The 108,611-nt window shown below is 40.0% G+C and overlaps 2 protein-coding genes across 4 annotated transcripts; one reads left to right on the forward strand and one right to left on the reverse strand.

Annotated features, from left to right (window-relative positions):
* Positions 1-10,862: 10,862 nt before the first annotated feature.
* On the forward strand, positions 10,863-89,674 carry LOC130077698 (sodium- and chloride-dependent GABA transporter 2-like). 3 transcript variants are annotated; one of them, XM_056243023.1, is made up of 12 exons: positions 10,863-11,198; positions 11,325-11,459; positions 20,675-20,815; positions 20,932-21,019; positions 66,475-66,607; positions 66,847-66,981; positions 67,117-67,220; positions 67,308-67,432; positions 67,549-67,661; positions 76,757-76,894; positions 89,189-89,291; positions 89,412-89,674. In XM_056243023.1, the coding sequence occupies exons 1-12, from the start codon at positions 11,060-11,062 to the stop codon at positions 89,642-89,644; spliced, it is 1,587 nt and encodes a 528-aa protein (XP_056098998.1). In that variant the 5' UTR covers positions 10,863-11,059; the 3' UTR covers positions 89,645-89,674. The 3 variants fall into 3 exon arrangements, with proteins under 3 accessions (XP_056098998.1, XP_056098990.1, XP_056099007.1); XM_056243015.1 differs by lacking the exons at positions 66,475-66,607; positions 66,847-66,981; positions 67,117-67,220; ... (2 more) ...; positions 76,757-76,894; positions 89,189-89,291 and adding exons at positions 21,143-21,275; positions 21,509-21,643; positions 21,894-21,997; ... (2 more) ...; positions 22,751-22,888; positions 23,018-23,120 and having other exon boundaries at positions 10,891-11,198; XM_056243032.1 differs by lacking the exons at positions 10,863-11,198; positions 11,325-11,459; positions 20,675-20,815; positions 20,932-21,019 and adding exons at positions 42,569-42,822; positions 43,851-43,985; positions 44,350-44,490; positions 66,257-66,344.
* On the reverse strand, positions 28,080-28,893 carry LOC130077715 (sodium- and chloride-dependent GABA transporter 2-like). Its single transcript, XM_056243042.1, has 3 exons — positions 28,687-28,893; positions 28,367-28,537; positions 28,080-28,211 (listed from the first exon to the last, which is right to left on the reverse strand). The coding sequence occupies exons 1-3, from the start codon at positions 28,774-28,776 to the stop codon at positions 28,089-28,091; spliced, it is 384 nt and encodes a 127-aa protein (XP_056099017.1). The 5' UTR covers positions 28,777-28,893; the 3' UTR covers positions 28,080-28,088.
* Positions 89,675-108,611: the final 18,937 nt, after the last annotated feature.

Consider the following 108,611-nt stretch of genomic DNA (forward strand, 5'->3'; position numbering starts at 1 on the left):
CCTGAAGGAATTAAAATCCTTTCTTGGTTTCTCTGGTTACTATCGGAGATTTGTACAAGATTATGCCAAGATAGTGAAGCCCTTGACAATCCTGACTGCTGGTTATCCACCAACACAAAGAAGCAGCAAGCCAACCCAAACACCTGGCAAATACTTCCACCCCAAGGAGCCTTTTGCTGAAAGATGGACCTCTGCTTGCCAGCAGGCTTTCCAGAACATCATCGACAAGCTCACATCGTCCCCTGTGCTAGGATTTGCAAATCCTAAGTTACCATATACCCTCCACACAGATGCCAGTACGACTGGACTCGGAGCGGCATTGTATCAGGAACAGGATGGACAGAGCCGTGTTATTGCCTACGCAAGTAGAGGGTTATCACACAGTGAGGCAAGATATCCAGCGCACAAGTTGGAAGTTTTAGCCTTAAAGTGGGCTATCACAAAAAAAATCCACGATTACTTGTACGGTAACTACTTTAAAGTTGTCACTGACAATAATCCGCTGAGGTATATACTTACCACTGCTAAACTGGATGCTACTAGCTATCGCTGGTTAGCTTCACTGTCCACTTTTACGTTTGACATCACATATCGGGCAGGCAAGCAGAACCAGGATGCTGACGGGTTGTCAAGGAGGCCTCATGGTAACTTAATAAATGACAATCAGTCTCAAGGCGAAAGTCAGAGGATACATGAGTTCACTTCTCATCATCTGAATCCTGAGAGCGATGATTTCTGCTTTACAGAAACGGTCAGAGCGGCCTGCCAGAGCCATATTGTTGCTTGTGGTAAGGAAGACTCCACTACTCCTTGCTTAGTAGAGTCTCTCACCATCCACTCAGAGACCATTCCTACTGAGTTTGAGGAGGAGGGATTCCATGGTCTTTCTACAGTCTCAGAGTATAGCACAGATGAGCTTGCAACACTACAAAGAGCAGACCCAGTTATCAGTAACATCATAAAATTAATTCAGTCCCAAGAACCGGTACCTACCAGTCGCAAGTCTGAGTCCCCAGAGTTTCAGCTGATGCTCAGGGAGATGAGTCGTCTTGAATTGAAGGATGACCTGTTGTACAGGAGACGGCAGTGTGACAATAGATCAGTTTGCCAACTTGTTCTGCCACATGTGTCAAGGTCATCAGTACTTACCAGTCTTCATAACCAGATGGGACACATGGGTATTGAACGTACTCTTGAGCTGGTTAGGTCAAGGTTCTATTGGCCGAAAATGACCTCTGATGTCGAGACAAAGATCAAGACCTGTGAGAGATGTGTCAAGAGGAAAAGTCAGCCAGAGAAAGCTGCACCTGTGGTCAATATCCAAACCAGCAGGCCAATGGAACTGGTTTGCATGGACTTTTTGTCTTTGGAACCGGATAGCCATAACACCAAAGATTTCCTGGTCATCACCGACCACTTTACACGGTATGCTGTAGCTATTCCAACAAAAGATCAAAAAGCCAGCACAGTCGCCAAATGTCTATAGGAGCAATTCCTCATTCACTATGGGTTCCCAGAACGTCTCCATAGCGATCAGGGGCGCGATTTCGAGTCGCAAACCATCAAAGAGCTCTGTGCTTTGGCCGGCATCCGTAAAGTGAGGACAACTCCATATCATCCCAGAGGAAACCCAGTAGAGCGATTTAATCGCACATTACTGAGCATGCTGGGAACTTTGCGGGAAAAGGAGAAGATGAAGTGGCGTGAGCATGTCAAACCACTCGCTCATGCATACAATTGCACGAGAAACGATGCCACAGGGTTATCACCCTATGAACTGATGTTTGGGCGGCAGCCCAGATTGCCGATAGACATCGCATTTGGTTTACCAGTCAAAGACAGTTCATCTACTTCACATTCACAGTATGTGAAAAATCTCAAGTCCCAATTGAGGGAAAATTTTCAGCTTGCAACTAAAAGCGCAAAAAAAAGTGGCTGATAAGAACAAACAGAGGTTTGATGTGCGAGTAAGAGAATCCACACTTGAGGCAGGAGACAGACTTCTTGTGCGAAATCTTCACCTTCGCCAAAAGCACAAACTCGCTGACCGGTGGGAGTCAAACGTTTATATTGTGCAAAAGAGAGCAGGGGCCTGTTTCAGAAAGGAGGTTAAGTGAAAACTCTGAGTATGTTAACCCTGAAATGAGGGAAACTCAGGGTTTTCTGTTTCAGAATGGGAGGTAAGTCAAACCTGAGAAAGCAGGGTAAGTCAAGCCCGTTTCTGAAAGAGAGGTAACTTATACTCAGAGTCAGTTACCATGGTAACTTACTCTGTGAACCTAACCTGGTCGGGAGCAGGTTTACTTCCGTAAACCCAGAGTTTATTTCGGTCTCCTCCCCTTTTTAAAGAGGAAGCGGTGTTTAAACACCTCATTCATTCTTTCGGTACATTTATTCATTGCTGTTTTTTTTTCTCCAATTTTTTTAATAAGATGAAGTCAATATAACTTCTTAACTGGCAACTGAAAATACAGTAGATTAGAGTTACATCATGTAGTTCTAAACACATTCTACAGAATTAAACTGTGGCATTCACTGAAAATCTGGGGACAGGGGGAGAGATAAGAATATCCGTTTATACTTAGAATTAAACTTAGATTCTATAGGCTACTCTACATAAACAATGTGAAGAAATTTGAATGTGTAGATTGTTTGATGTGTAGACAATATTAACGTTTCCTAGTAGGCCTCTCTGTGGCAGCAGAAACTGTTTCTTCATCCCGATCGTCCTGTGAAGATGAGCATTTGATTGAGCACATTTTATAATACTATTTGTCATAATTTCTGGTGTATTGAGTAGGCTACTTACAACTGTCTTGGGTTCTGTTGGGACATGAGGCTCCAAAAGACAGATATTACCATCAGAATCGGTTGGGAGCAACAAAAAACCTAACCCAAAGTTAAATATATGGAAATATCAAAAACAGCCTATATAAAAAATAACACATATGTAGACCTCTTATACATTTTATGAAGGCACTTGAATCTTCGGGAGTGACTGGCTCTGATGAAGCCCCTCCAGGAATTCCCTCAGCCATTGGCCTTCCAGCAATCAGGCTCAGGGCCATCTCCATCTCCTCTGCATCTCCATCTCCATCTCCATCTCCTCTCCATCTCCTCTCCATCTCCTCTGCATCTCCATCTCCATCTCCTCTGCATCTCCATCTCCTCTGCATCTCCATCTTCTCTCCATCTCCTCTCCATCTCCTCTGCATCTCCATCTCTATCTCCTCTGCATCTTCATCTCCATCTCCTCTGCATCTCCATCTCCATCTCCTCTGCATCTTCATCTCCATCTCCTCTGCATCTCCATCTCCTCTGCATCTTCATCTCCATCTTCTCTGCATCTTCATCTCCATCTTCTCTGCATCTTCATCTCCATCTTCTCTGCATCTTCATCTTCATCTCCATCTTCTCTGCATCTCCATATCCTCTGCATCTTCATCTCCATCTTCTCTGCATGTCCATCTTCATATCCTCTGCATCTCCTCTGCATCTTCATCTCCATCTCCATCTCCTCTGCATCTTCATCTCCATCTTCTCTGCATCTCCATCTTCATATCCCCTGCATCTTCATCTCCATCTTTGTGAGCCTCTTCCTTCTTTCTGTTGGCTGAGTAGAAGTCAAATGAGAATGAAAATTGAATTGTGTTAATTAGACCTATGTCAAAAATGCTTTTGCACTGCTAAACACTGGATGCTATTTAGTTATTTAATATGTCAAATGTTTGTAAAGTCAGGTACCCTACATCCATGATATGCTCAAGCCTTACCTGATTGAATTGCGTTTTATATTTCATTTTCAGCTGCTGCCATGTTCTTTTAATGCCTGCAGGATTGCACCAACATTAAAATTAAAATTAGGTTGAATAACATACTGTTCTTCCAGTTTCACCTCAGATATTATAACAGTTGGGTAAAAGTTACTCTAAAATAGTTATTAATTACTAACTACAAATGACATCTTCAACAGTGTAATTAGATTAATGTAATAATTAATATCTCTAGAAAGTATTGGTCTACTTATTACTTTCTAAATCCCATATCAACCTCAACCACTTGAACAATACAAAGAGAGACAAAACTGCACTTTTAATGCTTTCAAATTAACAATATACAATTGCATGAATTATTCTTGAATTTAACAAAGTGTGTATAGTGAAGGTTACATTAAAAATATACCTTTTAAAAATTTTGTGTTAAATCCACTATTGTTTAAATAGGGGTGGGCGGTATGACCAAAATTCTATTTCACGGTATGAGTGATTTTATTTCACGGTAACGATATATATCACGATATAGTTATTTATTTGTTGTTTTTCTGGAAATTCAACAAATAGGGCTTTATATATTAAGTACACTTAAATACTTTACAAATGAAAAGTACTTCACCTTGTTTGATTACTTTTTCTTTTATTTTGGAACTTGATAAATATAGTAAATGAAAGAAACTCAACATTGAGATGAACCTTAATTTAACACATTTCAAAGTATTCCACATTACACAGTTTGATGTGGACAGACCTAATTATTATAACTTTCCTCGAGTAATCTTCTAACAGCTATAAAATAAATTACACTTGAGTAACAGGGGGAAAAAATACCACAGACAATATAAATATGACTTGAAGAAAAACTATATCCCCCAATATATTTTATTGTTTTAATAAAATATTAAAACAAAGTAATCAATTCTTGCTGAAAGTACAAAAATGTAAAATCTTTTTGCAGCAAAAAATATAAAATAAATAAACACTTCAATAAATAAGGAAAAAAGAAATAAAATATTTTTACTTGCTCACAATTTGTAATTTGTACCAAAACAATTGCAAGACATTAAAATCTCAATCAAAACAATTACAAATTGTGAGCAAGGAAAACAAGCTGGTCAACCATCTCAGGTTTTAGTGCTGATCTGCGGCATGTGATAATATTCCCACTTGTGCTGAAAGCCCGCTCAGATGGGGAACTTGTGGCAGGGATGCAGAGATATTTTTTTGCCAGTCTGGCCACTCGTGGAAAATTGGCCTCGTGCTGTTTCCACCATTCCAGCGGGTTTGTCTCACCATCAACTTCAACTGTCTGTAAATAGCTGTTAAGCTCCATTTCAATGGACTCTCTCTCTGACGGAGGGACAGCTTGGCATTTACGTGATTTTATTTGGAAGAAGCTGCCCAAACTCTTCTTCTTTTTCTTAGCAGGAATTTCTTCAGCAGCTTCGACTGGTGGCAATGACACTCCCTCTGCAGACTTTCTTTGTTCAGCTGCAAGACTCTCCATCTCTGCTGCAGCTCTGGCCTTCATGTAGTCCACTCTCTCTGTTTCTATGTATGTGGTTTTAAAACGAGGGTCGAGAAGGGAAGCCATGTCAAGCAGCTCCTGGGTGGATTGGTCTGCATATTTCTCATTCAAATAGTCAAGAATCCGCACCTTGATGTCCTTGGTGAGCTGGGTATCATCATCCTGTGGCTTAAGAACCTGCTCATTGAAAAGATGAAGCACAGGTTTGACGTATGAAACACTCACGTACTGTTCCCCAGACAAGGCATCTGTGAACTCCACAAGAGGGCTTAATGCTTTATTCACAGATTCAAGAACATCCATGTCCTGCCATGTTAGAACTAAATGTCTGGTCTTTTTGTCAGCTTGCAGGACTTGTGTTAGAGCTTTCTCCTGCTCTATGACCCTTTCGATCATTTGTTGCCTGGAGGCCCATCTGGTTGGAGTCTCAGTGATGAGTTTATGAGCAGGCAAGCCTAGTTGTGCCTGAGCAACGGCCAGTTCACGCTGTCTTTTCCAAGTATTTGAGAAGGCACACACGACTCTCTTGCAGACCCCAACTGCACGATCAACCTGGGGCACCTTCACACCTCTCTCTATTTAGATAGATACATTGGAAAAGGTGTATGTATAATCATGCTGTAGTATTATTAGATGACAATCACAGTTTAAATAAAATATTTTAAAAAATAATTCTCTCTATAATTGAGATTAATTAACAAGATAAACAACATGAATAACATTATAGTTATATAATTAGGAACAATATGTAGAGATAATGAATGTAAAGTTAAAGATATTTATAAATAATTATTTATTTATTATTATTATTAGAAATGTAATTTTTAATATACACTTACCAATGGCTAAATGAAGACGGTGGCCAAAACACTGCTCGTCCAGTCATTTAGTTGCAGCGCTTTGATGTTGTTTGTGGCATTATCAGTGGTGACACAGAGTTGACGCTCCTCTCGCAATCCCCATGACTGAAGCGCTTCCTTTAAGCTTTGCGCGATCATCTCTCCAGTGTGATCTTCTGGAAAGTATGAAGTCTGCAGACATCTACTCCACAATGTCCAGTCATTGATGAAGTGGATTGTTAAGCTCATATACGGCTGTGTAGTTCGGCTCGTCCACAAATCGGTTGTAATTGCGAAGTATAAAACATTGGCAAGCTCCTGTTCAAGTTTCCCTCGGCATTCTCTGTACAATCGTGGCAACTCAACTTCGCTAAAGTGCTTGCGGCTCGGTATCACATATCTCGGATCAAGGGTTTTGATCAAGTCTCGAAACCCCTTCTTTTCCACAGTGTAAACTGGTGCCATGTCTTTACAGATATACATCGTAATGGCCTGTGTTATTTCTTTCCATCTCTTTGAGCTTTTTTCATACGCGATGCCTTTAGTAAAAGATTCGGCTAAACTAGTTTGAATCTGAGGTGATTGCATTGTTTTGGTTTTAGCATCGGAGGTTGACGGACCGCTTGATGTTTGGCGCATTTTTTGGCTTTCATGAAATTCACGTGCGTGTTTCATTTTGAGGTGATAAAACAAATTACTTGTGCTAGCGCTGCTAGTGAGCACATTAGCTCTACTTAGTTTGCAAATCACGTTTTTCTGGTCTTTGTCAGATTTTGCAAACCCAAACCATGTCCACACCACAGATGTCGCACCTCTTTTAATAACAAGATCCTCCTCCTCCTGCTCGGGATTGCTGTGTGGGTCCTCCTTATCATGTGCTTGTTCATCTTTCTCCATGTTTCAAATGTGCAAACCCGCAGCTTCTTGATCAGTCTCATGTGCAGCGTCTCGCTCAGTCTCACGCGCGCTGCACGCAAGTAAACCACGCCTACTTATTTGCATTTCGCGGTATACACGGAATAAAAAAATCTGTTACGGTTGACATTTTCTACCGCGGTAACGATATATACCGTCATACCGCCCAGCCCTAGTTTTAAACAGAATTGTTCTATAGTCTATGCAGTATTTAATGCAATGACATCATATTTTACTTTATATTACAGAAGAATTAGGAGTAATCCCTTTAACTAAATGACAGTATTAAGATTACTTGGTAATTACACCCAACACTGTATAACAGTAATTCAAATGTAAACTTACGCATTGATTCGAGCAACTATTTTCTCCCAAACTAACTCTCTCGATCGCCGCTGCTGCCGTGTTACTTAAAACTTTTTTTTTTGCACACTGCTGGTGAGAAATATGCAGACCTCTTTTTGTCTGGCGCTGTTACCATGGTGACTCATAATATCTGCGCTCCATTGATAATGGCTTTTTATAGTTGTGGTGCACGCGCTTAACTCAGAGTCAGTCAACTTAGAGTTGATTGAACTTACTCATTTCAGCTGTTCTGTAACCGAAAACTTAGAGTTTCCCATCTCAGGGTAAGTCAACTCAGAGTTCAAGTTTTTACTCAGAGTTGGTTGAACCTCCTTATTGAAACGGGCCCCAGGAGACTTACCTGTCTATGTAGTGTGTCCTGAAGGTCAGGATGGGCCAACACGCACATTACATCGTGATCTGCTCTTACCTTGTGGTTTTCTTTCCAAAGAAGAGGAAGAGGTAGTCGAGCCAAAACCAGCACGTAGGCTCAGAACAAGGCAGACACTTCCCCAACCAAGTGAACAACTTATTAGTTCAGATGATGATGATATTGAATCTCAATTCTACCCCATCAAAGTCTCGGAGGTAGAGACAAAACTGTTTAAGGTTTTGGATATGCTTAAGGAAAATGGTGAGGTAGCTCGCAGAAGAAGCACACCTGCTGGAGCTGAATACTTACCTGTTGATTCTGAAACCCTACCTGACATGGAACAACAAACCTTACCTGGAACCTTACCTGACATGTCCTCTGCTGGAAACAGCCCTAATCCCATGGATTTGGAACTTGAGGAAAACTTACATGTTGCAGTTGAACTTGAGAAAAACTTACCAGTTGCAGTTGAACTTGAGAAAAACGTACTTGTTGGAGTTGAACCTGAGGGAAGAACTGGAAAAATGGATGGAGCTAGGGAAACAGAGACCGTAAATGAAATCAACACACCCCAAATGGAAAAGGAACCATCAGTACAACATCCAGATGAGTACCTACATGAGCAACTTGCAATGGGAAGAGAGGATTCACAATGTCAGTCTCAAAAGAATGGCCCCCAGACAGTTACAACCAGTGACCCGAGTTCTACTGTTGAAACAGACAATGACATCAATGAGACAGCCAGTGAACAACCTCGTAGGTCAGAACGTTCCAGAAGAGCACCTGGGAAATTTACATACCCTCATCTTGGCAGTCCCTTGATTTATTTTGCCCAGACCATTCTAGAAGGATTCAATCGAGCTTTAGTTGAAACGTTTGAAAGTAATCATTTGGTGGAAAAGAGGACATGAAGGGACTCATGTCAGTTAAGGGGGGGGGGGGGGGGGGGGGGGGGTAACCCAGTGACAATACAGGGTTAAGAGAATTAAAAAATGTATTAAAATAGCATAATACACCTTTAGGGAAATTAGCCAATCAGGAGTGATAGTTCCTCCCCCAGCTGAACATGATTGACAGGTCACGACGCAACTGCGTGATCCGGAGAGAACCTGCGCGTGTGTATGTGAGAAAGAGAGAGACGACGAACAAACTTGATGGTGACAAGAGAAAAGAGGAAATTAACAGATTTAAAGTTAACAGAGTGATAAAAGTGAGTGTATTAGCAAGCTAAAGAACCAACACTGAAGACAGGATAAGGAGAAGCAACCGGGAGTTTGGAAAAAAATCCCATTTTCCACCTCTATTTGTCTCGGTCAGGTCTTATGGACAGAGAGAGAACTACTTGGAAGATCCCTTTGTATCGATGGCGAGCCTCCCAATGTGATCTTGAAGAGACGCAGACCAACTCATCGAACACTTGGTAGGAACTGGTAGGAAAGTATCAGTCGCCTGAGCTGGTACACACACTTCATCCAAAAGTGCCAACTTTCTTCTTAAACAAGCAAACTGTCACAGAACTGGTGACACACACTTTAACAGAGAACTATTGACAGTGGATTGACTAATTTACTATTGACTAAAGACAGACTTTAACAACTACAAAAGAAAAAAAAACAAAGACTCATTTATTTTCAAAGGGCCCAATTTTTTATTTTTCATGTATGCTATGTAATTGTGTTTCAATTGTTACTTGCAACGTAATGTGAGTAAAAGTTACTGGTTACAACTTACCTGGTCTGATACTTCCTTTTATGGGTACAGTTTATATCACTTAGCTCCTTCCGAACCTAGCATAGTGTTAGCTCATATTTAGAGGGTAGCACGGTTACAAATAGAATTGCAATACTAAAAAGAGACTAAAATACAATTTTCATTGACTAAAACTAGACTATGTCTTTCGTCGACTAAAACTAGACTAAAATGTCATCAGTTTTCGTCGACTAAAACTAGACTAAAATGTCATCAGTTTTCGTCGACTAAAACTAGACTGAAATGTCATCAGTTTTCGTCGAATAAAACTAGACTAGACTAAAAAGAGTATAAACGTGACTAAAACTAATAAAAACTAAAATGACAGCTTGACACAAAGACTAGACTAAAACTAAAATTAAAACAGGCCGCCAAAAACAACACTAGTTACAAGAGGTAAAAACAATATAAATACTGTTCGTTTTCTCACACAAACCGCTCGTTTCGTGTCTTAGGCCATCAATGTGTACTTACATTTACGAGTCATTAAATCATGTTTAATTTTCGACTTATCTGTGCATGCTCTTTGAGGTGGTGACCATAGACCTGCATTATATGACTGACAGACAAGAACGGTTTGACCTAAAAATATCAAAATTGAAACTACTGCGGAAACAAAGACACCTACATCTTGGATGCCCTTGAGGTAAGCTAAAACATACCAAAAATGTATTTCAAAGTGAACTATCCCTTTAAGTTATATAATGGTAACTTTTGGACTCATCTTCTTCTGCACCACACCCTGACACAGTGCTCTTAGATTGTGACAGAATTAAGTCAATTAAAGGGACTCATGCACAACTATTTAAAAAAATGCAAACATTCACTAATGCTCAAGAAGGCAACACAATCTAATAAGAGGCAGGATAGTGATGTGTAAATAGTCTTCTTTTTTTAAAGCTTTTTTTCTCATTTAGGACTGCCCTTCAAAAGCCTCAGTCATGAGATATTAAGATTATTATTTTATTTTTTTACATGATGGTGGAAAAGTATCACAGTTTGAGGAATCTTAAACTAAATTGAGATAGTTGAATCGGATCTGAAACCTACTTCCAAAGGACAAAAGAGAGGAAATAACCATAATATCAAAAGGGGTGAATAAAACAAGTTTTGCTCAATACAGTATTTTCAAACTAAAAATATGAGTTGCCTTTTTATAATATATGATATATTAAGTTTGTTCTTGTGAACTGAGGGGGTGATGGGGACTTTGCATAGGATCAAGTGGTTTTGCAACATTTCACAGACTGAATGATAAAGGTTTTGCATATTATAACAATTTTCTTCAAAACTAAAGAATTTGAAATACAAATTTTGACCGAGGTATATCATATATCATGATGAACGCCATCTGCTTTAGACTCGCTCCATTATTTTGTACTTTGGTTGTCATTTCATCTGGTGAGGATCAGTCAATGAATAGCTTGATACATTTTAATAAATGAATAGCTAAGTAGAATTTAGAACAAACTCACTGTTAAATTACAGCAGTCTGGACAGCAGGATCAGAGTAACCTGGTCAAAACGGTGTGACAGTATGACCAGAATCAAAGGACAAATAGAGGAGCGAGGGCACTGGGGCAGCAAAGCAGAGTTTCTTCTGGCTGTGGCAGGGATTGTGATTGGTCTGGGTAACGTCTGGAGGTTTCCTTACCTCTGCTACAGGAATGGAGGAGGTATGAGGCAGCTTAAATACACAAATGAAAAATTTGAAATTTCATTATTTTAGTGGTTACAAATATGAATGATCTACTTTACCTTTCTGGCATTTTAATAATGTTTTATTGTACTGATGTGTTCAGGGGCGTTCCTAATACCCTACCTGGTGTTTGTGATTACCTGTGGGGTGCCACTGTTCCTGCTAGAGACGGCTATGGGACAGTACACACAGGAAGGGGGCATTACATGTTGGCATCGTCTCTGTCCACTGGCTGAAGGTGAGTCAAAATATTTAAACAATTTTAAATTCATTTTATCTGCATTCTTTGTGCAGGTGGGATTTGCACAGGCAAGCAACACTTAAATTTTCTGAAGGCAGTGTACCAATTGAGTCAACATTATTATTATTATTATTTTTCTATGGCTGCCCCTGGAATCGTTTTATAAAAGAAGGTGAAATTTTGCATACTGAAGTGCATTTTTATATTTGTCTATTTGAAAATCATGGTTTCTGGTTAGAACCTTAAGCAAATAAAAAGAATTTAAGTATTAAGTATTTTCTCTTCATACCTCTGTTTATGTGTAGAATACATGGCTAGGTTTACTGACTGCAGAAATTATTGTGAGTTTTATTTATTTATTTTAGGGTTTTTTTGTGCATAACAGAAAACATTAAATATATTATTTAAAATACAAATTAGTAAACATTAAGGTCTTTTGAAGTCTTTTGTCTTTAAGTATAGTTTTAGTTTTACCATCTACTTATGTTATAATTATAACTTATTCAGCTTTTGTTTATGTTGAAGTTGGTAAAAGACAAAAAATAAATAAATAATATTGACCTACATTAAGTAAGATTTTGCCTTGTGTCGAAAGAAAATATATTGAAAAAAAGGGAAAACACAGACTGTCCGATTTTGTCACTTTATACTTTGTTTGATGCGTTTGATTTCATTTTCGAGGACTTTTAGGCATAGTGCGAATTACAGGGGGTACTGGGGGGTACTATACCCCCCAATGAAGACCCAGTACCCCCCAAAGTGACAGAAATATCAGTTTTGGGGGGGTCAGATATTTTTCTGATATTGTGAAAAAATATAATTACAGTTACAATACAAGTCAACTCCTATTTTCACTGTAGGAACATTTTAATGTAAAGCGATTTCAGCGAACACCCCTATTGTGGACCGTATCATTTTTAACCACCGTGGAGATAGAGAAGGGCAGCTAGCCGAGTGAGTTGTTGTTGTTGTGCTCCTGCTAATGTACGGACAAAGTTGCGCTGTTGCGGCTCGCGCAGTTATTTATAACATTAATTTATAGTTAAGAAACAATATATAGGCTACACACGACCAGAGTGCTGTTTTCCTGAATGCCATCACGATTGAAACCGAGATATTGATTTCATAACAGTTCGATAAACAAGTAAAATAGTTCAAATTAAGTTACTTACATTTTTAGACGCAATGACTGTTTTTGTTCTGTTTCAGCTGCGAAAATAGTTCCAAACAACAGAACCACAGCGCATCTCAGAGCAACACTCATCCATGATTCATTACTGAATAATTCAGCGTTTTGAACTAATCGCTCGAGTCAAAGATTCAATTACCCATTATTAAACCGCCTCATTCTGAATAAATCAGCCGTTTGAACGTTTTGATTAAATGAATGACTCAATGGGCCCTATCTTGCACTCGGCGCAAATGACTTTGTACACTGACGCATGTATCATTCCTATTTTGCACCCACGCAAAGCGGGCTTTTCCCTCCACAGACACACGTCGGTTAACTAAGAAATACACTTGCGCTCCCCGGGGCGGTTCAGCGCAAAAAGGAGGCGTGTTCTGGCGCAAACTTTCCCTCATGCTATTTTGCTGTTCTATGTAACAAATGCGCCACTGACCAGAAAAAAATATTCTAAAGTCAGTGGCGCGTTGCGCGTTGTTCATTATGCTATTTTAAGGGCGCATGCTTGGCCATAATCAATGTAGCGTGTGCACAACGCGCATACACTTTGATTCTCTCATCTAAGCAGCAGTTTTCATTTTTGCAAATCATACATTATTACGATAGATAGATAGATAGATAGATAGATAGATAGATAGATAGATAGATAGATAGATAGATAGATAGATAGATAGATAGATAGATAGGCAATTTATTATAAAAGCATACACACTAAAAACTCCTGGGTCAAAAATAACCCATAATGGGTTATTTTTGACCCAACTCCTGGGTTAAAAAGGGACCAACTAATTTATGGGTTATTTCAACCCAGAAAATTGGGTTATTCTTTTTGACCCAACTTCTGGGTTAAATACCTGACCCAAAATTTTGGGTTAAAAAAACCCAACACTGTAGTTAATATAACCCAACTTCTGGGTCAAAAGAACAACCCCAATATCTGGGTTTAAATAACCCAGAAATTAGTTGGTCCCTTTTTAACCCAGGAGTTGGGTCAGAAATAACCTAACTTGGGTTACTATGCCAGTATGCCTTATTTCAGAAAATAAAACTTTGTTTTAAATTATATTACACACTTCAAGCACTTTTACATTTTTATTGCATTAAATTAAACTATATATATATATATATAAAAAAACACACACACACTTGGACATCTTTATTTTCCTATTTATTTTAGGTCAGACTGTAATAACAATATTAGAAAGAAAAAATAGAAAAATAAACAACTCTCAAAACATTTGACAACATTCAATAACTTGATTGAACCTAAGGCTTAAAGGACAAGTTCAGTATTTTACACTTAAAGCCCTGTTGTCAGAGTTTCTGATGAAATAAAACGGTTAAGATTGAAAGTTGGACACATGCTGCTGGCCCGAGAATTTCCGGTTTCTGTGGTAGCACCCCCCCCCCCCACCTCCACAATGGCTGCATAGGTGCACTGGAACAATCCTTCCTAAAACACATTAAACTTTCGTTTACAAAGACGTTAAACTCACCGAGTGGTCCGGGGTGTTCACTGATATGCGCACACAAAAATCGCTGCAAAAGATGCTTTCCAACAGGTTTTATCGTAGTTAATCGTAGGACTGTTCCAGTGCACCTATGCAGCCATTGTGGAGGTGGGGGGGTGCTACCACAGAAACCAAAAATTCTCGGGCCAGCAGCATGTGTCCAAATTTCAATCTTAACCGTTCTATTTCATCAGAAAAGATCTGAAAACAGGGCTTTAAGTGTAAAATACCGAACTTGTCCTTTAAAGGACAATTCCGGCGAAAAAATTAACCTAGGGGTTAATAACACATGGTTACCGAGTCGACCGTTCTCTGGGATTTGTTTTCATGATAATCGAATGTAAAGAGTTTTATCTCTAAAAACTGATTAGCTTATAACGCTAGTATATGGGGCATCGAATACAAGTAAAAAGAAATCGTTAGTTAATACCACTAACAAGGCTCAAAATAGCCTCACACTAACATGGTAGCATAATGAGGGTCCCTACATGCAAACCGAAGCATTGAGAACTGTGTAAGTGTACAGACAGTTTAAAAAGAAGATACTTTATAAAGACAGTACATTACGCGTACAGGCAGGAGCCATCTTTGGAAAACAGTCTCGACCAGTCGAGCCACGAACGCCGTGCTACGTGAGCTGGTCTATAGGTTTAAGTCACAGTTCAGCTGTCTTAGCACGGCGTTCGTGGCTCGACTGGTCGAGACTGTTTTCCAAAGATGGCTCCTGCCTGTATACGTGTAATGTACTGTCTTTATAAAGTATCTTCTTATTAAACTGTCTGTACACTTACAAAGTTCTCAATGCTTCAGTTTGCATGTAGGGACCCTCATTATGCTACCATGTTAGTGTGAGGCTATTTTGAGCCTTGTTAGTGGTATTAACTAACGATTTCTTTTTACTTGTATTCAATGCCCCATATACTAGCGTTATAAGCTAATCAGTTTTTAGAGATAATACTCTTTACATTCGATTATCATGAAAACAAATCCCAAAGAATGGTCGACTCGGTAACCATGTGTTAATTACCTCTAGGTTAATTTTTCTCCGTAATTCTCCTTTAAAGTCTTCAAACATTGGTTGTGTCTCTGGAGAGCTTCAGGGATTTAAGCCTGGGACAAACTTTGGGGACAAGATTTTTGATAGTGTCCTTGTCTAAGAGAAGAAATGCCTCCTCATCTATGGAGATGTCTTCATCTGAAAGACAGAAAACAAGACAACATGAGTATTATTATTAATAAGTCGAGACAATTGTGAACCACTCACCAGACACTCTTTGATTATAAAGCTAAAAAAATAATCACTTTTAAGGGAATGTTGTGTTGTTGTTTTTTAACGTGGCCCAATTTCCTAGTTAACTAATGTGGTAATTTTGCAGCATTACCCATTTAGTGTGAATGACAGTCTATACTACTGTCCATCTTTTCTTTCATTAACAAGAGTAATGACATTAATGGTGAATATCTGGCCTATTCTTATGCATAACAGCTTAAAGACAAGGCACAAGTATTTTTTTTTAACTATAAGGGTTATATAGATATGCATACTCCACTGTCAAAGAAGTTGTGACTTTCACAGAATCTTGCACCGACACATTTAAGCCCAATTAAAGACATTTTTTTAGGTATAGAGAGATGATATAAGGGCAGTAAGAGTAAAATGCTCACCTCTAAAATTCTCTATCAGCTCAGACAGCCGCCCCTCAGTTAGCATATCAGCGACAAAGCTGTCCATTTAAAATGACCTGGAGAAAACATAGTAATATAGAGGTTAGCAACAATTCGAAGACTTGACCCGCTTCTTTAATCTGTTAGGCTGCAAACCCCACTTTTGAAAAATCCCCAGAAATGGCATACCCAAACTGAAACAGATACAGTTCATGAACCCTTTGTACTAAAAGCATAAAATATGCTTTTCTTTTGTCTGCATTATAATTACTAACGACTGGCTGTTTTAAATAACCTTCTGTGATCTGATTTGGCTTCAGATAAAAAAATCAGACAAACAATATATTATTTTATAGTATTCTGCACGATGATAAAGTCTATATCCATTAGCATTACATTATAAATATAATCTATTATTATGAAAATACCTGGCATGGCTCGAAGAACACAGGTCAATCAAATATCATTGCAATCATGTTTATTGTCTTCGCAACATCTTTATATGCATGTTACAGCGATCTCTGTTAGCTTTGTTTATGTCAGGGACGTCCTGGAATGTCACATGATTATGACTTCTTAGTGTGTAACATATATGGACTACATGTGCATAGGGCGCCCTCAGGCTGCTCTTATGGATTGAAAACACAGCATCAGAGTATCCAGTGCTCATAATTATTACATCGACACATTTGGGTATAAATTCAATAAATATTATTCCTGTCTATAGAACTCTGATGTAAACCTATGAGAATCTATCAATATTTCTCCAAATCTGCAAATTGTTTAGCTAAAAGCCCTGAGGCACGTTGTTTTGTCAAGCTGTCATGACGACAGCACAGGATTTTTTTTTTTTTCAATGAGAGCGGCTGACGATCATAATTCATATTAAAGTTATCGACTATATTTTTAATAACTTCTGACACAAATTAAGACATAACTGTCAATATAAGTTTATCAGAATACAATAGTGGTCAAATACTGAAACTTGAGTCATATGATGTATAGTTTGTCACGGTAATAACATTAAATCTTATAGTAACTTTGAACTATTTAACCAAAAAACGCTTCAGTGCGCGGCACACTTGCAAAGTTTAACAGGTTTTAACTCTCACTACTTCAGCCAGTAGAGCACTGTATAATATGATAAGCACGGCGCAGCTGGTAAAAATAACTCAACGATTGTGTTGTCGCTCTAGTAGTGATGGGAAGTTCGGTTCTTTTCCGCGAACCGGTTCTTTCGGACAGTTCGTTTCAATGAACCGGTTCAAAAAACCGGTTCACCAGTTCTTTTACGTCCTCGCGTAATGACGTCAATTATATCATCCCGGCGGATAAAAATACTTTAAATTAAAGGCATTTGTAATCATAACTTCACTTAAATAATAGTACTCATCGTAATAATCCTCTTGGATAAGTTTCTTACATTTACATTTTGCAAACGAACCCTGTAGCCTACAGGCGATGTGCAAACGCGGATGTTTAACATGTCTTAAATATATAAAGTGCATAAGTGGTCTTCATCATTTTATTTGTAATAAACTTACATTTCGCCGAATTCGGCCCCTCATTTAAGTCCTCGGTTCACCCGTGCTGCGTGCTCATCAGCACATCATCAGTTGGCTGAAAGAAAGTTCTGTTTAGAGACGGTGCTATCACGCATGCTCAGTATCTCCAGCTCATCGGTTCTCCGTTTTGAACGTGTCCGAAAGAAACAGTTCTCGGTTCTGTACTGGTGATTCAAGAACTGCAACAACCAGTTCTTGACTCCAGAACCGTAGCATAGGCTGTGTGCTGAGCTGAGAACTGCTGAAACCTGAATATACAGTCGACAAAACTAAAAAAATCGATGCATGTCTTTCTTCTCCAATATGTTTAATACGTTATGTTTTAACACATTATAAACATTTACTAAGCAGTACTGTGCAGTGTGCACCATTAAAACTTTTGCAAGAGTTTACATCAAATATTTATATCAACTTACTTAGAAATTAAATGAGCAGTTCCTGAAAATATTATTTTAATAAATGTTTAGTTTGACAGTTTTACAATCCATTCATTGTGTTTCCAAACTTTAAAATAATGTGATAAACATGTTTCCAACATGTTTTTTTTTATTACACTTACTGATGTTCAACTAAATAAATACTTAAGAAACGTACATTTCGTCCCTCAGAAAAAAATTGCACGCGTGCTCAGCTCATCGATCAGTTGTTCTCATTATGTCGAACGTGTCCGAAAGAAACAGTTCTCGGTTCTGTACTGGTGATCCGATAACCGCTGTACATGTGCGTTCGGTAGTACGCGCATGCGCAGTATCAGCTCGTGCTCATCACTCTCAAAAACAGCACGTTTCAAACTGTTGGATTTACTGGAGTGAAATATACTCCGGGATATTGGTTTATTTCGAGTCAGAGGGACTGTCAGGCATGTCTGAAAGTGAGTAACTTTAGTAACTTGTGTATCAGCACTAACGCAAGACGTGAACTGTTTCGAACGATTCAGTCCGATTTAGTGTACTGGTTCGACCGGTTCACTTAAAAGAACCGGTTCAAAAGAACGATTCGTTCACGAACCGGCCATCACTACGCTCTAGCCGCGACGTTGCCACTAAGTTAGCTGCACTGTAGCTACGTTACCGTATTATTGCCGTTATTATAACAATGAGATAAGTACAGCACATGTTATGAAAAATAGAATTTAAAGACCTTTTAAAGTGAATTCAGTAATTTTCTTCTAAACACATTAAATAGGTCATAATGTATTTCTCAACAATGTGTAAAAAGCATTTCACCCATTTTGTTCATTTCACCCTAATTTCATGAACCTAGCGTTATTTTTAATCATTTCAAACTGTCTGGGTGGTTAATAACACTTTCTTCTTTAGTCTGACAAACTCAAAACACATATTTATTTTGACTTTACAAGTTAGATGTTTTCGCGATAGTGTAGCTAACGTACATGACAACCACAATTACCACAGCTAACACTAGTCTCAACGTAGCAACTATAAGCCATGGTAACTTTTTCAGCAAATGGTGCTAAACTAGCAACGGGGACATGGACACAGAAAATATTACATTATACCAACACTGAAAATACTCGCTTACCTTGAATACACGACGAAGTTGCATCGAGGAAGCACAGGCCAAAACGGATCGAGCGCGAAGTGTCGGTTATTTCAAATGACTGTTGTGAGAAAATTCCAGAACAACTGCAGGGGGGAGGGGCCGAGGGGGGACCCAGAACATGGGTTACTCTTTGAAAAATAACCCAGAAACTCAAACAACCCAGGAATTGGGTCAAAATATTAGCCCTATAACCCAGAAAATGGGTACTCTCTGAAAAAATAACCCATAATTTTAACCCAACACAAATAACCCAGAAAATGGGTTGAAGAAATAACCCAGGAGTTTTTAGAGTGTACATGTAGCTTACACATTTACCCAAATTATCATACGCCTGTTTAACAGAAGTTAATTTGGGTGGGTTTCTACATCCCCAATGTCACTTCTCTGTGTTTTACGGCCCTGACGAGAACGTTGCTCTCCTCGGCTGTGAACCGCTCCTGGCGCGCGCCTGGCAAATCCGCCGTTATAATAGGAATCCGCTTTAGAACAAGCGCGCCTGCTCTTAAAGGGAATGTGAGATGACGCTCTGATTGGTTTATTTCACGTTACGCCCAAACCACACCTATGAATAATGAAGCTACTTCAGACCAACCCCTTTTAGATTTGCGCCAGGCGCAAGAGGCATTTATCCCGCCGGGAAAATAGCAACAGCGCCGGGATCCGCCCACAAAGTTACTTGCGCTTTGCGCTTTGACACTTGCGTTTCAGATCGTTAAAATAGGGCCCAATGAATCGCTCACTAAGACGGCCGCCTGCCGCCTCCTACTGGCGGTTTAGTTTCAAAGTATCATTCTTTTCAACATTCCTTATATTATTAAAAAAATATTTAAAACAATCTCATAATCTCATTTAATACAGTTATAATTTTTCAATGTAAATTATTTAATTTGATTGGCCGCTAGGCTGTCTTATTATTTTAATTGAATGTAGCCTATTAATAAAATGTAAGAATTTGAAATGAAATTTAGAGCATACATTAAATAAAATTAAGGAAAACTGCCCTTTTATAAAGGTACATAAAATTATTCAGATAAGAGTGTTTTCAAAAATGAGGGAAGGAGCAGTACCCCCCAAATTATGGTGGGGTAATTCGCACTCTGCTTTTAGGATGCTTATCGTTTTGTCCTGATTCCTTTGTTTCATTTTACTATGATTTCCTTTGTTTGTTACTATGGTTATTGATTAAGTAGTTAAAAGATTTCTAGTTAAAAAACACCCTCTCAAGTCAAAATTTGAATCACAACTTCAGATATAGGAAGAAATGTATGATAGCTTGTAAAGGAAGCATTAGTCCTTCAGTTTGTTCTGTTCCTTGTATTGTTTTTGCCTTGCACGCTGTTTCATTGAGTTTGCTAGTGTCGGTTTACCTGAGTTTACTTTGTTTAATAAGTATGCTGCACTTTGATCAAGCCTTTGCATCTCATCTTCTTCATTGGACTTAAAACGTGACAGATTTATTGAATCATATATTTGTGTTCTACAAAAATATAGTTTTTCTCTTCTAAATTTAAATTTCTTTGCTTTCAATTAATGTCAATCTCTAAATGTGACATCTATTACATATATACATATAAATATTTATATATAAAATCACTTTGAGACTACTTCATTTGGTTACTTAAAAATAGCTTAATTCAATGAGTCAATAACTTCATTTAATGGTCCCTATGAAATGTGTTGACTGTGCCCCTGGTGATCTGTTTTTCTGTTTGCTTTTTTCAGGTATTGGCTATGCGGGACAGCTGATAGTGCTGTACAGCTGCATGTATTACATCATCATTCTGGCCTGGGCATTTTTCTACCTCATCTTTTCTTTCAGCTCCCAACTGCCTTGGGACAGCTGTGATAACACCTGGAACACAGGTGATAGTTTGAAACAACACTCAAGAAGGAACATCTTCTGAATATCATATCTAAATATGCTGGACCAGGGGTTTGCAAACCTTTTTCTTTTTTTTTTTTCTCTTTCTCCGTCTCAGATGATTGTGTAAATCTCGCTGAAAAGAATCTGACCCTCAACTGGACAACGCTGATTAATTCAACCTCTGCAGTTACTGAGTTCTGGAAGTAAATAAATAAACATAAATTACATTATAAGATTTGATAATAATAAAATCAAATCTTGCAAGAACATTCCACATTAGCAAATTATAAAGCATGATAGTTGCTCTCTTTTGTCAAATTTTTTAGACACAGAGTGTTGACTCTCTCTGGGGGTATTGAGGAGGTCGGTAAAATCAACTGGGAGATTCTTCTGTGTCTCATTGCAATGTGGATCATATGTTATTTCTGTGTCTGGAAAGGAGTCAAATCTACAGGCAAGGTGTGAAAAACTGTCATTGAAGAGAATTTTGTCTTAACACGTTAAACATTTCACAAAATGTCAAAATTTACTTAATTCTTAAGTTTGTCTATTTTCTTCTTCATTTACAGTTTTTATATAGAAATTATTTTTGCATTCATTATTATGGAATGTCAGTACAGTATTTTGCCTGTTTATTGAAATTAGTAAAACTATTATTATGCATTTTTAACCTTTCTTGTATTGTGCCTCAGGTGGTGTATTTCACAGCCACATTCCCTTACGTGATGCTACTGGTGTTGCTGATTCGTGGGTTGACTCTTCCTGGAGCTCTGCAGGGGGTTGTGTTTTACCTGTACCCTGAACCGGCCCGTCTCGCTGACCCACAGGTAACCCCACCATGTGCCCTTTCCTGGAATCAGGCTTAATAACCCTTACACATAGACTATATCAGTTGATATTACTGTATAACGAAATGTTTTTTACATAGTCTATTTAATTACATTCACAACCAGTAAGAAGTATATGTTATTTTCTTGTTATAAGTAGCAAAATCAAAGCAAAGTATCAAATTAGCATTAATATTACAATTCTTGGGCCCCTTTTCAAGTCCTTACTCCTATTATGTTGTGCATTTAGGTTTGGATGGAAGCAGGAGCTCAGATCTTTTTCTCATATGCTTTGGGTACTGCCTCTCTTACTGTATTAGGCAGCTACAATAAATATAACAATAACTGCTACAGGTTAGTTCGGTTCGATAATATGATATTTTTTCAGTATCTTTCTTTTTCTTCAAGATTCTCTTGAACTATACTGCATGTATACTGCTACCTTTGTTTAAGTACTTCAAAAGTATTCTTACTTCATTGTATCTTGAAAGGTATGGTGTGTCTAAGTTGCATTAACTTATCAGTGATGGACCTCAGGGTTCGTTTGGCCCCATCTTCTCTCTTCTACAAAACATAATTATTGATTTTCACACGTATAATCTATGTTTTCCCTAGGGACAGCTTATGGCTTTGCCTTCTGAACAGTGGCACCAGTGTTGTAGCTGGCTTTGCTGTCTTCTCAGTTCTGGGCTTCATGGCTCAAAAGCAGGGTGTCCCCATTGAGGAGGTGGCAGAATCAGGTACTGCAACATTCTTTGAAATTTTGTAAAGCTTTAGAACACTAAATACTCAGGAAAACATTCTATCTCTGTCTTTCTTTCAGGTCCAGGATTAGCTTTCATAGCTTATCCACAGGCAGTAGCTATGATGCCTTTCCCGCAGTTGTGGTCTGTTTGTTTCTTCATCATGATTATTTTGCTGGGACTAGATACACAGGTGAGGTGAAATTCAAAACTGCACACAGAGGTGTAAAACCTTAATCATGACCCATGTTTGATGAGTATACTGATAAGTTAAAGCCTTTCTAAGTTGGGAAGCTATGTTTATGTATACAGATGTAATATACAGAACATCTTCTGATGCACTTTCGTTCTGCATCCCCCAAAGTTTGTTGCGATGGAAGTTTTCATGACATCAGTGATGGACCTGTACCCCATGGTACTGCGCAAAGCTGGACGTCGAGAAATATTTCTTCTGCTTTTCTGTGTTTTTTGCTTCTTCTGCCAACTTGTCATGGTTACAGAGGTTTGTGTTTGTATAACTTGCTACATACATACTTTCAAACCTTTAACATTGTATGCTGTATACGGTTACAAGCTACTACTTTTGAAAATAGTAGGCAATTGAGTTGTAATTTTGCATTGTGACCTACAGGGGGGGATGTATGTATTCCAGTTGTTCGACTACTATGCCTGCAGTGGAGCATGTCTTCTTTTCCTCTGTGTTTTTGAATCTTTGGCCATGGGTTGGGTTTTTGGTGAGTTGCACAAAAGCTGTTTGTTCAGTTGTTCAACTGTTCTTGTTCAGTCATGAAACTCTAAATTGTGCAAGCTGATAGTCCTTTACATGCAATCTGCAAGCTGTCTCACCATTACCAGAGGGCACAAGCTGATTGGCCTCTGCTGATTCTGCTGCTAATCAAATTGCTTGCTCAACATTTAAATAGTCTGGTTCAGTATTTGCTGTAAGTTGGTCCTTCAGTGCATTATCGGAGTTCATCTGAAACCCTCTACCTCCCCCAGCTCCACCTGCCTAGAACTACTATGGGGTTTATGTATGACTATTCATGAGGCAGCTTACATGCTCACAACAACGTGTATGTAGCCTATATCTAATTACTGTAGCAAGTACTTGTACTTCTGCAGCATGTGTAGCAGATCTAGTCCGCCAATTCCAAATACATAAACATTGCCATATTATTAACTCTTTCCCCACCAGCGTTTTTTTTTAAGTTGACAGCCACCGCCAGCATTTTTGATCATTTTCAAAAAACTTCCATGGCCCCCAGAACAGTGGCGTAGGCAGAAATTGTATTTTGGGCGGGCCAGTGAAAATGTGAGTGGGCCTATAGTTTTTCCTAGAAAAAAACTGACTTAAATAATAATTAAACCTTAGATAGAAAAATTAATTGACAAACTGCAAAAACAGTTACACCTTTATTTCGCAATATTCGGCAAATCATCATGTTCAACCAACAGAGCTCAATAAAGGCTGGACAAACCAGTATAGACAATAACCTGTCTATTTTATTCAGGCTAGTCAACAGTGCAAAGACAGTTCACCCGAAAATAAAGTAAGCTAAAATAAAAATATCGCAGTTAGATCGGCGGGTAAACCCGCGTCAGGCTGACCGTGAGAGAGGGAGCAAGAAGCGGCCGCCACCAGCACCTGACAAGCCTTCTTGTGGGTTAATGAGTCTGAAGAACTGGGCTGGGTGGACTCGGTAGAGGAAGGCAGTAGCGTGTCTTCTTCCTCAACTCTTGCTTTTTTCAAATAGCACATTAAAGAAAGTTGTTTAGACCTTATTGTGGCGCCAGCGCCGCTGAGCAAAAAGCTGAGATAATCACATTTTTGTCAAAAACTTCATCCAGATCGGATTCAGAAGAAAGATTAAAACACAGATGGCAGTTGTAACGGACACTATTTTTTTAAGTTAGGTGGAAGGCTAGTGCACTATGGAACTCCGGCAAGAAGTGTGACAGGAGACACAATATTGTTTAACTGTTTATCTCTTCAGGATGTTTCAATATACATGTCCAGCATTATACAGCCATTAGCCCAAACAGAGGTGGTAAAATGTGGTTTAGTCTGAAATAAACAAATAAATATATCAGCATATGTCTGAATACAGTCAACATAAAGATTCACCTCAGTATCTTCTATACATAATAATATTCTCCACAGTGCGGTAAATGGCGCTAAACATATGCAAGCAGGGCCGGATTATCCATAGACGGGATTGGGCGAGTGCCAATAGGGGAGCACCCAGGGTCGGATTATCCAATGGGCATTATGGGGCCCAAATGAGTGGAAGAAACAATAATCCTTCTCTTTTTTACATTTTCAATAACGGAGCGTATATATTTGCACTAAGTAAAACGTTTTTTGGTAAAATTTGGTAAAAAGACACCCGCCTTTAAATATCTACAGTGGGGTAGGGCGTGAGGTGCTTGACTTGCCAAACTTGCTCTTCTCCCTTTTCCCAACACGTATGAGATAAAATGTATAGCCTAACATAAAGGTCTCTAGCGTTATATTTTACCAACAAACTAAAATTGAAACCGTGATATGGCTTTGTGCCTTTATAAAACAGCAAAAGACTTTAATTAAGTAGCCTAGCCTATATAGGCAGTCTGTTTGTGCTGCGTGATTTAAAGAAAAGTGCCCACTTTGCTCACGCGATCAGCATGGTGATCTGGTGTTTTCTCCAAAATAAAAGCTTAAGGTTTTATTTCTTGCAAGTGAAGAAATTAGGACAAAAGTATTGTAATTTTCTTATACTATAGTGCAATGTAAAATATACTGAAATATTCATTGTCATTTATACAGTACATTTATAGGCTATATGGATTATGGATTTATGTCATAGGAATAATTATATAAATCATTATTATTATATTATTATACTAATTGTTTGGCATCCTAAAACACCAGAGATAATGTAATGTAGACTGAGACTCTATATCATAACTAAAAGGATGTTTGAGCCCTCTTTAATGCCCAGGTACAAGTCAATGCTTTTTCTGTGTTCAATGTGCACAGTTCATGGGTTGAACCGGGTTGAAGCTCCTAATTTTGAGCTCTCAAAGTGCACCAGATTGATGCATTTAACCTTAAGGTGTACAATATATCTTGGTGGGAGAGGCACCAGGTGGCGTAGTCGGGAACCGTTAAGTTAGATCGGTTCAAAGTCAGCCACTATCACAATTACCCCTTTTCCACCAACGCATTTTGAGAGCCGGTTCGGAGCCGGTGCCTGCGTGCGAACCAGTTCTTTGTGTTTCGACAGCCAAAGAACCGGTTCTCGGCCAGGAAAACTGGTTCCAAAGCGGCACCAACTCTTTGCTGGACTAGAACCGTTCTTTTACCACGTCATACTTACCTCGGGGGCTGGGGGCGGGTTTAGATAACATATTTTCTGACATAATAGGATCGCAAAGCCAGGAGAAATATTTGCAGAAACACGATGTAGTCCGCCATTGTAATTGTTATGCTTGAAGTTGGCGCAAGCGTTTCTATTTTTTTTTTTTTTTTTTTATTGAAAACGTTATGCAAGCAAAGGAGAAAACAGTCACAATATAGAACAAATAAATGGAAAGAAAAAAAGACACAAGACAGGAGTACATAACTAATCAGAAAAGATGACATATCAAAGGAAAAGATTAAAAGACTTACATATTTCAATTGTTTTTAAAGCCTTCTTGGTTCACGAGTTAGAGATAATCCCAAAGTAATGTTGTACTTGCAAGCGTTTCTAGCTAAGATGTATGGCGACGTACACAGTGACGTAACGACGTCGTTCGCTGGGCGCTCTAGTCAGTGGAAAAACAAACAGGTTCTGAGAAGGTTCGCAAGTTGAACCAACTCCGAACCAACTTTGAACCAGCACCAGTTCCGAACCAGTTCGTTTTTGGTGGAAAAGGGGTAAATGTTATACCTAGTCAAGTCCACTTTAAATACGTGCACCTCAAAACTAACAAAATTCACCACCGAAACCGGCGTATAATTTTTCACAGAAACCTTAAAAAAAATGGACACCTCAACAAACTCATCTCCATACCGGCGTGATGGCTCCGACCTCCAACCAGATGGAACTGGATAAATATTGTGAATGTTCCGATCCAATCTGACTTCTGACCATACCTGTCAACACTCCCGTTTTTTAGCCCTATCTCCCGGACCCCTCCCGATTTGTTATTTCTCCCGGGAACTCCCGTAATTTGCATGGCCCAAACTCCTTTATGAATAATCGGACCAATATGTTTGTCTAATGTTGACCCGTTGCCAGATCTTGTATTAAATGCATTATATTCACACAATCCACACACCATATACAATTTCAACCGATTTGTCATCTCAACCTGGCAACCTATAACCCAGTTGCGCAGCCGCAGAAAGCTTAACCTGAAAGAGAGTTAAAGTGCTATATAAATAAAGGTGACTTGACTTGACAAATACTGTCTTGAGCACACAGAATTCAAGTTAAAGCAGAACTAAGTAAGAATTCCGTTTTTGTCAAACAGCGACCCCTAGAGTCGCTGTGGAGTACTTGTACTGTCGTGAATAGCACTCACGCAGAGATGGCTCTGCACTCACGGCCGGATCCCCTCCCCCTGTACACCGGTACCTGTTCAGTAGGATGGACGCTGTAACGAGTGGAAATAAGGTGTGGCCCCTTTAAGAGCTGCGCGCGCCCTGCGTCTTGAACACCACATGTATACGGCGCCGGGTTATTTCTGTTTGATGCTCATTTTATCAGAATTTTATCAGATCTGTTTTTTGCCGTAAAGCAATTCGTTACCTCGCGAGACCTGATATCACACGATACTTCCTAACACTGAGGCCGGCGGCTCGCCGGCCCAAAGTTGCAAGTGTGATTTTGCGGCTCACAGGCACCAGGGGGGTGCGAGACGACCACCATTCAACACGAAATCAGTAATATAAACATTACAATGACTCCAAAGCTGTTCGGTTAAGGTAAAAAAGTTACTTAGTTCACCTTTAAGTTGAAAAATATGCATTTCCATACATGCTCGCAACAATATTTTTATGTTTTATTATAAAAAGTTAAGCTATCAAAGAAAGATATTTTTGGAGTGATATTATTTTGAAAAATAAAAAGAAATGTGACACGTGAAAGCACAAACACTGTTCAATTACACATTTTGCAGTTCAGGCACCCTTGTGTGCTGTTATCAAGGACATGAATAGCTGATCAAATTACAAAGATTACAAAAAACAAATTAAAATAATAGCAAGAGTTTGTCATGGAATGGGTGGATTAGGGTGCGAGGACTCAAGTGCAGAAACAATGGGTAAATATTTATTAAGTAAATAAACAAACAAACAAACACAAACAAAACTCCCTCGTGGGGGAAAACGTGAAGAAAAACAGGCAGGATAAGGAAACACGAGGAACATGGAAAACTTGGACAATGAACCAGCACAGGACTGCAAACACAGGGAGACTAAATAGGGAAACAAACATAAGAGGGTAATGAACAAGGCAGGTGGGGCAAATCAATCAATAATCAGGTAACAAGATGAGAGGGGCCAGACAATTGACAAGAGAGCACATGGCACAAGGAATACAAGACAAGCCATGTGCTCACAACAAACCAGACTAAACAACAACACATGACAAACCGGGAATGTCAGAGCTCTGTCACCAAACCAGATATAAACCAAACAGAGGTGACAGAACCCTGACAGAGTTGAGCATCTTTTAGTTTGTGTCACTCTTGACTAAGTCTTGCATCTCTGTGATGAAGGTGTTTTCTTCCATTTCAGCTTTTTGCTTACAGATAAAAGGGAGGTTTGTGTCAGGACTACACAGGTGACGCCAACGCTGTCAAGAAACCGACACAGTGAAACAACATCTGTTAGTTGATTTACTCTTGTTTTTTTAATGCAGTTTAGCTTTGGTTAATAGTTAAAGATATACATCTCTGCTCTGATTTTATCTCAGTGGCTTGTTCATCTCTTGATCATGTTTAATCCCACCTGTTTTAGGCTTCCTTTCTCAGTAAACAGTCGGATCAGCGCCCATCCAGGCACCAGCAGAATGGAGGACAGGGCCAGTAACCAGCCTAGTGCGTACGCCCAGTCCGGGTACACATACCAGCGGTTAAAAGTGAGAGGTTTGTACTTAACCATTGAACAGACAAAAGACACCTGAAAATGGACAGAAGAGAGAGAAAATTTGTAAAGAATTAATAGAAAAGAAAAAGGACAAATAAATCAGATGAATGTAAGTGGCTTTAGCCAGGAATATAAAACTATATAATGCCCAGAGAGATTTGGAGACCAGCAGAGGCACTTACAAGGGACACGAGAGGAGTCAGGTATTTCCAGCACAGCATGAACATGTAATTCGGTCGTGAATTTGTCATGTCTTCAATTACATCAAACATTCTCTCAGCCCCTGTGGTGTTAGGGAAGAATTGAGCATCACTGGCTTTTAGATACTGTCATTGTTGTCTATTGTTGTTTCTGATACTGTCATTGTTGTCTGATATCATGAATTTTTGTATTTGATTTATAGTAAAATTTCATTACATTTCTTTCATTTCACACAGTTAGAGGTAAAGTTTTGACAGACATCACAACATTTTACACTTATTAGTTACCGGTGTTCAGAATAGTATTTAAATCATGACAACTCTCAGAGTAGCTTTGGCATTTGAATCGCCATTTACAGGATTTTCCGTATAGGATGCTCCTCAGCAACATTTTTTTTTTTTTTTTTTTTACATTTTAAAAGATGCGATCTCAAGTTTTATGCCCGTGGGTATGTTTGCCTGTTTGACTGAATTTTCGTGGAGTTACAGATCATTTCCGAACGCGTTTCAAATTGGAGTTTGCTGACAGAGAGAGAGAGCAGAACTCGCATCATGTTCATTTTTCTTTATTTGGCAAAAAGCAAAACACTTTATTTTTATTGTGAGTATACAGAAAAAAATAGAAACTGAACAGGATCGATTGATGTATAAAACGAAAATAAAAGATCAAAATTAACAGAGCAGTTTGAGTTTATTTTGCTAAAAAAAAAAGAAAAGAAAAAAAAGAGCAAAACGCACGGGTGCGTTTTTGGTCCCCGGAGGGTTAATCATTTTGATACTATATTCATCCCATACCAAACAAGTACTAGTAACAGAAAAAAATATCCCTTCTGTTTTTAGTGGTGTGGAGTGGGCCCATTCCTGGCAGCAAAAGGATTCTCTTCAAATGAATAAAAATAAATAAAATGTATGTTTTGAACTCCATTTGGGTTTCTGCCAATGTTCCCTCTAATTTTTTTTCTTGCTGAGCAAAACTTTTTTCTATTGGGCGGACATTTTTCTCCACCTGAGCAAAAATATTCTTTATACCTGACCTGTACAGCATACGTAGAAACACAATGGTTTCAACATTCAGTTGTAACTTTTAACTTGAATTTGCCATTTCTATTTTATTTGACCCTTGATGTAACTTATTGGTATTAAATCATATTTTCGAAAAACAAGCTTCTTAACAAATTAAGAAGTCACTAAATGAAGCACATTTTAGGTCACCTGATATTTTTTTTACTGTCTTTACCAAGAAATCCTATGAAAAATAATTTACAAAATCTTCTGCAGGACAGTTCAATTCTTTACAATAATAGAATATAGTATGAAAGAAAAGTAAGCTGTTACACTGAGATGGTTTGGGAAAACCATAAAGTGTTTTTGTACAGTCAATTAATTGTGTACAGGAAGCATTAAACCATCAAAGTTAAATGATTGTTTATTGCTTATGAATTTCCAATATTTTCTTTAGCAGGTTTCAAACTTTTTAATGGCAAGGAGCCCTAAACAATACCCTTGTGAGATTCTTTATTTAGGCTTATAATATAATACAATATAGGCCAAATATAATATAATATAATATAAAAAAACGAATTGAAGTATTTGAAGTGATATAATATATCAGTTTAAATGCTTCAATTTGTTTACATATTATATTATTATAATATGAAAACAAACTGAAGCATTTAAATAGATCTAATAGCTAAATATTTTCAAGAAAAGTGAATGTAAACTCTTTTATAATCTAACCATCCCTGAAACTCCCCCCCCACACACACAAAAACATCTATTTAAACTAATGATGTATTTTGAGTTTTACGCGGGTGGGTGTGTAATTTTTACCGTTCTGTGTCCATCAAGCGTTATTTCCACCACTTTAATCAAACCACTCTTCTTTAAAACATGATGATGTGATTTTATTTCACATGTCTTTGCGTTTCTCGTTACCTCTCGTGTTGAGCTATTTGGTCCTCACACACGACTCACTGCCAATCACACGCGCTCACATTGTTCTCTTTCTATGAAACCTGTAAACTGCATTCACCAGTTTTCACTCTATAGCGGCTGACCAGAGCACTGAAATTATTTCTCACTTAAACTACAATCAAATGGATTTCCCCACACATTTCGCGTCAGTCCTCTGCGTGGCATTTTATTCTTTTCTGCACGCGCGAAGCTTAGAGGGAACATTGGTTTCTGCTTATTTATTACATTGTGTCTATGCTCAATTTGAAGTCATATCTCATCTTTCTGTAGTGGTGAAAAGGTACTTGGAAAATCTCCAATAAATGCGACACATGGAGTTTATTCTCAAGTTGGCTTAAATAGAAATGTACTTAATCCAACCCAATCTCCTTTTCAGATGTTCTTCGGAAACATGTTTTAATATTTCATTATTATACATTGCACTATATGTTAGTTTATTAAAGTTGACATCACTTGATTTCATGTTCTTTTGTCCTCACAGCCCACTGTTCAGAAATACAGCCTTATGGCTTGTTTGACAATTGTGAAGCTCGAATATGAAGTTCAACAAGTAAGACTGACCATCTTCATACTCATTACATCACCTCTATTACATTCTCTCTGCCGCTCTCTCGCTCTCTTCCACTCCAAACTCATCAGCTGACTGTGGGCGTTTTACTACTTCAACCAATCGTATTTTCGTCTCAATCCTCTTGAGCCAATCGTGTCATAGTTGTTAAAGTTTAAAGCTGTTCCTTTCTCTGCTGCTGTCTGTTGTCATTTCAGGCAAATCAATGTGGCCCTCTTCCACCCCATTCACCTCCAGTCCTCATCCCATTCCGCTCCCAGGGGTCCCTCCACTGTGCTCATCAGGAGCTGAGCTCCACATTCATCCAGATCTCAGCATTGCTACTCACCCCTTCACCACCGCCAGATTGTTTGAAATTGCGCAGATCAACAGCCTTGAGCAAACTATCAGTTTAGTTCTAACACGCCCTTCTTTAAAAGGGGTAAGGATACTTAATGTATCATATAATGAGACTAAGTTTGATACTTGCATGTCTCGCCCATTTTAATTAAACTGTCCTGATGCAATTTGTTGAGGTCCCAGTTGATCTTCGCTGATGTTGTCTTGATGAGAGAGAACCAGTGGGAGTCAGAGGATCTTTGGTGAATGGAAAGACAAGGCCGCAGCCTGGCACAAGCTTGGGGGTCCTTAGAAGACTTCTAGTTCAGCATCATCTTCCCATCAGGATTTCAGAAAGGAACTAAGAGACATGATCTTGTGATCAGTGATTTTTAAAGCGTGAAGATGTCACACCCTCTGGAGGTGTGTGAGCCAATAATAAGTTTTCCCTTTGGAGGGAGATTTTACGACCCATTGTGTTCTAGCAGGGCATTTGAATATATACTTTGATTGTGTGTTTAAGAAAAAGAATCTTCAAGATTCTTATAATACTAATGCATCACAAATTTAGAAAAATGTAATGTAAATTAACAAATGGGGGACGAAGATTGGAGTTTATAGAGATTAAACATGCTTCATATATGATTTAGGTTAACCATAGTATGCAAGTCTGAAACATTAATCCAAAATAGTTTAAAAGAGAAAATGAAGACAAAGGCCAAACCACATAAAAGGATAATCATGAGATGGGAAAATTAGATACGTGTTTATACATTTCTCACGTGGTTATATATAGGATATATATATATATATGTATATATATAGGATTAACAGGGTTTATTTCTCCTTCTAGGCAAGAATTAAGTATGGGTCACAATTCCCTGCAAATTCCTTTTGGGGTCGTAAAATTCTTATCAGTCTTAATGTGTCCTGTAACACATTAAGTTTGAAACTGGCACACGTAAAGTTTCATTGACCTTTGTTGGGAGAGTGAGTTTGCTGGATTATTCAGTTCACTCCAAGAAAAAAACAATGTAAAAATTACTTGTTTGCATTTTTTAAGTTATTGGGGCTCTAATAACACAATTAATAAAAATAAATAAATATATACCCCCCAGTTTTTAAAATATAGGCCTCTACCAAATGGTTGAGATGCTGCTTAAAGGTAAAAGTACATATTACATAATTATAAATGTATAATAGCATTTAACTTATCATTTAATACCTACAAAGACAAAAACAAAGTTGAAAATGTAAAAATACCAGGAAACAATTCATGTCAAGTAAATTTTATTTCAACAAAAGAACTTCGCTCCCATTTTCTGCATAAAATTCCAACAATTTCAACGACAATTGTATTGTCAAAAACATATGGGGCCCTCTCCAACTTCTCAACTCTGCTGTGTATAATCTCCAAATAACTTTTGTTCTTGCATTGAATGAACTCAAAAACTAAACAAATCTTTCAAATAAAATGCACAAACAAAATAAGGACCTATGGGAACCTTGGCCACGTTATTTTCGATGGTATGCTGCGAAGCATTCCCTCTCCGATCAAGCACAGGAAAACATTGCACTTCCCACATTTCCATCTTGACACACCCTTTGGGCAGAGGCAGCACCGCCCCCGGTTGTCAGTATGAAGTGGCAAATGTCCATAGTTGTCGTAGCGTATATCTGGTTGTGGTTGGGGGGGTCTTGGGGGGAGGTGCTTCTTCTCACAGGACATTTGTGGTGGAGAGGCAGATGATGGTCTGCCAACTCTGGGTGCTGCCTTGTTGACTTGTTTCAAACTGTGAGCCACAGCCAGGCAAAATCTTTTGAGAGGCTTTGGTTTTTCCTTCAGTAGGCCACAGTCTCTCTTGTAGACACCCCAGGCATTGGTCAAGGAAGTATCCAAACAGGGGGAAGTACCAGCGTCGTGACTTGGCAGGGGTCTTGTACTGGTGAATCAGCATGTCAGAAAGATCAATGCCACCCATATGCTGATTGTAGGAGCAATGAGTGAAGGGCATGGGACAGCAATCTTCATTATCTCGTCTTTGCTCAACCGTTGGACACTTGTAAGGGGCATGATCCCACAGGCATTGCTCAGGAGGGTAACACATTTATTGTCATACCATTTGACTGCGAGTACTCCTTCAGCAGACTTATAGTCAAGAGCTCCACGTCCTCTCTCCATCAGCTCTGTCTTCTATCAGGTGAGCTCCACCGATGCGGTTTGATTGGGCTGTGCCGATGCACTTGATGCCCAGATTTGCGTGCAGGCTCAGGATTAGGTCGAAACTAGTGAAGTAATTGTCAAAGAAGACAACTGAAAGCCGTGGCTGTGTTATGGTTTTGCATAATGTTGTCACCACTTTGCTCCCTAGAAGTAGCTCCTGCTCTTCCTCACTTAGACATTGAATGTGAACACCTCACTTAGACAACATTGAAGAATATGGACGGCCCTTGATAGAGCAGTAGGTCATGGATGATGCCAGATGAACTGGCACGACAGAACACTTTAAAGCCCCACTTGTCAGGTTTATTGGCAATGTATTGGCGGGTATTGCCAGCCCTTGTGCCTTTATAAGACACCATGACTTCATCCACACTGTGCTTGTAGGTGGATGGGATGAGGAGACAATGCTTACGAAGCATCTCAAAAAGGGGTCGGATTTTGTAAAATCGGTCAGGGCTCCCATCACACTGCTGATTATCATTGAAGTGAATGTAGCGACGTAACTGCTTGAATCTCCTTTGCGACATGATATCAGCAATCACGTTGAAGCGTGATGCGGGGTGCCAGTAGTCCTCCATGGCTGGGAAGTCGAAAACACCCATCAAAAGTAGCATAGCAAGGAAATCTTCAATCTCACCAGGGTTAGTCTTGATCGGATCCCCCAACTCCTGGGCAGAGTGTAGAGATTAGTTTGATGAGCAATATGTTGAATCATCTCATCAGTGAAGAGCCTTTTGAAGTACTGGAAGGGTGTCTTGACAGTATCAGGGGGTGCAAAACTTGAATCAGGAACCTGGATTTCCTCAATATCTACATGCTTCCAGATTCTCCTGGCTTCTTTATCTTTCTTTTCAGCCATTTTCTTCTTCTTTGTGACTGGGGGTGACATAGGAGCCACATCCAGCTCTTCCATGGCTGTTTTTAGTTTTTTTTTCCCTTTTATCTTCCTCTTAGCAGATGTGCTTGTTGAGGGCATCTCCTCCTCATCCGATTCAGTGGAAAGATCCCTAATCATTTCTGCTTGTTTGGGCAGATAATCAGGATCCCCTATTATGTCATCATCATCATCATCACTCAGATAAGCCTCAGAGTCTTGAGGATCTTCTGGTACAAGGGCCAGAAAATTCCGTGGCCTTGAACCATAAAATGATTTAGCATCCATCTTTTGCTTCTAAAACAGAAATACAAGACGGGAATAAGGAAATTATGCACCATTACATATAAATGTCTGCATGTTACAAAAATCATATGTTACCCGCGACACGTGATAACTACTTCACTCAAACTTTACTAACAGACCAGTGGGCTCAAAAGATTTAAGTTCGTCCGGGAGTGAACACTCAGACAAGACAATTATAATGTAAGAAAAGTTTACATTTATATTGAAACAATATAACACAAAGAAATTAATACAGAAGATTTTTATTTTCAATGTTGTTGATTTTTTCCCTTTCTTTCTTTCTTTCTTTCTTTCTTTCTTTCTTTCTTTCTTTCTTTCTTTCTTTCAGGGTTTTAGGGTTGTTTCTCCTGGTTAATGTAAGTTGATATTTCGGTTTAGATTGAATTTGATGAGTCACTAATAAGAATATTAGTTTCAATATTGAACCGTCTCATTTACCTGTTTTCTTCTTTTTAATACCTTGTTGTTAGTGTTATTTTAGTTAATCAACTAAATGAACATTGACCCATATAACCTCAATACAGATTTAAATAAAATGAACAGTTAAACAAAAAAAAAAAAAAGAAAATTACGTTCACTCTGAACGTAAAATACCTTGAATTGTCCAAAGGTCAGATGTTTCTCAATGACCAGATCAGTTCGTAAACTCAGTCCCAAAAGTCCATGAAGTGCTTAATTCAGTTGTCCAATTCTATCCCGGGTGGGACAAAATGAATTAATATGCGATTTTATCCTACCGTTCAAGGATGAGCAAGTTCAGTTTCTGTGTCTCTTTCAACAGGGAAATCAAAGGATTCGTTAAACGGGCGGCTCTCCAGTCCAACCCGACCGTTAAGCATACAGGAAGAGCTGAGACAATCCACAATCCAGGAATGATTCACACTTCGCTCGATTGACATGCAGAGTGGATCACATTCATCAGCTGAACATCACAGAACTCACATGGAAATAACAGCAGAAGAAAAAACCTGGCCAAGGAACTCGTTTACATATGTACATCGGAAGAACCAGGGAAGTTCCAGATGACACACATTCCAAAATGTCACTCTCACATACACTGCTTCTCTCTGAATCATCAGTTCTCACTCAATTTGGAGCTTTAAATCTCCCGGAGCAGCAACAAGCATCCGCTCGCGTCAGAGGTTCACGGAGAAAAGAAAGATCTAGAATGCACTGCTTCTCTAAAAGTGCCGCGATAGCGGACGCTTAAAGGGGTCATATAATGGTACATGCACTTTTACAAGTTGATTGTACTGAAATGTGTGTTGGCAGTGCCTGTACACAACCATCATATAATGATAAAAATCCATCCAGTGTTTTTGTTTTAATCTCCTTATATGTTTTCCCCTGCCTCAAATTGAGCCGTTCGTTTTTGTGACGTCAATAAAACGGACGCCCCTCCCGCGATTGTTGATTGACAGCAGTGATTCAACACAGACCCGCCCTCGCTCGTCCTGTCAATCATAGTCTGCGCGGACCGGCGCGGTCATTGTTGATATGCTGGAGCACTGTCTATGAGCAGAATGGCGTCTAAGCGATTGTGGTGTTCTGTTCTTGGGTGCAATAACGAACACAGCAGTCATTTTAATGTTCCTAAATCCGAACCGCTGAAGACGCAGTGGCTGAATTTGTTTTCGAAGGGAATATTCCCCACGAGCAACGTCAATGCTCTCATGTTTGCCGAATCATTTCTCAGTGGACTGCTTTATAAACGAGGATCAGTGTAAAGCTGGTTTTGCTGAGAAGCTGCACCTGAATAAAGGATCGGAACCTATTCGTCTTCCTGCTGAACCTTCAGAAGAACTAAAGTGAGTGTAACGTTTTATTAATCTTTATATTAATATTTATATAATCTTTGCAAATCGCCAGCTGCACGCTTCACGATGAATGCGTCGGTTTACACTCAGGGTACATTACAGCATGTTTTCTATGTACAACGTTCTCAATATAATTCATAATCCCACGTTTATAATGAACAACGCGTGGTTATTTTATTGTGTTACAAACGGTGTATGCGCAGAACAGAGAGGCGGAGTGAGCAAAGCTCATTATCATTTAAAGGCATATGCACTGAAACGGCGTGCTGAAAACAGAGCTGTTTTTGACCAGGTAAAATAAGTGTTTTCTTACAATACTAATGAGAATTTTTAATTAAAGTATATTACAAACTTTTCATTTAGACCCTAAAGAATCATATTAGCTTGTACAAAAATGGCATTATATGACCCCTTTAAATGACGTCACTCTGTCATGATTCTGCCATCATGTCCTTGATTTTCCCTGGTCTTGTGGCACACTCTAAAAAACGATTCGTTGGCTGAACAACCATTACTTACAAAAGTAATTAGATTAAACACAAAAAATTAAGTATTCATAACTTTTCAACCTCTACTTAACATATTTAGTGTGTGTAACACAAAAATATAAGTAACTAGGTGAACTTAAATGTATGCATAAATAAAATGAAAAAACATTAGTCATGTCAACTACTATAATAATTGCTTCAAAATTAAGTAAATCGAGCATAACATTTTAAGTAACTATACGAGCCACGTGATATGCAATTTCCCGTGATGCCTTTCCAGCCAAAAATTGGAGCCATTTTGTGAAGCACATATGTGAAGACGCTGAAAAGAGGTAAGCTTAACTTTTTTTAACTTAAGGTACACTCAATCGTTTATTGCATTTTTGGTCAAGAAACTAACTTTTAAACTGAATTTCAGAATCGCTACGAATTTTGCATCAACAATTAGAAACGTGTTACGAACACCTATGTAGTCTACAAGTTAATGTATGAAATGAGTGACTTTGCACTAGAGTATTTTTGAATTAAGCGAGTGTGCTTCCATCGAATAGGCTATCAAGTGTCAAGTGTTTATAGTAGTCAGAGTAGGCTATTTATTGTGTTTTTCGAAATATGACCATGACGTTGGCATGTATGCATTAATGGTGTGTTCACACCGAACGCGAATTTAATAATTTGCGCGAGTAGATTACAAAGTCAATGCAAAGACACGAATAGACGCATCATTCGCGCCGGGCGTCGCGAATGACGCGAATTGGGTGACGCGTTTGCCACGAACGTCTTCCACGCAAGTTGAAAATTTTGAACTCGAGCAGATTCAAGCGTCTAACTAGACGCAATAGACGCGTATTTGACGCTCTGTTCGCGTTCGGTTTGAACACACCTAAGAGGACAATTCGGACGGCGCTTTCCCCCACGGATAAATTCGTAGGCCTACTTTATTAACGAAATGTAGCCTAGTTGTCATTTATTATATGCAGGCTATGAGTTTTAAAAAAAATGTACTTTGCATATTTACAAATTCCCATATATTCTATTCTCTAATATCTATAAATGGATCGCGGGAAAGGGGGCCGGCCAGGCCTTGGGCGCGGGTTAGCCTACTGGTAACGTTCGTTAACATACAAATATTAAATTCGAAAACACATTGGCTACAGCTCCGTGTGCACGATTTATCATTAAATAATGGCGATCTTGATTCGAACACAATATTATTCCTAAATGACAGCTACAACCCTGTCTATTAAACCTTCAAAATTATTATCAAAATAAGTAAATACCCTTTAAGCAAAAGTTTGGCTTCAAACAAAGATTATAGATCTGTTACTGTTTGGCTATTCCAGTAGTGACTGACTGTTAAAATGTTTTGAAGAGATTCGTTCAAAACCTCTGGACAAAAGTCTTCATTAATTAACTTGTTTTGTTTAAATTAATAGATATTATTTAATAGACTCATTTTTATATTTATAGGCATTTAATAATGGACTACTTTATAACATTTAATTATTGTTTTTTTCTTTTTAGATATATTTTTGATAACCAGAAAAAAATGTGTGTGTGTGTGTGTGTATATACATATATATATATATATATATATATATATATATGTATATACACACACACACACAACCAGTAAGATTGTTTAATGTTTTTAAAAGAAGTCTCTTCTGCCCACCAAGCCTTCATTTATTTGATCCAAAATACAGCAAAAACTGTAATATTGTGATTATTATTATTATTATTTTTTACAATTTAAAACAACTGTTTTCTATTTGAATATATTTTAAGATGCAATTTAAAAGTTTTGGGTCAATTAGAACTTTTTCTTTTTAAAGAAATAAAATAAATTTACTTTTATCCAGCAAGTATGCATTAAATTGATAAAAACGTGACAGTATAGACATTTATAATGTTGCAAATGTAAGAGGCTGTAAGAGATTTATTTTATTTTAAAATATAAAGGTACATTTCTTTCTCATTCTGTGTTTCAATGCAATTGATTTTTTGCAACAGTCTGAACAATAACAAGTGATGTTGCAAGTAAATGCCGATTTCCTTTTTTTTTTTATGTTTTTTTTTATATACTCATAGGAATGAAGAGGAACTGGAACATCTCACATTGAGGATCATCACGAAAGGTGGCTCAGCAGATGATCCTTCACAGACTGGGGTAACGCTGGAAGGCATAGAGGTGATGAGTCACGAACGCTGTGCTAAGTGAGCTGGTCGATAGGAATTACGTTTGTGAAACTAATTACATGGAAATGCATGAATTATATCTGTTTATTAAAATAGTTTCTTCCGGAAACAACGGACCATATTATGAGATTCCAAGTCACAGTTCATCTCACTTAGCATGGCGTTCGTGGCTCGACTGGTCGAGACTGTTTTCCAAGATGGCTCCTGCCTGTATACGTGTAATGTACTGTCTTTATAAAGTATCTTCTTATTAAACTGTCTGTACACTTACAAAGTTCTCAATGCTTCAGTTTGCATGTAGGGACCCTCATTATGCTACCGTGTTAGTGTGGGGCTATTTTGAGCCTTGTTAGTGGTATTAACTAGCGATTTCCTTTTGCTTATTCTATGCCCCATATACTAGCGTTATAAGCTAAACAGTTTTTAGAGATAAAACTCTACGTACATTCAATTATCATGAAAATGCATCCCAGAGAACGATCAACTCGGTTAATTACCCCTAGGTTCATTTTTCACCGGAATTGTCCTTTAAGAGGTTTTTTGTATGTTCCAAAAGTAAATATTGGAAAAATGTATATCTTTTGAGTGTTGCAAAGGTGAAAAAGTGACCTGTTAAAAGTGATTTTCCATTGTCGATTTGCCACATTTTGTTACATTTTAGGTATGGTTTCAGGCTTTCAAGCCTTTGGCAAAAAATAAAAAATAATAAAGTTAAATGCTTTATTGTGTGTGATTTGCATGTTTAATTTATTTTAAGACATTGAATGTACTGGAGCAGTGCAGTAAGCAGACCAATAGCTGAAGATCTAAAATAAGTTAAAATGGTTGGTTCAACTCATTTAATTGTCTTATTTTTATATACAAATGGGCTTAAATGTTAAGTTAACAGAACTAAGATTTGTTTTGATCTCACATGGCCTGCACTGTGTTGGATTTACTTAAAATGTATATGCACCATTTTTGCATAATACTTTTTAAGTAATCCCAACTTTGAATTATTTTACATAAAATAAACAAGAAAACCTTTGTTATATGTACTTAAATATTTGAGTTCACATAACATTCTTTACTTAAAAATATATGTAACGTGATGCATATATTTTTAAGTAAAGAATGTTGCGTGGCAGACCCATGTTTTGTGTACAAGCGCATGGCCTGTTGTTTGGGCCATGTGCTTGTGTTGTCTTGTTACGTAACCCCGCCCCCTTGTTATCCTCGTCTTGTCATTATTGTCTAGTCAGCTTCACCTGTCCTTGTCATTAGTGTCTCCCTTTATCATCCCCTTGTGTTTGCTGTCCTGTGTCGGTTCATTGTGACACCTGCTGTGGTGTTACACTCTGTGAATCCTGCGTTTGCTTTAGTTACGTGTGAGTCATTGATAAATATTACCTGTGAGTATCTTGTCTTAGTTACGAGTCCTGTGAAGATCCTGTTCGTGTATTTGCTGTTAGTTAGCGTCTAGTCATCTGTCTAAATCATAGTCTAGTTAGTCATCCTCTGCCTTGTCTTGTTTTACCCCATCGTGGGCATTATTTTCCCCTTTTTGTCGTCAATAAATCGTGTGTTTAGTGTACTCTGTCTGCGCCTGGGTTCTCCCTCATCATCATAACACACTCAAAATGCGATCTCATTGGAGGCTTTGCAAAGGAAGATAATGCTATTGGACATATTTATAATATTCAATATTTTCTATTTCTCTATTTTATATCATTAATTAATTTGTCTACAGTCTTATATTTGCTATGTCAGCATCTTTCATACTTTTAATTAGTTATTTAATTCGAAGTTCATTCGGTCTCTGCCAGTACTCACTGGTAACCGGGGTTACACATACATATTAAACCATTTAAGTATAATAAATATTTGTGTGTGTCTGATTGGTCCAGATGCTATGTTGTATATTGAGCCATTGTTTTGTATTGAGTAATATAGGGTCTTATATCAGTTTTTGTAAGGTTTTTGTATCCACCAGCGAAAACAAAAAGAATGATTAGATGGAAATGGATGACATCAGCATGCGGTAAGGAACATTCTGTTTACGATATATCATACAGCTACATACAGGTATACGTTTTCGTGTAAACGTATACCCTTAGACTATAGTATATAAAATGATGTTATCTATTATTGTGGCAAAAATTCTGTTAAACATCATCACTGCATAAGAGACACTCGGAATCAAATTTATAAAAGAGAAGTATTTATTCTTGCAAGAATAGGCCCAGTCGCCAACACAGCAGTTACCCTGTGGAGTGAGTGAGACACCAGACAGGAAGCAATGGGCAGCCTTTATACCATTTTCAAGGTCTTCGGCAGGCTTCTTTTGCCTGCCTTCCACAGATAAGAGACCCATGCTTACGTAAGTTTCTGTTTATCACTTAGTTATCCCTTAAGACCACCACCAAAAGTCAGTAGGGTCAAAGGTCCTGTCCCATATGTTCCTAAAGTGTCACACCCAGCCACCTCCCCAGATACCCAAATATGACACAGCAGTTCACAAACATGTTCTTATATCTAATGATCAATTCAAATTTTGCCAATAACATTATAACACTTTACAGTAAGGTTCCATTTGTTTACTTTAGTTAAAAAAATGTGTTCGTTTTTTATTCATAAATATTATAAATAATTAAAAAAAGAAATGTTTTTCCTTTATTTTTATGTCATTGGTGTTTTCTGTGTTACAAAGTAAAAATATTAAAAGTTGTGAAACCTTGGGGTTAGTTCAGAGGAATAAAATGTGATCAAATTCACATTGTGATTTCCCAACTTCACAAAAAAAAATGAGTGAGTTATTTTTTTAAGGGTTTTTTTCCACACAAAAAAATGCACTTAATTTTCACAAAGGTCATTGTGAACTTTTAAGAATGTTTTGATTTACTCTGCTCAGTGATGTGGTTTTTAAAATGCTATTAACATCATAAGTCATCCTTTATAGGAATGTTTCACTGTTATGGCCAGTGGTGTTACAACTCTGTAAAACCTTAGCTGTTAACTTAGTAGAAGTTGCTGACTGAACAAATGGAAAGTTTTACATATTTGAATGTTCTTGAAATGTATTACTTTGCATATTTAACCTGAGGCTAACCCAACCATCATAATAAACGATGCATCTGCCAGTTTTAGACTCACTTAATTATTATCCTCCACCACTGTAGAATTACAGCAGGACTGTGGGATCAGACAGAACTGGTGAAAACAGAGTTAGGAAATGAACAGAATAGAAGAACAAATAGAGGAGAGAGGGTACTGGGGCAGTAAAGCAGAGTTTCTTCTGGCTGTGACAGGGAATGTGGTTGGACTGGGTAACGTGTGGAGGTTTCCTTATCTCTGCTACAGGAATGGAGGAGGTATGATGCAGCCTAAATGCATATTTCATTATATCTGGACATTGCTGAATGTATCTGGTAACATGTTAGTGACGGGACAGGGTCACTTTGTATAAAAATGTATTAAATTAAGTTTTCCAAATGTTGTGCAGTTCTAAGTTGTTGAAGAACATCATCTTCATACCTTCCAAAGGATTCTGTCATCTGTTAAGTTTCTGTTTATTTTCAACAAAGTGCCTGATCGTGTCAGTAGAGTATAATTATTTATGTACACTTTTACTGAAAGGCATTTGCAACCATGTAAGTAAGTAACCATGTTAATTCTAAAGCCTGATTGTGATAAATGTTTATTTTGATTCTCCAAACCGCTTGTCCTATGTAGGGTCACAGGTAGCCGATCTATTCCACCACAGGTCCATCACAGGACTGAAACATGCACAAACAGGCTCTGCTGGCACTCGATCCACGGACCTTTTGCTGTGAGGTGGCAGTGCTACCCACTGAGCCCCCATTCAATTGTGATTAAATAATATATAAAAAACAATCAAAGAATGCTTACTTTATAATCACTGGAGCAATCAATCACTTCAGTTTGGCACAAGCTCTGTATTCTCTAGTCTACAAAATTCTCATTATAATCATTGAAACTGTCTACATTGCACAATGAATCTCATATCATGTCTGACTCCACTGTTGGTATCATGAGATCATTCACAAGAGTGAAGAACTCTGTTGTGTGAGCTCACGCTGAATAAAACTCTGTCCATTGTATTCATGCATTGGCTACAATGCTCAATGCTTAAAAAAAATGCTAAAAAAAAACTTCTGACAAGATCAGTTCGCGATAACAACATATAATACTTATTTCATGTGCAAAAAATATTACTCAACCAAAGCAGTGGGTGATTGAATCACCATGGCCATTTGTTTCTAAATTAATTTCATTAAATTCCAACATTATAAGTGGACCCTGGAGAACATTATATAATAAAAAAAGTGCAATTAATGTCCCCATTAGATAATGTATTATTGTACTGGTGTGTTCTCAGGGGCGTTCCTGATACCCTACCTGGTGTTTATGGTTACCTGTGGGGTGCCTCTGTTCCTGCTAGAGACCGCAATAGGACAGTACACAGGGGAAGGGGGCATCACATGTTGGCATCGCCTCTGTCCACTGGCTGAAGGTGAGAGTCCTGTAAAAATATTATAAATAAATTTACGTTTATTTAGGAATAAGATCATTCTTTATAAAGAATTACAAAGATTAAAACTCTTTTTTCTTTATGCAAACTTTTTATTTTGCAAAATTCAAATTTTGGCTTTGCAAAATTAAATTTGCCTTTATGTACAGTTTAGGCTAAACTGAACCGCTGTAAGGATAGTTGGACCCCCTGGCTGCTTCCCCTTGGTTGTATATGTAAAATATGTAATATCTTTAATATTTGTCCCTCCCGATTTGCTTTTGTCTTGGGTTCTGATGAGTGCTGATAAATAACTTAATTCCGTTTTCATTCCCATTTAGTCAGTGTTTCTGTTTGCTTTTTTCAGGTATTGGCTACGCAGGACAACTGATTCTTCTGTACATGTGCATGTCTTACATCATCGTTCTGGCCTGGGCGCTTTTCTACCTCTTCTTCTCTTTCAGTACCCAACTGCCATGGGCCAGCTGTAACAACACCTGGAACACAGGTGATAATCTAAAAACATAAAATTAACACTGGATTAAATAGGTAACACTTTTATAAAGACCATGCTTATAATGATTTGTAGCTCCATTTATGCTTATAAATAAGTATTACTATATTATAAATGCAAGCACTCAATTTATAAAGACTCATTAAGACCTATTGTAGCATGCCCCCCGAACAAGGATGAGACTTTTACTGGTGGTTTTATGATGTTTAATCCTTTATAATCCTTAGTCCATTCACCATATTACCAACGTAAGAGCTGAAATGTATACAAAACATGTAACTGATCAGCTAACATTGTTCACATTCACATGCTGTCTTACATTTGTGCAAAAATGAACATATTAACAGACAAAATGCTCATATCTCAACTAATTACATACCTTTTGCCTCTTCAGAGGGGCTGCAAGTATAAATTTGACGTTTAAACACGGCTCCGCGTCGAAGTTATTGCCGTATTTGAGATGACAAGCTATGCTATACACTGCGCTAGCCAGGGCGTGTGCGCTTCCAAAAAGAAAACAGGGCGCGCGCGCTTCCAAAAAGAAAACAAAAGCGCCCGGCTTAAGGCCGGAAGTCAACCATCTCAGTACAAAAATTTCAAAATAAAAGACAATAACCTTCTCTGTAACAAAATATACTTATGGTTATTTACACTCCCACCAAATTATGAGAGTTTGTTATATAAGGATAACAACAACGAAGATTTTTCAACATGAAATAACCATTTCTCTTAATTAGCTTATGAACATTCTAATATCAGAATTAGCTTTTGCACAGGACGCTCTACACTAGAGAGCTTATTACTGCGTTGACCTTTGTTATTCAGTCTCTTATCTCCAAAGGAGATTTTCACTCTTCTCACGAGTCCGTCCTTGCCGCTAACAGTCTCCAGGACTCTGGCAAGTCTCCATTCACCTCTGGGTGACAGTTCATCAACGTCCAACACAACATCACCTACTCTTAGATTTCTTTTTGGTGAGTGCCAGCGCTGCCTAGCAATATTGTTGTGCAGATACTCACGCCTCCACCTGCACCAGAACTGCTCAGTCAAAAACTGCACACGACGCCATCTCTTTGCTCCATAGAGGTCCTCCTTTGGGAAGGCACCAGGTGGGGGCAGTGTTGTGCCGGATTTCATGTGGAGCAGGTGGTTAGGGGTAAGTGGTTCCAGGCTGTCAGGGTTGTTAAGGTTGTCTACAGTCAGTGGGCGACTATTGACTATGGCCATAGCTTCATAGAATAAAGTCCTTAATGAAGCATCATTAAGTCTACCATGCGCAAGTGACAGTAGTATTCAATACACTTCTGACAGTTCTTATCTGGCATTCCCACACTCCACCTGCGTGACTGGAGTGAGGTGCATTCATCACAAAGTCGCACTGTTTTTGGGACAGATAAGTACTCAGTCTTTGGGTGTCCAGTTCACTTAGGGTAGTTTTAAACTCATTCTTCGCGCCAACAAAGTTTGTTCCCTGGTCACATTGGATTTGGCGAATTGTACCTCTGATAAAAATAAAACACCTTAATGCAATGAATGTGTCAGTGGATAAGTCCTCTAATAGCTCAATGTGAATGGCGCGGGAGCAAAAGCAAGTGAATAAAAGTCCATACCGTTTATGTTGTTTTCGGCCTTCTGTAGTTACAAAAGGGCCAAAACAGTCCATACCGCAGTATGTGAAGGGCGGAGTGGGCTCTAAGCGTTCTGCAGGTAAGTCACTCATTCTCTGACCCTCAGGAGCTTTGCGGAGTCTGCGACAAATGACACACTGGCGGATGAAAGCAGCAACGGTTCTGCTCATCCCTGGGATCCAGTAGCCACTGGATCTGATTTCATTTATGGTGAAGCCTTTTCCTTGGTGTTTTACTTTGTCGTGACAGTGAGCTATTATGAGTTTGGTCACATGATGTTTCTTTGGAAACACAATAGGGTGTTTGAAAGAGTCTTTGATAGATGAAAGTCTCCATCCGACCTTGATGAGACCGTCTGTGTCCCTGAAAATGTCTAAGTGGAACAGTTTGTTTTGATGTGGGAGCTGGTTGCCTTTGTTTAATAGTTTTATCTCTTTTCCATACGTTTGTTTTTGTACATCCTGAATGATGACATGTACTGCACTTTCTTGTTCACTCACTGTAGCCGGCGCATCTGATTTGACTTTCTTGGCCCTTCTTATGAGACGTGCTACAGCTTTGACTGCTTTGGACCATGACGAGAACTTGGACAAACGTTCTGCAAGGCTGAATGTCTCTGTAACTTTGGTTAACATTGTCTGTGTTTTTCTGACTTCTGGATCTCCAAGAGACGGTTCCAGCTCTACACTTTGTGTTGTGGGCAGGTCCCTCTCCCAGAGAAAGGAGGGTCCAGTGAACCAGTTGGATGAGAGAAGCTCAGTGACCGATTTACCCCTAGATGCACTATCAGCTGGGTTCTCTTCTGATGGTACGTAAAACCATTGCTGAGGGTTTGTACTTTGGCGAATCTTTTGTTCTCTATTCGCTACAAAAGTATGGAAACGACGTGCCTCATTGTTTACGTAGCCCAAAACTACCTTTGAATCAGTCCAGAAATACTCTTTGACTTGAGCGTAGCAGAGTTCCTCTCTCAACATGTTACTAACCGAGACTGAAACTACAGCTGCAGTTAGCTCGAGTCTGGGGATTGTAGTCAGCTTGGTAGGAGAAACACGGGCTTTAGCTATTACCAATGAGCAGTGAATCTCCTCTTTAACGTTTTTGGCTCTTAAATAGGTGCATTGTCCATAACCACTCGTGCTCGCATCCGAAAAGTGGTGCAACTATTTCTTTAAGCTCTCCAAAACTAGCAGGAAAGTAACAGCGAGTTATGTTTACCTTGTCTAAGTTGGCAAAGTCACGTTGCCAGCTCTCCCACCTTGGCCTCAGTGCATCTGGCAGGGAGTCGTCCCAGTTGATACCTTGATGACACATTTCCTGCAGGATCCTTTTTCCGTGAAGCACATATGGCGCCAGGAAGCCAAGGGGGTCGTAGATGGATGCAACAGTAGATAAGATGCCTCGACGTGTTCCTGGTTGGTCTTTTAAAGTGTTGTCAAATCTGAAACAGTCCCTTTTCAAGGTTCCATTGGATGCCTAAGGCCCTTTCTTGTGGCATGTCTTTGAACGTTAAGTCCTTTGTTTTTGTCTCTACTGCACATTCAGACGGCGGGATGCTTTGAAGGACAGCAGGGTTATTTGAGATAAATTTGTGTAGACGGAGCCCTCCTTGCTTGCATATCTCTGTGGCCTCTTGTGCAAGCTGTATTGCCTTTTCAACTGTGTCTGTGCTTGTGACTCCGTCGTCCACATAAAAGTCCTTTTCCATGAACTCAGATCCTACAGGGTATGTGTGATAATGTTCTTTAGCTAAATACTTTAGTCTGTAATTTGCACACCCTGGTGATGATGTTGCACCGAAAAGATGTACCTTCAATCTATATACCCGTGGCTGTGTCTCTGTGTTGCCGTTTTTCCACCACAGAAAACTCAGGTAATCTCTGTTGCACCGCTGGATGTGAAACTGGTGGAACATCTTCTCTATATCGCACATTAGAGCAATAGGATGTTGTCTAAACCGTAGGAGGATGCCTGTTAGATTGTTAATCAGGTCTGGCCCTGGGAGAAGATGATCGTTTAGACTTGTACCATTGCGTTTGGCTGAACAATCGAACACAACACGAAGTTTAGTGGGCTTTTTGGGGTGATAAATCCCGTGATGGGGAATGTACCACTGTTCACCTTGTTTTCCTTCATTGTGTACTTCTTCGACATCACCCCTTTCAATAATGTCTTTCATGTAAGTTATGTAGTCCCTTTTGTACTTCTCATCTTTTTTGAACTTTCGCTTTAAGTGTTCGAGTCTGATTTCAGCAAGCTTTCTGTTGTTGGGTAAGTGTGGCCTTTGTCTGAATGGCAGAGGCATCTCACAGTGTCCTTGTTCCTTTTTCCTTATTCCCTCCTTGAGCTTGTCCAAAAAGATGAGATCCTCTTTTGAGACTGCTTTGTCGCTTGCCTTTGTGTCCTTAAAATCTGACTCTAGCACATTAATCACGTCCATGGGAGTTACAGGGGGTAATTCCTTTATTGTGATTCTATGACACAAACTTGGCTGAGTTTCATTGAGCACTGGTGTGGAGCCTCCAACGATACTCCACCCTAGGTCTGTGCATATGGCTCCTCACCTTCTCCTAGTAGAACTTGTCTTGGCGCTAAAGTCCTGGGACAGTTAAATCCAACAAGGAGTCCAACATCACAACTCAAAAGAGGTGGTATCTTATCAGCAATTTCTGTCAGGTGGGGCCATTGTCTTGCTGTGTCACTAGTGGGTATGTTGTCATAGTTAACTGGAATAAAGTCTTTGGTATATGGGGGGGTAGGTCAATGAGAATGTCTGAGTCATAACCTCTCACACGCAGTCCAGATACTCTGTGACTCTTACAGGATGAGCGTCCGCTCGTAGCTGGTTGCTTACTTCTTCACAGACAAATGTGCTGTCACTTTGTGTGTCTAATAGTGCGTAAACTAATTCCTCTTTAGACGGGCTCTGAACCGTAGACACCCATACAGGAACGATCATGGATGTGCTAGTTGACTGACCCACCTTAGTAACGTTGAGAGCTGTGACTGCCGCAGTATCATTTGGAGTACTTGGAGCGGTGTTGTCAGAGCTTCGAGACCTTTCATATGCCTTGTGATTGTCATTGTGTAGACAAGTGGGATGCCTTCCTTTGCAAATGTCACAAGTGTGGCGATTGTAACAATCTTTGGCGTTATGGCCCATCTTTAAGCATCCATAGCACAGTTTGTTGTCCTTAACATATGTGCGCTTCTCTTCTAAGGGCTGATCTGAAAAGTTAGGGCACTTTGACAACTGGTGTTTTTCATCTTTGCAAAACATGCAGGTTACCTTTAAATTTGTGTTGCTTTTCCTTGCCTTGTTTTGTACCATGGTTTTTTTTCGTTGTGAAGACTTGTGTGGATCTGTTTGGTTTAAAGTCCTTTGTGGTCCTATTCTCGTAGGATGAGCTGCATGAGTGAAGAGCAGGGATGGAAATTAGCACCCGCCACCAGCCAAATGCGGGTGATTTTGTGTTGTGGCGGGTAAACTCGCTTCACCTACCGGCCACGGTGGCGGGTAAATAAAAATAGCATACTGTTTCACCCGGACGGCGGACACTTTTAGAGGAGGCACACCTTCAAACAAAAATGTGGCGTTACATCATCGCAGGCGTAGAGGTCTGCAGAGAAAACATCATGGTGCGTACACACCAGACGAGAATAGAGCGTCTGGCGCGAGTGATTTCATTGTTAAGTCAATGCAAAGACGCGTTACGCGCGTAAAAAATTCCTACGGCGCGAATGAGGTGTAGAGCGCGCCGTGGTAGATGCGAATACGCCTCATTCGCGCGGCAAGTTCGAGCGTCTGACGCGTTCCGCGCGCATGATTTTATTGAGTGCTTTTGTGCATTCACGCGTTTGACGCGAATTCGCGTCTGCCGCCCGAGTTGAAAAATTTGAACTTTGGCGTCAATTCGCGCCGCGTTAACCAATCAGGAGCCTAGCTGCTGTCACGTGGTGAAGTATCTGGATGCTTCAATAAATTATTTTGTACTAAATGCCTGATGTGGTTCTGATGCACAACAAAGCAAATATTTTATCACATAAAACTTGATTTCAATATATGAGACATATTCATTTTGTATTGAATGCTATTTATTCCATTTCATATCTAGATTATATTAAATATTATTCTAATGTAAAGGCAACCAACATACTATAGCTCAGGGGTCGGCAAGTAAGGTTCGCATCGGGCCAAAAAAAAATTTTTACACTAGATGGCGGGCCAGAACATAGTCAATGGATAATTTAAGAAATTAATTGATGAAAAATGCAACTAGAATGTTAGTGAGCTGTTACTCTGTGTTAAATACTGTAGTAGGACAGTCAGTGTGGCAGTGTCCGGGTTTTATACTGGATACATTAATAAAGCAGTAGGGATGAGTCACGATTTTCGAATATTCGATTTGTTGATTTAATTATAGAATATCGAATAGGTCGTGGGATTATTGTCTAAAAAAATTCCCATGTTTTCGGTGCTGATTCGGTGGTGACGCCGTGTTCATGTAACCAGAGGGTGACGCTGCCAATAACGCAAAAGCTGTCACAAGGAACCGGCAAAAGTAATGATTATGAATGTTTCAAATATAGCAAGGAGACATTTTAATTGTTTATAAGTGTCTTGTGTCGGCTCAGTCGGCTGCAATAGTGACCGCAGTAGTTAACGCGCCTATAGAGAGAAATGCACATTTCATATGGATTACATAAGCAGAGAGTAGTCGGTTTCTTTTCGTTTTGAATGGTTTCGTTTAAAATTAGACATTTTTAAGCTTTCTATATATTTTCGTGTCTGTGAGGCAGCTTAAACGCTGAGTTTCGGTTAATTTATGAGACGAGCTCCAGTTCACGAGCAATGCAATCTCGCCGGCGCCTCCATGTCCGATTATATTGTCTGCTATATTTGCTTTTATTAAATACAGGCAATAAAACATTGATTAAAAATAAGATACAAATGATACAAAACGAAATTAAATTTTTAGATAGGCTTTCTACAAAACAAAACTTAATGAAGTGGTCAAAATCATGTCTGACCCACATGTCTCCCGATATATTGCGGCATCTTGCAACACATCCTGCCTTGCTAAAACACACATGTGGGAGATGCGGAATGGATAAAAATAACTAAAAAAAATAAAAGAGGATTTGAATAAGCCCATTAATGGCATTTTTGAGTCATGCTCTTAACGAACTATGTTTTATTTCCTCTTTCCATATTGTGAATAAATGTGTATCATTTTAATTTTGCTTGTTACACAATGGAGTCTAACTTATTGTAATAATTATTTGACGTAGACTACTTTTAAACTTAGAATTATTCCTTGGCATCCTCGCATAGCCTACTAAACTGCATAGCTACTTTTTTTACGCTATTACGTCGTGTTAACATTTAAGCTGGTGAGAGAAAATGGCACTATCAAAGAGTCTAAAAAGGGAAGTTGACAGCGAAAATAGTTATACAAAGAATAATAAAAAGACAACTATGCGTTCATCCTACCTAGTTTTGTAAATGCAAAGCCGGTGTGTCTTATCTGCAACGACAACCCGATCACACTAAATGCGTCTCTATAGCACGCATTGTGTCTATCGTGCAATTTATACGCGAAAAAGAGTTTTAACGTGCATATGATACGCATGGGTAGGTTTAGTAGTGGTGTCTGGTGCGTGTGTATTATACGTTGGGTAGGATTAGTGGTGTGGGATGCGTGTGTATTACACGCAATAAAGTGCGTATCAAATGCACGCGAAAAACTGCGTATCATATGCACGTGAAAAACTGCGTATCATATGCACGTAAAAACACATTTAGATTTTGAAATCCACCAGCCACAGTGGCCGGTGGACAAAAAAGTTAATTTCCATCCCTGGTGAAGAGCATATGAAGAAGTAACCGGGTTGCATGCGATCTCTGCCTCGACTGCCACAAGTTGTGCGAAGTACTTAAAGGAGGGAAAATCCTTGCCGTCCATAAGTGTAACTGTGACCTGGCGATTCCAACGGGCTGCCAGCCAGTCAGGAACTTTCTGCAGCAGCTTTTGATTTTCCTCACAGTCACTTAATATCTCTAGGCCTCTTACATATGGTGTGGCTTGGAGACATGCATTTAGAAAGTCTGAAAATGTCCTTAACCCTCAGACGGTCTTTGGTCATTTATGACCGGAAAATTTTCTGTTTTGAATTTCTAAAAATCACAGCTTCATCGGAATGTTATGAAACTTGGTGACTTTTAAGGCATTAGGTATGTGAATACAAAAAAAATTTGAGGTCATGATCCGAGCATGCTAAGTGGTCGTAAAAAAAATAGTCACACTTGTGGTCTTCGGTCAAAAATGACCGACCCATAGGAAATGAATGGGAAATTTACAAAAACACAAATTCTCTGAATTTTTGTCTGTACAATCTACAAATCGGCCACGATTCTAAAAAAAAAAGTACACCGCAGTAAAGGGGTGATACTCTATAACATCAAGAGTGCAAAAAATTCACACCCACCCACACATACAAACACACTTTTATACACATACATACCAATAAATTCAGATTACGAAAAATCTGTTTGAATTTTTAAAAATCACAGCTTCATCAGAATGTTACGAAACTTGGTGACTTTTCTGGCATTAGGTATGTGAACACAAAAAAATTGAGTTCATGATCCGAGCATGCTAAGTGGTCGTAAAAAAATAGTGACGATTTTGGTCTTCGGTCAAAAATGACCCCCATAGGAAATGAATGGGAAATTGACAAAAACACAGAAATTATCTACAAATCGGCCACGATGAAGAAAAAAGTGCTCAGCAATGAAGGGGTGAAACTCTAAAACATCAAGAGTGAAAAACATAACATAATTAATAATTATAATTAATATATATACATATATATATATATATATATATATATATATATATATATAATTAATATAATAATTATTAAAATTATAATTAATAAAATGTTATAAACCTTGGCAAAAGTATTATTTGAGAATTTCTAAAAAAAAAAATACATTCAATCCACATCTTAAAAGTAAGTAATTTGGTCCAAAAACAACTAGAATTCACAAGCATCTCCATTTAGAGCTATACAGGCATCTAGTGGTAAACCCATGCAATAACATGATTTATTTAATTTTATGTTTAATAAAAATTTTTTTTTTTTTTTCTGAAAGCCTAGTCTCTATTTTAACCGAAAATACTGCATAAAAATAAAATAAAAAATTCATTATTTTCAATAGCAAAAAATTTACCATAAATATTGCATAAATATTAATAAGTTCAATCAAATTGTCTCAAAATACTAAATTAAAAAGAATAAATATTATAGAACAAAAATAAATTGCATTGGTTTTACTGGGATGGAGGAAGTTTCATTTTTAGGAAGTTTCATTTTTCACTTCTGACCGGGAAGGCCCAGGATGTGACTCCGAAACGAAGACCGTCTGAGGGTTAATCCTTCTGCGTCCTTTGAGCTTATTTTAGGCCATTTTGACAGTTTGTCTCTGAAAGCTCTTTGGACAACAAAAGGCTGTCCATAACGTTGGTCAAGCTTTTGCCATGGATCCCTGTATGCCTCTTCATCGCTGCGATAGAATGTGCCCTCAAGACATTTTTGTGCTGGGCCTGTGACATACCCTTTGAGCAAGTGAAGTTTATCAGCAGGTGAGATGCCTTTGCAGTCCACAAGTGAAGAGAATGAAGCCTTCCATTCAATGTAGTTAATTGGATCTCCGCAGAACACTGTGGGCATTGGCACTGGGATTCTGTTTATGGCTATACTGTTTTGAATTGCTTGGGCCAACTGAGAAATGTCTGTGGAAGGTGCTTGAGTGGCAATTTGAGGGTTTGGATTGTTCACCGTGTGATTTGACATATGGATAGACACATTGCTTTGTGGCATTAATAGAGGTATGCCACTAGAGGGAGCTGGTGCTTCATGAACAGATTGGTGGTCAACAGACAAAGGCATATTGTTCGGTTGAATTTGCTGATTGTCCGTATCCATTTTCATTTCTCTGTCGTAGATCTCAAGTTTTGCGCGAGCAGCTTGCATTTCCTTTTCTGCCTTTAAACGCTCAAGTTCAGATTCTATATCTTTCATTTTTTCCTTTTGTTTAATTTCCTCCTGCACGATTTTATATTCTGCTTCCTTTGCAGCCAACTCCGCAGCTGCATCAACCCTTTTGGCTGCGATGCTTGAAGTGTCAGACTGCTTACCGACACTAGACTGAGAGGCGGTACCGTAGATGGAGCGGGCGTACTGGTGTGACAGTCGCTGGTGAAGGCGTTGTCTTTCTCTATCTGCTTCAAAATCACCGTCTATTGCTGTTATACGTTCATTAAGTATTTTCATAGTGTCCTTAGTTACTGCTTCACAAGAGTCCATTTTGCGTCTTGTGTCAGGGGATGGCACAGTACGCTCCCTTATTTCACTGTACACCATCATGTTATTCAAACCCTTTTCAATATCGTCGGCCATTGCACACAACTTGTGCTCTGATAAGTCAGTCTTTAGGATTTCTCTGGATGTTCTGATTAGCCCTTTCCATTGTTCAAAGAGACTTAACAGTTTTTTATCCTTTTTAATCAGTTCGTCTTTTTGGAAGGCTAGCATTTTCTCCGTTAGCACACTAGGCCGCTCTGAACGCCTCGGTAATGATAATTCGGTCGCAGCCTCCATTTTATGGAGTTCAGCTAATTGTTTTTCCTTGCGTTCAATATCGTCCTTTAACTCCTGCCTTGACATGCTCTCTGTATCTCCTTGATGTAATTAAGCTCTCGTTTCATTTATTTCGGTTTGTAGCTTACGTGTTTGCTCTTCGATGCCGTCCATTTTCCATGTTGTTGTAGCTCGCTGCCTGTGCTGTTGCCGTTGTCCTTGGCATTCACGAGCCGCTCGATGTAGCACACTGAGGCAGGCACGGCGTTATGGGTGGGCCTGACGGGCCTAGGCCCACCCACTTTTCAACAGGCCCACCCAAAACTTTTCTTCAAATTTTTTTTGGTCAAGAATTATAAATAAAAAAAATAGCCAATTAAGCTCATAATTTGTGCTAAAATAGTCTAAATGTTTAGTTTTAAAAACAATTTTAAGCTGGTTATGTCTATTTTGATGTTTCTGCGCAAGTTCAGCAGACAGTGTTCGGGTTTGTTCCGATCAGAGCATGTGAGCGGAGAGCGCATTTCTGAATATTCCGCTCTGTTCGCTCATTTCCGCAAGGTCGTTCGCTCAACCCAGAATGGCCTGCTGGTTCGAACTTCGAAGATATGTGGAATAAGGCCTCCGACTATTTTTTCCCCCGCTGTAGTTGACTAAGCTATTAGTGGACAAATCGCCTCTTTATATTAATTTAATTAGGATACTTAAATAGGGCAGACTAGCCTAGTATGGTAGCTTGTTTCCAATTTGATTTGATTTGTTTCCGCCATAGAATAAAACATTTTAAAAGATAATTGCGACTTTATTCCACACAATTGCGACTTTAGTTCACGAAATTCTGCTTTTATATCTCGCAATTCTGAGAAATAAAGTCAGAATTGCGAGATATAAAATCAGAATTTCGTGATATAAAATCAGAATTTCGTGAACAGTCGCAATTGCGTGAAATAAAGAATTGTGTGTTATAAAGTCAGAATTGCGTGAAATAAAGTCGCAATTGCTTCTTTTTTTTTACCCATAGTTTATATCTCACAATTCTGACTTTGTAACACGCACTTTATATCATGCAATTCTGCCTTTATATCTCCCAATTGCATAGGCCATAGGTCGGCAACCCGCGGCTCTAGAGCCGCATGCGGCTCTTAAGCACCGCCCTAGTGGCTCCCTGGAGCTTTTTCAAAAATTTGAAAATGGAAAAAATATTTTTTGTTTTAATATAATTTCTGTAGGATGAAAAACATGACAAGCATTCTTAAAGTTTTTCGACGTTGTAAAAATGTGTATAATAAATATTTAATTTCAACATTTCTGTCAACGAAGAATTTACGTCATAGACTGTGACACACGTGTCTGTCAGATCGGCGTGATGCCAGACCGGTGGCTGACAAACAAACCGGCGGGTGTGTCATGGGCCATGGATCCCAAGGGGGAAAAGAGAAAGATAGCTGAGCACTCCCAACGCACTCTAGTGCGGCGCGGGACTAGATTTGATGGCCGAGTGCGAGCGCCGGCGCGTGCGGTAATGCACTCACTCTACTAAAACAAAATAGAAACGATTTACAGGCCAGAATTTCTATTCATAACATGTTTGCAGCGTTGAGCGATATAGCCAATCACAGACATATGTGTTGATTTCTTGAACGCAATGGCCAATCAGAAGCATTTAAGATAGACTCCCCTCACGCTCAAAACTGACTTTTCTGTTCAGTGCTGAATTCTGTATGCTGGCAAATCCTCCAAATATAACGAACAACGTGTGGAAATTATGAAAGATTCATTGTGCAGTCAGCTTCATTGATAATAACAGAGATGTGTGAGATCGCGATGAACTGTCAGCTTTTTAGGAATTATTAAGAGAGCGCACTTTGCGCGCATTCAGTCATGCCAAACCATGCACGCATAGTAAACTGCTTGCTTTTATGTTAAATTAACAGTGGTTTGTGTTTTAATGCTTTAATAACAAATAATTTATCAGGAGGATGTATGGTGGCGACACGTAGGCTAACTTGAAAGTATTTGGAGGTAGCCTACAGAAAAAAGTGTATTTGCGGGCGGGAGGGGGGGACAAAACATAAATGTTGCGGGCGGGAGAAAGAAAGTTGAGAACGTCAGTTATAACAACCCACGCATTAAAAAATGGTCGGGTTCAAATCGGGCTCGGGCTCATAATTACGTTTAATGTGTCGGGCCGGGCTTGATTTTTTGGGCCCGATCTAAGCTCTAATTTGTAGCCTACTTATCATTTTGATACTAGAGGGCTAATATAACACTTACAGCATGTGTTGCCTTCATTATAAGGCTTATATAAAGCTTTTAATTTTTTGCGGCTCCAGAAATATTTTTTTATTTTTATTTTGGTCCAATATGGCTCTTTCAACATTTTGGGTTGCCGACCCCTGGCATAGGCCTATTATAAAGTCAGAATTGCGAGATATGCAATTATGTGAAAAAGGTCAGAATTTCAAGCTATATTTCTCGCACTTTATATCACGCAATTTTGACTTAATAACATAGGCTACAATTACGACTTTATATCACGCAATTCTGACATTATAGCTAACCTGCAATTGCCACTTTATATCACGTATAATTCTGAGATAAAAAGTCAGAATTGTGAGATTTAAAAAAAAATCGCAATTACATTTTTCACTCTGTGGCGGAATCATGCTCCAGTTCTCGTGCAATGCAAGTGATCGTGCAAACGCCTTATTACATTGTCTGCTATATATTTGCTTCTTATTTATTAAATACAGGCAATTGGTTGATAAAACATTGATCAAAATTAAGATACAATTTAATACAAAACGAAAAAACTCAATTAAGTGGTCAAAATAATGTTTTACCCACTCCATGTATCCAGAAATATTGCGCATCTCATGATGTAGCCTATCATCTCTCTCATGCTGCATGCTCACTTTCATAATCAACATTGATTAAATTAAAACAACATAATGACGTCACATATGCGCAGCGCAGCCCCCGCCGCATGAAACAGCTTCAGCGCTTATCATTAGCTTGTATATCATTAGCTTGTATAAAAATAATTTCCAGAAAAGGACAATGTTGCAACAGTCGTTGTTTAGGTACCTTAAACGCGCACGTACAGTCTCTGAGTCATCGCTGCAACCAGGAGATGAAGGAGAGCTGAGATCCACATCACCTAGCACATCTTCGTCTCTGCCACCCCAGGATGCTAGTGCGACTAGCGCAGCTAGCGCAACCAGCGCAGCTAGCGCAACCAGCACCGTTGCTAGGAGGGCGCCAGCGCCTCTGCCTCTCAGCGCCCTGTGGATCTGTCTTCCGTGGATGAGCCCGCAACTCAACCAGTGCTGAAGTATCCGGTCACAGTGATAGGTGAGAAAGCAATGAGTTTCTCCACAAACTGGTATAGCAGATACAATTTCCTTGAGTACAGCATTAGGAAGGATGCAGTCTTCTGTAAGATGTGTAGGCACTTTGGTGATCGGGGCAGGGAGGAGAAGTTTAGCCAGACTGGATACCGGGACTGGAAGCACCTCAATCAGGCTTGTTTAAAGCACCAGAATAGCAAATCGCACACATTTGCTCTGGATAAATTTAACAATTACAGGCTGTCAATGTCTGAGCGCGGCTCTGTCATCCATCAACTCAACAACACAGATGGTAGACAGTGTGAAATCATAGAGAGGAATCGGGAGCACATCAAAGTAATTCTGCACGTTCTGATTACTTGTGCCAAACAAGAAGTACCCCTGCGTGGCAACCGGGAGAATGAGGAGGTCAAAAACGCAGGTAATTTCCTGGAATTTTATAGACTTGTCTGCAGGCATGACAAAGCAACTCAAGAGCGACTAGATGCGATCCCTAGCAATGCAAAGATGCTCAGTCACGAAATTCAGAATGACCTGTTGGATGCTGCGTGCACTCTCCTGTTGCGACGGATTAAACGTGAACTGCATGAGGGATCTTTCTATGCTATTTTAGCAGACGAGTGTAAGGATGTATCTAAAAAGCAACTGGTGGCTGTTTGCTTTCGGTATGTGCACATGGGGACTGTGCGAGAATGCGCTGTTGGCCTCGTATCCACAGACAACATGACTGCTTATGCGATAGCACATAAAATATTAGAAGTTGTCGCACCTTTTGAACTAGACCCTAGCCTTTGCGTTGGTTTTGGGTTTGATGGTGCATCGGTAATGGCTGGGCATAAGGGGGGTGTCCAAGCCATCCTTAAGGGCACCTTTCAAAACGCCATCTACGTGCACTGTCACTCTCATAGGTTAAACCTGGTCCTGTCAACTGTGGCCCGGACATCGCTGGATGCTTCTACTTTTTTCGACACTCTCAACACCTTGCACACCTTCATGTGCGGCAGCGAACGTCATGCCCGTTTCCTTAACGCGCAAAGAGAGATGCGGCCCGATCAGAGGTCATTGGAATTGGAGCGAGGGTGTGACACCAGGTGGGATTCAAGATCAGCCGCAGTGACAAAAGTTTTCATTCTGTATGATGTTATCGTGGAGGTGCTGGCACAGTATGCGGTAGGGGTGGGGGAAAAAATCGATTCTTAGATGCATCGCGATGCGGACGTGGACGATTCTGAATCGATTCACAATTGTCAAAAATCGATTTTCAAAAAAAAAAAAAAACTTTTTAGATATATATTTATAATAACGTAATATTGACGGAACGCGAAAGACGGAACTCTGAAGCGCGGAAGTGCAGTGGCCGGTCCGTCTGTGGCGTGCACATAACAGACGCGGACGCGATGGCTGAGCGCCAAATCCAAACACCCTCCTCGTTAAAAGCTGACGTGTGGAAATATTTTGGCTTCTGAAGTTGAAGGGGGAAAGGAGCTGGACAAGAGCCACACTAGTTGTAGAGTAAAACTAAAATATTTCGGAAACAAGACACATGAAGCCAAATGACACGTTTCCAGCCAGAGGAGGAAAAACACTCGGCTGTAACGTTACCGGTCGTTGTTATATTATTAATTTACTACAAATATGCTGCTGCTAGTTCAGACACACATGTATTTTCCTGTTGGTTCTTTGCAATGTTAATAAAATATATTGTACGTTAATTCTTTATGGGTCATTACTTTGTACTTTTAAAGCAAAGTATTTATAGTCACACACACACAAAAAAAAGATTCTGATAATCGATTTAGCATCGAATCGCAGCCCTCTGAATCGTAATCGAATCGAATCGTGAGGTGCCTAGAGATTCCCACCCCTAGTATGCGGAAGACGGGGGACAGAGTGAGATTGAGGCACAGTCACTACTTCAGCAGATCAGAACAAAAAAGTTCATATTCCTCCTTGTACTTTTCAAACAATTGTTCAGTAAATCAGACTTCACGTCTAAAAGCCTCCAGTCCATCGACACATCAGTGACAGACACGGTTGATTTGATCGAGAACCTCAAACAAGAACTGACAGACATCCGCTCCGGTGACTCTGCGTTCTCAAATATGTTAGCAACAACAAATAAGATGATGGAGGATCATGATGTCGAGAACTGGGATGTCATCAGTTTGCCCCGCTCAAGAAAGCTCCCAGGCTGATTTGAGGGAAGTATTGTCACATGCACGTTGGGGAAATCGACAAGGGTGAGGGGTGATAGTGACCTGCGCAACATTTCCAACACGCTAATAGACTGCCAGCTTAATGAACTGAACACTCGATTCCACAGTGACATTTATGGCCTCATGGCATCTGCTGCAATCCTGATGTCCCCTAGCCTTGATACAAATGACACCAGCTTGGCCACTATAACGAAGTCTCTCAATGATACAGGGAAGCTCTTCCATATAACCATATCAGAGTCAGAGCTCGACGTGTTTGTGCAACTCCTAGAGAGGAAGAAAAAAAGAGGAGAACATCTCAAAAGTCTTGTAGAAGTGATGGACATATGCAGTGGGGACGTTTTCCTGAATATCCATGCTTTCTTAAAAGCTCTGATAACACTGCCAATGACATCTTGTACAGTTGAACGCGTCTTTTCCAGTGTCAACCGGATTAAAACACCAAATAGGAGCACCATGCTTACTTCTCGCCTTATGTCCCTCTGTCTGTTGACCTTTGAGAGAGAGCTTACAGTAACTCTCGACTTCGATGAAATCATTGACATTTTCAAGAGCAAACCCCGCCGACTACTCCTGTAATTTCGGAAAGATAGGTAGTGTAACGCAAAGTTGAGATGTGGCTCAGAGGGGGGTAAAAAATAAATAAAATAGGTGTCGGACGGAAAGATGCACGAAAGACGAGAGCGTAGCCTATTTTCCCCGTGTTTAGTCAAATTACTCAAATGTCACACTCGTCCACAAATATAAAATGAAATAAAAGAAAGAGTAGGCCTACAACGGTCGGTGGAGCGGTTATCTCCTCACCTTTCAAATCTATTACTGACAGTCTACACATGCGCAGTTCTCATTTTACCTCAGATTAACATAAAAGCAAAAGTGACCGTTACAGTAGCATGCCCTTTCCTACTGCTCTGATAAATAATTTGATTTGCAATGAATGAATATTCTTCTCATACTCTCTCTTCTTCCCTTTCCTTCACGTTTGGCAATCTTTTAAGCCTGTCTGTTAGCGCAAAAATATGAGTGTCTTTTACTCAGTTGTTATTTTTTAGCCTGATTATTTTTTGGCTTCTGAAATGTTTTTTGTTGTTGTTTTTCTGCAATGCAGATAACTTTGTTGATATTGTATAGGTTACATTTTAATACATCTTCTCTGTATAATAAGTAAGTCTGTTGTTAATGAAATCGAAAATAAATAAATGGACAGATGACGTTGTTAATGAACAAGTTCTGTTCCCGAGTATTGATTGAAACTGTCGGGCAGTGTTGTTGATGCTGAAAACTTAAAACAATTAAGAAGAATTGTGAAATATTCGGCCTCATGTTATAGGAGCAGAACTAAACTATGTTTTGGGGAAATATTACATTCCTGACCTCTTTTACAGTCTAAATATAGGCTATTATAGTTTAGATAATTTTTTTATACTATCCCATGAGTCCTAATAAATGCAATTTCAACTATTTCTAAAGTGCTTATTTTATAAAGAGCACCGCTTTTTCTTTTATCGGGAAACGCAGCCCAGGTATGATGCGTAATGGAGATTCCAAAGCGCTCTTCTTTGGTCAGAACCAAGGAGAGCGATCGCGGATAGGTCCGTCCTGACTAGGGTTGGGTACCGAAACTCGGTGCCAATAGGGAACCGGTTCCGACGTAAACGGTAGTAACTAGACCGAATAAGAACGACAATTTCGGTGCCTGATTTCGGTGCCTGACTTAATTATGCACACACGCACACATACACGCAGTCTCTTCTGTCTCGCATGCGCCCTCTTGCAATGCTCGCAAGGTTTGGCTGCATTTCACGTGTAAAAAAATTACGCGTCAGAACGCCCTCTGGGTGTGCCAATAGTCTGAATCCCATATAGAATCAAGCCAATACATTGGCTAATGGCGCGGGCGCCGCCTCGACGCACTTACGTCGTCATATTATGTTGGCGCGCGCGCGCCATCTGCTCCTCAGATTTCTCTGCCGAAAAAGGAAGCTGGTCGGCAGCGCGAGGAGCTTGGCAGCGTCTCGTTCCCTATTGAGAGAACATAGGTTACACCAGTAACCAGAGATGTTCTCTTTCATAGGTTCACTCAACGCTGCGTAGCTAAGAAGCAGTGGATTTGTAGGCTGCTGTATCACGTGCCGTTTGAAACTGACGCGCTACAGCGATCTGTCACATTTCAAAGAGCCAAAACATTATTTATTGTGTATTTAATGTGAATCTCGTAAAAATATTGACAGAATCTGACAGCTGTGGATTTGTTCCATATCAAAAGTAACCTTCTCTGTCTTGTCTGTCGGTGTCCTCTTTGTCCGCGATTTTTCTCTGCGTGAGAAAATCGATATGTGGCGTGCGTGAGCGTGTGAAAAGGGTCAAATGCGTGAGACTCACGGTCAATGCGTGAGAGGTAGCTCTGCCTGCTAGTAATCTCTATTAATCTCCAGTATTATTACATACATTGTTTGATACAATATTGTTTTATTTGATATTATGTATATGTGTAAAATGTAATGTACATTTTTATTTTATATTGGTTTAATTATTACCATATGTTACTTGTATTTATTTTGTTTAATGATTTAAGTTAATGTTGTGTCCAGTTTGGCCCTGTAAATAAAAGGGTATTATTTTTTGATAAAGTGTGTGCAGTTTCGTTTTCTTAACCGTTTAAGCACCGGAACAGTTTAAAAAATACCGAGTAGGTACTGGTATCGGATAAAACCCAACCGATACCCAACCTAGTCCTGACTCAATATGCACCGAAACTTTTTAACAATGCAACAAAATATTTAAAGAGCATCAAGCTATTAAAATCTGTATTATGTATAGCCTACGTACAGATAATATAGCAGTATATTAGTCAGTAACTTTTATTAGGTTAAACAGTGATTGGATAACGTTTTTAATTTAACGTTTTTAATTTAAGGCCCACCCACAATTGACCGTTCGCAGGCCCCTCCCCCAAAACGGCTATTGTCCAATCACACATCATAGCAACCGTTACTATGTGAGCAGGTCCGTCAAACATTGACTCCAAGCAAGATGGTGAAGCGGTGCGCCCACGGCGTTTGTAAATCGGACACTAGGTACCCCGATAGATTGTCTGGAGGAGTTGTGTTCTTTTCGTTTCAAAAGCCGAAAACACAACGTGCGCTGTCCCTACAATGGATAAAAACAGTGTGGACGGCCCCACTCCCAGTTAAATGTGCCGAACATGGTTAACTCGCGTGCAGCGTGCGTGAGACTGAGACAATGAGATTAGTCAAAGACACATGGAGAAAGCAGATCAAGAGGATCCACAAAGGAAGTACGTTTTCTTAAGTGTTGTTGTTAACATGATATTTTCTGGGGGGAAATGAGCAGCAGTCACTAGCGCAGGCAGCACCTGTAGACTACAGTTTAGACTAACGTTAGAGGAGTGCACGTTCGCAACGGGGAACGCATGATGCTTAATTGACAACATCCGTTTATATCAATATCGTAACGAATAGAAATAATGTATGGTTATCTGCATCTTTCCGTCTATTATGTATAGTTACTTTTTAAACACGAAAATCGCATTTAGCATGACACGCAAGCGGTTTCCGTGGCAATGAACCTGCTTGTTAAAGCGAATGAATAATCCTGTATCTGAGGCAAAATTACTAAATATGCAGCGCGAGTTATATATTTCTAACTCCAAACAATTAGCCACTGAAACAGCTTATAGAATCTTCTTCAAGGCTGTGCTGGTTGCATTTGAGGTAACGTTACATGTCATGGGGTTTCTCAGATTTCGCTTGAGACCGGTTTGAGAGCATTATTAGCCTCGATAGTAGTCGTGTCTCCTTCATTGCGTATTTTTATATTTTGAATATATCCCTCCACTGTATACTGTAACCTTTTGCCTCGATCTGGAGGATATCGCGGAGGTATTGCTCCAAAAAAGGTCACTGACGCACCTCTTCCCGTCATGGCAATCTGTGGCGCTGGTCGTGTTTGACCATTTGTTTGACGGGCGTAGCAACAATAACTAGGGGGCGTGGCTTTTGCGAACGGTCAATTGGTCTGGCCCATCCAAACCTGAAATCCTGGCGCCGTGCCTGCACTGAGGTGAAGCTCTTACTCTAGCATGCCCCCCGAAAAAGGATGAGACTTTTACTGGTGGTTTTATGGTGTTTAATCCTTTATAATCCTTAGTCCATTCACCATATTACCAACGTAAGAGCTGAAATGTATACAAAACATGGAACTGATCAGCTAACATTGTTCACATTCACATGCTGTCTTACATTTGTGCAAAAATGAACATATTAACAGACAAAATGCTCATATCTCAACTAATTACATACCTTTTGCCTCTTCAGAGGGGCTGCAAGTATAAATTTGACGTTTAAACACGGCTCCGCGTCGAAGTTATTGCCGTATTTGAGATGACAAGCTATGCTATACACTGCGCTAGCCAGGGCGCGCGCGCTTCCAAAAAGAAAACAAAAGCGCGCAGCTTAAGACCGGAAGTCAACCATCTCAGTACAAAAATTTCAAAATAAAAGACAATAACCTCTGTAACAAAATATACTTATGGTTATTTACACCTATACTGCATTATAAGAACAGTTATAGTTATATTATTTTTTATAATTCCTTATAAGTCATGCATTTGCTTTTTCTGATCTATAAGTATGAATTCTTCAGTCGTATGGTTCCATAAATGTATTTATAAAGATGCAACCTGCATTGCTATAATGTTATTATATTATATTTACAACTTTTTAGTAATTCAGATTTATTTCTGTAAATGAATATATTGTTATTAATAGTAAGTAACTAATGTAACTAATGAACAATAATTCCTGTAATAATGGGGGGGAAACAGAACTCATTCATACAAAAAAAAATGTAATGTTACATACTAGCAAAACACTGCAAGAATATTTTTTAAGTATAATTTCAAACTGCTATAAGCAATACCATGCATATGGCTAAGGAGATATATATTTTAACAAATCAAAATTACCATTCATGACCTCTAATGCAAACATTAGCGATTAAAGACAAAATTGATAACTAATTGGTACAGCAACTGGAACTATTTTATATTAGGCTGTGAGACAGAGGGTTGATTGGTACCATTTTGAGGGATTAAACCGCATGGTGATTTTTGTGTAGGTATATGACCCTGTATTTGAAAAATGTGTGATAGCATTATCATAGCTCCGTTTTTGGTTACGGAGGATGATTTTCAAACATGTCAAGAAAAAGGATGAATGAATTTATCTTTAAATAAATTTTAAATTTTATAAAAAATTTATTAAATTTTATAACAAATTTATAAAATTTTATAATAAAAAAATCATAATTTTTTTAAATAAATTTTTTAAATTATAAAAAAAAAAAAAAATCTCTTGTAGTCACTGAACACCTTACCTTGAGGTAGGATGATATAAGTGTTGATTTCTAATGAAAGCTACCATGGATCGGATGCTATCACACATTTTCCAACACTAGAGATGTGTACCTTCATTAAAAAATCAAAAAGAAATTTAATCCCTCAAAATGGTACCGGTAGCCCAAATTTGGGGTCCCGTCTCATGGCCTATATTTGATCATTTATAAATCAGTGTATAATGGATTATGAGCATGCACATTGAAAAGGCAAATGCATGACTTAAGAAATTATAAAAAATAATATAAATGTAACCATAACTGTTCTTATAATGCAGTATAGGTTTTAATGAGTCTTTGTAAATACAATATATTTATAGAATAGTAATACTTACTTATAAATAAGTATAAATGGGACATAATAAAAAGTATAAAGGTATAAATAAGTATAAATTCATTATAAGAATGGTCTTCATATAAAGTGTTACCAAAAAATAAAATCTGCTAATAATCATAGCTGAATATTCTATACAACTAAAAATATATATATATTTCTCTGTGTTAGATGACTGTGTAAATCTTGCTACAAGAAATCTGACCCTCAACCGGACATCTCTAATTAATTCAACACCTGCAGCTACTGAGTTCTGGGAGTAAATAAACACACATTGATAAAGTGTTTTCAAGGAACATTAACAATACGCTAAATAAAACTAAATAAAACTCTTAATTTGTATTAAAATAAAAATGCTTACGGTTTCTCTTTCTTGTAACATTGTACAGGCGCAGAGTGTTGACTCTCTCTGGGGGTATTGAGGAGATTGGTAAGATCAACTGGGAGATTCTTCTGTGTCTCTTTGCAATGTGGATCATATGTTATTTCTGTATCTGGAAAGGAGTCAAATCTACAGGCAAGGTATGCAAGACTATTATATGAGAGAATATTGTCTAGAGAATAACCTATTTATATTTAAACGTTGGGCATAGATTGTTGTTCTATATTGTTTTCTATATTATAAAATATGGCAACTTAAAAAAAATGTTTCTTCAGTTTAAAATGTAGATTTTTTTGTGTTTCGAGGATGAGTTCATGTTTTATTCTATTTATTCTGCTCTCAGTTTCAATATTATTATATTATTGCATTGTGCCTGTAGGTGGTGTATTTCACAGCCACATTTCCTTATGTGATGCTACTGGTGTTGCTGATTCGTGGGTTGACTCTTCCTGGAGCTCTGCAGGGGGTTGTGTTTTACCTGTACCCTGAACTGGCCCGTCTCGCTGACCCACAGGTAACCCCACATGTGCCTTCTACTTCCCTGATGCCTTATAACCAAATAAATGCAAAGGAAAAGTGACAACACATATTAAAGCTTTAAAACACCAGACTATTAATATACAGCTTGGGGTGCTGTGTGTTTGTTTAGGTTTGGATGGAGGCAGGAACTCAGATCTTTTTCTCCTATAGTGTGTGCTTTGGCCCTCTCATTGTACTAGGCAGCTATAATAAATACAACAACAACTGCTACAGGTTAGTATTGAAATAAATGAAAATGAGTGCACAAATGAATAGCTGGCTTTGATTTATTTATGTGTTTGTATAATCTATGTCTATCAGAGACTGTTGGTGGCTTTGCCTTCTGAACAGCGGCACCAGTTTGGTGGCTGGCTTTGCTGTGTTCTCAGTCTTAGGCTTCATGGCCCAGGAGCAGGGTGTCCCCATTGAAGAGGTGGCAGAATCAGGTACTAAAACATTTCATTAAAACGCAGAGGGTATTATAAGGCGAGTGAAGACAAAAGGAAAGTAATGATTAAGAATACAAAATGCTTAAAATAAGATCTCACTCTGTCTCTGTCAGGTCCAGGACTAGCGTTCATAGCTTATCCACAGGCTGTAGCCATGATGCCTCTCCCTCAGGTGTGGGCTGTTTGTTTCTTCATCATGATTATTTTGCTGGGGCTAGATACACAGGTGAGCTAAAATAACACAATCACTTTTATTAATACTCTATATTCATTTACATTGTATATTAAATTTTATTTTTTAATAAAACTATATACTTTTCTTGATAGTCTAATTTTTATAGGTTCTATATTTGCTTTAAGAATTACAATTACATTAAAGTAAAATCAGTATTTCATATACAATCAAATGTTCTATATGTCAACCAAAATATGGATCTTAAATATACAGTATTTAGGCACGTTAGCCTTAAAATGTAATTGACATCACAATGCAGTGCAACCTCATAAACCCTAAAACAACTGTAAAAAAAAAAAAACACTTTAAGGCTTAAATAATACAATACATTTGAAAAGAATAATTCATTTAAGAGTTATTATAGAATTACAAGCTTTAAATTTCTGCTTTTAAACCTATAAAAATGGTACCACACCTTAACCAAAACAAAAGACAATTCTAAACGTCTTGGTTACTAACATAACCTCGGTCCCCTGAGATAACAAGAACAATTAATGCATCTTGCTAGATGCTATGGGGAAAACTTCTCTTTCTACGATTATTGAAGTATTTTATTCAATAACGCAGTGCTACTGCACAGCCATTACAGTCCAGTGATCTTTGCAGGCTTATTGGCTGAGCAGTGGGAACTGCATGAACCTATGGCAATTTGGCGCATCTGTGCGGGCCAATAGGGGCGCATCCCGCCGAACCGAGCGCAGAGCCCCCCAAGGGGGAGGGGCATCTGCCTATATAAGCTGCTCGTCTCGCCATAGGATTCAGGTTAATTCGACTGAAGCGATAAACGGCAAGTTGTGTAGCGCCATAGCACGGCCGTTTATTTATTTATTTATTTATTTATTTTATTTTTTATTTTTTTCATTAGTAACCGAGACGGTCCCTTTCGAAACATTCACTCGTATTGGGACTTGCTAGACGGGGAATCAGTTCAATCATGCCGTGATATGTTTAAGCAGAACGAAATTCCAAGGCCCTGGCCTAATTATGCCCGACCAGAAAGGGTCTCGGAATGTGGTCAGAGCCTCCAGAGAGGTAATAGTGGGTTAAGCTCAGTCAGAGGTCAACTCCAACTAGACAGAGGATTCGTGCCTGCTGTGCAGGAACTTCCAAGTTGTAAAATCTGGCGAAGTTGGACGGCGAGGACCAGCCGGCCGCCACACAAATATCGCCAATAGATGGCCTCTGGTGGCGTGTGCTCTGAAGCATTGAAGGCCCATCGAAGTGTAAGCCAATGCGACAGCTTCCACTATCCAGCGGGACAATCTCTGCTTTGTGACCGGAAGCCTCTTATGGCCCGGACAGGGCAGAGTAAGTGTAATTGTCACTCGTCTTCAGAACCCGGAAGAGCGGACCGCGAACTAGCTTTTGGCACGTAGCGGGGCCTTGGCTTGAGTACGACCTTGGAGTCGTTAGGCCCAAACTCAACGCAGGAAGCACTGATGGAGAGTGCTTGCAAATTGCCCACTGGCTTGACCGATGCCGGCGCTAACAGGATTGGGTCTTAAGCGAAAGTGGCCATAGCTCGGCCAACTGAAGCTGCTCGAAGAAAGGACCGTTTATAGGTCCCAAGAGGGTATGGTAAGAGGACAAGGCGGTTTGAGCCTCCTTGCCTCTTTCAAGAAGCGAACAACCAGTTTGCTTCTACCCAGTGATTGGACGGTCACAGGAGCGGGGTATGCTGCTATAATTAATCATAATAATTTATTACATTTATATAGCGCTTTTCCAGCTATGGCCGCCACATAGACTTGAGCGTGGAGGGGGTGCAACCTGCGTCCATTAGTTCTTGTAGGAAGGAGAGCACCAGCTGTACTTCACATGAGATAGGGTCTTGGTTCAGGACTGTACGCCAGTCTGAGAAAACAGACCACTTAAGGGTGCAGAGGCATCTTGTGGATGGGACTCTATCCTCAGAGATACTATTCAGGCCTCTTCAGGGTTCCAGACTGCGACCAAATTGGTCGCATATGCGACCATTTTTTGAGAATGTGCGAGTTAAAATGTTATGTGGTCGCATTTGTGCGAGTGGACGCTTGAGCAACAGAACGCCGTTGTATCAGCTGCTGCAGTCCGTAACTTATGTTCAAAATGAACGAGTAGGCTACATCATGAATCCATTTTCCAAACCGTGTTTTTGACTTATTCTGAATCACTACGGTACGCCTATAATAAGTGTTTATATTCGTACTATTTTATCCCGGGGTCGTCTCGGCTGCGGAGTAGCCCAGTGCCTGCGTGACTCGCCATAGACATTAACGGAGAGAAGTTCCGTCTACAATGTTCTTCCGCAAGACACGTGCAGTTTATTTATTGACGAACGTAGACGTCACGCGCATTGCACAACGATGGTGAAACGCGCCAATTACGAATTCACGAATTAAGGCATATAAAAATGATAAAAATGGTCTCACGAAACACAGAGCCCCTTCCTCCTACGTCTTTTCAGCGGTTATATTTTCCTCTGTCGAGCGATTACTCTCATGATCGCTCGACAGAGGAAAAGGAAATTATTATAAAATGCAGAAGGTAAGGAGTGTGAGATTTCTGCTTTTTGTTACAACTATAAACTTTGATAACGAAAAATCTGTATCAGTTTATTATAATACTCTAATCTTTTAAAATGTAATGCATACATTTGAATGTTTAATAATTTTTAAAAGATAGAAAGATAGATAGATAGATAGATAGATAGATAGATAGATAGATAGATAGATAGATAGATAGATAGATAGATAGATAGAATATGATTCAAATGTAAATAGATAGATTGTATATAATTCAAATGTAAAATGCTTAAAATTACAGATTAAAATTACTGTCCAAAATCCATGAAAATCCTGAAATTTGGCAATGATAATTAATATATTACAGGTATTTCTGCTGCAACCCAGAAAGCCTTTGCTAGCCTTGGTCCATTAAAACCACTATTCATCAGCATGCATTGATTAATCCCATGGCATGTAGCAAAAAAAAGAAAGAAAAAAAAAGGTGCGACCAAATCATATGCTGGTGCGACCAACTGAGAAAGTTGGTAGCACCAGTGCAACCAGTGGAAAAGTTAGTCTGGAGCCCTGCTCTTGCTTGGAGGTCCGCAAGTTCCCAGTGAGAAACCATACATTGAGTCGGGATGGGGATGACAGATTGTCAGTTTGCCTGGGAGAGGATGTCTATCCTCAGGGGAACTGGCCATGGGGATGCTGCTAGCAGCTGAATCAACTTGGGGAACCAAGGTTGGGTCCGCCAGAAAGGGGCCACCAGAAGGACGGCACGTCTGTCCTCCCTGATCCGTTTGATGATCTGAGGGAGTAGCGCGACTGGGGGTAAGGCGCAAAGGGGGAGGCTGGGCCATGGGCTGGCACATCCCTGCTCTTTGTAAAGAAAATTGGGCAGTGAGATTTGCTTTCGGAGGCTAAGTCGACCTCTGCTCTGCCGAAGATACTCCAAATCGTTTGAACCGTCTGGGAATGGAGGGCCCATTCCCCTGGGACCATGTTTGCCCTGGGACAGCATGTCTGCTCCCTGGTTCAGCCTGCCCGGCACGTGCACGTTGTACCCATAAGAGGAGGCTTCTGGCTAGCTTATACATAGCTTATAGCTTATACCTGATCGCCAGGCATGAGTGGGGACCTGGAGTTTCAGCCAGTACTGCAAGGAGCACATGTTCAGCAAGCCCAGCGGAAGTACTGACAATGCGGAGGCCATTAGGCCTAGCATCCTTTTGAAAATTTCTCAAGGGGAAAAGGCCCCTACTCTGAACAATATTCTGAGCCGCTGGATAGTCTGAGCACGCTCGGGTGTTAGCCACGCCCGCATTTGGGCTGAGTCGGGAACCGCCCTCAGGAAAGAGATTCTCTAGCTGGGAGACCGTGAGCTCTTGGCTAGGTTAATTCTGAGTCCTAGGCATTCCAAATGACTGAGGAGCCACAGATCTGTGATCAATTCTGAAATTAATTCTACTTCTGACTGGGCCAGGATGAGCCAGTCGTCGAGGTAATTCAGGATGCGCATCCCCTTCTGTCTCAGGGGGAAAGTGCTGCATCCATGCACTTCGTAAAAGTGCGTGGTGCCAGGGACAGTTCGAATGGTAGGACCAAATACTGGTAGGCCACCCCATCAAACGCGAATGTCAAAAACGGTCTGTGATCGGGGTTTTTTTTGGATATGAAAGTATGCATCTTACAGATCCACTGAGAAAAGCCAATCCCCTGGGCATACTTGCAAGAGGATTTGTTTCAATGGCCGTCTCATGAGGTCACGATTCAGATGTCTGAGATCCAAGATGGGCATGAGGCCGCCATCCTTCTTGGGAACGAGGAAGTAGCGGCTCTAGAAGTCTGACTTGTGGGAGGAGGAACAGTCTCTACAGCTCCTTTTGCCAGCAATCTCATTACTTCGGTGCGGAGGACGTGTACTACATTGCTCCTTACTCTATTGTCGAATATGCCCTTGAAGCAGGGTGGCCTGCGTGCAAATTGAAGTGAGTAATCTCATGTCACTTTGTTTAGAACCCATTCTGACACGCTAGGGATGGCTTTCCAGGCCTTGGCCCGGGTAACTAGAATCATTTCGGGAGACAGCTCGCTACGCTGGGGCGAGGGAGCTGACGCCCCTGGAATTGGGAAGAGGAAAAGTGCTATTTTGTTGAGTATTTTTGTTTTTTATTTTGTTCGCTATAACAGCGGACAATTGCATGGGTGCGTGAACTTGAACTTAAACATAGTCTGCAATTGCAACATTTACCCCAACAACCGGAACTGAATAGGGTGTTAGGAGGAACACTCAAGACTTTTTGGAGGGTGGTCCGGCCGCAGCGAGACTTAACCCTCCCCTCTTCCTTCCTGGAGGATCAGGACTGCTTTTGAGGTGCAGGGTCAAGCGTTATCTTTGGCCGGGGTCCCTGGCGCTTAAGAGGGAAGCGTTTAGACAGGTGAGGGAGCTGTCGATGCTCAGGAGCTGGCTGTGGCTGAGCGGTCGCAGGCGCTGGCTTGGCTGGCTGCTGAGTCTGCACCGTTTTCTGGCGATTTGTTGCTGCAGAGCTGGAGTGCTTGGGCAGGAAGTGCCTCATTGTCTGCGAAGACTTCTTTGCCACTGTGAAGTGCTCAGCAAAGCTGTCTACCACGGGGCCAAAGAGGCCGGTGGTGGAGACAGGTGAGTCGAAGAAGGCAGCTTTGTTTGCGTTCTTGATCTCTGTCAAATTGAGTGGCACTCCAGCACCACTAGGATGGCTTTGGCTCTTACGGTGGCTTGGGCGGTTGCCTTCGTTCTGTGCAGGGGCGCTGCAGAGGGGGCGCTACAGAGGTCATGGAATGCGGCTGGGTCTGGTCAAGACTCATCCTTAGATCAGAGGAGTTTGGCCTGAAACAACTGAAGGACCGCCATGGTGTGAAAGGTGGAGAGGGGCTCCCTGAGAGCAGCACCGAGTCAGCTTGCCTGAGCGCGCCGATCTGTCAGGCTGCCAGCCACTGAAGAGCAAGGATTCAGCTCGTTCTACTGCTAGGCTGTTTCGACGAGAGAAGGCTCCCTGCAGGAGAGTCAACGTGATGTGTGAAGATCGTCCCTGAAGGAGAAAAAGTCTGAATCCTATAGCGAGGCAAGCTGTTTATATAGGCAAATGCCCCGCCCCCTTTGTCGAGCTCTGCACTCGGTTCGGCAAGATGTGCTCCGATTAGCTTGCACAGATTCGCCGCATCACCATAGGTTTATGTAGTTCCCAGTGCTCAGCCAATAAGCGTGCTTACAGTGCAGATCACTGCACTGTTATGGCTTTGCAGTAACATTGTGTTTTTGAATAAAAGTCTTCAATAATCTGAGAAAAAGGAGTTTTCCCCATATAGACCGCTGTACGTGAGCTGTATCGTTCAGTTTCGTTCCGACAAACGGGGCACTACAATTTCTTTTGCTCAATATGTTCAACGTTAATAAAAGGTATCCAAGCAAAAAATTCTCCACGCATTATCCTGCAGTTAATGAGAAAAGTGTAATTTATTGGCGCACTATATTGACTGCGTATTGAGACATATAAAACTATTGAGCTAGATTTTCAACCAATCAGCATCGAAAATGTAAGTAGGTCACAGCCAAAATCAAGCTAATATCATTACGCACATGTAAACATGGAGGAGGACGTAAGCAGCGCATCTTCATCTGATAGCGGCGATCAAGCTCGATTAACACCCGTAAAGTGTATTTTTCATGTCGGAAAAGATGGTGGGAAATGTCCGCAGCCCTTTACTGAAGTTCGATGGGAACAAATCAAGCAATGTGTGAAGGAATGGCTCAAAACGTCGGACACTACGGAGCTAGCTACGTTATTGATCCCATGCTGCAGGTAAGTTACTTTCATAACATATCAATATTTTTTCAGTATTTTTGGATGATGCTAATTTACAAACTTCCCGATCAGAATCCCGATAAAAACATCGACACAATGAGAGACGTTGTCCTCCGTTGCGTGATCTGTTATCTGGGTGAAAAAGAGGATGACCTCATCCAACAGTACAATGTAAGTGACTAGAATTATTCTATATATTTATGGTGTTTTGAGAAATGTATTTGTACATTGTTTTTATTTATAAAAATAGAAATGCAACTTAAACAATAAGCTTTTTTCTAATTATATTATATAAAGCTAATGTGAAAATATTTAACACAAAATAGATTTTTGTATCTGTTTGTATATAGTTCAGTGAGCTTTGATTTGTATCTGGTATGTTAACTTAAAATAAAAAATATTGATCACAAAAAAAAATTGATTTTTGTCAGCCACTAAAAAGGTAACACTTTATTTTGATGGTCCACTTTAGACATTCTACTGACTAAGTAACTGCAACTACATGTTAACTTAATCTATTAACCCTAACCTAGCAGTCTACTGATACTCTGAGTTAGTTCAGTTGACATGTATTTACTATACAGTTAGTAGAATGTCTATAGTGGACCATCGAAATTTAATTTCCCCCCTACAATAGTGTCACCAAATGTAATTTTACATTTATTTTATTTTTTCTTCCTGAATACACCCTCTGTCATTGGTGAAACTGTACTTATGTTATTGTGACAGTCTGTCTTTGTGGTCCACTGAAACATAATATTTTTATGTTTCAGTTATTACAAAGAAAATAAACTATAATGGTATACTTGTAGTTGTCTTAGCATTTTAAGCTGTTATAAGACATTTTTACAACCGTACACAAATCAAGTTTATAATTATGGACAGACTTATGAAGATAAAAATAATGTTTGTTTTACAGTGTGACAATGGAGATATCCTGCAGCACATAATGAAAATTGCCATCTGCAAGAGGGATTCTCAGGAGTATTTCAGCATTCATCTTGGAGGGGATGCAAGTCATGGCTGGCTTGGAAAATCTGACAAGAGCCTGTGCTGTTCTTCTTGGACTCACGTATGCACTAAACCTCACCTACCCGAAAGAACTGAGGCACACTTTTGAGGCCTTTCAGAAGCTCTTCTTGGAACTGGATGTTTGCAAGTTTTCCCCGAAATTACTAACACTTAAAAACAAACTCATGACTTAGATTGAGACAATGCATTATGACCAAGTTCTGGTGGAAAAAAAACGCCATTGATTGATGAACGTTTAATATTGTTCTACATACAAGCTTTCAGCAAGTACAAATTATTTTATATGTTTTGCTACAAGTTATTCACAAGTTTTAGTCAAGAATGTGACTTTTCCAACAGAAATTAGTATGCACATGTTTTTGTGTAACAAAATGATCTTTCTCAATGACATGGAAAATGTTAGCCTTTTTTTGCTTTTATTTTTCATATCTTAAAACTGCTGTCTTACATTGTATATAGATTTGTTTTATTTGTGCAAAAAATACAGAATAAAAGCATGTTTGATAACAAAAGGTGCATTATGTATTCATTATTATCTTAAACTGAAAAGGCAGTAAATGTTATAATTAAGTAAATTTCATTAATACAAACGAGTAAATTCTGCTTGATTTATTTGTGAGACAACTTAAATTAAAAAAGCAAATTCCACTAATAATATTAAATTCATCATGTGCCATAGACTAAATAATTTAGGACATTTTACTTAATTTATTCGGGTAGATTTCACACACAAAGAAAAACCTTAAAATCTACTCAAATATAATACGTGTAATATTGTTACCATAATTTTTTTAAGTAGATACCATATAATATTTTTTACAGTGTACATGCAGTGCAGTTACTGCTCGTGTATGCGAATTGACAATTCACCATTAAATGTGTTATTTTGAAAAGTGTTTTTTTATATATTATATTTTGGCTGAATTCTATTTGTTATTCAGATTTTACCTCAAATATTACCTTTGAATTGGAACAACATAATGAGAAGTAATTGGGATGTTAATGCTACAGTAGAAGTTTTCTTGATAATCTTATGTTTACTGTGCCTAGATAGCAACTTCAGGTATATCACACATTTCAAACTGGTTTATTTTGTACCTCAAGTGGTAATTTGGCATTTTTTGGGTTTATATGATTAACAGGTTTGAAAGTGCAAAATTCCCTATGGTTTCCCTTTTTTTCAAAATGGGCACCTTTAGCATCATTTTTCTCAAAAACTGCAAGGTTGTGTGCAGAGAACCTTTTCCTAAGGAATCTCTATATATTTCTGATGTTAAATATAAAAAAAGTAGGTAGTGCCCCACTTGGTGGAACGAAACCCTATTTCTAGGCCTCTTTTAGGCTACCGACAGTGGCCTAATAGTGTCTAGCAAGACGCAATACGAGTGAACGTTTCGAAAGGGAATTAATTTTGTGCTAATCAGCATTATACCACAAATGATGCAGACTATAACTTGTTTTGAACCGAGAATTTTCATTAAACTGTATTAAAAAAAATATATATATATTTTATATCTGTAGTATTTTTTAAAAATGCTTATTTAGGTAAATCTATTTTTTTGTTGCTAAATCTGTAGTATTTTTTTTTAAATGCTTATTTAGGTAAATCAATTTTTTTGTTGCTAAATCTGATGAAACTGGGCAGTTTATACTTAGTACACCAATAAGCTTGTCAAAAGAAATGTTTCATAGTTTTAATGCATTTGTGTTGCATCCCTCAAAGTTTGTTGCAGTGGAGTGTATAATTACATCAGTAATGGACTTGTTCCCCATGGTGTTGCGCAGAGCTGGTCGACGAGAAATTTTCCTCCTGCTCTTCTGTCTCACTTGCTTCTTTGGAGAACTCATCTTAGTTACAGAGGTCAGAGGGAGCGTGTGTGTGAGTGTGTGTTCTCGTCCTTTGGCGTCATACATGTGACGCTTTGGACATTTCGTCGAAATCTTACGCACATGGCATCCTTTAGCATCAATATGAGACGCAGAACCCAAGGCGTCATACAGGTGACGCTCGTCTAAATCCGACGCACATGGCATCGTTTAGCGTAAATATGAGACGCAGATCCCAAGGCGTCATAACCGTACCCTACCCCAGACCTAAACCTACCCATAACAGTGCGTGTTATATTGACGCTAAAGGATGCCATGTGCGTAAGATTTCGACGAAATGTCATATGGCGTCACTGTGCTGCTCCTTTAAGAAAGCAGGTAGAAGAATTACTACTCCGCGCTGTTTGTCTCTTTAGACTTGCCGTAGTTCTCAATGCATTCAACAACCCTGAAACACAGCTGAGCACTTTTCATCATCTTTTACACGTTTTCTCTTCATAGCTCTGAAGAACGTATGTCTGTAAGTGATGGTTAAAGTGTATTTTTATGACAACCTTAAGTGAAGATCGTTTGAATTACATATTTGTGTGAAAAGTGTTGAAAATGGTAAAGATGCTAATCGCGTTAGCGTGTCTATGGCGTTTTCCATGTTAAGTTAGCATTCATGCTAATCGCTATATATGTGGTTAATGGGTAAATTTATGTTACTGTATTTTGTGTTTTTCAAAGTGGTATTAATCCTGTGTTAATAAGAATTTAACCTATTCAAGTTTATTAATAAGTACATTTTGTATTTCTGTATTGCAGTTTCACAGTGCTTCTGTTAAAGCATCCTAAACGTCCTACTGCTTCCTGGGTGTTTATTGAAGAACCTGTTAGCTGTCTGCCAAGCTAGAAGTCCTACCCAAATTTTAGTAAGGGCAGAATAGTGAAAAGACACAATTCGACGGGTTACATCTGGAACGTGTTGCCACGTGGAAATGCACAGCAATCTTCATTAAAGCTGCCTTCACTATGGAAGATCTCGAGATACGATCCCAATGCTCTAACACTTCACGTAGCAGCCGGTCTTCTTCAGCAAGTGTTATAGCAGCCAGAGCACGTGCAAAGGCAGAGGCTGCTCGCACTCAAGCATCATTCGCACAAAAAGAAGCAGACATGCTAAAAGCACAAGCATATATCGAGGAAGAACAACAGAAAGCTGCAGCTGTGGCTGCTAGGAAGAAAGCAGAGCTTGAAGCAAACCTACACACTCTGCGACTAGAGGGTGCTGCTGCAGCTGCCAATGCTGAAGCTGAAGTTTTAGAGGCAGCTGCTGAGAACGAAGTAGGGGATCCTGATCGCATTAGCTTAAAGAGTGAATGCGTTGAGCAGGGTTTTGCAACGAATACAAAATTTGACCACCCTCACCATGACTCGCAACCCCAAGAACCGGTGCCAACACCAACACGCCAGCTAGCAATGGAAGCTGGTGAGCCAGATAAAAGAAGCATGGAGAAGGGTACCACGCAGTCAAGTGAAATCAGCGTCCACGAGTTTCAGGAATTACCCGCTCAATACACATTCACTCAAGAACAAGCTCCTTCGAGTTGCCACCATCAAAGTCCATATAAGTACGCTCTGTACGACTTTGAGCGTCCATATCATTCATATCCACTACGAGGAAGTTCTAGCCACAGAGATCACTCACACATGGCTACACTATCAGACAACCATGGCCAACCTTCTCAGCCTTATTCAACTTTTGCTTCCAGAGAGCCCGAGTCTGGTTCAGCAGCTATGTCAGACTTAGCCAAGTATTTGGTACGGCGCGAAATGGTGAGCTCAGGACTCCTAAAGTACGATGACCAACCAGAGAACTATAGGGCCTGGAAGGCATCCTTCTACAGCTCTATAGAGAGCCTACACCTAGCACCAAGAGAGGAGTTAGATCTCCTTTGCAAATGGCTGGGACCAAAATCTTCCGAGCAGGCAAGGAGGATAAGAGCGGTTCATATCCATGATGCAGCAGCGGGTGTGAATATGGTGTGGCAAAGGCTGGAGGACTGTTTTGGATCGCCGGAAGCTATAGAAAATGCTCTTTTTAGGAAAATAGAGGATTTTCCAAAAATCAGCAACAGAGACAATCAAAAGCTGAGAGAATTTGGAGACATTCTTTTGGAGCTAGAGGCTGCCAGAGCAGATGGCTTCTTAACTGGGCTCAGTTACTTGGATACATCTCGTGGCATCACTCCAATTGTTCAGAAACTGCCATACTCCCTGCATGACAAGTGGGTCTCTCTAGCATCACGTTACAAAGAAGCCTACAGAGTTTCATACCCACCATTCTCTATATTTCCAAAGTTTGTCTGTGACCAAGCCAAGATTCTGAACGACCCGAGTTTTGCAGTACTTACTGGTCCAAGCATGAACAAAACTGAAAGACCCTTTAAACAAAACTTAAAAACACCTGTTTCTGTCAGGAGGACGGACGTCTCAGTAGACACTGAGAACCATCAAGACAACACGGGAGAAAATGCACCAATCGACCTTGACAAGCAGTGTCCCCTAGACCTCAAACCACATCCCCTGAGGAAATGCCGTGGTTTCCGAAGCAAACCTTTGGATGAGAGAAAAACCTACCTTAGGGACAAGAACATCTGTTACAGGTGTTGTGCTTCATCCAGTCACCTAGCCAAGAACTGCGACAAAAACATTCAATGCAGAGAGTGCAATAGTGATAGTCACCCAACAGCACTTCATCCGGGACCAGCTCCGTGGACTTCTGGAGCCTCTGTAATGGCGAAAGATCAAGGCGGGGAGCAAAGGGAAGGAGCCTCTTTAGCTATCACATCCAAATGCACAGACATATGTGGGACTGCTTCGAGGTCAAGGTCATGTGCAAAAATCTGTCTTGTCAGTGTTTACCCAGTAGGCCATAGAGAAATAGCCGTGAGAACCTACGCTGTTGTCGACGAACAGAGTAACAGATCTTTGGCAAGAAGTGAGTTTTTTGAGCTCTTTGACATCAAGGAAGGTTCAGCCTCATACACATTGAAGACATGCTCAGGAGTCATTGATAACATAGGGCGACGAGCTAACAACTTCGTCATGGAGTCTTTAGATGGTAAGAATCAGATCCCACTCCCATCTCTGATCGAATGTGATATGTTGCCGGATGATAGGTCAGAAATTCCTACGCCAGAGATCGCCAAACACTATTCTCATCTCAAAGGCGTTGTGGGCAAGATCCCTCCACTTGATCCCACAGCAGCCATCCTTATCCTACTCGGACGTGATGTACCAAGAGTGCATAAAGTCCGAAAGCAGTGCAACGGACCTCATAACGCACCCTATGCCCAACGCCTCGATCTGGGCTGGGTTATCATAGGAGAAGTGTGCTTGGGGTCAGCTCACAAACCAGACTCCATCAGTGTCTACAAGACTAACATACTGAGTAATGGCCGTCCATCTCTTTTTGATCCTTGTCCAAATAAGCTTCACATCAAAGAGAAGGTGGATGTTCAAGTACTTCAACCTGGAGTTGCACATCTCGCAGATGTTGACAGCCTGTTTAGGGAAACGGATTGTCTTGGTAAAGGAGTCTTCCAACAAACGGCCCAGGATGACAAGCCTGCGATGTCTGTGGAAGATAAGATCTTTCTGGAAATCATGGACAAAAAGATGTTTATGGATGACTCAAACAGTTGGGTGGCTCCATTGCCCTTCAGAGAACCAAGGCGCAAACTTCCCAACAATAGAGTACAAGCAGAAAACCGTCTCAAGACACTACATCGTAGGATGGAAAGAAGTCAGGAAATGAGAGAACACATGCTTGCATTTATGCAGAGAATCTTTGAGTCAGGACATGCAGAACCAGCTCCCCTGCTTCCCAGAGACCAAGAGCGCTGGTATTTGCCAATTTTTGGGGTTTACCATCCACGCAAGCCAGGTCAGATTCGAGCTGTATTCGACGCCAGTGCTAAGCATGATGGTATTTCCCTGAATGACCTCCTTTTGAGCGGCCCTGATTTAAACAACTCGCTACTTGGGGTACTTACTCGCTTCCGTAAAGAACCGGTTGCTGTAGTAGCAGACATAGAGCAGATGTTCTACTGCTTCAGGGTCTGCGAGGAGCATCGTGATTTCCTGCGGTTCCTCTGGTTTCAGAACAACGACCCTGCCAGAGAGGTTGCAGAGAACCGCATGACTGTCCATGTATTTGGAAATAGCCCCTCTCCAGCCGTTGCCATATATGGTTTAAGAAGAGCTGCTCTACAAGAGGAAGACGAATATGGCCTGGAGGCAAAACAGTTTGTCTTGAGAGATTTTTACGTGGATGACGGTTTGGCCTCATTTCCTACCAGTGACCTCGCCGTTCATGTACTAAAACAGACTAAAGAAATGTTAGCAGTTTCAAACATTCGACTACACAAAATAGCATCCAATCACAAGGCTGTGATGGAGGCATTCCCACCCGAAGAACGGGCTAAAGAGCTAAAGGGTTTAGCACTGGGGGTAGACCCTCTACCTGTGCAGAGAAGCTTAGGGCTCAACTGGAACCTTCAGAGCGACAGTTTCACTTTCTTTGTCTCCAGAGAAGAGAAACCATTCACGCGCAGGGGTGTTCTCTCAACAGTCAACAGTCTGTTCGACCCACTTGGTTTTGTGGCTCCAATAACAATACAAGGGAAGTCACTCGTCAGAGAACTTTCGTCAGAGTGTTGTGAATGGGATGCCCCATTGCCTGCCGAAAAAAAGACAAGGTGGAAGACCTGGAAAGATTCGCTCATTGCACTCGAGCAGCTTCAGATTCCACGGTCATACTTACCTGTTTCTTTGGTCTCTACACAAGTCAGGGAACTGTGTGTCTTTTCTGACGCCTCTACCACAGCTATCTCTGCAGTAGCTTACATCAGAACAGTTGACAATCAGGGAAATATTCAGGTTGGATTCTGCATGGGGAAGTCCAAATTGCCTCCAAAACAGTGTCACACAGTACCACGTCTGGAGCTTTGTGCAGCCGTACTCGCGGTAGAGCTTGCAGACACGTTGGTGGAAGAGTTGGACATGAAGGTGCACACAGTTAAGTTCTACACAGATAGTAGAGTAGTGCTTGGTTATATATACAACACTAACAGAAGGTTTTACGTATATGTTGCCAACAGAGTAGCACGCATCCGAAAGTCAACACGCTCCGAACAATGGCATTTTATCAACACAGGACACAATCCTGCAGATCACGGCACATGAGACATACCAGCTACTCTCTTGAAGGAAACCAACTGGTTTTGCGGACCCCCCTTTCTCAAAAAGAAAGATAATGCTGCTTCGTCTCAGCAGGAAGTCTTCGAGCTTGTGGAACCAGACTTGGACGCAGCGGTGCCTCCCCTGATTACAACCCTGGCTACTAATTTTTCCAAGGCTCACCTTGGCTCGCACAGATTCGAGCGCTTTTCCAGCTGGAAGCAACTGACCCTTGGAGTAGCTAGACTTATTCAGAAGGTCAGATCTTGTTTTAAGACTTTGGATGAAACAAAGATGGACAATTTCTCACAGGCAAGGACTGTAATAATCCGTTGTGTACAACACGAAATCTTCAAAGAGGAAATTAAGAATTTGTCCAAAGGAGAGAGTGTGTCAAAAGACAGCCATCTCAGAAAACTTGATCCCATCATGGACACTGACGGTTTGTTGAGAATTAGTGGTCGCCTGTCCTCGGCCGCAATTTCTTGGGAAGAGAAACATCCAATAATCATCCCTAAACTCCATCATATTGCAACACTGTTGGTGCGTTATTACCATGAACGGGTCGCACACCAAGGCAGACACATCACCGAAGGCGCCATTCGGTCGGCCGGTTTATGGATCTTGGGAGGAAAGAGATTGGTTTCAAGTGTCCTACACAAATGTGTTACTTGTTTGAAGTTAAGAGGCGAGACAGAAAAGCAAAAAATGTCCAACCTACCTGTCGATCGAGTTACCCAAGTTCCTCCATTTACTCATGTCGGGATGGACGTGTTTGGCCCGTGGACAGTTTGTGCTCGTCGCACCAGAGGAGGTCTTTCTGAAGGAAAACGCTGGGCAGTGTTGTTTACCTGTCTAGTCACAAGAGCAGTGCACATAGAGGTAGTGGAGTCTCTATCAACATCGAGCTTCATAAATGCTCTAAGGAGATTCACCGCTATCAGAGGACCAGCAAAGCTTTTTCGTTCCGATCGTGGAACAAACTTTGTCGGTGCCTGTAGAGAACTAGGAATAACACCGCAAGAGGCAGAGCTTCAGTCTTATCTGAAGGAACAAGGCTGTACTTGGGATTTCAATGTACCCCACTCTTCTTACATGGGTGGGGCATGGGAAAGGATGATAGGTGTTGCCCGCCGCATTCTGGATGCCATGCTACTCAAGGTGCACTCCCCCAAACTCTCACATGAGGTCTTAGTCACGCTATTGGCTGAAGTTGTTGCTATAATGAACGCAAGACCAATAGTCCCAGTGTCATCAGATCCACACAGTCCTGCTGTCCTCACGCCTGCCATGCTTTTGACACAGAAAACAGATTCATTGACCGCTCCTTTGGGATACTTTGACTTAAAGGATCTTTACCGGAGTCAATGGAAGCAGGTCCAAAACCTTGCGGATCACTTCTGGAAACAATGGCGTCAGGAATACCTTGCCACACTACAACCAAGACGGAAATGGCAGACAAGTCAACCCAACTTACAAGTTGGAGATGTCGTGCTTCTTAAAGACAAGGGAGCCAGGCGGAATGAATGGCCTATGGGACTGATAATCAATACGTTTCCTGGCCGAGATGGTAGAGTTCGCCAAGTGGAGGTTAGGGTAGTTCAAGGAGGTTCTGCTAGAATTTATTCAAGACCCATCTCAGAAGTCGTTCTTTTATTCAGAGAGACATAGTGGTATACTATATTATACCAGGCGGGGAGTGTGCTGCTCCTTTAAGAAAGCAGGTAGAAGAATTACTACTCCTCGCTGTTTGTCTCTTTAGACTTGCCGTAGTTCTCAATGCATTCAACAACCCTGAAACACAGCTGAGCACTTTTCATCATCTTTTACACGTTTTCTCTTCATAACTCTGAAGAACTTATGTCTGTAAGTGATGGTTAAAGTGTATTTTTATGACAACCTTAAGTGAAGATCGTTTGAATTACATATTTGTGTGAAAAGTGTTGAAAATGGTAAAGATGCTAATCGCGTTAGCCTGTCTATGGCGTTTTCCATGTTAAGTTAGCATTCATGCTAATCGCTATATATGTGGTTAATGGGTAAATTTATGTTACTGTATTTTTTGTTTTTCAAAGTGGTATTAATCCTGTGTTAATAAGAATTTAACCTATTCAAGTTTATTAATAAGTACATTTTGTATTTCTGTATTGCAGTTTCACAGTGCTTCTGATAAAGCATCCTAAACGTCCTACTGCTTCCTGGGTGTTTATTGAAGAACCTGTTAGCTGTCTGCCAAGCTAGAAGTCCTACCCAAATTTTAGTAAGGGTAAAACCTATTCAATTAATAAACTTGAATAGGTTAAATTCTTATTAACACAGGATTAATACCACTTTGAAAAACACAAAATACAGTAACATAAATTTACCCATTAACCACATATATAGCGATTAGCATGAATGCTAACTTAACATGGAAAACGCCATAGACAGGCTAACGCGATTAGCATCTTTACCATTTTCAACACTTTTCACACAAATATGTAATTCAAACGATCTTCACTTAAGGTTGTCATAAAAATACACTTTAACCATCACTTACAGACATAAGTTCTTCAGAGTTATGAAGAGAAAACGTGTAAAAGATGATGAAAAGTGCTCAGCTGTGTTTCAGGGTTGTTGAATGCATTGAGAACTACGGCAAGTCTAAAGAGACAAACAGCGCGGAGTAGTAATTCTTCTACCTGCTTTCTTAAAGGAGCAGCACAGTCACCTATACGCCAAAGGATGAGAATGCGTTGAGTCTGTTGGAATTGACACTAGGTCCAATTAAGTACATGTAATATTAAGTACAGTTACTTTACAACTTTCAATTTATGGGCTAATTTATATCAGAAGGGATTTGAAAAGAGGGTGGTACAAACCAAATTAAAGGTACCGCAAGACACAGGTGCGTAACAGTGAAGAGAACAAAAACAGCAGACATTAGATGGCAATGGATAAGACTAGACAGAGAGGGGAGTATTTATGGAGTTCTTAATGATGAAATAATTGATAACAGATACAATGTCAATTGTCAGGTTTATTTGTACAGTACTACTAACCACAACACCAGTTGACCAGTGTGCTTCACATCAAATACAAAAGACACAAAAACAGAGAATAAAAGACACCATACAAATACAATACATTTCATCCTTAGCCATATGCTAAATCAAAAAGATAGGTTTTTAGCCTCGATTTAAAAACAGACAAGGAAGGAGCTAATCTAATATTAAAAGGTAACACATTCCACAGTTTTGGAGCAGCAACTGAAAACTCGCGGTCACCCCTACTTTTCAACTTTGATTTTGGTCTACATAGAAGTCTCTGATTTGACGACCGGAGAGACATAACTTGATGATGTTCTGCCAGTAGTTCCGAAATGTAAGGGGGGGGCCAACCCATTTAAGGATTTGAAGACCAAAAGAAGAATACAAACAGCCACGGTTTAAATTAAGTTGAAATTAAGGTGCACCCAGAGGAACATGCGGTGGGAGCAGGATCAGTGGTAGTGGCCTGGGCTTTTTGATCATCCAGGGTCCACTGGATGTGGCTAATGATGACGGAAGGATAGAAGATGAAGCAGAAGTTGACATTTGCTTTTGTGTTCATAGATCTTAGATTAAACGTTGTGGTGTAAAAGAATCTGCAAAAAAATTAGGTACACTGGGCCTGGTGAGGATTCAGCTGCTTTCCATCACAAAAGGTGCTTTAAGTTGCGGTTATCTGTGATCATTTGAAATGGGTGATGGGCTCCGTCAATATAGTGGTGCCACTTTTCCAGTGCCACCGTGATTACCAACAACTCCCGGTTATGGATGTCGTAATTTTGCTTGGAGGCTGAGAGCTATAGTGAGAAGATGGTGCAGGTTTGCTTTGCAATTGAGACAATACGACTCCAATGTGTTAGCAAGGTTGCAGACAGACAGATGAAGATCAGGATAAAGTTCAAATTCAGGGTTTATAATAATCCAACAGGCAAATAACAGAAGGTAGTAGCAACACATTAACGCAAACAAGACCGGACAAACACTGAGTAAAGGTGAGGAACTAAAATACACATGGTGGTGATGAACTAAATGACAAACAGCTGTGATGAAGATTAGTATCCATGGAAACTGATGACTGGCGGGAAACTAAAACAAAGGAACACGTGACTAATGAATACAAACTAAAAGTCTTTGAAAACGGAACTAAGAACCAACACAACTGATATCTTGTAACAGAACGCCTCCTCCTGAAATGCGACCTCATGGCGTGAAGAGGAGGAGGCTTAGGAGACAGACGAGGAGATGGTGAAGGGACGGTGACAGGAGGGCAACGAAACCCCGGCGGCAATGACTGTAAGAGCCCGATGCAGCAGACCCACAACTCGGCAGTGACGACAGCCCACGGCGGAGTCGATTGAGGGAGGAGCCAAGATGTTGCTATGGCCGACAACCAACAGAGCAGGAGCCCATGGATCCCAGGGCACAGAACCTGATGGACCTGAGCGCAGGAGCTGATGGACCTGAGCCACATCGCTGGCACTGGAGACCTAGGTGAAGCCGTGGCGACGAGCGTCTGAGGTGGAACCAAGGCGGAGCCAACAGATCGACAGGCCGAGGTGGAGCAAAGGGATCAGAGGCCGGATGCAGAGCCAAAGGATACTCACGCTCAGGTGAGGAAAAGGTGACAGAGGTAAGCTTGACGTGATCAATAACGGTAATTCCAATTTCCAATAGGTCAACAAAACAGTCTCAGTGCTATCTTGGAACAGCGATGATTCAAAACAGACAGATAATACCGGGGGGGATAGGGTGGGAGGCAGTACCCCCGTATCCAAATCCATCAGCCAGTCCTCGTTGTCCAATTCCACCAGAACTCCTTCTCCCACTGATGTCGCTGGCTCACTCACACCCCTGGTCATACTCACTCTGGGGCTCCGGCTCCGAGGCGATGGTCGGCACTGTCCCTTCCTCTTCGGGCTCTGGCTCACTCAGCGTGGTGGGCGGTTGCTCTACGTCTGCGGGGGGCTATAGCGAATTCTCCGCGGTCAAGGGTGGTGGTGGGCTGGGCTCTAGGTCTGGCTGTGTTCTGGATCGGGGAGAGACACTCTCTATTTGTCCATTTGAGCCAGAAAAATTAGCTGTAGTGGCCAGAGGACTGGATAATTGGCTGAGAAACATGGATGGTAAAGCAAGAACTGTAGAGGGAATCACTAAGAACCAGAAGAACAACATTTAGAGAGTTTTGATGGTCTTACCAGCTGGGTTCGTGCTTGTGGGCTCATGGTTTATTCTTCTTTCAGGAAGCATGTAATAAGACATGATGATGGTACAAACTCAAGTGGACGATCATATATATTACAGATACTGCAAGACACACTGGTGAGTATAATAGAAGAGTTTTGGGATGTCTGTCTTTACACTCACATGAACTTTTATGATCCATTCTTAATCCTTAGTGTTTAATATGGAGTTGGCCCACCCTTTGCAGCTATAACAGCTTCAACTCTTCTGGCAAGGCTTTACACAAGGTTTAGGAGTGTGTTAATGGGAATTTATGACCATTCTTCTAGAAGCGCATTTGTTAGGTCAGGCACTGATGTTAAACTAGAAGGCCTGGCTCACAGTCTACGCTCTAATTCATCCCAAAGGTGTTCTGTCGGGTTGAGGTCAGGACTCTGTGCAGACCAGGCAACTTCCTCCACACCAAACTCGGTCATCCATGTCTTTGTGCACTTGCTTTGTGCACTGGTGCGCAGTCATGTTGGAATAGGAAGGGGCCATCCCCAAACTGTTCCCACAAAGATGGGAGCATGAAATTGTCCAAAATGTCTTGGTATGCTGAAGCATTAAGAGTTTCTTTCACTGGAACTAAGGGGCCATGTCCAACCCCTGAAAAAGAACCCCACACCATAATCCCCCCTCCACCAAACTTTACACTTGGCACAATGCAGTCAGGCAAGTACCGTTCTCCTGGCAACCGCCAAACCCAGACTCGTCAGCAGATTGCCAGACAAAGGAGCGTGATTCATCACTCCCGAGAACACATCTCCACTGATCTAGAGTCGAGTGGCGGCATGCTTTATACCACTCCATCCGACACTTTGCATTGCACTTGGTGATGTAAGGCTTGGCTGCAGCTGCTCGGACGTGGAAACCCATTCCATGAAGCTCTCTACGCACTGTAGAAGGGCACACAAAGTTTGGAGGTCTGTAGCTATTGACAAAAGTTGGCGACTTCTGCGCACTGTGCGTCTCAGCATGCACTGACCCCGCTCTGTGATTGTGGCCTACCACTTCGTGGCTAAGTTGCTGTTGTTCCCAATTGCTTCTACTTTGTTATAATACCACTAACAGTTGACCGTGGAATACATAGTAGTGAGGAAATTTCACGAATGGACTTGCACAGGTGGCAACCTATCACGGTACCACGTTTGAATTCACTGAGCTCCTGAGAGCGACCCATTCTTTCACAAATGCTTGTAGAAGCAGTCTGCTTGCCTAGGTGCTTGATTTTATACAACTGGGGCCATGGAAGTGATTGAAACACCTGAATTCAATGATTTGGAGGGGTGTCCCAATACTTTTGGCAATATAGTGTATGTTGGAATTGGAGATAATCCAAGAAAGACAAGCAGCAAGGAACACTACGGAAGGGTAGTGTTGTGAGAACGGTCTATGTCAAGACTAGACAATGAGACTATGAGAGAGATGCACATCTATTGAGTCCTTGATGATGCATTTATTGATAACTGATAGTCTTGAGAGGGGCAACGAAGAGAGGAAGGAGGCATGAGTCTGATGGGGGCAATTTACCTTTTCCTTGAGTGTTTTTTTTACTCAAATGTGACTATTGTACAGAACAGGCCAGCCGTTTTAAGAAATACATTTAATAAATTTCCTTTATATTTTATAATTTACAGATATCTAAAAGTTAAATTAGGTTATGCTTATTCTGTATATCATCTATAATGGTGTTACTCTGAGAACTGTCCACTACCTCTAGATATAAACAATGGATATCATATATGGAATCAACAACAATTCAAACATATTTCTAACCTTGAAAGCATTACAGTTAAAATCGAACTTTTTCCACTATATCTAGAGTTGCAATATTGTTTTATGGCCTGCAGGGGGGGATGTACATATTCCAGTTGTTTGACTACTATGCCTGTAATGGAGCCTGTTTGCTGTTCCTGTCTATGTTCGAGTCTCTGATCATTGGTTGGGTCTTTGGTGAGTTAAAATCAAACTTCAGGAACTGACATTAACAGACTCTGACTATAATAAAATTAAAAGTTAAATGCAAAATGTCAAAGACTGCATTGACAGTATTTCCTCTCCTATATTCCACAGGGGCTGAGAGAATGTTTGACGTCATTAAAGACATGACAAATTCACGACCCAACTACATATTCATGTTGTGCTGGAAATACCTGACTCCTCTTGTGTCTCTGGTAAGTATATATATTTTGGATTCCCAGATGCTGGTCAAACAAACATTTTACTGTTTTTTTCAACTGATTTTAAACAATTCTCCAAACCAAAGTCAGTTCTCTCAGTGTCATCAATGCAAATCCTTAATTTAGTTAAAAGTTCGAACTGTTTAGTTCTCACTAATTAATGAATTATTGTACACAATTATGGTAAATTCAACATTTAGCAAAAGCAAATACTCACATAAAAAAATAGTGTTCTTAAACTAAAGCATGTGGTGGTGGTCTTATAAAAGTGTTGATAAAACTTTATACATATTTCATCTCAAATATATTTAATCTATACTGCCCTAGAAAGGCAAAAGACCTTAACTCGCTAGAGTGTGGAACTGAGAAAAATGACTTTAAAGATTTGTAGTTGTCCCGCCAAATTAATTATAGGTAGGACACTGAAAATTTGGCAATTAGATGTTTAAGTAATGAAAATTATCTACATAATGAAATTTTGAGCTCAAACTTGACTTTTGACCACTATTTTAAAGTTACTGTACTCTACCTTTGTATTGTCAGCAAAAAGTGAGAAGTCATGCCAAGGCAAAAGCCATGTAACTTCCACATTATCAATAATTGGTTGCTGATCACCATTAACAAAATCATTATAGTAACACCTGTATAAAATCTAGTGATCATGGCATTTATTTTGTATGATTTACAATTACCTAGCCTTCTAGTTATTGTGCTTTGGTTGCATTCTGGTGGCCCTATTAATACATTAGACATGACAAAATACCTCCATAGCGGTAAAGACTATCTTCAAGTGGTACCGAGTGGCATAAGACTTGCTAAACGCGCGTTATGTAATGCAATGATCACGATAAAACAGATCCTCGCGCACATTCGACCCGGAGACTGGTTTATCGTTGGATCTGAAAGACGCAGACTTTCACAGGCGTTTACCGAGATTCGTGTTCGAAGGTGTCACGCTAACGTCACGGATATCGCACTTTTGTCGATGGAGCGGGTTAAGAGCATTCATACTTCATATTGACGCGCGGCTAAACAAAGGCAGAGTGCCGTAACTCAATATGAGCGTTCCAAAACTAAGCCAAAGAGCCGTTCCAAAACAAACGGCAAACTCCGTTTGTAAACCTCGAATGTCAGCGATCTGGAACGGTGAGAGGTGGTCTCCGCAAATGGCCAGAGCAGAGGATTGAGATTTTAAGTTCGCCTCTGGCCTGAGATCCTCCTCCCCACTCACTACCGTCGCCAGCATCGCTGACTCCGCCTCATTCCACTTTTTTAACAGGTTGAGGTGGTAAATCTGATGTGCTCCGTCCCTATCTGATTGAAGAATCTCATAGTTGAGATCCCCGATTCGCCGTGTGACCACAAACGGTCCTTGCCACTTGGCGAGTAATTTAGAGCTGGATGTGGGAAGCAATAGGAGCACTTTATCTCCCGGTGCAAATGTACGTAGTTTAGCCCCCCTGTTGTACAGCCGACGTTGTTTGTCCTGGGCCTGTAACAAATTCTCCATAGAGAGCCGCCCCAAAGTGTGGAGTTTTGTTCTCAGGTCCAGGACATATTGAATTTAATTTCTACTGTTCGAAGGTCCGTCCTCCCAAGCTTCCCTAAGCACGTCCAGCACCCCGCGGGGCTGGCGTCCATAGAGCAGCTCGAAGGGGGAAAACCCCGTGGAGGCTTGGGGGACCTCGCGTACAGCGAACAAGAGGGGTTCTAACCACTTATCCCAATTTTTGGCGTCTTCCTGCACGAACTTACGAATCATGGATTTCAACGTGCGATTAAATCGTTCTACCAAGCCGTCTGTTTGTGGGTGATAGACGCTGGTCTGAACCGATTTAATGCCCAGCAATTCGTACAGCTCGCGAATTGTGCGTGACATAAACGCCGTGCCCTGATCGGTGAGAATCTCTTTCGGGATTCCCACCCGGGAGATTAATTGAAACAGTGCGCTCGCAACACTTTTAGCCGAAATGTTGCGAAGTGGAAATGGTATCGCGTTGCATAATCCACCAGAACTAATGCAAAGCGATGCCCCCATGCGGATCGTTCTAATGGCCCGATGAGGTCCATGCCAATTCTCTCGAAGGGGACCTCTATTAATGGAAGGGGGCACAAAGGTGCTTTTCGGTTGGCCGGTGGATTCACCAACTGACATTCACAACAAGACACACACCACCTGCGCACATTCTCGTGAATGCCCGGCCAAAAAAATCGGGTCATTAGCCGATTTAGTGAAGCTGCTTGCCCAAAATGCCCAGCCATTGGATTACAGTGAGCCGCCTGAAAAAGCATTTCCCGGCGGCTCTTTGGAACTAACAACTGAGTTGTATCTTGCTTTGTCTGGGTGTCCTGGGTCACCCGATACAACTTGTCTTTTATCACGGCAAAATAAGGATATGAGAGCGGCTGGTCTGGGTGGACAGGCTGTCCGTCGATCACGCGGACCTGATCAAACGCATTTTTAAGCGATTCATCTCGGGACTGTTCCAGAGGAAAATCATCGCGGTCAGAAAAGATTTCCCTTTCTGACGCACTCCGTTCCTCTGAGACAGGGCCCGAGGGTCCCGGTACAGCCTCTCCAACCTGAACCACCGCTCTCTTCTCCTGCCTCTTTCTTAACCCAGAAGCACCCGTACATAAATGAGCCAATAACGTTTTGAACCCCGGCCAATTGGTCCCCAAAATTAGCGGGTGCTGGAGGTGCTGGTTAACTGCCACCTCCACACTATGCTTTTGTCCCCGAAATTGAATAATGACTGGCACTAAGGGGTATCCCACCACCTCACCGTGCACACACCGAACCTTAACCATGCGGCTCTTATCCAATGCCACTGGATGAATCAAGCTTTGATGGATGGAGGTCTGGTTACAACCTGAATCCACCAAAGCCTGATAGGTACCCCCCTTTAGACTTACTGGAATTTGGTACAACCCAGCTTGATCGGGGGCAACCTGAGGCGCGTCGGGGACCCTGATCACCGTGCCGACCTCCATCACCGGACACCTATCCACAAAGTGTCCAGGGTCCCCGCAACACCAACAGGCCGGCCCAGGCCTCCCCGCCATCCCAGTGGCGGGAAGTGGGTCAGGTGATTGGCGTGAGGAGAGTGCAGGGGTCGGGGTTGGCGAGCTGCCAACCGTCGATGGGGTTCCCCGGGGCTGCGGACGAGGTGCATGGACCGGTTCAGCTGCGGGCCCGGTCCTCCAGCGGGGCGCCGGGCGCGGTGGGAAGCCGCCTCGGGACCTGGGAGCGGGGACAGGCCGAGAGAGAGAGAGAGAGGAAGGGAGAGAGTGAGAGAGAGAGAGACAGAGAGAGAGAGAGAGAGAGAGAGAGAGAGAGAGAGAGATGTCGGGAGGGGATCGCCAACCCCTGGGCACGCCACCAGCTGGTCCTCTGCCAATTGGATGGCCTGGTCCAGCGACGTCGGGCGGTGGCACTGGACCCACTGCGCAGTCTTCTTTGGCAGCCGGGCGATGAACTGCTCCAGTACCACCAACTCGATGACTCTATCGACGCCGCGGTCCTCGGCCACCAGCCATCTGCGGCACGTGTCCTGGAGCTGTTGCGCGAAGATGAAGGGTCGGCCGGATTCCCCGAATTCCATGGAGCGGAACTGTTGACGACTCTGCTCCGGGGACCGGCCGACCCGCTAAAGAATGGCGCGTTTCAGGTCTTCATAGACCAGGAGGTTGCGGACTGGCAACTGCTGAGCGGCGATCTGTGCTTCTCCCGAGAGCAGCGGAATCAGACGCATGGGCCAGTCCGCGGGCGGCCAGCCCCCGGCCTCGGCCGACCTCTCAAAGAGGTCCAGGAACGCCTCCGGGTCGTCCTGGGGACCCATCTTGTGGAGGGGAAGGGCCGTGGTCGGGACCGACGATGTAGACGCCCGAGCCTCCCGGTCTATCCAGCTCCGGAACTGCTCGCGGTCCTTGTGCTGGGTCTGGAGGAGGGCCTCGAAACGATGTTGTTGATGCTCCTCCATCTTCAGCAGAGCCTCTTGATGTTGTTGATGGAGGCCCGCGAGCGCGTTGATAATGTCCGCAAACGGCGATGCCAGAGGTGGCCTGGCGGCGGCCTCTCCTTCCATCCCGGGTTTCGGCACCAGTGTGATGTATAACAGGTTCGTTTGTGTATGGATGATGGAAGGAGACACGGGGTCGGCGAATACTGGGACTCGTGCACTTTTATTTATGAGGTTTTTCCCCCTTTACGGCGCGTAATCACGCTCAAACAAAGTTAACTCAGAATATCAAAAAGGCAAAATAAACAGTAGACAATAATTCTCTTCCCGCTGGACACAGCTTCACTGGACACAATTCCAATAGTACTCTTCCCGCTGGATACAGCTTCACTGGACACGATTCCAATAACACTCTTCCCGCTGGATACAGCTTCACGTGTCAAAGTTTCAGCAACACTCCGTTCACTGGTCACAGCTTCTCACGCGACGTGCACGAGCTCCCAGCCTCTCTCAAAACGCTGTCAGCACGGCGCGCTTATATGCGGTCTCCTCACGCCAATTACTGAAATCACAAACAGGTGTTTGTGATTTGAACTTGACCCACTTACTCACCGCTCGGCTCCGCCCTCGCTCTCCCGCTACAGACTTCGCTGAACCACGCCCCCCTCACCACAAGGTGTTTATTGTGTTATTGTAACTTGTTCGAAGGATGGCAGACTTGGCCAGTGTCGGCACATACCTATAGGTGAAACAGCACAGTCAGGGCGGCGAGTTTATAAGACAGTATATAAAACTATGATTGGCTACTCAATCAAAAGAGTAAAACAACTACAAGCAAAGTATACCTAGAATACTTAATTATACTTTTAAGTATATCTTGATCAAAAGATTGAGTAAAAGTAGGCCAAATATACTTTCTTATTTTTAATTTAAAAGAAGTATACTAATAGCATTAGCACAGTATACTTACTTAAGTGCAAGTTAAAGTATATTTCTGAGAAGTACATAAATTGTAGACTGAAAGTATACTTTTTTTATTTTTTATTTAAAAGAAGTATACTAATAGTATACTTGAATACACATATTCGTAAGGGCACTCAAATCACAACTGATGCACAAAATCAGTGTAAAATATTAAGCGAAACATGTAAGCAGGTGTTGGAACGTTTGGTGAGCATTGTGAGAGTAATTGCGATGCTAAATATGGCATTCTGTGGTAGCACAGATAATCTATATGAAATTTGGTCTGTTTGATAGATTTTATTCTTCTGATGTGTGGTCTGCCATAACACTAAGGAAGCTCATGTTCACTATTTGGGCAAAGAGATTCAAAACGAAATCATAGGTATCTTGCATCTCAGATGCAACAGGAAATTCTACAAATGCTCAAATCGGTCATTTACTTTTCAATTATCTTAGGGTGTATTCACACCAGGAAAGTCCGATAGTTCACTTGCTTTGGTCCGGACCAAATAATTAGGTGTTCAAGCACGAAGTGCTGAAAACCTATTGTAATTGTAAGGATTTTTAGGTGTTTAAGCACGAAGTGCTGAAAACCTATTGTATTTGTACTGATTTTTATTATTAGGTGTTCAAGCACGAAGTGCTGAAAACCTATTGTATTCGTTCCGATTTTTATTATTAGGTGTTCAAGCACGAAGTGCTGAAAACCTATTGTATTTGTACTGATTTTTATTATTATTATTATTAGGTGTTCAAGCACGAAGTGCTGAAAACCTATTGTATTTGTACTGATTTTTATTATTATTATTATTATTATTATTATTATTATTCTTCTGCCGTAAAACGCATCGTGCAGAACAAACCGTAAGTGCTGGAGCTCTGAAACTTTGTCAGATGGTAGTATAAAAATCGAGGAGAGCCTCAGAAAGTATGACCCCGATTGGCCTATAGGTGGCGCTACAGCAATCAATTGCGCGAAACTGCTCATAACTCCTAAACCGTATGTCGTAGACTCAAGTGTCTTATATCATTGGAAAGCTGGAGGCCTGAAGAACAAAACGTATATCTCCGATTTCATTTCCGGTATGCAAATTTTTCCGCCATTTTGAATTTTGTCAAAAACCTACTTTTGCGAACTAGTCCCTGGTTTTTCGCCCGATCAAAACCAGACAAATGCATACATGTTCTCTGGAGTCTGAATATCAATAATCATTGAAAAAAAGTTGAATTTTCGATTCACGGTCGCTAGGGGGAGTAAAATGATCGTTGTGGGAGGAGCCTATTTTACTAATATGGCTATAACTCGAGAAGTAAATGAGATATCTTCACCAATCTTGGAACACATGTGTATGAGTTCAATCTGAGGTCACAGTAAAAAAATCGCGTCGACCTAACACTAGGTGGCGCTATAACACACAAAAAACCTAAATCGGGCTATGACCACCTGACCGTTAGTCCGATTGACTTAAAAATTGGTATGCAGTGTCTTGGTCCAAGGTGCCATGTATGGGTATGAGGAAATTGGCGTAACTCAAAAAACATGGCCGCCATCGGCCAATGAATTTGAGCACCTATTACACGAAGTTAACGGAGGCCAATCGGAACGAAACTCGACGGACATGTTTGACTCATGGCCCAAGAGGTCTGTAAGAGTTTTGAAAGAAATTGGCCACTAGTTGGCGCTAACGAGTTTTACGGCTCTGTAATCACGTGGTGTTGCACACATCCCGAAAATATGCATATCATTTGATAGATCTCCTCAGGATGAACAACTTTCCCTCTAGAACCATTGCTGTCAATCAAATCGTTCATTAAATATTCACGAATATGTTAAAAACCTACTTTTGCGAACTAGTCCCTGGATTTTTGCCCGATTGGAACCAGACCAGTCTAGGACAATTCTCTGGACTCTCTAGATCAATAATCATTGAAAAAAAGTTGAACTTTTGCATTTTTCGTATGGCTATAACAGGGTCATTTAGAAAAGGGGCGTGTCAAATACACACAAAAGCCTATAAATCATAAATAAAAACTCAGAACTAAACAAAAATTGGTGAGCATATGTGTCATAACATGGTGAAGAAGCATGCAAAGTTTCATGGAGATCGGACCATAGTTGGCGCTATAACTGTCAAAAAGCTTTAAAACCATACATTTCCTATGGCAAATTGCCTGTATTGGCTGTAAATGCTGATCTCTTAAATGAATGCTCAGATCTTCTTTAAAAAAGGTCAAGAACATGTGTAATATCACTCTGTACGGCATTGAAAAATTTCAGACAAATCAGACAAAATTTGCCTCTATAATTAATTGTCACAGGAAGCCTCAAAACGAAAGTAAAACATTGGGCCACGCCCCCCCAAGCACGAATTCACTCATAACTCGAAAACGGAAAGTCTCTGCCCGCTCAAATTTTGATGGTAAGGTCCTCTCGGGGATCTTGATCCAAATCTTTCGTCGCGGGGCTCGGGAGCGCCCCCCCCCCCCGCGGATCGCTAATCTGTGAGAACCCCAACTTGAAACGGCTGTAACTCTTGATCCACACCATCTAGATCCTTGTGGAAGAGCTTGTTGGAAAGGGCTCGTCCTCAGCTAGCTTCGATTCGAGTTTGGTGCGATTTGGCCTGGGCATTCCCGAGATATAAGCCCACAAAGATATGCATTTAAACGGACATTACTCCCGACAGCAATCACTCAGCAACACGGGGATGGTCTTATTCAAGAGGGCTCCTCTAACCCTATCTAAGTTCTGAGTTTCAGATTTTTTCACTTTCTCGTTCCCGAGATATAAGTAAAAAAAAAAACGAATTTCGTGTCATTCATTTCAACCGTTTATGTAGGCTGTAAAACCGCTGTTGTCCACTAGAGGGAGCAACAGCATTAGACGTTTTTAATCTTTTTAACCAGTTTTCAGCAATGGCTAACAAACAAATGCTTAAAGATATTTATTATGTTGGAAATAATATTTATAATAAATAATATAATATTAAATAATGATTTATTAGAAAGTTGAATATTTTTACATCACAAATAAATATCTGAAATGCTTAAGGACCACAAAAAGAGATTTTCACAATATCATAACCCAAAATTGTGTGTGTGTGTGTGTGTGTGTGTGTGTGTAAGCATGCACAATGGAATTCACATTGAAAGACTGGTTTGCTTTAGTGCACAATATTGATTAAACCAAGTAGTTCAAAATAAAAGTGGTACTATAGCAATAAGTGGTATTCTACTACCCTCTGCTGGACATTATACTTATTAATAGTCTTTTCACATGTGCTTTTGCATTCATATATTCAGACACTAAAAAATAACCTTATGTGACAATTACTATAATAACACAATCATATTTTGTCTTTCAATTCACTTTACTGTTCTGAAGCTTCACATAATTGCTAACAACGTGGTAAATCATAGTAAATCATGCTACAATCCTGGTGAATCATTCTAGAATGTGGTATATCATGATAAATTATTGTGTAACATTCGGTCACAACAAGGTAACATCAAGGTAAACTAAGACAAACCATGGTAAACTGACTATTGTAGTACATTGAGAAATATGAATCCTGAAGGACAATTGCAGTAAACATATCTTTTTTCCATCACATAGTTAAAATATCTGTATCTACAACAGAATGTGTGTGTGTAGTCCTAGGTTTCTGAATAAATGCTGAATAATCTGATTAATAGCTTGCAAAGACATTAAATGCTTATAGACCATTAAAATATATTTATATAATGACTTTGTGTGTATGTGTGTGTGTGTGTGTGTGATCAAATGTCTACATATGAGTGTAAAAGCACCTGTGAAAACACTTTATTAATAAGTAGAATGGCCAGCAGAGGGCAGTAGAAGACCACTTATTGTCTCACTCTCATTTTGACACACTTGATTTTCAACAGTAAATCAAAGCACTAAAGCAAACCAGTTTTTCCATGTTAACTATTATAACACAATCATTTTTTGTCAGAGTTTATCACTTCATTTTTATTGGCCCTTCACATCAATGCAGCAATGTGGTAAATCATGGTAAATCACGATAGAAACATGGTAAATCATAGAAAAAAATACTATTACATGGTGGATCATGGCAAATAATGCTAGCAATGTGATGAATCATGGTAAATCATGCTACAATCCTGGTAAATCATTCTAGAATGTGGTATATCATGGTAAATCATCCTATAACATGGGAAATCATGGTAAACTGTGGTAAATCATGCTAGATTCATGGTAAATCATACTGGAACATGGTAGATCATGAAAAATCACACTAAATTTGGTATATCATGGTAAATCATGCTAAAACATGGTCTATTCCATCTATGATGTCAATGTTTAAATGCTTGCTACATAAAACTTAATGTCTTTTGATGTTTTTGTGCTTAACGGCCTTAAAGGCCTTAACTGCTTGAACACCGCTAAATGCTGCTAGCAGCTTTAATTATTATTATTAGGTGTTCAAGCACGAAGTGCTGAAAACCTATTGTATTTGTACTGATTTTTATTATTATTATTATTATTATTATTATTATTATTCTCCTGTAAAACGCATCGTGCAGCCCAAACCGTAAGTGCTGGAGAGTTGAAACTTTGTCAGATGGTAGTACAAAAATCGAGGAGAGGTTATCAAATTATGAGCCCGATTGGCCCATAGGTGGCGCTATAGCGATCAATTGCGCGAAACTGCTCATAACTCCTAAACCGTAAGTCGTAGACTCAAGTGTCTTATATCATTGGAAAGCTGGAGGCCTGAAGTAAAAAACGTATATCTCCGATTTCATTTCCGGTATGCAAATTTTTCCGCCATTTTGAATTTTGTCAAAAACCTAATTTTGCGAACTAGTCCCTGGTTTTTCGCCCGATCAAAATAAAAAAAATGCATACATGTTCTCTGGAGTCTGAATATCAATAATTATTGAAAAAAAGTTGAATTTTCGATTCACGGTCGCTAGGGGGAGTAAAATGATCGTTGTGGGAGGAGCCTATTTTACTAAAATGGCTATAACTCGAAAAGTAAATGAGATATCTTCATCAAACTCAAGAGACATGTGTATGAGGACAGTCTGAGGTCACAGTAAAAAGATCGCGACGATCGAACACTAGTTGGCGCTATAACATTAAAAAAACATAAAAAGGGCTATGACCACCTGACCGTTAGTCCGATTGACTTGAAAATTGGTATGCAGTGTCTTGGTCCAAGGCCCCATGTATGTGTATGAGGAAATTGGCGTAACTCAAAAAACATGGCCACCATTGGCCAATGAATTTGAGCACCTATGAGACGAGGTTAACGAAGGCCGATCGGAACGAAACTCGATGGGCATGTTCGACTCATGGCCCAAGAGGTCTGTAAGAGTTTTGAAAGAAATCGGCCACTAGTTGGAGCTAACGAGTTTTACGGCTCTGTAATCACGTGGTGTTGCACACATCCCCACAATATGCATATCATTTGATAGATCTCCTCATGCTAAACAACTTTGCCTCTAGAACCATTGCTGTCAATCAAATCGTTCATTAAATATTCACGAATATGTTAAAAACCTACTTTTGCGAACTAGTCCTTGGTTTTTCGCCCGATCGGAACCAAACCAGTCTAGGTCAATTCTCTGGACTCTCTAGATCAATAATTATCGAAAAAAGTTGAACTTTTGCATTTTTCGTATGGCTATAATAGGGTCATTTAGAAAAGGGGCGTGTCAAAATACACTCAAAAGCCTATAAATCATAAATAAAAACTCAGAACTTGACAAAAATTGATGAGCATATGTGTCATACCATGGTGAAGAAGCATGCAAAGTTTCATGGAGATCGGACAATAGGTGGCGCTATAACTGTTGAAAAGCTTTAAAACCATGCATTTCCTATGGTCAATTGCCTGTATTGGCTGTAAATGGCCTTTTCCATCTATGATTGTAAAATTGTCATATCTTAATGTTTAAAACCAGTGCAGTACAATTATCTGGACTCTCTAGATCAATAATTATCAGAAAAGGTATCATTTCTTCATTTGAATGGCTATAATAGTGTAAATTGGATGGCTATAAGATTTTGGATGGCTATAACAGCCAATAAGTGGTATTTTACTGCCCCCTGCTGTCATTTCATCATACTACTCCCTAATATTGTTATATATAATTGAAATGTAGACTTTATTAAATCATTATTTTAACATTTACAATCACATTTTGTCCAAATTCATCTATTGGAGTATTATGGACTGCATTTATTTATTTTATTTATTACTATTTACAATTGTGTCACAGGAAGGCTGAAAACGAAAGTATAACGTTGGGCCACGCCCCCCAAGTACAAATTCACTCATAACTCGAAAACAGAAAGTCTCTGCACGCTAGGTAAGGTTCTCTCGGGGTTCTTGATCCAAATCTATCGTCGCGGGGCTCGGGAACGCCCCCCGCGACGAATTCTTAGTTAATGTTAACTAATGTAGTTAACATTAACTAAGAATGAACAATACTCCTTCAGCATTTGTTAATCTTTGTTAATGTTAATTTCAACATTTACAAATACTTTATTAAAATCTTGTTAACATTAGTTAATGCACTGTGAACTAACCTGAACTAACAATGAACAGCTGGATTTGTATTAACTAATGTTAACAAAGATGAACAAAAACAGTAACAAATGTATTGCTCATGGTTCAAGTTAATTAATACATTAACTACTGTTTAATAAATGAACCTTATTGTAAAGTGTTACCGACATTTTTAATCTTTTTTATCAGCTTTCAGCATTGGCTAACAAACAAACGCTTAAAGCTATTTTTTTATTATTTTAAATATAGTTTTATATTATTACATCACAAAGAAATATGTTAAATGCATGCTTATACACCATTAAAAGAGATTTTCACAATAACATATCCCGTGTGTGTGTAAGCATATGTCTACATATGAATGGAAAAGCACTTGTGTGACCAGCAGAGGGCAGTAGAAGACCACTTATTGGCTCACTTTCATTTTGACACACTTGATTAGGGATGGGAATTGATAAGAATTTAACAATTCCGATTCCATTATCGATATTGCTTATCGATTCGATTCCTTATCGATTCTCTTATCGATTCTCATTGGGTGAGGGAATAAGTACAAATTTGTTTGTTTGTATTAACTTATTGAACTTATAACTTATTTTGTTTGTTAATTATTATTAACTCGCTGACACAGCACAGAGTATTAGGGGTGTGAACCTACAATGGTCTTACGGTTCGGTTCGATTCCGATTATCATGTCATCGATTCAGTTCAATTTGATATCTCGATGCCTCAATTTTACTTCAAAAGTGATGTGTGTGTGTGTGTGTGTGCGTGCGCGTGTTCACCCGTTCGTGAAGTCGCAGTGACAGAAACAGTGACATTCCAGTTTAAGTTTCATGGGACTAAAGTCTGTTCATGATGTGTGGCCAAATGTTTCTGCATATTGGAGGTCCCCCCCCCCCTTTGACGAAATGGAAATTTTACAGGTGTTGCAGCAAGTGACCATATTGTTATGAGGCGCCGTCATACTCTCATTGAGCATGTGCGCGAGTTTGAGTGTGTGTGTGCTCGCGTCTCATATGAGTATGTGCGTGCAGAGTTTGTGTGTGCGCGCGCGTCTCATATGAGTTTGTGTGTGCGCGCGCGCGTCTCATATGAGTATGTGCCTGGAGAGTTTCGCGCATCTCGTGTGTGTAGAGTTTGCATGTATGCGTGAGCGACTTTAGGTGTGTCGCTGTGCATTTCATATGTATTTGTTTGAGCATTCAGCAGTATACATGTATGTTTGACTACTTAGTATACGTGTATATGCAAGTGTTTCATATATGTGTGCGTGAATGAAGTTTGATTTAAGCCCTAGACGGCACCTCATATATTGTCGTCTTTTCGCGTGAAATATAACCAAACGAGCGCTTCTGCCTCGATGTTATGTTTGATGCGTTCTGAATCAAAATAACGCAGCGCGTGTGTGACGTCATGACACATTTGCAACGAGCGGAACCGATAAGCGGAATCGTTAAGCAGGCATACTAACGGTTCCAGGGAATTGGTTAACTGGGCACCGGTTCTGAAGAAGAAAATTAATATAAAATAGTACTGCAAAAAAACAGTTTACTGTAGTGTAAAGCTATTCTATTGCTGTTATATATTTATTGTCCAACATTTACATTTTAGTACAATTACATTTATTTGCTGAATTCGTTTATTTCATTGAACTTATTTTTGTATGTAAGGTTATGTGTACCTCCTGGGAAACGGTCTAACGTTATAACTTTATGAACTTACATCACTTTATTCTTCTTACCTGTCAAACTTAATGTAGAGATTAATATAATTAATTAAATCCTTGAACTTCCCTGTCTCAAGTTATGTGGGGGAAAAGCCTAGTAGCAACTTCTTTTTAACGGATATAACGTTAACTGTTGTGAATTAAAATAATCACCTAATTATTTCAACCTAAAAATGACCTCTGCACTGGACTAAATATATGTATAATATATGACTGCCGAGTCGCTTTCACCCCAAAATGGCGGACGCGTAGGGCTGCTGCTGGGCGCTGGTGTTGCAATGGAACGTTCTATTGGCTTTCACTTCTTGTCAATATACGTTCTTTGCCTGAACTAACAATGAACAGCTGGATTTGTATTAACTAACGTTAACACTAGAAGTGCCAGAATTCCAACTACTAGAACTGCCACAAGCGGTCATTTTGACCGTTAGATTGCAAACTCTATATCTTTAATGATAAATACCCAATTGAGAGATTAATGCATTTGTTGTATTAGGATATCTTTTAAAAACAAAACAACACCAAACTGTACATTTTAAAAAGTTTAATTATACATTTATAAATAATAATATCAGTAGCCCGTAATTATCGCATAGGGCCTATTCACAACAGAGCTATATTTCCATATCCCTTCAACATAACTCAGAACAGGATAATAACAACTAAAAGTATCTTATATAGATATTCTTTTGACAGTGAGAGAGACAATGTCACGGTTTATGAATTCGCTGTCTCCTTTCTCGTCTTGTTGTGTGTGTGTGTGTGCGTGGTCGCTGATCAATGCAGCTGATCAGCACGTGCGCTCTGATCAACGCGCCAGCTGCAACTGATCAGCGATTCGACCCTTTTCAGTGTTACTGTTCTCGCCTAGTCTTTGGGTGTTTCTCAAAACCAAGAATGCAAAGAACGGACTTGTGTTCTTGGGGAGAACGCTCTTGCTAGTTGTTCTTGGAAGAATGAACTCACAAGGTGACGAGCACACAGAACGCTGCTGACAGTTTGAGACGATGTGTTCTTGCTGGTATTGCGCAATAATACCCCCGCACAGACACCGTCTGCAGTACCCAAACATAACGAGAATTATTGACGATAACAGCCAGGCTGCAATGGTCTCTTGGCTGTGGGGAAAAACGAGTCTGTGAGCAAACTGGCCGGTTGGCTCGATAGCTAACGTTACACCCGCAGGCGCTTATGGAGATTCTCACTTCCGAAAACGTTTGAGCACATTTTCGATTAGCCATACATTTTCGTAAAATGCCAATATTTCAAATCTACACAGTTGATTTCTCGCATCAAATGTTCTCAGAAGTGAATTTAGTGATGAAATAGTGTACGTAATTGTAGAAAAACGAAATACTGTATTGACCTGCCTCTCCTTCCTCGAATGCCGAATTGAATGCTGGGATATTTCTGCCGTCAAGGTCACACAAGTTACCAGCCGATGCATCCTCGGTAAAATGGGCGTGTCAAGAACACATCCGGGATTTTTAACTGTTCTTGCCAAAATGCAAACTTGTGTATTGGGACAGTACTTGGGCCACAAAAGATGACGTTTCACAAGAACACAAGGACACAAGTACAGACAAGAACACAGATTGAGAAAGGCCCTTTGTCAGATCGTTGTGGATTTTTCCTGCGTGTTTGTTCCCTGCCTGTATCCGTTTTCCGTGTGTCATCCCGTGTTCAGCACTCCTGGTTCAGCACTCACTCCAGTGTCCCTGTGCTGCCAAGGGCTTCATACCGGACATTTGCACACCTTAACTCTCCCAGCATCTGACCAGCTCTCAATAAACATATCTGTCATTTTGCAATTGAATCTTCTGATTATTTCCTAATAGACAAAGGTCAACCGCGAGAAATGTAACAAAAGAATACCGCAAAATTCAGTGCGGTCAATATGACCGTCTATGGCCGAAATAGGTAAATATGTTCATTTGTTTGTTTGCCTTATGTGTAATTTATATTAAAAACATTTTAAATGAAAATACAGAAACTTTTAGGAAAAGTCAGGTACCAGCAGGATTTTTTTTTTTTTCAACAAAGTTATTGCAGATATAAAATTCAAAACGGTCAAAATGACCGTCGTGGCCGTTCTAGTGTTAACAAAGATGAACAAAAACAGTAACAAATGTATTGCTCATGGTTAGTTCATGTTAGTTAATACATTAACTAATGTTTAATAAATGAACCTTATTGTAAAGTGTTACTGACATTTTTAATCTTTTTTATCAGCTTTCAGCATTGGCTAACAAACAAACGCTTAAAGCTATTTTTTTATTAGTTTTAATATAGTTTTATATTATTACATCACAAAGAAATATGTGAAATGCATGCTTATACACCATTAAAAGAGATTTTCACAATAACATATCCCATGTGTGTGTGTGTGTGTGTGTAAGCACATGTCTGCATATGAATGCAAAAGCACTTGTGAAAACACTTTATTAATAAGTACAGTGGCCAGCAGAGGGCAGTAGAAGACCACTTATTGGCTCACTTTCATTTTGACACACTTGATTTTCACCAGTATTCTGCACTAAAGCAAACCAGTTTTTCCATGTTAACTATTATAACACAATCATATTTTGTCAAAGTTTATCACTTCATTTTTATTGACACTTCACATTAATGCTAGCAATATGGTGCCTCATGGTAAATCACGATAGAAACATGGTAAATCATTGTAAACAATACTATTACATGGTGTATCATGGCAAATCATGCTACAATCCTGCGGTAAATCATTCTAGAATGTGGTATATCATGGTAAATCATCCTATAACATGGTAAATCATGCTAGAATCATATTAAATCATACTAGAATACGTTCAATTGTGGTAAATCATGCTAGAACAGGATAAATCATGGTGAATCATACTAGAACTTGGTATATCATGGTAAACTATGGTAAATCATGCTAGATTCATTGTAAATCATACTGGAACATTGTAAATAATGAAAAATCACACTGAAATGGGGTATATCATGGTAAATCATGCTAAAACATGGTCTATTCTATCTATGATCTCAGTGGTTAAATGCTTGCTACAACTTAATGTCTTCTAATGCTTTTGTGCTCAACGGCCTTAAAGGCCTTAACTGCTTGAACACCGCTAAATGCTGCTTGCAGCTTTAATTAGGTGTTCAAGCACGAAGTGCTGAAAACCTATTGTATTTGTACTGATTTTTATTATTATTATTATTATTATTATTATTATTATTATTCTCCTGTAAAACGCATCGTGCAGCCCAAACCGTAAGTGCTGGAGAGTTGAAACTTTGTCAGATGGTAGTACAAAAATCGAGGAGAGGTTATCAAATTATGAGCCCGATTGGCCCATAGGTGGCGCTATAGCGATCAATTGCGCGAAACTGCTCATAACTCCTAAACCGTAAGTCGTAGACTCAAGTGTCTTACATCATTGGAAAGCTGGAGGCCTGAAGTAAAAAACGTATATCTCCGATTTCATTTCCGGTATGCAAATTTTTCCGCCATTTTGAATTTTGTCAAAAACCTAATTTTGCGAACTAGTCCCTGGTTTTTCGCCCGATCAAAATAAAAAAAATGCATACATGTTCTCTGGAGTCTGAATATCAATAATTATTGAAAAAAAGTTGAATTTTCGATTCACGGTCGCTAGGGGGAGTAAAATGATCGTTGTGGGAGGAGCCTATTTTACTAAAATGGCTATAACTCGAAAAGTAAATGAGATATCTTCATCAAACTCAAGAGACATGTGTATGAGGACAGTCTGAGGTCACAGTAAAAAGATCGCGACGATCGAACACTAGTTGGCGCTATAACATTAAAAAAACATAAAAAGGGCTATGACCACCTGACCGTTAGTCCGATTGACTTGAAAATTGGTATGCAGTGTCTTGGTCCAAGGCCCCATGTATGTGTATGAGGAAATTGGCGTAACTCAAAAAACATGGCCACCATTGGCCAATGAATTTGAGCACCTATGAGACGAGGTTAACGAAGGCCGATCGGAACGAAACTCGATGGGCATGTTCGACTCATGGCCCAAGAGGTCTGTAAGAGTTTTGAAAGAAATCGGCCACTAGTTGGAGCTAACGAGTTTTACGGCTCTGTAATCACGTGGTGTTGCACACATCCCCACAATATGCATATCATTTGATAGATCTCCTCATGCTAAACAACTTTGCCTCTAGAACCATTGCTGTCAATCAAATCGTTCATTAAATATTCACGAATATGTTAAAAACCTACTTTTGCGAACTAGTCCCTGGTTTTTCGCCCGATCGGAACCAAACCAGTCTAGGTCAATTCTCTGGACTCTCTAGATCAATAATTATCGAAAAAAGTTGAACTTTTGCATTTTTCGTATGGCTATAATAGGGTCATTTAGAAAAGGGGCGTGTCAAAATACACTCAAAAGCCTATAAATCATAAATAAAAACTCAGAACTTGACAAAAATTGATGAGCATATGTGTCATACCATGGTGAAGAAGCATGCAAAGTTTCATGGAGATCGGACAATAGGTGGCGCTATAACTGTTGAAAAGCTTTAAAACCATGCATTTCCTATGGTCAATTGCCTGTATTGGCTGTAAATGGCCTTTTCCATCTATGATTGTAAAATTGTCATATCTTAATGTTTAAAACCAGTGCAGTACAATTATCTGGACTCTCTAGATCAATAATTATCAGAAAAGGTATCATTTCTTCATTTGAATGGCTATAATAGTGTAAATTGGATGGCTATAAGATTTTGGATGGCTATAACAGCCAATAAGTGGTATTTTACTGCCCCCTGCTGTCATTTCATCATACTACTCCCTAATATTGTTATATATAATTGAAATGTAGACTTTATTAAATCATTATTTTAACATTTACAATCACATTTTGTCCAAATTCATCTATTGGAGTATTATGGACTGCATTTATTTATTTTATTTATTACTATTTACAATTGTGTCACAGGAAGGCTGAAAACGAAAGTATAACGTTGGGCCACGCCCCCCAAGTACAAATTCACTCATAACTCGAAAACAGAAAGTCTCTGCACGCTAGGTAAGGTTCTCTCGGGGTTCTTGATCCAAATCTATCGTCGCGGGGCTCGGGAACGCCCCCCGCGACGAATTCTTAGTTAATGTTAACTAATGTAGTTAACATTAACTAAGAATGAACAATACTCCTTCAGCATTTGTTAATCTTTGTTAATGTTAATTTCAACATTTACAAATACTTTATTAAAATCTTGTTAACATTAGTTAATGCACTGTGAACTAACCTGAACTAACAATGAACAGCTGGATTTGTATTAACTAATGTTAACAAAGATGAACAAAAACAGTAACAAATGTATTGCTCATGGTTCAAGTTAATTAATACATTAACTACTGTTTAATAAATGAACCTTATTGTAAAGTGTTACCGACATTTTTAATCTTTGTTATCAGCTTTCAGCATTGGCTAACAAACAAACGCTTAAAGCTATTTTTTTATTATTTTAAATATAGTTTTATATTATTACATCACAAAGAAATATGTTAAATGCATGCTTATACACCATTAAAAGAGATTTTCACAATAACATATCCCGTGTGTGTGTAAGCATATGTCTACATATGAATGGAAAAGCACTTGTGTGACCAGCAGAGGGCAGTAGAAGACCACTTATTGGCTCACTTTCATTTTGACACACTTGATTAGGGATGGGAATTGATAAGAATTTAACAATTCCGATTCCATTATCGATATTGCTTATCGATTCGATTCCTTATCGATTCTCTTATCGATTCTCATTGGGTGAGGGAATAAGTACAAATTTGTTTGTTTGTATTAACTTATTGAACTTATAACTTATTTTGTTTGTTAATTATTATTAACTCGCTGACACAGCAC

The sequence above is a fragment of the Rhinichthys klamathensis genome, unplaced genomic scaffold, assembly GCF_029890125.1.
Source record: "Rhinichthys klamathensis goyatoka isolate OS25496 unplaced genomic scaffold, OSU_Roscu_1.1 h1tg000024l_1, whole genome shotgun sequence".
Lineage (NCBI taxonomy): Eukaryota > Metazoa > Chordata > Actinopteri > Cypriniformes > Leuciscidae > Rhinichthys > Rhinichthys klamathensis.

Bases quoted from the DNA above. Each gene is read 5' to 3' on its own strand.
- LOC130077698 (XM_056243023.1), top strand. From the start codon at position 11,060: ATGACCAGAATCAAAGGACAAATAGAGGAGCGAGGGCACTGGGGCAGC. The intron at 21,020-66,474 runs GTAAATAAATAA...AACATTGTACAG, and splicing joins GCAGTTACTGAGTTCTGGAA to GCGCAGAGTGTTGACTCTCT. The intron at 67,662-76,756 runs GTGAGCTAAAAT...CATCCCTCAAAG, and splicing joins TGCTGGGGCTAGATACACAG to TTTGTTGCAGTGGAGTGTAT.
- LOC130077715 (XM_056243042.1), bottom strand. From the start codon at position 28,776: ATGTTTGATGTAATTGAAGACATGACAAATTCACGACCGAATTACATG. The intron at 28,538-28,686 runs GTAAGTGCCTCT...GTCCATTTTCAG, and splicing joins TGACTCCTCTCGTGTCCCTT to GTGTCTTTTGTCTGTTCAAT. The intron at 28,212-28,366 runs GTGGGATTAAAC...GTTTCTTGACAG, and splicing joins AGAAAGGAAGCCTAAAACAG to CGTTGGCGTCACCTGTGTAG.